This window comes from Zootoca vivipara, chromosome 1 (genome assembly GCF_965207765.1).
Source record: "Zootoca vivipara chromosome 1, rZooViv2.hap1.1, whole genome shotgun sequence".
Taxonomy (NCBI): domain Eukaryota; kingdom Metazoa; phylum Chordata; class Lepidosauria; order Squamata; family Lacertidae; genus Zootoca; species Zootoca vivipara.
In genome coordinates this window covers 93500984-93643738 of record NC_142582.1, presented here as the reverse complement: position 1 = coordinate 93643738, position 142755 = coordinate 93500984, and the positions used below count along the sequence as shown (strand labels likewise).

At 42.9% G+C, this 142755-nt stretch overlaps 6 protein-coding genes, 1 long non-coding RNA gene and 1 other non-coding gene across 13 annotated transcripts; 4 read left to right on the top strand and 4 right to left on the bottom strand.

Moving 5' to 3' along the window:
- Positions 1 to 27950: 27950 nt before the first annotated feature.
- Positions 27951 to 29072, bottom strand: LOC118075387 (prolactin-releasing peptide receptor-like). The gene has a single exon (XM_035097337.1). The coding sequence runs from the start codon at positions 29070 to 29072 to the stop codon at positions 27951 to 27953; it is 1122 nt and encodes a 373-aa protein (XP_034953228.1).
- Positions 29073 to 54506: 25434 nt separating this feature from the next.
- CCDC32 (coiled-coil domain containing 32) lies at positions 54507 to 63158 on the bottom strand. Of its 2 annotated transcripts, XM_088670868.1 has the most exons (5): positions 63085 to 63158; positions 61925 to 62044; positions 59771 to 60026; positions 57763 to 57919; positions 54507 to 56668 (listed from the first exon to the last, which is right to left on the bottom strand). In XM_088670868.1, the coding sequence occupies exons 3-5, from the start codon at positions 60012 to 60014 to the stop codon at positions 56527 to 56529; spliced, it is 543 nt and encodes a 180-aa protein (XP_088526994.1). In that variant the 5' UTR covers positions 60015 to 60026; positions 61925 to 62044; positions 63085 to 63158; the 3' UTR covers positions 54507 to 56526. The 2 variants fall into 2 exon arrangements, with proteins under 2 accessions (XP_088526994.1, XP_034967081.3); XM_035111190.3 differs by lacking the exon at positions 61925 to 62044.
- Positions 63159 to 63652: 494 nt separating this feature from the next.
- LOC118083113 (protein-L-isoaspartate(D-aspartate) O-methyltransferase) lies at positions 63653 to 75919 on the top strand. 5 transcript variants are annotated; one of them, XM_035111211.3, is made up of 10 exons: positions 63653 to 63848; positions 66008 to 66172; positions 68050 to 68154; positions 69201 to 69232; positions 70096 to 70200; positions 70887 to 71007; positions 71986 to 72071; positions 72546 to 72715; positions 73481 to 73518; positions 75404 to 75919. In XM_035111211.3, the coding sequence occupies exons 2-10, from the start codon at positions 66061 to 66063 to the stop codon at positions 75499 to 75501; spliced, it is 867 nt and encodes a 288-aa protein (XP_034967102.3). In that variant the 5' UTR covers positions 63653 to 63848; positions 66008 to 66060; the 3' UTR covers positions 75502 to 75919. The 5 variants fall into 5 exon arrangements, with proteins under 5 accessions (XP_034967102.3, XP_034967109.3, XP_088526984.1 ...); XM_088670852.1 differs by lacking the exon at positions 63653 to 63848 and adding an exon at positions 63864 to 63964; XM_035111218.3 differs by lacking the exon at positions 73481 to 73518.
- A 1523-nt stretch (positions 75920 to 77442) lies between these two features.
- RPUSD2 (RNA pseudouridine synthase domain containing 2) lies at positions 77443 to 83410 on the top strand. Its single transcript, XM_035111224.3, has 3 exons — positions 77443 to 77997; positions 79227 to 79523; positions 80283 to 83410. Exons 1-3 carry the CDS (start codon positions 77476 to 77478, stop codon positions 81051 to 81053), a joined length of 1590 nt encoding a protein of 529 aa, XP_034967115.3. The 5' UTR covers positions 77443 to 77475; the 3' UTR covers positions 81054 to 83410.
- A 2758-nt stretch (positions 83411 to 86168) lies between these two features.
- TRNAS-GCU (transfer RNA serine (anticodon GCU)) lies at positions 86169 to 86250 on the bottom strand. The gene has a single exon. It is a non-coding gene; the product is annotated as a tRNA-Ser (tRNA).
- Positions 86251 to 86421: 171 nt separating this feature from the next.
- KNL1 (kinetochore scaffold 1) lies at positions 86422 to 116047 on the top strand. The gene is made up of 26 exons (XM_035111238.3): positions 86422 to 86733; positions 87964 to 88015; positions 88295 to 88334; positions 89825 to 89884; positions 91144 to 91205; positions 92672 to 92718; positions 92828 to 92864; positions 93707 to 93744; positions 95460 to 95512; positions 96421 to 99990; positions 100333 to 100471; positions 102467 to 102534; positions 102838 to 102930; positions 103356 to 103471; positions 105378 to 105465; positions 106556 to 106672; positions 107878 to 107965; positions 108442 to 108525; positions 109015 to 109054; positions 109164 to 109265; positions 110243 to 110343; positions 111489 to 111557; positions 111887 to 111996; positions 112743 to 112861; positions 114451 to 114573; positions 114680 to 116047. The coding sequence occupies exons 2-26, from the start codon at positions 87981 to 87983 to the stop codon at positions 114792 to 114794; spliced, it is 5514 nt and encodes a 1837-aa protein (XP_034967129.1). The 5' UTR covers positions 86422 to 86733; positions 87964 to 87980; the 3' UTR covers positions 114795 to 116047.
- Positions 110610 to 116777, bottom strand: LOC148687672 (uncharacterized). Its single transcript, XR_015950289.1, has 2 exons — positions 116583 to 116777; positions 110610 to 112805 (listed from the first exon to the last, which is right to left on the bottom strand). It is a non-coding gene; the product is annotated as an uncharacterized LOC148687672 (long non-coding RNA).
- A 2265-nt stretch (positions 116778 to 119042) lies between these two features.
- Positions 119043 to 129901, top strand: RAD51 (RAD51 recombinase). The gene is made up of 10 exons (XM_035119377.3): positions 119043 to 119395; positions 120034 to 120147; positions 120640 to 120777; positions 120993 to 121110; positions 122048 to 122139; positions 123157 to 123251; positions 124338 to 124451; positions 126674 to 126803; positions 126964 to 127085; positions 129087 to 129901. Exons 2-10 carry the CDS (start codon positions 120046 to 120048, stop codon positions 129208 to 129210), a joined length of 1035 nt encoding a protein of 344 aa, XP_034975268.1. The 5' UTR covers positions 119043 to 119395; positions 120034 to 120045; the 3' UTR covers positions 129211 to 129901.
- The last annotated feature ends 12854 nt before the right edge of the window (positions 129902 to 142755 follow it).

The following is a 142755-nucleotide window of genomic DNA, read 5'->3' as shown; positions in this document are numbered from 1 at the left end:
TAACCAGCTTAACATACCGTACATTAAGCATTCTAGTCAGTAGAAAACTACCTCAAGAGCCTATTCAATGAAAATCTAAATGCAATCCATTAATGCCAGTGGAATTATTATAATGCTTAACATTTGGAGAGCTCAAAGTGCTTGCATATATTATATTGTGGCAATCCTTCTCTCACAGTTTTCCACCGCCAACAGAACAGGGTAGTATCAAGACTGTAGGTGTACAAATCCTTTATTTGTGAGTTTCATTGATTTTGATACCTGTAGCTTTACTCTTATATCTATACTCTTTTCGTTCATCCTCTGCTGGCACTTCACACCTGGATTTCCAGGTGAGAGAGAGAGAGAGAGAGAGAGAGAGAGAGAAATGTGCCAGCTTGTTTCACGCTTCACGTAGAAGAGATTACTGGAAGCTTCACCACTAAAAAACAGAGGCAGATGATACAGGGAACAGTCTTGAATTAGCAATGGTACGCTGTTTTCTTCTTCTATGTCTTCCTCTTAGTAAGAATAATGACGGCTCTGTGATTTCAGAGTGCTTTAAAGAGAAAGAAGGGCAATTTCCTGCCTCTTTAAGCTGCTAATCTGAAAGATAAAGTGAGAAGGAATGAGAAAATCAAGGTCCATTATTTTTTAAAACCCATCAGTGCGTGTTACGATGCTCATGCAGGGATGGAGCTCCCATTTGGCAACTTGAGCTGCTCATCTCAGGTGGAGCTTTGTTTTCCAGCCACCTGCAGAGCTGCCTAATAGGCCCCTGCTAGACATCGTGAGGAAGGCATTGTGGGGTGAAGTGACCCACGGGGAGCTTTGCCACAGAAGCAGCCAGAATCTCTGAGAATGTTTGGCCCTGGTAGCTCCAATGCCTCACTCTGAGGAATGACCCTGTAGACATAGTGCCTGTCCTATTTTGGAATTTTGGGGCGAGAGCCTGCAGGTTAGCCTGTGTTGCCACCGCTGCAACAGCAGCAGCAGCAGCACAAAAAAACCCAAAAAAACCTCAACGGCAGGGAGGTTTAGGGAGCAATGGTGGTGCGCAGCCTATCCTGGGAACTGGATGTCTTCAGCTGGTGCAGCACTCATGTTGCAGACCTGAAAGTAGAGCAACTACGGTAAAACATAGACAAAGCTCTTCATGATGGGATTGGGATACAGATGAATATAGTAGTACCTCAGTTTAAGTACACAATTGGTTCCGGAAGTCTGTACTTAACCTGAAGCATACTTAACCTGAAGTGAACTTTCCCATTGAAAGTAATGGAAAGTGGATTAATCCGTTCCAGACGGTCCGCGGAGAACTTAAGCTGAAGCGTACTTAACCTGAAGTGAACTTTCCCATTGAAAGTAATGGAAAGCAGATTAATCCATTCCAGACGGGTCTGCGGAGTACTTAAACTGAAAGTACTCAAACCGAAGCGTACTTAAACCAAGGTATGACTGTAATAGCATTGAAGTTTGTTGTATTATTACCATGGCATGAAGGGAAGAGTGAAGCCATGTTCAGTGACCCTACCCCTTTCTGTTGCACCCCCGTGGCCTGGCCCAGGCACCCTCCATGCACTGGAGGACGAAGTCTGAAGCAGGGAGCCTGTTCTGTGAACCTCAGCTCCCCATGCAATGTTGATTGTCCAGGGTTCGAAATCCCTGTGGGCAGTTGATATGCATAGATCATTTCCCACTTTAGACCTACTATCCAATGCGGTGGACTGTAGAGGCAGAAGTCCAAGAGTGTGTGGATGCAACTAGATGGCAACAGAGAAATATGGAGGTCCCGTGTCCTCACTTTCTTTCAAGGCAAATACACTGGGTGAATAGACCATTGCTAGGGGAGAATTTGTGGGCAGGGAAGAGGAGAGTTACCCCATCCTTTCTCCATTTACCAGTTCTCCACTCTCATTTTAATGATTTCTCCCAACTGGAGCCTTGAAGCCAGAAGTAGGTCTAACAGGGGTGGTGGTGATGGCCTCAGCACTTACCAGGGAGGATCAAGGAGTTTTATGTCCTCCCTTAGGTTTTGGTGGGCAATCTGTTTGAAAACTGGCAACATGAGAGACATGCCCCTGGGTAAAAACAACCTGCCAGTGTCCAGTCAAATAGATTCAAAGGCTATATTGCTGGGTGAAGGCTTTGGAGCCAAGCCTTCCTCTGTCCATCCCGGATTTCTCCCAAACTGCTCCTTACAATATGGTTGGGTGGGTGTGACTGTGAAGTGGATTGTAGAAGCAATGCAATTAATTAAGGGCCAAAGGGGGTGAAGGGAGTCAGGGAAAGAATGGAAGGATGCAACAGCAAATGGAAGATGTTTGTCCCATTGCTGACAGCGGGGGAGAGCTTGGAGAGACAGGAGGAGGTAATTAGGCAGGAATACGGATCGAGGGAGGAGCAGCCTAGTTGCAGTAGAAGCCTGAGCTCCGAGAACATGGAGAAGGATGGGGGGGTTCAAGGGGGAAGACACAGACTGACAGTTTAAGCTCGGGCTCAGAGGGAGGGCCACTGGAAATAGCCCACCCCATGATGCACAGGCGAGCAAGAATTAATGAGAGGCGTGAACAGGAAAGGAGGAAGCAAAGGGGGGCTTTAAATGTGGGAAGAGGAAGGGGCGGAACTCAGATTTGGCAACAGATAATTTGGAAGCAGACGCTGAGTGACTGAGCTCCAGAGTGATTTGTGCGTTTTGAGCAATAAACCTGAGTTAATTGCTGCCGGAGTTGTCTTGCTTCTGCAGGAGAGACCCAACCATCCGGATGCCAGGTCTATCTCTGGGTAGACACCTTTGTCGAGAGGCAAACAGAGGGGTAGACCTAGAATACAGGGGCCAGGTCTGCCTAGGCTTCACTGTCATTCAGTCACCAGGTCTACTCAGAACAGTAGGCCTGTTCTCTGATGCTAGTTTTGTTTACAACCACTCCTGCCATGCTATAGGGCACACATGATGGGGCTGTTTACATCCTGCGTTGTAATCTCTAGAGAGTAATTGATCCCTCAGACTTTCCTACTTACCTCCACTTAATGAATTTCTTTCAGAACTGCACGATTACTTTGGCTTCCTGGCGTCGCTGTGATTCTGTGGAAGTGGTGGTGTTTATTAACATTGGTTTGAGTGTTTTGTTTCATCTATTTCATCCCTTGCCGATGAGGTTTCCATCAACTGTTTTTTATCGAATGAGTAAGCTGCAAAGCAAATTGCTCCCTTGACTACTGCTGCTGTGGCACCCTTTTACGAAGGGTGCACAGCACCCCCAATCTCTGCTGGGTGATACCGACCTCTGCAGAAATGCCCCATTGAACACAGCTACAAGTTAGCGTAGCATGTCAAATACCAAAAACTAGGGCTTAATGTGAGGGCTACCAAACTTTGTCTGGCCTGTGGGCACATTTGCAAAACTGAAAATAGCCACCACACACCACAACCAAACACACATTGTAGCCCATTCTATTGGTTCAGCAGAATGTTTCTTTTAATCTTAATTTCAGCAGGGGTGTGCCAGGGAAGGGACCCTGGAGGCTCCAGAGAAGGTCTCTATAGGCACCATTCTAGAGATCCTTGGCTCAATGCTTAAGTGGCTTTCAGCATAACTAGAGCATTATATAAAATTCAAACATATTTCTATATCTTGGTCAACCTGCTTCATGAAGATTTCTAGATGTAGGTTGCCTTGCAATATTCATGCAATACTAAGCTATGTTGAACCCAGATGAGAGATGCTGAATATGAGCCTCGATGCATTTGATTAAGACTGAGATACATGTGTAGATCAAATGCAATATTGGGGGGCAGGGCAGAATTACCTAATGCACCAAGAAGGGTACAACTTGAACCACCACCCTTACATTTCTTTTGATGAGTCGGTTTGTCAGTTCCATGCTTTCTCCTGAAATTTAGCCTCTAAAAGCAGAGATAATACTGTAGCACCATTCTCTCTTTCACTGAAATTATGTCAAACCCTGGAGAAGAGAGGATTTAGGCAGCTGTGGGGAGGCACAGACCTTCAGTGCAGATTCTGTTTTTGCTAATAATAGTTAATTCCAACTTGCTCAGTGTGATTTACTGCTAGCTTACTTCTGCCAGTTACAGGTAGGTAGCTGTGTTGGTCTGCCGTAGTTGAAACAAAATAAAAAAATTACTTCCAGTAGCACCTTAGAGACCAACTGGCAATCCTTTACCTGTGGATGTCAAGGTTTTAGACATGAGAGTGAGAGTTGCAGAGACCTTCCCAAGTCAAGTACATGCTTTGGGACATTCCACTTGAGTCTGGCTGAGCAGTTGGTTATGAAACCTCAATATGGTGAGCCTCCCTCTGTCTCATTCTGCTTCCCCTTAATTCATATGCACAGAAACAGCAGGGAGGAAACAGAATCATGACAACTCCACAGCCTCCCGCGCGGCGAGTGCTCGGGCATCTGTTCTCTCACTTGTAAGTTATGTTGCTAAACTAGGCAAGGATAGGAAGAATTGCAGTTCTGTAATGATAGCGGCAGGAGGTTCAGTTCCTAAGACCTGGTCTGCTGTGGCAGCCCCCTTAACACTGTGTACAAAACAGCATGAAATAAATGAGATCAAGACTTTAGATTAGAAAGAATGGCATTGATAGGAACTAGCTACCTTTGACTATTTTATGTGCATTTAAAAAGGGCAGTGTTGTTGTTATTTCAATAATTACACCCTAGCAGCTTTACAGCACCTCTGTATGAAAGCTGAAAAAGGATACTGTTATGGGGGGGTTGGGGGGGGCTGAATGCCTAGGTCCCCTTCTAATTCCTGGATCCAGCACAGATTCAATTGCTGGAATAGCCAGGCCAGCCTGGGTGATGGGCCATTAAGGGGGGAAAAAGAGTGGTTCTAGTCAAATGGGTGGGCCTCCTTTCCCCAACTTTCTGTTAGAAAGACAAAAGGCCAGAGTTGAGCTTGTTGTTGTTTAGTTGTTTAGTCCTGTCCGACTCTTTGTGACCCCATGGACTAGAGCACACCAGGCACTCCTGCCTCCCACTGCCTCCCGCAGTTTGGTCAAACTCATGTTGGTGGCTTCGAGAACATTATCCAACCATCTCGTCCTCTGTCGTCCCCATCTCCTTGTGCCCTCCATCTTTCCCAACATCAGGGTCTTTTCCAGGGAGTCTTCTCTTCTCAGCTTCAGGAGCCTCAGCTTCAGGATCTGTCCTTCCAGTGAGCACTCAGGGCTGATTTCCTTAAGAATGAATAGGTTTGATCTTTTTGCAGTCCATGGGATTCTCAAGAGTCTCCTCCAGCACCATAATTCAAAAGCATCAATTCTTCAGCGATCAGCCTTCTTTATGGTCCAGCTCTCACTTCCATACATTACTACTGGGAAAACCATAGCTTGAGCTATGTGAGTTAAAAGCTGGACCAAAAGCCACAGGCTGGAAAGGCAGAGAGAGAAAAAACATGGTTGATCTCTGCTGGAATCCAAGGCTATGGCGATGGGAGAAGCAAGACCCTCTTGGGATGTTGATGCTGTAAACCCCTCCATTGCAGGCTCAGGCTGCATATAGGTGTAAATAAACCATATATCCGGAAAACACCATAGTCTCTGCTGTGCCTCTTTCCCAAAGGAAACACAACCCCCCCCTTCTCTCCCTCCCTCCCTCTGCCAGATCTGGTGCAGAGAAAACAAAACCCCACAGTGTTTTAGCATTGAAGTAGCCACATTAGTCCAGCTTCCTGTTTTCCCCGTGTATTTGTTCCTATAGGAACAGAACGTTAGTAACAAGTCTACCCTTATTTCCTGATTTTCCTGAATGTTTGTGGTATTTGATCAACACATCATTATGGTAACAAGCAACAATCACACTACTTTTGTCCTTTCTTTCGGTAGTTATTATGATACATTTCTAAAAACCCTTCCTGAAACCCTCGAGATCCACTGCCAGTCAAGTGTAGGAAATGGTCCAGTGATTTGACTCCGTGTCTGGCAACTTCCCAACTTCCCGAGTGCATTGGAAAACAAACATTGCAGCGATAAAGGTATGTATCCCAAAAGCACCTGTGATGTTATTAAGTTCTAAGCATGATTTTCCTCCCTACTTCAGTCCTGGCTACTTGCCCCCAGCCATATTACACTTTCTAGGAGCTCAGAAACAGATGGGGGGGGGAAACACATTGGCCCGGTGGCAATTTCTGTCGACTTGTTTTTAAATGTCCCACAACAGCATGGCCAATGGTCAGGAATGATGGGAACTGTAGTCGGACAGCATCTGGTGGGCACAATTTTGACCACCCCTGCCCTATGCTATCCAAATAATCCAAATATCCAAATAATATTAAACAATACAATTGTAAAAATAGGCTTAGTGGTTTAACCCACAGTGCCACCCGCGTCTCCCTGGTGGGTATAGAAACCAATTTATCCAACATTTAACATACTGGGCAATGGCACTTCCCTTACCTCTCACCTAAGGGTCCAAAGGGACTCGGGTGGTGCTGTGGGTTAAACCTGCTTGCTGATCAGAAGATTGGTGGTTTGAAAATCCCGCAACAGGGTGAGCTCCTGTTACTCGGTCCCAGCTCCTGCCAACCTAGCAGTTCGAAAGCACGTCAAAGTGCAAGTAGAAAAATAGGTACTGCTCCGGCGGTAAGGTAAATGGCGTTTCCGTGCCCTGGTCTGGTTTGCCAGAAGTGGCTTAGTCATGCTGGCCACATGAGCTGTAAGCTGTAAGCCGGCTCCCTCAGCCAGTAAAGTGAGATGAGTGCCACAACCCCAGAGTCACCTGCGAGTGGACCTAATGGTCAGGGGTCCCTTTACTTTTACCTTTAAGGGTCCAAAACTACCCAAATATCAGTCTCTCACCCTAAGAAGAGGAGGAATTGTTGGACATCTAGAACAGGCATCCCCAAACTGCGGCCCTCCAGATGTTTTGGCCTACAACTCCCATGATCCCTAGCTAACAGGACCAGTGGTCAGGGATGATGGGAATTGTAGTCCAAAACATATGGAGGGCCGAAGTTTGGGGATGCCTGATCTAGAACCTCACACATTTATCTCCATGGAAAAAAAGAAAGAATACAAGAACAAAATGAGAAATTAAAAACTTTGAGGGGCACATCACTAAAATCATTAAGACAACCAAGAATGATTTCAAAACTTTAAATACACCAGCAGGAGGAAATTGACTAGGATGCTGGCTGTTCTGCTGGCTAACAAAAGAACTACTAAAAGTATATTAAAGGAAGAAAATGAGATCTGTCTATTTCCCTTCATCAAAAGACTGAGATTCAACAAAGAATAATTAAATAATTTGTAGATTTTTAAAGTAACAAAACCCTCCATACTGAAAGCGCATATCAGAGATGAAAAAGTAAACCAAGTGAGCTGCAAATTAGAGCTTATTACGAACGCTCATTGAAGTAATGCTTGCTGGTAAGATCTTAAAATCACATTGCTGTGAAGTAATAGACAACAGTTATTATGGAACTCAGCTAATAGGATGAAAAGTTCCCAGGATGCATTAGCCTGCTTCCTAGAATAATCTCATCAGCATGCCATCCTGACTTTATACATCTGTATCTGAACAGATATTTCACAGACTGCACAGAAGAAGAAGAAATGAATTTCTTTGGAGATGCAAGAGCACCCCCTCCAAATGGGATGTCCTGAACAGTTGACGGGTATGTGCCACCAACGTCCGGGGGTCTGCAGACCACCAATGGGGAAACACTGTTCTATGGCAATTTCATTCCCATCGCTTTCTGGCATCCAGCAATTCTTGTCTTTCCCTCACCCCCCACTGAGCTTATCAGAAGAAAACAAATCTAACCCTTAAGATGCAAGTGGGGTGCCAATTCTAGGCATCCTCGAATCTGCATGTGTGTTTATTTGTTTTTACAAGAACCAACAGCTTGGAAATGGCAAGTATCTTGTTTGTTTCCTTTCTATTACACTCTGATGAAAGCTGCTTAGGTACACTTGGCATTATACGATCTTTTTAATAACCTACACCAGATAACCTGCTTCCCACAGAGGAAAATTCAATGTCTTTTGAGCACCCCAACTGGCTATTGTTGAGCTGGAAATGCTAAATGGCTTTTCGAAACTCCAGAGGCAGAAAAACTGGGAAAGCTGGCCACTTGTGTGTACAAAAGGAAGTAGTTCTATAGCAAGGCTGGAGCCCAGGACAATCCTCAGTGGGGATGGTTGCAAGCAATCGAAAGACTGAGACAACTCGTGGCAGCTAAGACATAACGATGTCACAACCAAGAAACGCAGTTAACACAAAAGAAAATATACAGGGGAAGAGAATGCACTTGAATAAAAAGCTGAGCACTTCCCTCTCATCTACAACTCATTTTCTATACTGAATTTGTTTCTGCTATGATGTTTTTACTCTTTCGAGCTCTGCTTTGGGGTGACTATTTTGATTTTACAGTTTTTTTTATTCACCACTTGAGTGAGTCTTGCTTTATTGGAACAATGATTTTTAATCTGTTTTATTTTGTGCATCAAGCAGAGAATTGTGCTTATTAGCACCTGATTAAATGGAATGAACAAACAAACAAACCAGCCAGCCAACAACCACATCTGCAGCATCTTCATCCTCTTATTTGCAGCAAAAACTGACACAATTTAGAAAACAAAGTGTTATATGAAAGGGAAGTACATACAAACATCTCATAATGAGTAATATGTGGCTTATCTGCACTTTCATTGTTGAGACACCTGATGTTTCTAAATACACTCAACAGTTTTCAGTAGGTCCCTTGACTGTAAAAGAACTACCCATGTGTTCTTTAGGGAGAAAGGCTTTCTCTCCTGAATTGCTCCATTAGCTGAGCATTGTAAGAAAAAGCCATTTTTGTTTGAATTGCCTATTAGCCATGCATTGATCCAACACATCTCTGCTACAGGCAAAATCTGTGTTGTTAGTTGCTCCCCGTCTCCAGAGAATCCAAGGAAACACAGTTGAGTGATGTGAAAGGGCAAGGTTTATTTGGGGTTGGAGGAGGAAAGCAATTTGTCCCAGGGCCTCAAGGTCAAAGGGACACTCAAATAACCGTTTACATAGCTGTCAAGTTCTCCCATTTTTTTAAGGGAAATTCCCTTATGCTGAATAGGCTTCCTCGCGAGAAAAGGGAAAACTTGACAGCTATGTTACAGGTAGGTAGCCGTGTTGGTCTGAGTCGAAGCAAAATAAAAAAATTCCTTCAGTAGCACCTTAAAGACCAACTAAGTTTATATTTTGGTATGAGCTTTCGTGTGCATGCACACTTCTTCAGATACACAGTGTATCTGAAGAAGTGTGTATCTGAAGAAGTGTGCATGCACACGAAAGCTCATACCAAAATATAAACTTAGTTGGTCTTTAAGGTGCTACTGAAGGGATTTTTTTATTTTGACAGCTATGTGTTTAGCATATCATAGAATTGTAGAGCATTGGGTCCAACTGCCTGCCATGCAGGAATATGCAGCCAGTCCCATATGGGGATCGAACCTGTGACCTTGGCATGACCAGCACCACACTCTAACCAACTGAGCCAACACAGATGGAACTGCAAATGTTAGCAAATGTGATTTGGTAAAATAGATTGTTGGCAAAACTGATACAGATTCAGTTACGTTAAAGAGTTTAAAATGTTAATGATTTCATGTAAGGCCTACCCCCTTCCATTCTGATTGGCTGTGAAGGAAACTCCTCCCCTTCTCTGCTGGATGAAGAACTCATGCTCACAATACCAGTTCTGCCAAAGAACCAGTTGAACCTAGGCCTCCGGTCTTCAACCGTTTGCAGGGCCGATCTCCGCTTCAGATCTTCAGTTACCTCCAAAGCTTTTCTGGAGCTTCCTCACTCCTCCAAATCCAGCTTTGACTGAGCTGACAAGTATCATAGCTGCCAAGTTATCCCTTTTTTAAAGGGATTTTCCCTTATGCTGAATAGGCTTCCTCGCGAGAAAAGGGAAAACTTGGCAGCTATGACAAGTATGTACTGTACAAGGCTCACAGGCATAGCCAGGATTTATGTTAGGAGGGGCAGAACCTCAGTTAGTTAAGTAGTTTTAGTGATTTGCTTTATTTAGGAGAGCAGGTACCCTCCTGAAACCCCCCTTGGCTATGCCCATGGCAAGGACTTTTATACTCTTGTGGTAGTGGCCCAAAGGGCCATAATGAATATGATAATGTGAATCCCTATAAATCCTTGAATTGTCAATAATTCGGCCATCCCAGGGGCCAGTTGTCAGACTGGTCCCACAGGCCAAATATGTGATTGCTCACACAAACATGATGAACAACACACAAGTCAGTAAATAAGGCTAAACTGCTTTATTTACATATAAACAAACTGGGAGCTCTACATCATGGCTCCCTCTCTCTGGCATCACAGCCAGTAAAGAGAAAGAACAAAGGAACAACAGTCCCATGTAAACATCCTGTCTACGTCACTTCCACTCTGTGGGAATGAAAACACATACAGTCATATGATACACAATAACCGTATGACTGCAGACGGGGAATGAATCCTAACATGAATATGCTTCTAATAGGGGAGTTATGGTAATCTGTTGCTTTAAGAAACTGATGATTTGGCAAGATGACGTCCCCCACTGGGACAGAAGGACAGCTAATATGTCAATCACAAAGATACAGCTCATAAGCTAGAACATAAATTGATACATGGTGCAAATGGCTACACGTAACACAGGTTCCCAACATGCATACTAACACAATGTAACAGAGCACGGTGAGAATCAAAGTATAGTTAGCAATGCTTATTGTGCATGTGTATTAAACATGAAATGAAGTAATGATGTACATGATTGGTGAAAATTGAAATCCTTTGTTTGAAATGTTATAAATACCACCACCCTGACCCTTGGGCAAACTCGGCTTTTCCAAGGGTCTTTTCCAAGGATTCTTCTCTTCTCATGAGGTGGCCAAAGTCTTGGAGCCTCAGCTTCAGGATCTGTCCTTCCAGTGAGCACTCAGGGCTGATTTCCTTCAGAATGGATAGGTTTGATCTTCTTGCAGTCCATGGAACTCTCAAGAGTCTCCTCCAGCACCATAATTCAAAAGCATCAATTCTTCGGCAATCAGCCTTCTTTATGACAGCATATTATATCAATAAATCAATAAAACAATAGCCGATTGATGTTCCTTAGGCCTGATGAGGAGCCTCTTTGTAGGGCTGGGTGAGTGTTTGAAGGCCGCTGTTTGAAGGCCGCTCCTCGCAAGGCCCTTCCCACCTGGCCCAGGTGGGAAGGGCCTTGCGAGGAGCGGCCTTCACAGCCAGGCAATGTTCCTCCAGCCTCATGAGGAGCCTTTTCAGTAGGGCTGGTGAGTCTAGCCAGGTGGAAAGGGCCTTGCAGGGAGCGGCCTTCAGGCCTCACAGCCAGGCAATGTTCCTCCGGCCTCATGAGGAGCCACATGGAGTGAAGGAATGTCCTAAAGAAAGACAAAATATTGCTTCTGGATGCCTTTAAGTGAGGATCTTCAGAAATCCAGTCTTAGTCATTCATTTGCTTTGTGAAAGCTTCTTTCCTTGAAAAATAGGGCATAAATTCACATTGTAACTGGGGAACAGAAAGAGTAGTTCCAAGACCGTGGCGTATCTTCATTAAATCAAGAATAGATAAGTAACTTGAATTGTGCTATAGAATAATGAGACTATAGTGAGAGAGAAAAGTAAGGAAAAACCCCTGTGATAACGATACTGATTGCTACAGAATCAAGAGTCTTCAGGGGCAGACATTATGGGAAACTGGGTCCTTTAAAAATGTTCCTTCCACTTCCTTGTCTTGCATGTGAGGATCAGGTATCTACACAACTATTAAAAGTGCATGACTGCCATTCTCTTCTGCATCTGACCATCATATGGCCAGATGAATGAATAAGTGGATCCCTCAACCTGTACAATGTTCTGTTTCACAACTGAGAGCCCAATGCATTTTGTGGACGGAGTGGATTGTATAAAATGTTTCTGGCATTAAATCTCTCATTTTCCCAACTCTGCAGCACATCTTACGGTCTTCCACCCCCATTTCGTGCAACGTGACATCGCTTATGTTATTGACTCTTGCTTTCAGCAACCAAAATGGGGGCAGGATTATCACTCCAGATGGCTCCTACCTTGCAGAATATTGGCTGTGAAAATGAAAAAAGGCAATAAAGAAATTCCTTTGCCAGAACTCCTTGTTTTCCCCCCAATAAAAAATAAAGTCTTTATTTAAAAAATTCTCCGCAAATAATCATATATTTTAAAGTACACAAGACTGAATCCTTCTTGAGAGCTAACCTCCTCTAGTTTCAACAGTGGGTGACTGCCATTACAAACCAGTAACCCCAGAATAAACCTGAAGTATATCACAACACTCCCCCTGCCCTGCCCATTCCACCAGGCAATCCATTAGCAAAAAGCTTCTTCTTATGTGCATGCAGGGTATTAACTTAACCTATTTTACCTCACAGGCCTGTTACAAAGACAGAAGGACAGAGAAGGGAGAACAACTAGCACAACCCTTAACTCCTGGTAGAAAAAATCAAGATACAAATATGGCATTCCATACAGATCATGTAAAGAAAAAGTGAGCAAGCACAAAGCCAGTAAATCACCCCCCCCTTGATTTAACTGCAACATTTCATAGTCTCAATATTTACAACAAAATACCTCCCCCCCCCAATCGAAACTGACTGCTCACCTTCTGCTGCATGAAGAATTTCACCTGGGACATTTTGACAGGACAAGAAATGACAAGTTCTGCCGCATTTGAAATTAGCTGAGCTAATTTTGTTAGCAATTCTTGAGTGAGACATAAGGTCAAAAGTGCCAAAGGACTAAAGCGCAGAACGCAATCAAAATGTAATATGTTTTCATAGAGATACAACAGTAGTGTGACGTGTGCTTTTGCATGGAACGACAACATGCCTCTTGTTTTGCAGGTGTTAGAAAGATGGAGGCAATAATTGCATAATGTTAAATGATGCATTGCAAATTATTTTGAACTGCTTTGCAAAGACATTGGAATAAAGAAAATACTGTATATATACATTTTCCTTTCTGAAAATGGAGAGCGAGGATACAATCCAGACTAAGTGCTTTAAAAACTAACTGATTTCAATAGCGGGGAAAATGGAAGCCTGCACTTAGCACTACTTTTCAAATCAATGGGAAATAACAGTGCTTAAGCCTGAATGGGTTGTCTAATAATTACAAACTAACAACCAGATACAGTGTTACCTCGGGTTACAGACACTTCAGGTTACAGACACTTCAGGTTACAGACACTGCTAACCCAGAAATAGTACCTCGGGTTAAGAACAGTTTCAGGTTAAGAACGGACCTCCAGAACGAATTAAGTTCTTAACCCGAGGTACCACTGTACAAAGCACCCAAACAAGAGATAAGTTGACATGTTGTGAGCATGCTGTGTGGCCTGCACAAGTGACGCTAGCACGCCGTGACGCATGCATGAGTGAGATGAGCACGTCATAGAATGTGCGTCCATGGCATACACACAGTTCCTGCAGAATTTTGAGGGGGCCTGGCCCCTTCATTGAATTTTTTGGGGACCCTTGCCCCTCTAGATGGCCCTCCCTGCCCCAGGGAGTTCACATAACTCACCCGGGGGCTCCCTGGCACCACTCACATAACAAAAGCTACCACAGAGTTATCAAAAATTTCAAAAGTGGCTTGGCTTTTGAAAAACGGGGGGCTACAGCCCTTAGCTAATTGGGAGTCACTGCACTAAAGTATCTGTAATGACACACTGCTAGACTACGGGGTCAGCAATCAATGGTTCCTGGGTCAAATCTGCATCCCAACTTTGCCGCTGCTTCAAGTTTCCAAAGCAGAGAGGTACAGTGGTACCTCGCAAGACGAATGCCCTGCAAGATGAATTTTTCGCAAGACGAATGCGTCTTGCGATCAGATGGTGACTCGCAGGACAAATTCGTTTTGCGAAAAATTCGTTTTGCGAATCACAGTTTCCCATAGGAATGCATTGAAATTTAATTAATGCGTTTCTATGGGCAAAAAAAAAATTCTAGGCATTCCTATGGGAAACCGCGATTCGCAAGACGAATTTTTCGCAAAATGAATTGACTCGCGGAACGAATTAAATTCATCTTTCAAGGCACCCCTGTATTGCTGATGGTTCCCAAATCAATTCCTATCAGGGACCCCAAGTCCAGAGAAAAAGAGAAAGAAAGGTCTCCTGGCTATGTTCACACTCCTGATTACCGTACACTCTCTGCGTTTCCAGGGCTGGGTTTTTAATCCGTGTTCACACATTATCCAAAAGGTATATGTATCCTGCACTTTGTTATACAGGTGCTGCTGTTGGATGCTGTTTGCCAAACCAGCTTCACACTGATTGGAGTCCTTAAGGCACTCCTAATTCCTTAGCGTGGGGTAAAGTTGCCCCTGCTTGTCAAGACCCCCTGGTGTGTAAACGATTAGCACCCCATAATCTAGCCCACTTTGTGCCATTAGGAGAGTGCATCGGATTGGGCTGTGCGTACACCCAGCTCCAACTTCCATGTCACTTATGTGTCATTTAAAAAAGGGGGGGGGAATCAAGCCCACAAAGACACAGTCTGTGCTTTCAGCTCCTAGATCAGAACAACCGAAAAGCTTTTATCCACAGATTACTTCTTTTCAGATGGTGCCAAGATGGAGCAATTTGTTGTGTTCTTAATAAAAGAGGCACTTGTAGAACCAGGAGTTTTTGGTCCACAACAAAGCAATTTCACAAAAGGGGGGAGGAAAGCTGTTAAACCACAGACACAGTTTGTTCCTCACAGGGCCTTCCATCATCGCCGCTGGGTCCTTAATGGCACATGTTCTTCTAGGTGCATATCAGTTCACCACTGAGACACAGGCCACATTGCCAGCATACATTTAGAGCACTATGCCAGTTTAAACAGCCATGGCTGTAGTTTGTTAAGGGTGTTGCTTGGAGGCCCCTGTTCCCCTCACAGAGCTCCTGTTCTCTGAGTGGTATATCAATAAATCCAGGCACCCCAAACTTGGCCCTCCAGATGTTTTGGGACTACAACTCCCATCATCCCTAGCTAACGGGACCAGTGGTCAGGGATGGTGGGAGTTGTAGTCCCAAAACATCTGGAGGGCCGAGTTTGCCTATGCCTGAATAAATCCCTCTTCACAGGGAACTCTGGAACTGTAGCTCTTTGTGGCGACTGCAGACCTCCAAGAAACTCTCAGCACCCTTGACAGACTACAGTTCCCAGAATTCTGTGGGGGAAGCCATGACTGTTTAAAGTGATGTCACAGGGCTCTAGACGAATGGGGTCTGATTGTGTTCTAAAGGGCTCTGACAGCAGATCCTTCTGTTCAAACTTAGATCTGCCACAATCATGTAGAAAGAGTAGAAGCCATTATTAAGGAGCAAAAAAAATAACACACAGGTGAAAAAGGTGCCTATGTATCCTCTCCCTCACTCTCTTCCTGAATGCTTTTTGCTAGCTAGCCTTGCTTCCTGAGCTGGTGTCAAGCAACAGGCCATGGGAAGGGATGCTACAGAGATCTGCACCTCTCTTTTTACAAAATGGCTGTCCCTGTCTTAAGGACACCAAGATCTATTCTATGTGCAAAGATTTGCACAGTGTTTGTGCTCGATCAGTGGGACTCAGAAACTTCTCTTGCACCTCGGTGATCTATGTTTTCTCTGTGTGGGTCTCCTCCCAGCCACTGTGCTCTGATGGTGGCTGCCTGTTGTGATGGATGCCCATTAATATGGAACGTTTCACCTGGAGCCTCTCCTATCCTGCTGTTGACTTTGCAGCTGAGATAACTTTGGTTTGTTTCTACGTTGCACTGTTGCTAGGCTGGGCATTATCGATACCCAACAAAACTTGATTATAGGATTGGATTGCAATGCAGATAAATGCTGCATGGAATTTCAAGTGTCCTAAGAAAACAGCTCCCTCAGGAAATTGTTCTGACTTAGACTATCTACAAGACAAAATTGGAGGATCACATTGACAAATGAGAGCATTATTTTGCATGAACAAACTCTTTTCTCAATTTACATGTTCCCTCTGATTTCAGACAGTTTCCACTTGAATTCTTGTGACAGGAAAGGCCTCTTGGTTACAGCAATGGTGGGAATTTATGGTCCTCCAGATGTTGAACCCCAGCTCCCATCAGCCACAGCTGGCCAAGATGGCCAATGGGCAGGAGTGACAAGGGTTGAGAGTCCAACAGATATGGAGGTCTTCAGGATCTCTGCCCCCCCCCCCGAGCTACAGTTTTGCTGTCCTTCCTTTCTCTAACTTTAAAAAACTGATCCCACTTTCCCCTTGAGAATAGGGACTCAGCTATACAGATGCAAGTAAAATGTTTTAAATGTGTTGTAAAGTGCAATATACAAATGTGACACTAGATGGCAAACATGAGCTATGCAAAATTCAATGTATTTTTCAAAACTTTTTTTTAAAAACCATTTTCACAGTGTTTTTTATGTGTGTAATTCCACCCAGGCTTCAAAAAATAAGGAGAGCCTTGCTGGTTCAGACCAAACAGGAGCCGCGTGGAGGGAGGGAAACGGATGGAGTATGCATGTTTATGCAGCTGCCTAAAAGCATCCACATCACCCAGGAGGTCACAGCCACAGAGGTAAGAAAAGAAGAGTTGTTCCATTGTCTGGAGAGGTCACTTCCTGGTTTGCATGGAGAAGCTGTTTTCAAAGGAGCCCAGTGACGAAAGCACACAGCTATATTGAGGCAGCAGCAGATGTTGAAATTTGGCACCCCTAACAATTTTGCGCCTGGGGCAACCACCCCTATGCATAAGATTTTAAATCTCAGGGTTGTGCGTTCGAGCCCCACGTTGAACAAAAGATTCCTGGTTTGCAGGGGGTTGGACTACATAACCCTCATGGTCCCTTCCAACTCTATGATTCTATGAATTTGCCCAAACCCTTTATGTAACTATATTCCAATAGACAACAAGAGCTAAAGTTCTTTAGTGCACCAAAGGGCTTCCAGAGTCTTAGTCAGCTGCCTAAACAGCTCTAGCCTGTGGTGAGTCTGAACCATAAGTAAAACTTGGTTTGTATCTACTCCACACATTCTGGCATTCTAAAACCAACAGAGATCATGTAAGGGGCTTCTACACTTTACAGAAAGTTTCTGTGTCACCCCTTTTTTACATCCAAAGCTAATAACTGCTGGTGGATAAATACTGATCTGGCTTCTGCAGTTTCATCAGACTTTCATAACGTCCAACATTTCTCCGATGAAAATAGTGACGTCCCATTCTGTAATGATAATTCTACTATTTATACTCCACACATCTTATTGGGTTGCCCCAGCACTCTGGGCAGCTTTCAACATATGCTATATAAAAACATAAAAAAAATTAAACATTTTAAAAAAACTTCACTATACAGGATTTCCTTCAGACGCCTTGGGGGTCGGATAACCCCATACCCTCCCACATTTCTCCAGTGAAAATAGGGACTTCCTAAGGAAAAGCCGGACACTCCAAGATCAAATCCAAAATCAGGACAGCTTCTCTAAATCAGAGACATCCCTGGTAAATAGGGACACTTGGAGGGTTTGGACTTTGCTGCACACTGTCTTCATAGATCATAGGCCAAAGGACCTTTTCAATAAACCAGTATTCCAAGTATGGAAGCATCCTACTCACAAGTAGAACCTTGGCAGAGACACATGCCCGGCTGGCAAGTTCTCTCCCTCCTGGGCTTCTTAAGCATTCTCCAGCCCGAACATCACAACGACTGATGCCAGAAGACATCAGCACACTTCACGGATCAGCAGAGGTTTGCACAGTTGCGTAACAGAACTCAGTAGCACAGCATCTTGGCTAATCTGCTTTATTTACATATAAACACATGGAGCACTGAAACATGGCTCCCTCTCTCTCTAGCACCGAAGGCCTCTTTTATCCAGGTCATGTAGCCAGCATGACAAAGCCACTTCTGGCGAACCAGAGCAGTGCACGGAAATGCTGTTTACCTTCCTACTATAGCAGTACCTATTTATCTACTTGCACTTTGAGGTGCTTTCTAACTGCTAGGTTGGCAGGAGCTGGGACCGAGCAACGGGAGCTCACCCCGTCGCAGGGATTCGAACCGCCGACCTTCTGATTAGCAAGCCCTAGGCTCTGTGGTTTAACTCACAGCGCCACCTGGGTTTATTGCAGAATAAACACCGCCTAATTATAGGCCTCAAGAGAGAGATCAAAACATTAAATTTTATATTGAGAAATGACCATTTTTAGTTTGGCTGTCAGAGCTTAGCTTTTAATGACTGAAAATCACTTCTTTGTATGCAGGCCATAATTTATCTTTTTTTAAAAAAAGTGATTACACTGGCCCAAATGGAAATTTGCATCTGAATAAACTGCAGCTGTGCCAAATGAAATCAATGACAGCACTCTTCAAAACAGCTAGTTAGCAGGCAGAAGAAAAGACTCCAATATCAGCCCTTTTATGCATCGACATAGTGGGTGTAGTTTATTGATTGCTTCTGTCAGATTTGGTGACGTTCACAGTCTTTATGTGGAAGATAGATAGATACATTGTTTTTTAAACTGTGTGTGAAATAAAAACTTGAACATGGCCATACAGATCTCACGTGGGTAGGGTTGCCAGACTCAATAGAGGACAGGACTTCTGTGTCTTTAATTTCCCTGCTCTCTTTTGAGTCTGGAAACCTTAAAGAGAAACCAGCAGACCCTTTGTTTATTTTCCAAGCAAAGGGTCTGCTGGTTTCTCTTTAAGGTTTCCAGACTCAAAAGAGAGCAGGGAAATTAAAGGCACAGAAGTCATGTCCTCTATTGAGTCTGGCAACCCTACCCACGTGGGCAATCTCAGGAGGGCAACCAAGATGATCAAGAGTCTGGAAATCAAGCCTTATGAGGAATGGCTGAGGGAGCTGGGTATGTTTAGCCTGGATAAGAGGAGAGCTGGACCATAAAGAAGGCTGATCGCCGAAGAATTGATGCTTTTGAATTGTGGTGCTGAAGGAGACTCTTGAGAGTCCCATGGACTGCAAGAAGATCAAACCTATCCATTCTTCAGGAAATCAGCCCTGAGTGCTCCCTGGAAGGACAGATCATGAAGCTGAGGCTCCAATACTTTGGCCACCTCATGAGAAGAGAAGAATCCTTGGAAAAGACCCTGATGTTGGGAAAGATTGAGGGCACTAGGAGAAGGGGACGTCAGAGGACAAGATGGTTGGGCAGTGTTCTCGAAGCTACGAACATGAGTTTGACCAAACTGCGGGAGGCAGTGGAAGACAGGAGTGCCTGGCGTGCTCTGGTCCATGGGGTCACGAAGAGTTGGACATGACTAAACGACTAAACAACAAAAGAGGAGACTGAAAGGAGATATGAGAGCCATCTTCAAATATCTAAAGGGCTGTCACATGGGATGGAGCGAGCTTGTCTTCTCCTGCTCTGGAGGGTAGGACTTGAACCAATGAATTCAAATTACAAGAAAGAAAATTCTAACTAAACATCAGGAAGAACTTCCTGACAGTTAAGAGCTGTTTGACAGCAGAATGGTTTCCCTTGGGAGGTTGTGGACTCTCCTTCCTTGGAGTTTTTAAAGCAGAAATTGGATGGCCATTTGTCATGGATGCTTTAGCTGAGATTCCTGCTTTGCAGGACTAGATGACCCTTGGGGGTCCCTTCCAATGCTATGATTCTATTGGGGGGGCCTGGAGAAATACTTCAAATAACCAAAGGCCTTCTTCTGAGCAAGGAAAATCTGCTAAGAGTCTGATGAGTTAGGAACTGTTCGAGACTAGGGTCTGAGAACCGTGTTTATCCAATTTTGATTTGGTTTTGCTCCTAAGGGAATATTTTGGAATATTTCTGGTTTCTGTAATTTTGGGGGCATTGCATTTCTCCCTCTGTAACATTTACAGATCTTATACTTTTCTTTTTTTAATCTTAGTGAATTCATCTCTTGTTGCATAAACCCTGAGTGGTCACAGCTTATTTTAACACCTCAGTTTATTTTAACACCACACACGCTTCAGAGAGACCCCAGGGAACTTTCTGAGGCTGTTTGATAAGAGGCAGCCTGGTGGTATTATTTTTAAGTAATCTCTCCAGATTATCAAAATCCTGGAGCTTTGATCAACTTAGTTTTGCAATCACTGTACATCTTTCCCAACAAGAACCACGTTATCGGCTTATGGTGGCAGTTCTACATATTTGAGGCACATCCATTTTGTCCACAGCCCTTTTACAAAACCACCGTGACTTCAGAGAAATTAACTGATATAAGACGGAGGGGGGGAATCATTTTTTAAAAAATCATTAAAACAATTAAACATTAATAGAATTAAAATATTATATGAGTTGAAATAGCACAGACACTGCAGTTACTATTTCCTAGCACCAGAACAGGCAGCCTCTGAGCATACTCAGAGTGCCTTGCCCAGAGTAAAAAGATATTTAGCCATGAAGCTGCCTGCATAGTACAAGGGAAGGAAGCCTCTGGACATACACTGGGTAAAAATATAACTTGTGCTACCAGACTTCTAGTATATCAATAAGCTTGCAGGGCGGTTGTTGTTAAAAGTGTGGTGGGCATTGAAGGTTGGGGGGGGGGGACATACAGAGTGCCTTGCAAAAAAATAGAAAAGAAAAGAAAAAGTAAGGAGAAATGTAGCCAATGGATAGCTCATTGTGGCACTGGTAGTGCCAAGGTTGGAGGTTAAATCCCTGCATGGGACAGCTGCATATTCCTGCATTGCAGGGAGTTGGACTAGATCAGGCATAGGCAAATTCGGCCCCAGTGGCGAAGCTGCATGCTCCGGCACCGGGGGGGGGGGCAGGCGGGCGGGGCTGCGTGTGTCCCAAGGGCATGGCATGCATCCTGGGGGTGTGGCACCCGGTGCAGTGTGCGGCACATGTCTGGGGTGTGTGGCCGTGATGGTACCCCCCCTCCACGATGGTGACAGGGGCAGTGTGCTGCCCCTGCCCCCCATTCCTCCGCCAGTGCAACCCCAAAATGAAAACTGCTTTAGAAATGGAATTTCCACTGGTACATGCAAGAAGCAAAGCAGAAGGGGATTGGTGCTTTAGTTAAAAGGTGCTAATGGACTATCTGTTGCACCACACATATGGAGATAAGCCCTAACTCAGGCATAGGCAAACTCGGCCCTCCAGATGTTTTGAGACTACAATTCCCATCATCCCTGACAACTGGTCCTGTTAGCTAGGGATGAAGGGAGTTGTAGTCCCAAAACAGCTGGAGGGCCAAGTTTCCCTATGCCTGGACTAGACGATCCTTAGGATCCCTTCCAACTTTAAAGATTCTATGAAGTTGCCTTAAGGAAATCAGCCCTAAGTGCTCCCTGGAAGGACAGATCGTGAAGCTGAGGCTCCAATACTTTGGCCACCTCATGAGAAGAGAAGAATCCTTGGAAAAGACCCTGATGTTGGGAAAGATTGAGGGCACTAGGAGAAGGGGACGTCAGAGGACAAGATGGTTGGACAGTGTTCTTGAGGCTACGAACATGAGTTTGACCAAACTGCGGGAGGCAGTGCAAGACAGGAGTGCCTGGCGTGCTGTGGTCCATGGGGCCACGAAAAGTCGGACACGACTAAACGACTAAACAACAACAATGAAGTTGCCTGCATGGTTCAAGGCAAGGAAGCCTCTGGGCAAACTGTAATATAAGTGAGCTGTGCTTCTGGATTTCTGGTATTTCAATAAACTTGCAGGCATCGTAAGGGAAGGGAGCAAAGAAACTAATGTGCTCTAGCTACAGATGACACATCCTCTTTGTGTACAGAGGACAATGATTTGAAAACTGCTCATGCTATAGGCGCAGTAGAAAGGAATAGACACTTGCAAAGTAGTGTCTACAAAAGTGCTTTTAAAAAACCCAAAACCATGGGGCTTCAAAGGCTGATGTATGTACACAGCCTTGGAAGCTTAAAAACAGACAAAGTGGTGCCTTTGATTGTGGATCAATTTCTGCCAATCCCCAGAATGCAAATGTTTGGGATTCAGAGTGTTCCTTTCAATGTCGGGAGTAGTTTGTCATCATTTCCCCCCCACGTCTGCTTTGGAAAAGTAAAGAGCTACAAATTTAGGAAAATGAAAGGCAGCATGCTCTTCTTTATGGTGTGCGACATGAGATGAAGGTCAGCTGTCGGCCGCCTTACAGGACTCAAAAGAGTGCCAGACAATTTACATACAGGTAGGTAGCCGTGTTGGTCTGTCAATGAAACAATCTATACAAGAAATATTTTTTGGACACTATTATAAAAATACAGAATGGGCATATAGACACCAAATCCTATGCCAATGGTAAGGAGACCCCTGACAATTTGGTCCAGTCGTGACCGACTCTGGAGTTGCGGCGCTCATCTTGTGCTATTGGCTGAGGGAGCCAGCGTACAGCTTCCAGGTCAATGGACATGAATCTGACATCAGGAATCACAAAACAGAGAAACCAGTAGGAGAACACTTCAATCTCCCAGGACATTCTATAGAAGATCTCAAAGTAGCTGTCTTATTACAAAACATCTGGAGGGCCGAGGTTGAGGAAGCCTGGTCTAAATTGAATTAAATCAAAGTACCCTGGTGCAGCTTGGTTGTCAGATGCTCAACCAGTGGCCTCTTTTGTGACTGCACAGTACCAAGCCAATAGGAACTGCTAAGCAGGATCTAGGGTAGCTCTAAGTTTCCACTCCTGGGTGCCTTTCAGCAACAGTGATTGCAGCCCATAGCGAAGCTTAGCAACCCCCAGACTGAAGCATTCTGCACAAGATCACTTCAACTCTTCTGTCTTCTCTCCTTCATGATGATAAAGTCTCTTTTCTCCCATACCAGATCTGTGACCTGTTACGTTTGGGGCAAACCAGCACCAGCACTCTTAACTGAGGAGAGCAGCTGACCGAGAGGCACAAGTGGCCCAGGCACCCTTCTGTTCATTAACTCATTCCATCAGTTGCAATAAAACAGAGAGCAACTATATCTAGCCATCCAACATGCAAATAAGTGTGGCATACTGGGTTTGAAGTCTACGTTTCCCCTGCACTTTCTGTTTCTACCACTTGGTGGAGTGCATTCTTTTCTCTGCAGCTTAATACTGATACTGTTGCAGGCGGGCCTCCTCAATCTCTAAGCAGTGTGAGATCCCTGGGGGTTCCAGGAACTTACCCAGGGTTGGTGTTTCCTTTGGGAATGAAGCACAGCGGTGGTGCTTTAGGATATATGACTTATTTACACATATATACAACCTGATATATCACAGCATTAACACTCCATAGTCGCAGCCTTGGATTCAAACAGAAATCAATCATCGCTCCGTGTCTCTCTCTTTCCACCTTGCTGCTTTGCCTCTAGCTCGCAACACTGCAACTCTCAACTCTGGCTTTGTCCTTATAATTTTCTGCGAGTTGGGGTAGGGGCCCCACCCATTTACCATCTGACACAGAGCCCCTTTCCTTTGTTCCCCCTAATGGCCCATCACCCAGGCAATTGCCTCAGCAGAAAGCTAGCCTGGCGTATTTAACATAAGCTGGATCCAGGGGTTGGAAGGGACTTCCCCCACCCCCGCAAAACAACAACAACAACAGTACTATAGTGTGCTTATTGGCAAAATTGTCATTATTTCATTTTACTGTTCATTGTTGACTCTATACTAAAACAAGCTGTGTGTGTGTATGTGATAGTCCAGCAAAATTGACCCATTTTAACATTTGAAAAAACATTTCCTATTTAGAATAGGAAAGCTGAAAATTACATGGTATATGTAATAAGTCTACAAAGAGCCCCCCAAATATCCTAGGGTTTTTGTTTTTTGTTTAATATCCTCCTGAGGTTTTTAACCATTTTGAGATGAAGAATGTTCATGTCAGTTAGTTTCAGATATAGCTCATTAGTTGCAGAGATGTGGGCTTTACCTGCCGCAAGTTGGATTGGGGAGGGATTTTCAGTATGTTTGATACAGCTAGGAAATAAATGCACTCTGCCATTTTCAGATTTACATTCTAAAAGTCCAGGGAATTTCATTGGACAACTTCATTTTTAGAGCACAAAAACACCACCCAAGTTTTTGAGTATGCATCATTTTTAAAGCTTGAGGTTTGGTGTACTTTCTGTATGAACTGCTTAATATGCATACTGATATTACCTAGAGACATTTTCCTTGAAAACTCTTCCAACAGAGTAGTAGTAGAGATAAACGTCCCGGAAGAAAAGTGAAGTTCCTGGTGGCTGTGCTCTGTGTTGGACTGTCTTTCTTAAAAGCAACTTGGTTGACAAGAGGTAGCATAAGAAATAACTGCAAAAGTAAAGTGGCAGTTCTTCATATTAGGGTGGGAGGTTGGATGATGTGAGAATGTTCCTCCTTCTTTAAAAGAAACATTACACGTGCACACGCATGGCTTTTGTACACCTGATTTGAATATAAAAATGTGTTGCTCTCTATGAATTATGCACAGCATAATTGGAATAGGAGAACAGCTGGAGACAGCTTATTCCATTCACCATAAAGTAAATCATAACCTTCCTACAATACATTTCTTTTCACAAGCCACCAGCCGCAACTTGTTATACATGACCAACAATGACGCAACCTTTACCTTTTAAAACATTTATTTTTATTTGTTTTCAAGTTACTATGGAGCCACAGAGACAAGTAAACAATAACAAAAATTCAAGAATACAACAGACTAAAGGCAGGGCATCTGGAACCTGAACATATTAAACCAGAACACGTGAGCTAAAATCATGGCAATCATATTTCTATAGACAGCACAGGGAGTGAGATAACTGTAAATCTGAAACCAAAACTCTGACCGTACTGAATAGAAGTGATCAGGATCTTCCTATTCCTTAGAGACCCATATGTGCTATTTTGTTCTGCAGTAACTAAATTACAGGGACTTTTATACCGTAAGGATATAGCCTGATTTGTCCATGATTTTCACTGTGTGACTTCACCCCTAAAGGCACATGCCTCTATGGTCTCCTGAGATAGGCAGGTGCCAACACCAAGCAATAGAGCAGGCATCCCCAAACTGCGGCCCTCTAGATGTTTTGGCCTACAACTCCCATGATCGCTAGCTAACAGGACCAGTGGTCGGGGAAGATGGGAATTGTAGTCCAAAACATATGGAGGGCAGAAGTTTGGGGATGCCTGCTATAGAGAACCTGGCAGCTCCCAGCACCCATGTCAAAAGTTCATTTTGGTGTAACATCTTCATAGAAAATACACTCTTTACTAAAGCACTATTAGACCACACTAAGCTCTCCCAAGTGTTGCAGTGCACTGTGCTTGTTACAACTAAATAGTTTCTGGTCTCACTCGTGAAGAGTGCTAGGCTGCATTTGAAATACTTAGAGCAGCTCAAGGGATTTCTGTGGTGACTGAGATTTTGCTGCTGGCACAGAGAAGCAGGGAGCTGCAAATCTTACCTAGCCACCCCCATTATATGAAATAAATCAATAGGCACCACCTGCTTATATCTACCGTGATCCATTTGAAATGGATTTACTGAGCTGTTACTAGGAGAGGTCGTTTCAAAAAGTGGCCAGCTTACAAAAATAGATGTGGACTTTGCTAAAAAACAAAACATACCTTTTATCAAGCTGCAGGAGAAAACAACATGCAGCCAATTCTGCGTATGTTTATTCAGAAGTAAATCCCACTTGCTCAGTAGGATTACTCCCAGGTAAGTGTGCAAAGGATGATGTGAACACTTTGCCCTTGATGTGCTCATGTTAAATAGGCCTTAGTGTTGCCCTCCCCAAAATGCTAAACACTCCCCGAAGAATCTTAAAACTCTACTGAGGCTAGTGGAAGAGATATAAGCAGTGCTCTTTTTTTTCTTAAAAAGTGTTTAGGGGTACTCTCATTCCATCTGAGACTCGGGAAACACCATGACAAGAAAACAAGACCGCCATCAGGGGTAGCAATGGAACTGACGATTCACCGTGCTGGAGAAGAAACTAAAAAAATTAAATTGTTAGTTTCTTCTCCTGTTAGATTCACAAAATGTCATAGCTGCCAAGTTTTCCCTTTTCTCGCGAGGAAGCCTATTCAGCATAAGGGAAAATCCCTTTAAAAAAGGGATAACTTGGCAGCTATGCAAAATGTCGAGGGGTATGCGTACCCCCAGAAAAAAGCACTGGATATAAGCATGTGCTCAATTCAGTGACTCCAATCACTAAGATATAAAAATGCTTCACTTTAGCTGTATAATTACAAGCATGAAGATTGCGAGTTCTGCAACCCAGTCCTGGGCATGATTACTCATAAGTAAGTCAAACATTGTAGCTCTTTCTTATAAGGAACTGCTGCAGAAATTCCGCCCTCACCCAATCATGCCAGTTGCTCTTTTCTGCAGCTCTACGCTATCCTTTTGGGGATGTGGTGATCAGAATTGCAAGCAGTATTCCAAATGTGGCTTTGGCACAGGTATCTATATGGACTTTACAATATTGGCAGTTTTCTTTTCCGTCTCTCCCCTGGTAGCTCCAGGAATAGTTGTTGTTTTCCCCGCAGCTGCTACTTGCCAGATCTGACATCCTCACTGAGCTATCCATTGACCAAATATTTCCCAGTTAGTCACCACCAAAGTTGGGGGGGGGGGGTTGTACTGCATCATTTTACACTTAGATCTTCCCTTTTATTGTCAATCTACATATACACTTGCAAAACTTTAACCACAATGCTATAGCAACAATAATAGTAATTTTAAAATAGAGTTTCCATTTCTGAGAAGATATTTTTGTACATGCTATTTGGACTTAGAAACAATCCCAGCAAAGCCATAATTTAGAATAAAAGTTTTTAAAGGTGCTGGGAGAATATTGGAGTTTGTGGAATTTCCTAGCTCTTGAATAGGGGTAGGAGTTAATAGTGCAAATATAGTGTGGTCTAAATATCTAATTGGCTCCTCACTGCAGTGTATTTTCCCTTATCCAACTTTATTTCAGTTTCTGACATGCACATCACATTGTCACGATAATTATCTGACTTTTAAAACTGGCAGAATAAGACACTAGCACATTGAGACTGGAATCTTAATTGTTCCCATTTACTCATGAAAAATAGCTTTGATGTAATGTATGGATTATAATTACAAGCAACATTTCGAATGTCCTGCATGGAAATGCAATATATACCGGTACACCTCCACATCTGTTCAACTCTGGTGTGACAAAAGTACGAGGGGGAAAACTGGAGTTCAAAGCTAAAAGCTATTTCTAAAAATTTAGCCCTATAGCCCTGACAACACTAGTTTAGCTTTTACCAAATGCACTGGTCCACTTGGCAAGGACAAAAAGTCGTGTCTTCTGCCAATGATATGTTCGGAAGTTGATTCTGGATGTTGATTCTGAATATAACTGAATATAACAGCTGCATTTCTCAGATTAGCTGACTCCGCTTCTTCAGCCAGAAACCCCATCTGCTGGTTTTGCAATCCGTCCTCAACTCCCAGTAATGCCATTTTTACAGACCTGGAACTTTTGTGTGTGTGTGTGTGTGTGTGTGTGTGTGTGTGTGTGTGTAGGGCACTTCCTTAACTTTATTTATTTATTTATTTATCTATTGATTAAATTTGTATACTGCCCTTCAGAAAATACAAAATAAGAACACAGAATACATAACAGAAAACAAAAAAAACAAGCCAATAACTGCTTCCCCCCCTTTACAGGCTCTCCAGACTACAGGGTAGGTACCGTATGTACACAGTAGAGGCTGATGCGACTGCAGAGCCGAGGAGCTGTCCTTTCAGCACCAGCATCATTACAGCTTACCTGGATTACAGGGCTGGGCTGGGACAGGGAGGAAAAGAGGGCAGGGCAGGGCAAACCCAATAGCAGGAGCTCTGCTGTGCCTGTGCATCCCCAGCACCATCCAGGTAAGTTGACTGGATGCCAGTTTCAGGGGTCCACCACACCAGCTGCTATGGACCACACGTTATACAAGCTGAGAGCAAAGGTGCTCCATACACCCTTGAGAGTAGATTGGCTCTTTTTATATTTGTAGGGCTGCTGGGTTTGAGCTAAAAGGAAACTTCCCTTGCAGCGCTATTTTTTCACTGTGTCCCACAGGATGATCTGCCAAAGTGGAGCAGGTATTCATCCGTGAAGCCTTGCGGCACAGGGTGCTTGACCTCTTCCTTTGATGAAAGTAGTTGCTAATGTGGAGTCGGAACTTGTTGTGGAGGGAGGCATAGATGAACGGATTGAAGCACGCAGAACTCATGGCAACCACATGACAGGACACTTGAATGACATTGACATATCTCTTGTCTAGGACGACAAACTCCTCGTCTATATCTATGATCAGATTAACCACCTGAAGAGGTAGCCAGCAACACGCAAAGCACATGACTGAGATGACGAGGATCCGGAAAGTCTTTTGCTTCTTTTTAGTCCATTTCTCTTGGCTGTGGTAGGCAGCCCCTGGGACGCTCCTATTCCGGAGGCGATAAGTAATGGCGCAGTAGGAGATGGAGACGGCAGAGAGCGGGAGCATGTAGGACAAGAGGAGCATCAAGCAAGAGTACAGCCACCTCTCAGTCTTGTGGTGCTTCCAGAATTCTTCGCAGATGATCATGTCGTGGCCAATGCTGTTGAGATCCAGGTAATGGGTGTGCATGGATGTGGGGACTGAGATCACAATGGAGAGCAACCAAATGAAGGCCACAATGTAGGCACAGGACTTGCACCTGACCCTTTTGCGAATGGGGTAAGCGACGACAATATACCGGTCCACGGCGATAGCAGTGAGGGAGAGGACGGACACAAACACAGTGGCCGCTTGCATGAGGGTGACAAAGTAGCACATGAACATGCCAAAAAGCCACCCGCGAATCTCAAACGCATACGAGGCAGTCAGCGGGACACAGAAAATGCACATGATCAGATCGGCGGCTGCCAAGTTCCCAATGAGGAAATTGGTGGTGCAGTGCAACTTTTTGGTGGTACCAATGAGGAGGAGGAGGAGAAAGTTCCCCGTGCAGGCCACCGTCACCAGGATGGCATAGAGAGGAATGAAGAGTGGCTTCAGTTCAAAGAGAAGGTCCAGGCCTGTGAAAACGGGAGCTGAGCTATTGAAGCAGGAGTCGTTGAGGAGTTGGTTGTCCGCTGCCATGTTGGTTGCCCCTTGTGATGATGCTTATGCAATAAGATAGAAAGGAAAGTTAGGTGGGAGGGGGAATGAATTTCTGAGATGTGGGGGGCTGTTAGATTCAGGGCCAATCTGCACACAGAATTCTTCTCCCCACAGTTCCCAGTACTGTATGTTAAATATCACTGGGAGATGGGGATAAGTTGTAGGTAAAGGTATAGGTAGAGCAGCCTTCCTCAGTCTGGTGCCCCCCAGGCATTCTGGAGTAAAACTCCCATCAGAGCATGCAAAATATCTGTATAACACCCAGTTTGGGAAGACTGTAGCAGCATGTGGCAAGGGGATGTGAATGCCATGCCTAAACTTCCAGTCCCTATCTTTAAAATTCCTGCCCATCTCAGCCTTCTTCTTCTATCACCCTTAGCACCTCCCACTCTTTGTAATACATCCCTTAGAAGTCCTGAGCAGATCACATTTCATTGCGCCTCTTCTAAGTTTATTCCCTGCTCCCCAGACATCTTCACCTTAAGCACTTTTTCTCCCAAAGCTATGGAGTCCTTCAGGAGTTCTTATTTGCAACTGTAAAAGTGTCCTTAACTTCTGTCTCTCCTCATCTTTCTCTTGCCTACTATCTCCAATGGCTAATCCTGTATTGCAAATCACTTTCGGGTTGAGACTTGTTTTGTATTTTACGTTTGAACAGTGATAGGCATCACAGCTGGTCTTTTAAAAATAAACACTAAATTGCAGGATTCCTCCCATGATGGCAAATTTGAAAGTGGCACCCTTTCATGTCTTATTTGTAAAGCCTTATGTCATTTTATCTTTGCAGCAGCTTGCACATACTGCCTGTCAGCTCCAGTAGTTCCTTAAGAGCGCTTATACCGTGTCCTTCCTTATCTGAACATTCACAGCATTGCCATTGTATCCTCTCCAGTTCATCCACTCTCAGGACTTTAATCTCCTTTCTGCTATTCAGAACATGACCCTGGTCTTTTATTTGCCATGCTCTTTGGCTATGTCATGGTCGTGCATATTTTACAACTGGGAGAATAAAAAGAAATGAACACCGGCTAATTCAGAGAGCATTTTCATTTGGCAGTTGCTGATGTCCACTGATGACATAGAATCTCTTGAGGCAGGAAAAGCGTTGGCTGGAAAGAGCTTTCTTCATCAGTCCCACCCCCCCTGCTGCCCTTGATACAGTGTGCCTTCCTTAAAGGAAGTTCACATGGTGCCTACTGTGAATCAATTTAGCCACCAGTCAAGGGTATTTTAAGTTTCCCCAGGCTTCTATTCCACTTGAACTTCTCCCTTTTTAAACAGTTGAACTGAGCTGTTGTTGCTGCGCTTGATGCATTTTGTGGGTGCTAGGGGTGTGTGTGTGTGTGTGTGTGTGTGTGTGTGTGTGTGTGTGTGTGTAATACTTACATATTCATATTATTTGTCACCTTAGGAACCCTTGGGAGTTGAAGGTGCAGGATACAAATGTATTAAATTCAATAAGTACTGGTTTCAAGATATTGCTGAAGAGCAGTGTTAGAAACTGAGATATGCAAGCTAGGAACTAAAATGGCACCTTAAACTTAGGTTATGGGTGCAACAGCGGAATGTCTAGGCACACTTTTTTATATAACAATAATACAAAGCAGAAAATGAATGAACTGCAGCAAAAATATTGTGTTCGTTTTTCACATGGTCCGGTCCTTCCCCTGCCCACTCCCCTTATATTCTTAAGAGGGTCTCTTCTCCAGTCTTCAGAGAGTAGCTGGAAGTGGGGAGGCAGAAAAAGGTCCTCGTTTCCTTCCACTCTGCAGTTTTAATCTGAAATCTTAGGCGCAGTACCATGCCCAGAGCTCAGAAACTGCTCACGCTAATGGAATTCCTTGTTGCAAAATGCGCCTAGAACAATGGGAGTTTCCAACACTGCTGAAGAGCTGCCTGACCTGTGCTCCCAATTTCTCCATGTCTCCTGTACCACGTTCAGATGCTCTGTAATTGGTCATCATGTTGCTTCAGCACAACCCCCCTGTCTAGCTTTTAAAAGCTCTCTTTGGCCAATTCCATTCCTCCTCCTTCTCCCATATCCTGAAAGTCTCTTGCTCTCCAAAAAAACAAAAACAAAAAAAACCCTGTCCATTTCCACTTGCTGATGCATGTGCCTGAAATCCCCTTCTCAGCATAACACCTCCCTTGTTCCCTCTCCCCCTCCCCATTAAGTCAAACCCTTACTTAATACTCACCTTTTTTATGAAGCCTTTGGCTTAACCCCTTGGTCTTCATTGAGTGTGCATTCATACATGATGGCCTGTGTGCACATAAACAAATGACACCAGCAATGTCAATAGTGTCACTTCTATGGATTTAACAAGAATTAGATTGAATTTACAAAGGCTGCTTCTCCCCAATGACAACCTTCCATTTCCAGTAAGTGTTACAACTACTCTACTGCCATCCAAAATAAAATGAACTTTGCAATATGTAAAATAAATGCACACACATCATCCTCATCCCATTTAACTGTATTGCTTATCCTCCCCCCCCCTCTGTTTCAGCTGCAATCAGTACACCTTTAAGGGTACAGAGCATATCACAGAGAAATAAGTAGGGGCTGCCTTTGCACCATCCTAGTCCTTGCCTGGTCTGCTCTCCCAAGTCAGCAAGTCACACACACACACACACACACACACACACACACACACACACACAAACACACACTGCAACTGTTGCTTGACCTGGTTACGGGTAAGGTTGTTTGTGCTATTTGTAACGGAAGTTAGTGTTTAATTCAGGGTCCCCAAACTAAAACTAAGGCCCGGGGGCCGGATACGGCCCAATCACTTTCTAATTCCGGCCCGCAGACGGTCCGGGAATCAGCATGTTTTTACATGAGTAGAATGTATCCTTTTATTTAAAATGCATCTCTGGGTTATTTGTGGGGCCTGCCTGGTGTTTTTACATGAGTAGAATGTGTCCTTTTATTTAAAATGCATCTCTGGGTTATTTGTGGGGCATAGGAATTCATTCAATTTTTTTTCAAAATATAGTCCAGCCCCCCACAAGGTCTGAGGGACAGTGGACTGGCCCTCTGCTGAAAAAGTTTGCTGACCCCTGGTTTAATTTCTGCCACTAGGGTTGAGGTGTGGTCCACTGCCCACCTTACTATAACAACAGGCCGAGTGCTGACCCCTAAAGGGGCTGACCCCAAAGGAAGCCCTGGGGCAGGGGAGCACAATGCTGCCAGCCAGGCTATAGAAGTGTGGGCCAAGCACTGCATGGAACACTTTGGATTGGGACAACTGCCAGGCAGTTGCTTTGGGGGGAAGGTCGTGAAGAGGGCCATGGTGGGGCAGCTGCAAGCATTCTTGGAGGACACAGATTATTTAGATCCATTCCAATCTGGGGCCAGGCCTGGCCATGGAGCTGAGTCAACCTTGGTTGCCTTGATGAATGACCTTTGCAAATAGTAGGACGGGTGTGTGTATGTATGACCTTGCTCCTCCTTCTTGATCTCTCCTTGACATTTGATAGCCATTGCTTGTGGTTTCCTCTTGGACCAGCTCTGGGGAACAGGGCTCAGGGACACTGTATTGCAGTGCTTCCAATCCTATTTTCTGGACCAAATCCAGAGAGTAGCATTGGGAGAGTTTCTATATTTTGTTTACGGGTGATCCTTGCACCAGGCAAAACCATTCCCTTGAGTGGTTTAGGAGTTGGGACACCAATATACCAGAACTATAAGGGAAGGGGGTTATATATCCACAGTTTCCCACACCTGATGAATAATATGTTCCTTTTGCTACACTTCTAAAATATTACTATAAGTTGGGAACCTAAGGCTTTCACCCGCCTTCCACTGAGTCAGCCCATTGGTTCCTCTACTCCAGCATTGTTTACCAAGACCTTCCGGTGTCTCAAGCAAGAGTATTTCCTAGTTCTGCCTGGAGTTGCCAGGGATGGAAACCAAAGTTCTGCAAAGTTCTTCTGAAGCTCTGCAAAGTACATCAAGAGATCTATCATTCACTCAGTTGGCCACTTCTATCTTCAATAAGATTTCAGCTTTTATAACATTATTCAATACATGCTTTTATGTATGTATTTACACAATAGGGGCTCCATCCATAATGATCCAGGGTAGCCTGCTGTGTAGAAATGGGTGACAGATTGCATGGCCTCGCCTTTGGAGCTCTGGCACCTTTTTAGTGTGGTGTTAATTAGATTTGGCAGTTAGCAGGATATGAATTGTACAAAGGCTTGAGGTCAAAAACCAGGAGGAAATATAAACCAGCTTATCCTGACAGAGTTTTATTCTGCAGAAGGACTGTCTAATACCTTCTAGTTAGGAGCAGCTCTTGGTTCAAAACAAACCAGATCAGTAGTTGGCATAACCATAGCAATGTTCAAGGGGGCATCATTTCAGTTTTCAACTTGGGAGGGAAGATATTTCAATAAGGGGACAATATTCACAACCAGCTTTAAAGGTCTCTTTCCCTTTCACTGTATTCAATTTTAAACTGCAAATAAAAATCATTCAGTGCATTTTGAGATTGCGTTGTAATTTCCATTTACATCTTGTCTGAGAAACAATCACACATGGACAAATAAACCTGCCCTCCCTCCGTCTCTCCACACATAGCACATTGTACCACTCCAAGATTCACAACCAGTAACATAGAAATTAGGGTGACAGCATTCATTGTTAAGGTCCAGGGGCAGGACAGGGGATACCCAAATAGTGTGTTTTGGAGTGGTGGTGAAAGCAGGGTGCTGATTCTTAGCACTGGCATTGTTGGCCAGATTGGAAGTGTCCTCCAAGACCCAACCCTGCATGAATGACAAATTAACCCAGTCAGGGGTATAGCATGGGGGTGGGGCTGTGGGGTGATGGCCCCAGGCACATTTTTCTGGGGAGAGCTGCTCATGCTGCCCTGTCACCCCTGTGTCGCTTTGCGAGGCTGAGATCTGATCTGAACCATTCTCCCGGCGAATCGTTCAGATCAGATCCCAACCTTGCAAAGCAGCTTGGGGATGGTGCCATTCTGGAGGCATCAGCGGCAAGGGCTGAGCTGACACGGCAGGCTCCTTTCACCTTCCATGCCCCACCCCCCCTGGTGCATGCACATGCCCCCCCCCCCGGCACCAGGAAACCATGCTACACCACTGACCCCAGTAGCATCTGTGATTGACCAAACTGCGGGAGGCAGTGGAAGACAGAAGTGCCTGGCGTGCTATGGTCCATGGGGTCACGAAGAGTCGGGAACGACTAAACGACTAAACAACAAAATGTCCCCTTTGCCTAGGAAAGAGGGGATACCAGCCATTGAACTTCTGAGACCACTACAAGGTAAGTGATACAGAAGCCCTGTGCAGCTGTATCATCACTGCTGCATTCTATAGCTGGCAGTTGCTTTCGGATATAACATGGATATTTCATCTCCTACTTCTACAACATTTCTGATGGAATATCCTTGGAAAAGGTAGACACTCCTACCTCCAATGACACCTGGGCCCTTCATTCAGTGAAGTTACCCAGCTGTGCACATGGTCTAGCTCCCTCTGGTTTTACAATGTCCCCCTGCCGGCTTCATTTATGTACCGGAGACCAGACATGAGCATATAGTGTAGGTAAGATCCTCCACTTTATAATTGCCAGCTTTATAATTGCCTCATTTTACAGCAGTTACATTGAAAACGGCTTATGCTGAACCTCATATCCAATTACACTCTGATTGATGGCAACTCCTCTCTTCTCTTTCTCTCTCAAACCTCTTGGTGTTTTTTTGGAGTGATTGGTTTAGATTTTATTTCCCTTCTCTGGAAAAAAGGAAGTTGTTGTTTTGACACTGCAAATCTTCTAGCATTTTTCATTTCTATGAAAAATTGTGTTCTTTGTCTTCCATTCAATGGAGGTTGCAAGAAAATTTGCAGTTATCATCCCTATGAAATTGGCAAAAGGCCCATACTCTTAAGATGAGCTGCTGAAATTGAAGATTTATCTGCAAGCTGTTGGTAGGTTTGAGAGTAAACCTATACTTATAGAATGGCTGTTGTATGGAAAGTAAGTTTAGATCCAGTTTCTATGTACAGTAAAACAACAACAATAACAGCAACCAGGAATATGGATTGCTTCCTCCTCCTTGATGATCACTCATAGCTGAGTAAGATTCTCTTCCATGAACATGGTCTAAGTGACTGTGGAGGCCAATTCTGGATCCACACATCCTTCCACAGTGAAGACATAGGTTTCCAGGCAGGAGTTGATCCTGGTGAGGGTTTGCCAAATATGGCTTCCTCTTAGCATGTTTCTCCCTTTCATCCTGAGTCTGAGCATCTTCAAAGTCCGGGACACCTTTGGTAAAGGCTGATCTCCAATTGGAGCACATGCAAGCCAGTGTTTCCCAGTTGTCAGTCTTTATACTTGAGAGAGTCTTTAAACCTCTTTTGTTGACCACCAGCATTACACTTTTCATTTTTAAGTTCGGAATAGAGTAGTTGCTTTGGAAGACAATAATCAGGCATCTGAGCAACATGAGCAGTCCAACGAAGTTGATGTTGAAGAATCATTGCTTTGACCCTGGTGATCTTTGCTTCTTCCAGTACACTGGCATTAGTTTGCCTGTCTCCCCGAGTGATGCGTAACTTTTTTCAGAGACACCGTTGATGGAATCTATCAAGGGGTTGGAGATGGCGTTTATAAGTGGTCCATGTTGAAAAATTAGAGGCTAAGTAGAAATAAATAATGAGTTAATGATTAAGTAATGTGAAGTATACCAATAGTGGATGAATGGCAGAAGAAGTTGATAGAATATATGGAATTGTCTGAGTTGACCGGGAGACTTCGAGATCGAAGTGAAGAAGCAGTGGAAGGACGATTGGAAGAAATTTAAAGTTTATTTGAAGAATAAGCATATTAAAGATTAGAATTTATGGAAGTAAGGGAGATACAAAGAGGTTGTAGATAATACAATGGTGAGAAATAAGTATTGATAGAGGTAGTTATAATTGAGTAAAAAGAAAGGAAATAGTTGGAATGTTAAATATTAAGATATAAAAGGTATAGAAATAACTTAGTATTAAGTAAAATTTAAGGACGCTTTATAATGGAGTGCAGAAAGAGGAGGAATGAGAAAGTCACTAGATTAGAAACAAGGTTTATAAGTTGTAGTTTTTGTTTTGTATGTTTTTTGTATTTTCTATTTTTGTATTTTGTAGTTTTTGCAGTGGTTTTTCGTAGTCTGTATGTTTTTGTTGTTCGTTATAAAAATTTCAATAAATACATTTAAAATAAATAAATAAATAAATATATAAGTGGTCCGTTTTTTTTCTCTTCATCAAAGACATGGTCACAAGCTTAAAATATTTAAAAAAAGAATCTGTGGTGGCACCCAAAGGCTGGTAGCATTCTGCAATTGTCCCACTCACTACCAGGGGCCAATCCCAGCATTTGCTTTTCATTAGGGCATAGTCAGATGATGAGCATAATTTCCAAGCCTGTCAAGCTCCGTCAAGACAAGAGGGTTATCCAGATTGAACAATGCATGGTCTATTCAATACCAGAGGGGTAAAGGTGGGGGAACGCACTGTGAGTGCTTAACACTGGGATATTTAAATGTCTAGCAACCTATATTTCCCATGCTTTGCAAATGCTGCATGTATTTCAGGCAGTCTGCTATTTTGTTTAGTAGTTTCTCACACACAAAGGACTTCAGGATTTATTGGTATTCATCAGTTATTTCCCAACACCCCTAAACTACTCTACTGCCTTCAAGTTTGGTGGAGGACACTATCCCATTACAGTACCAGTTTTGAAGAAAGATCTGACAGCCGCTGTGGTTGGCTCCTGTGTGAGGAATGGGGATGGGTGGAAGGTATCTTGTTCTTTTCCTCACAGACAGCGGCATTTTTGCTCTTCTTGAGCATAACTGTCTTCCAAGCCATCTGGGAGGCTACTGTGTCACACTGAGAATCTGGAAAGCACAGCCTTCAGTATAACCAATGAATTATTTTTTTTAAAAAAAATATTTTTATTAATTTTCCAATTAAAACCAATTATATCACATTCAATATTTCAAATTATACACATATATATATCAATCAAACCGAATGTTATGCCAAATCATCTAAAAAATTTTTTATTTGGGTTCCCATGCTTCAAGAAATTGGGAATTCCTCGCAACTGTCCACTGCCGTCTTTTTTCTAAAGTTCAAATCGTCCTCCAAGCTCATAATAATCCAGATCTTCCCCTTACAGTCACATAGATGTTTTCCACTTTCATCCGATTGTTTCCCAGTTGCTGAGATAAATATCAAACAAAGTTTCACAGATGTTCTTTCTCCTGTGTGAGTTAATCAGTCCAGCCTCCCCATAAATCTTCTTAATGGAGCTCCCTGTTGCGTCGAAGTAGCCCGAAGCAGCGCCATCTTGAAAAGCTCAAATCACTTTCGTTTCTCTCATAGCCATGAAGATTTACGATCATTATAGAATTTACAGCTTTTTCAGGCAGGAGACCCAAACATCAAACCATAAACTCTTGGTAAATTAATGGATCTCCTTGCCCTATAGCTGAACTTAGCTTCAGGTCGCTGCTCCAATTTAAAGTGCGTCACAGCTCATAAATCCTCCGAGCGCGTCCAGAACTCCTTCCGCCCAACTAGGGGGGGGGGCTTTTCTCATCGGCAACTCCACATCTTTAAAAAATATGCTCAGTAACCACAGTTATAAGGTTCAACTCACACAGTCTTTTGCTTCTCCTTCACTCCAAACAAGCCAGGACATCGCGTCCGGGAAGGTACGAGGCAACAATATGAAGGAAAAAAAATAAAAACTCACTCCCCTTATCGCTCTGTCCCCATCAATCCTTCTTCCAGATGCAGTACAATCTTTGACTCCTCTCCCTCAGCAACATAAATTTCTCAGCAGTAAACAGCGCTTCTTCCCCTCCTTCTGAAGTATGTCCATAGATTTAAGCCTAATTATCTTCTTTAACCATGGAAATCCCCGCCATGCAGATTAGCGTCCGGGAGTCCTGGCCCTCGTAAGTGCTCAGCCCAAGCTCCCCCCACTCCAAAAACAGTCGGAGTGGGTCTGGGGGCATCGCGGGCCAGCGGCCCCTCTCCGTAACCCCCGGAGAGGGTAGGGGGTTGCCATTTACTCCCCTAGCAACCGCCAAATTCCTCACGAAGGTCAGAGAGATGGAAAACAGGTCCGCCATTCCTGCAGGCGGAAACCGGAACCCCAGTATAACCAATGAATTAAAGGGGGGAGGGGACACAGCAATCCCAACAGCAGTTAATTCAAGAATAACATTTCCCACCTACAAAATACTATGAACCGAATGAGAATCCTCACAGCAGAAGCCCCTATAGAGCCGAAATAAGGATCTAGCACCACAAATGAAGAACCACCATGGGGGTGGGGGAGAGAATTAAATAAAGCCATCAATAAAGCAAGCACACACACCTCCATCCCTGTAGTTACTCTTTGAATAATAGCTTGTAAAATTCAGGTTTTAGATTCCACATGATAAATGCCAGAATGCTTTTTTTGGTGGGTAGAGTTTGACCAAGCTGTGGGAGGCAGTGGAAGACAGGAGTGCCTGGCGTGCTGTGGTCCATGGGGTCACAAAGAGTCGGACACGACTAAATGACTAAACAACAACAAGGTGTAAGCAAAACAGGAAAAAACAAATTGCCTGGAGAAAACAGCAGTGAGGTTGTCATCCTAAATCCATTTGCATCATTTCTCTGGGTGTGACTGGACTCCAGGGACTGACTAGGACTCGGATTAGTAGCTCTCTGCCAAGAAGGTACAATATGAAACAAAGCTGAAGATCTGCCAATGGATAATTTGGAGTATTCCATATCTTGCCACAAGGAGGAGCAAAATGTCCACTGAAAGAAAAGCATTGGGGAACTGATTCTTTCCGCAGGGAATATTGAGTTGTATTCACTATCCAAAGCTTTGCAGAGGAAGAAAACTCCCAGTGTATGCCAATGAATTATGCATTATGCTGATATTTTCCATCTGGGGGGAAATTGGAAATGTGTGAATGGTTTTTAATAGGCACTCTAATAAGCAGTACCTTCTTTACATAGCCAGGTATAGCATGAATCCCATAATAGATCTGCTTGCCAGCTCCTTCCGAATCTTCTCCCCATCCCACTCCTGATGTCAGCACTCTGCTCCTGGAAGTGGTGAGTGCAACACTGGAAGGGGATCAAGTCTGCAAATTGAACCAAGTCTGCCAAGTGAAGCAGAAGAGGGGCTGAGTGTAAGAGGGGTTTGTGGAAGGAATTTCACCTGGAAACAGTTCCAATAAAGGGTGAGGGATTGGTGAAATGTGGGGAAGACTTCTATGAGGGAAGAGCATGATCATGGCCAATAAGCACATACGTTGTGGGAGGGAGAGATTTTCCATGCATGTGAGCATCAAACCTTTGTTTTCTTCACTGCAATACATTTCCTTCACATTCTTTGCTGTTTCCTACATCCAGACTGGTCCTGTTCAGTAGTGAATTCTGAACAGACTGACTGAATGAGGATGACAAGAGTTTACCGTGCAATCCTAAGCATGTTCACTCAGAAGTAGCTCCTGCTGAGTTCAATGGGACTTACTTTCTAGAAAGAACGCTTGGGACTGTATTTTCCATGGATAAGCCCTACATTTGTGTTGACAACATGCTAATGTAAGCAAAACCTAATCGAACATCTCGACTGGCTTAAATGTGCAGTTTTACTACCATGTTCCATCTGGCACCAGTGATGTTCTCACATTCCACATCAGCAACAATCAGTACATCAATGTGCGATGCTTTTGGATATCTGGTGTGGAAACACTATAAGGAGCATGCCTCCTCTTGTAAGCAGTTTAGTTCATTTCTTTTCCTTCCCTCAGTCAAGCGGAAACATGAGTGTGTTAGCTCCCGTGTTTGAATGGGAAAGGGTTTTGGCAGGGAGTTGTCCTGGTATCTGCTTACGCAGGATCAATCAAATGTGTGTTGCTATTACTTCTGTTGTCCTGTGTGCTGCAAAATGCACAAGGAATCAAAGAAGCTGCCAAAGCAGATTTGCTTCATGTGTTATATTCAAACCATGCATGGAAGCAGGGCCAAATTTAGGTTTGATGAGGCCCTAAGCTACTTAAGGTAATGGGGGCGGCCCTTTAGATGCCCAGCTGTCCTTTGTCAACAGCAAATTGCCACTGTTTTTTGTGTTGAATATATGGTAATTTATGGACTTAATAGGTATCTAAAGCCATTTGCACATAACAAAATATATATATTATCATAAAATACTTATTTTATGTAGGCACCATATATATAGAAATGACCAAACCAGTGATATTTTAGGGAGCAGGCTAATAGGCGGGGCCCATTACTTACATCATAGGAGCCTACACAACACAAAACACTATTGCTGTATGTAGGTTTTATTTTATTTGTTTTTTTATCTTTTTTTTCTTTAAATTTTTTTGGGGGGGCCCACGCGTGTGGGGCCCTAAGTTATAGCTTGTTAAGCTTATACATAAATCTGGCACTGTATGGAAGATACTGTACATAGGAACTAACACCCAAACTGCACATGCACTATAATCCGACATGTGAGGGCTTTAAAAATGTGTATGTATTGGAAGTCATAGCTGCTTAGCAGACAAACAATCTATATCTATATACCAAGATAGGACTATCACATGCTAATATCTACAAATATGTTTCATAGTTATTCCTACTTGGCAGTACTTTCTGTGCACGAATTTTGTGACTATCAAAGTGGCCCTGAGATCCATGAATTATTTGCTCACACTTGAAGTTGCTTGCATGGACATAAATGCAGGAATTACTCTTGCGTCTGCAGGAATCCAACCAAACTACACACATACCGTGTTTCCCCTATTTTAAGACGTAGTCATTATATAAGCCATAGCAGGATTTTAAGCGTTCAGGAAATACAAGCCATACCCCGAAAATAAGCCATACCTCCGAGGAGCGAGACCGCTGAGGGAAGAGGAGGCGAAGAAGGCGCGCTCAGTGCTGTGGGGGCTGAGGCATGGTGCAGTGCCCCGAGCCTCTGGGAGCCGGCAAGAGCAGGAGGCGGCTTGCCAGGTCGGCATCCAGCAGTGTGCGCGGAGCACCCCGAGCCTCTGAGAGCCAGCAGAACGAGGAGGAGGCTTGCCGGGTCGTCGCCCAGCAGCGCGCGCGGAGCGCCCCGAGCCTCTGGGATTGTTGTTGCTGCTGCTGGCTGCCGGAGGCTCGGGGCGCTCCGCGCGCGCTGCTGGGCGACGACCCGGCAAGCCTCCTCCTCGTCCTGCTGGCTCTCAGAGGCTCGGGGTGCTCCGCGCGCCCGAGCCAGCAGCCTAGCTTCTCTTTTTTTCCCTGCCCGAGGCAGCCTGCCGCCCCGCTACCGGAACTGGCGGCTGCAGAGCGGAGCGCTCCGCAGCGCCAGGCGGAGCGCAGCGGCCTGGCCTCTTTTTTTCTTTTTTGCCTGCCGCCCCGCCACCGGAACCGGCAGCTGCAAAGAGGAGCGCTCCGCAGCGCCAAGCGCTCGGAGCGCCCTGCAGCGCTGGGCGGAGCGCAGCAGCCTGGCCTCTTTTTTTTTTTTTTGTCTGCCGCCCGCCACCGCAACCGGCAGCTGCAAAGAGGAGAGCTCCGCAGCGCCAAGCGCTCGGAGCGCCCTGCAGCGCTGGGCGGAGCGCAGCAGCCTGGCCTCTTTTTTTTTTGTCTGCCGCCCGCCACCGCAACCGGCAGCTGCAGAGAGGAGCGCTCCGCGATCGCTCCTCTAGACCACCTTGCCGAGAGCCTCCAGCCTTTCAAGCGGCAATGCTCAGGCGCCCAAATGGGAAGAGAGACCCCCCCTTGCCAGATTCTGAGCGCTCCCTGCTCCCCGATGGATTGGGCAAAATCCGGCGCGCAGCGCAGGCGCGGGATGAAAGGCACGATCCAGCCTCGGCAGCCCTAGCGGCGGCGAGGGGGGCGTTGCGAGCCATTTAAAGCTGTGGCCGTTGCTTCACTGCTTTTTAGCCCCCTGTCCGGCAGCTTTCTGTGTCCTTTTTGTGGTGCGTGAGGAGCGCTGCTATCGGGCTGCGCTCCGGCTGCCTTTCTACCCCCCCCCAGTTGTTTAGTGGCTTTTGCGGCACATGAGGAGCACTGCCATTAGGTGAGGAGGAGCACTGCCATTGGGACGCGCTCCGGACGTTTTTTCTAAACCCCCCAGCGGTCTGGCTGGCTTCTCCTGACTTCGCAGGGTGCTGCCAGCCCAGCAGCAGCAACGCCGGCCGCGGCAGGAGGAGGCAGGAACCACTAAGACACCCCCCGAAAATAAGCCATAGGCTTATTTTCTTGAGTAAAATCATTATAAGACGGTGTCTTAAAATGTGGGAAACACGGTACCTCTTAAGGTACTGACTAAGATGAATGCTTCAGACATGATACCAGTGTTGCCTTGGGCTCCTTTGGCAGGAAAGGTGGGGTATAAATGTAATAGACAAAATAAACATAAATGTGATAAAATAGTGTTTTGACCTGATTTTAAGCCCCCTCAGATTGCAGGTGGGTGTGATTGCAGAAAAGAAAAAAATGATGATTTGCCAACAAGAAGATGGAGCACCTTGTTTCTGCTTCCCAGCCTGGTTCATTGGGATTCTCTTCCAGGTGGTGGGCACAGCAGCCTGCAAACATTTTACTTCCATTTGACCAAGGCACTCAGCCTTCCATCAGTAAAACCAACTTTGTATTCTTACCACGTTGCATGACCATTTCAAGGGCACTTGCAATAAAGATTGTGCTGTCTGTTAATAGATGCTGGATTGGAGCATATCTCTTTCCCTTCTGACTCACTGCTAGGGAGACCCAAGGCAGCCTCATGTCATTCACACGCACTCCTTGTCACCAGACGATAGAAAGCTGCTCAGTAATTGCCCGACTCATTTCCAAAGGCAGTGTGCCAGCAGCATGACAAACGAGGGCACAAAACCTACCAGGATCTGTAGAATGTTAATTAACATCATGACTTTTCCCAGTGCACTTTTTCTATAGAGAAAGCACTTCAGCTATAAGAGAAAGCAGGTAGCCCACAGGAAGAGTGGCCAGTGCCAGCTGCTTAGCAAGACATAACATGACAATAGACACTTTCCTCCTGCATGGTAGTGTTTTCTGTGGAGGAAAAGCGTAAGGTGTGGTACGTCTCTTCACCCTCCACTCCCCAGCCCTCGCCACCAACAGGCGCAGAGGGCATGCAACGGGGATATCCACAAGGGGCGTCTGGTTCTGTGCGCCCGGGGCAATGCCCCCCCTGCCTCCCCCCACTATGCCACTGCTGGGAGGATTAAAAAAACTTCATGCTGGTGTAGCATAGTAGCTTGTACAAAAAGAAGTGGTGCAGTGGCTCAGAGGCTGAGGCTGCATAGGCACGCCATACCTTCAAAGCACACTCAAAGCACACATATATGCAGCCAGAACTCACTGGAACTCAGTTCTGGCACCTCTCAGGTGGCTTCCATTGCCACTCTAAGAGAACAAGGAAGGTGTTTATGGTGAATTCTGGCACCTCTTCGTCTAGAAAAATAGCACTGCCCAAAAGAATCCTAGGAACTGTAGTTTACTGCCCCCAGCCCTGAGATACAATTCCCACCATCCTAAACAAACTGCAGTTCCCAGGATTATTTGGGGGCTGGGGAAGTGCACTTTGAACATGTTTTAAAAGGGTGGTATGTGTCTATAGCTACATTCAAGAGGTGCCAGACTCTAATTTTCCTCTTCCCGTGAACTCACTAGGTGGCTGTAGTCAAGCCACACACCCACCAGCCTCATCAACCCCCACAAAAACAACTACAGTATGGGGAATAATAATATTGACAAACCAGTGGTGAGAACAGGACAGTTTGCTTCTGTTCTAATAAGATGCTTAACAATTCCCACCCACACAATCCATTATTTCACTACAGATCTGACAGTCCATGATTCAGATCTCACCTCTGCCATGAACTTATTAGGTGGCCTTAGGCAAGCTACTCTTTAACCGAGAAACGTCTCAGCCTGCAATATGGAGAATACTGACCTACCCTATAGGGGATTACAACTAGATAAGGGGTGTGACGTAAGCACAATTAATAATTATCATCTATTATTGTTATTGTTACTATTGAGGGATTTTGGGAGAGAGAGATGTGTGATCTTTCAGCGTTTGAACCCTTCTGCCCTGCCCCCAAATAGGTGACTTGAAGGAACTTGAAACAGGCGACTTGAAAGAATTAAGAGAATAGCTAAATGCCCCAGAGAGCCCCGGGAGAATTCAGGGCACTCACATTTGTTTGCTCTCTGAACTTCTATGGTCTTCAGCAATAGTCACACATACCCAGACCTGCCGCGTTGCTCACCACTCACTTGCCGCTTTAATGAATCCCGGATACTAATCTCGATCCTTAGTCTAAGCTCAGGGCTGAGATTTTTGCCAGGGCAGCTCCCGGAGTATCGCACAGAGTCACGCTAGGGGGAAATAAGTTATAAAAATAAAAAAGTAAATTTCCCAAACCTTTTCCTCCTGCCTTTAGGGTTCTGGCTCTTGCTTCTCCGCGAAGGAACACTTTTAAATCCCCTTGAAGTAGAAGGAGAGCTACAAGTGGCTTTTCAGCAGGCGGTTAAGTGTCTTCTGTAGATCAGTCTGGAGTGGAGCTGCTACGAAGACGCGAGTTCTTAATAGTGTGTTGGCTGCTCCTCTCTCTGCTCCCCTTGTCTTTCCGCTAGATGTTTCAGAGAAGATTCAATAGCCTTTCTGGGCTCTAGTCTCGTCCCTTTGCCCCGCAGCATCGTCCAGGCTGGATCAAGGAAGCCCCATGGGGAGCTGTCCTCGCCTGGTGGTGCTGAAACAACGCGCTCACTGGCTCTGCCTTGCAAAGTGAGCCGCAGAAGCAGACCCTCGCCCCCCTCCAACCGCCGTCTTTTATTCAAATCAGCGAGCTACTCTTCTCCTCCCACTTCATCCCCTTGCATCAAATTTTATTCCGCCCTTACCGGAGAAGAAGGGTGCTTGCGGCGACCTCTTCCTCATGATCCACCAGCATTCACTTTAAATGACCTCGGTGGGTTTCCATCTATGCAGGAATTCCAAACGAAGCCTGAAAGCACATTCACGCCTAAAGCATTGAGATTTTAAACCTCACTGGTTTCTTTCTTTAAAAAAAAGTTTGCATTTATGAAAAACAACCAAAGCACAACCAAAATTGCAAAACGTAGGAGCAGAGCAGTGCAGAAGCCATGTTTTCCACCAAATAAGTAGAAAGCATATATTGTTGAAAGATGCAAGCTGCAAAACACACGGTAAAAGCCAAATTTTGCAATTTGGTGGGGGAAGAGAGCTTTGTATATCTGAATTTGACATGTAAGAAATGCAATCTCACCAAATAGTATAGGAACGTTCTGGGTCTTCCCTACTCTTAGAAACATGTAATATGTGAGTTATTTTCTCATCAATAGTCAGAGTCCACATATTCTTATACCACAACGAGAGTCTTGAAGCATCTTTGACTTCTGAGCCAAATAAGTTCTTGCTGCAGTCTGCATCCATGTAAGATGTTCCTTACAGTGGAAAACATTTTTTTTGATCACCCCACAAGTTCAAAAGACCAAGTTGTAGGGAGACTTAAATGGGGCATTTAATTAAAATAATAATAATTTCAGAATCATCAGCCCAAAATGTAGATGCCAAAGAGCATTCCTACCATTAAGTGGGAAAATTCCCCCCTGCTACCACAACTATGCTAACAATCCTATAGTATGGGGTATTTGATAGCTTATCAGAAAGCTGCAAAGCTGTGTGGTACTACCTGTACTGTACATAACTTTTAAGGAATATTCCATTCCATAAAATTAGGTTGACTTATAGGGCTTAGACCCCCAAAAGTCTTTCCACTTATATTCATCTATTTTCACTTGTGAGTTCTCCTTTCAGGTAAGTTTAAGACCTTCTAATGAAACATAACAAAAAGTTGTTGATGTTGTTTTAAAAAAATAAAGCACATATACTAATACTCTGCCCCAATGACCCAAATTTAATTTTTTTAAAAAAAAACCTTCAAATTTAGTAAGGGGTCTAGCAGTGTATGCCTTAAAGACAGAATTAGCCAATAAATGTTGAAACCGACAAATATGCAGCCAATTAAGCCCTGGGTCTCCTACAACTAGTCTGACTTGTTCAGTAGACATCGAAGCATCATTGTCATAAAAGTTTCACGACCTGAATAAATTCTCCCAAGATAAAATGATACACTGCAAGCTCATATCCCCGAACTGTGGGTGGTAGTTTGTGGCATGAGTGGTGAACAAACTGGAGAAAGATGGTGCTGCCATTCCACCCCCATCCCCCCAATATCCTCAATGTATAGATTGTAATGCAGAAGGAGTTAGATTAAGAAATGGCAAGACCCATGCATCTTTTTCTTGTAACCTACCCTGTTCTAATGAAATTCATTTCTTATTAACCTTCCTAATAATAAAACAAAGCTGTCATATTTGAAATGTGCCTGAATATCACAACAGATATGAAAGCTCCACCGCCTTCCATCTGGCCTATAACAATAGTTTTTCAATGCTAATCCAGGGTTCTTTTTGGAATACAAAATTATAAATTAGATTTTGTCAATTTTTAAGAATGCCAGGATGGAGGGGTATGGGGAGCATCTGGACGAAATAGAAAAAAAATGTATTATTACAATTTGGCAAAACAAAGACAATTGGGGACTGTTCCATCGATCGGTATCATTTAAAACAACCACAACAAGAGCATCCATTGGGAAAATAATTTGCAGTACTGTATACAGCTTGTTTATATTTTGTGGAATTTGAACTATTTATTGCCGTTTGGAATATTGGCTGCTTCTCTCAGCTTTGATTGCGTACCTGGGGCTACATTAAAATACATGATTCAGGATTTGTGAAGGCTAATAGGAAGACCTGCCATCTGTTCAGCTTGAACTAGCTCCCTTGAACTAGGCAGGGCCTCTTGTGGGTTGCTTACCATGCAGATAATGTTGTCTAAAAGTTTAAAAGATGCTATTCCTCCTCTCTCCAGTACTCCTTTCCAGAACGCAAAGTGATAGCTAATGGCTCCAGAGAGAGAAGAAGAGTTTGGATTTGATATCCCGCTTTATCACTACCCTAAGGAGTCTCAAAGTGGCCAACAATCTCCTTTCCCTTCCTCCCCCACAAGAAACACTCTGTGAGGTGTGTGAGGCTGAGAGACTTCAGAGAAGTGTGACTAGCCCAAGGTCACCCAGCAGCTGCATGTGGAGGAGCGGGGAATCAAACCCGGTTCGAGCAGTGGAAACAAAGGGCAACTGTTGGATGGCCCTGTTGATAGATATGGGGCTTGCTTCAAAGGGAAGAGAATTCCAGAGAACTGTTGCCACAACGCTAAACGCATCTGCTCACACTAGAGTGTTTATGACCACAGAGGTGTATGGCACCATCACTTCAGATGGATTCCCCAGTCAGAATATACGTTATCTCAACTTTCTGTTATTTTTTTAAAAAAATCAGAAATAATGTCAGTGTCTGACAATACCTGGTGCTTTGTGCCACTTCCATTTTTCTCTCCCTCAGGTGATTTGATGATTATTTCCTAAGCAACACATTGCTAAGGAGTACAGACTTACTTTCACTGGCTTCAGGACATTCCCAGAGCCAAATGTGGGGAAATGCAACTGTTCAATTCTTAAGGGGGGGGGGGCCTCTCTTAAAAAATAATAATAATCAAGGCACCCTGAAGCTGTCAGAGGAACAAATTTTCCCAGAAAGATCAATATGCTTTCAATGTACCATGCTGAGATGTTTTAATTATTTCCTGAGTCGAAACAAAATAATAATAAAAATCCTTCCAGTAGCACCTTAAAAGGTAAAGGTAAAGGGACCCCTGACCATTAGGTCCAGTCGCGGACGACTCTGGGGTTGTGGCGCTCATCTCACTTTACTGGCCGAGGGAGCCGGCGTACAGCTTCCGGGTCATGTGGCCAGCATGACTAAGCCGCTTCTGGAGAACCAGAGCAGCACACAGAAACGCCGTTTACCTTCCCGCCAGAGCAGTACCTATTTATCTACTTGCACTTTGATGTGCTTTCAAACTGCTAGGTTGGCAAGAGCTGGGACCAAGCAACGGGAGCTCACCCCGTCGCAGGGATTCGAACTGCCGACCTTCTGATCGGCAAGCCCTAGGCTCTGTGGTTTAACCCACAGCATGACCCCTGTCCCGTTTAGATGTGCTTTGTTGTTGTTGTTTAGTCATTTAGTCATGTCCGACTCTACGTGACCCCATGGAAAAGAGCAGCCAGGCACTCCTGTCTTCCACTGCCTCCCGCAGTTTGGTCAGACTCATGTTGGTGGCTTCAAGAACACTGTCCAACCATCTTGTCCTCTATCGTCCCCTTCTCCTGATGCCCTCAATCTTTCCCAACATAAGGGTCTTTTCCAGGGAGTCTTCTCTCCTCGTAAGGTGGCCAAAGTATTGGATGTACTAGGTAAAGGGGCCCCTGACCATCAGGTCCAGTCATGTCCGACTCTGGGGTTGCAGCGCTCATCTCGCTCTAGAGGCCGAGGGAGCCGGCGTTTGTCCGCAGACAGCTTCCGGGTCATGTGGCCAGCATTACAAAGCTGCTTCTGGCGAACCAGAGCAGCGCACGGAAACGCCGTTTACCTTCCCGCCGGAGCGGTCCCTATTTATCTACTTGCACTTTGATGTGCTTTCGAACTGCTAGGTGGGCAGGAGCTGGGACCGAGCAACCGTTGCAGGGATTCGAACCGCCAACCTTCTGATCAGCAAGCACTAGGCTCTGTGGTTTAACCCACTAATGCCACCTTGGATGTGCTAATGACCAGTAATTAGCACCGTTGTCTGTTAATGGCTTTGCTGTTAACAAGCCCTGCCAATCTGGTTTGCATAAACCAGCTCAGGGATTCCTTGTCTGGTAACAGTTCTGCAGCTTGTATTTTTCATTCATATCCCAAATAATAAAAATTCTACCATTTGTTAATTTCTTAGGTTTAGGGGATGCCCCTCAATTTATAACAATACCAACCCTTCAGCTATTAACTGGGTTGTTCTCTATGGGGACTGCAGGCACAGCTAGTATTTCAAGTCCATAGCTTCCATTAGAACTGCAGTTTGTTATTCAAAAAATTATGTAATTATTTGTGATGTTTGTACAATTCAAAGGCACAAAGAGTTAGGGCAGGCATAGGTAAACTTGGCCCTCCAGATGTTTTGGGACTACAATTCCTATCATCCCTAACTAACAGGACCTGTGGTCAGGGATGATGGGAGTTGTAGTCCTGAAAAATCTGGAGGGCCGAGTTTGCCTATGCCTGAGTCAGGGTTTATCTCCATACCTGTGGTGCAACAGATAGTCCATTAGCACCTTCTAACCAAAGCACCAATCCCCTTCTGCTTTGCTTCTTGCATGTACCAGTGGAAATTCCATTTCTAAAGCAGTTTTTCATGGCATAATATAAACATGAGTCATTTGGGGGTTGCAACTGAATACTTGTATTAATACTGTACTGTGACATTAAGGTGCACATGTGGTGTTTTCTTTGTAAGGCAATCAGGCGCAACTGGCCTCTTGGGCGTGCTGATCAGAAGGTTGGTGGTTCGAATCCCCGTGATGGGGTGAGCTCCCATTGCTCTGTCCCAGCTCCTGCCAACCTAGCAATTTGAAAGTACACCAGTGCAAGCAGATAAATAGGTACCATTGCGGTAGGAAGGTAAACAGCATTTCCATGCACTCTGGCTTCTTCATGTGTTCTGTTGCACCAGAAGTGGTTTAGTCATGCTGGTCACATGACCTGGAAAGCTGTGTATGGACAAATGCCGGCTCCCTTGGCCTGAAAAGCGAGATGAGCACCTCAACCCCATAGTCGCCTTTGACTGGAGTTCAGGGATCCTTTACCTTTACCTTACGTGTGGTGTTTTCCTTCTAAGGCAATCAATGCTTAATTTTGAGTGCTTATGTTGAGACATACTCAGCACGACACAAAACAGTTTCTCCTAAAACCATAATTTAAATTACCATTATGTCTGGAGACTCCTGAGTGTGTTCTTCAACATAATTATTCTATATTCGTGTAATTGGCTACTCATGGTGGAATCAGGTGTTGGGCTAAGTCTTGCTGTCTGGATTTCATTGTCAGATATATCTTGTGTGCTAACGTCCTTTGTTGCCTTTGCAAAAAAAAAAAAGTAGGTCCTGCAACAAAATGTTGCATTCTTCTTAAAGCTCCAACAATCACTGTCACATCTTCAATTCTCTAAAGGAGCACGAACCCTGGGTGAGCACCTTGAAACCCCTGGAATCTTGCTACCACTGGGCAGAGAGTGGGGATGGCGCCCAACTTTTTTAATAACATGTTTTCTCAGAAGTAAGTCACATTGAGTTCAATTGGACCAACTCCCAGGACAGTATGTACAGAATTGCATCCCAACTCTCCAGTTGAATTTGGTGGAGTATGCGCAGCTTGTGGATCTAACGTATAGAATAAGAGAACAAGAAGAACAGTCATTTAAAGAAGATTGGAAAATGTTTATTGAATATAGGGGGGGATTGTGTACACTTGAAATGTTGGCAGCATTAAGATAAATTCAACAGTGTAAATAAGTTTTGATGAAAGTAATAATGGAATACTGAACGGTTTAGTTGATATAAAATATGCAGGGATTTATGCTATGCAAAAGGAACCATTGAAAGAGAAGAAAGCCATTGATATTTTAAGGTTGTATGAATTAATATTCTAAATTGTAAAATAGAAAATTTAATAAAAATTATATTTATATATGTATATGGAGAGAGAGAGAGAGAGAGAGAGAGAGAGAGAGAGAGAGAGAGAGAGAGAGAGAGAGAGAATTTGGTGGAATCTAATAGTGTCCAATCTGCATTTGAATTTATTTTTTTCAGTCGTATTCCTTGAGTACAATACATTAATGTCCAAAACAGAACCAAGAAGAGGAGGTTGAACAATCTTTTCTAAAAATAATATAATAGATTCCTCAAATTATTCCAGGAACATTCTCAATGTTCTTTCATCTCCCTACCTCCACACCAAATTAACATACAAAAAGATGGCAGATAAACTATACAAAAATAAAACAGAGTCAAAATCAAAACATGCCTTTCAATTAAATATGTAATTTGTGTGGTCTTTAGAAGTCAATGGTTACCATGGCAATCCATATCCCTTAAAAGCACTCAGCGCTGCAAATCTCTTCCTTCATACAGTAATGTTGTGGAAGGAAACTGAGGCTTTATAGTCTATGCTGCTTTGGAAATGCCAATTTTTATAGTAGTGAAAGAAAATGCAAAAGATAAACAAGGCAGCTACAATTTCATTGAATATGGAAAAGAAAAAGAACAGATTCTGTTTTTCTGCAGATTTCATTTGTAGGCAAAGCATGTCTCCATCATCTCCAAGGAGGTGACAATAGGTATTAAATAGAAATATGAGCTTCCTGAAGACTGGAGGCGGGCAAATGTCCTGATCTTCAAAAAAAAAAAGGGGTGGGAGAAAACCCAGATACCTACTGACTGGTCAGCTTGACATTGATACCAGGAAAGGTCTTAGACAAAGGCTTTAGATTACAGTCCTGTAGATAAATAGGTGCCGCTACAGCGGGAAGGTAAACGGCGTTTTCGTGTGCTGCTCTGGTTCGCCAGAAGCGGCTTTGTCATGCTGGCCACATGACCTGGAAACTGTATGCTGGCTCCCTCGGCCAGTAAAGCGAGATGAGTGCCGCAACCCCAGAGTCAGTCATGACTGGATCTAATGGTCAGGGGTCCCTTTAGTAGTTCATTGCTTGGCTTTTGAAAAACAGGGGGTCTGCAGTAAGTACTTAGCTAATTGGTAACCACAGGCCTAGAAGATAAAATAAACAATAAGGTAGTACTCCATTTACCATCCCATTATTTCACAGAAGAAGAGGAAGAGGAAGAGGAAGAGGAAGAAGAAGAAGAAGAAGAAGAGGAGGAGGAGGAGGAGTTTGGATTTGATATCCTGCTTTATCACTACCCGAAGGAGTCTCAAAGCGGCTAACATTCTCCTTTCCCTTCCTCCCCCACAACAGACACCCTGTGAGGTGAGTGGGGCTGAGAGACTTAAAAGAAGTGTGACTAGCCCAAGGTCCCCCAGCAGCTGCATGTGGAGGAGCGGAGACGCGAACCCGGTTCCCCAGATTACGAGTCTACCGCTCTTAACCACTACACCACACTGAGGAGCATCCTCAGTATGTGGCTGTCCAGCCTCTGCTTGAAGACTTCCTCCAGCATGGGAAAGAGCCCACCCTCCCGGTTCCATTGTCAAGCAGCTCTTACCTGCAGACTTTTCTTTTAATATTCCACCAATCTCTTCCTCCCTACCCACTGGCCTGCTGTGGGACGGATAGATCGCTTGTGGAAGATATCTAAGCTGATCACAGAAATTGGGCAGGCATAACAAGATACAAGGAGGCATGCTGCCTTTATGTTCCGCTTCTGCCCCTCCTTGAAACATCTGGCTGAATCCAGGTGACATTAAAAGGTACAAAGTCATGTATATGTTATATTTATGCAAAAAAAAAAAATCTAGGGGTTTCATTTTCACGCTCTGCACGCTGCACCAATGAGGCTGAGTTGTTGATTACTGGGGGCCAGATGTCAGTCAGCAATGTTCAAGGCCATGTTAGGGAGGAATATGTGTATGTTGTCTGGGAGGAAGCAAAATATGCTTTTCTCAGGCAAAGTGTTCCTCAAGAGGGATCAGAAGGAAATGTTTGAAAAATGGTACTACTATAGGTAGATTAAAGAGGATTTACTCTGCTCAGCTATTTTGAGGACAGGTTATAACAATGTATAAAAACCACAGCAGAAATTGGTAATTGAACAGGCGATGTGTAAGGGAGAAGGGATGAACATATTTTGAAATGATAGTTGGAAGTTATTTTATTGGGAGCAGCAAAGAGGGGACATCTGGGGGTGGGTTGGAAGTCAGCTTTTAAATTTGTATTGAATTTGTATTAATTTGGTGGCAATTTGTTAAAAATTATGGAAAAATCAATAAAAATTATTGGCAAAATCAACATGGGGCCACAGAGGAAATGGGAGTGTCTTAATTAATGCTTCTTCAGAGTCTAGGGCAATTGCTGTGATTAGCACTAGCAGTACATTTTAAAATGGAACCAATATGATGTCTCTCTCTCTCTCTCTCTCTCTCTCTCTCTCTCTCTCTCTCTCTCTCTCTCTCTCTCTCTCTCTCTCTCACACACACACACACACACACACACACACACACACACACAAACACTCAGTACTGTTTGACCTGCCAGGATAGCAATTTCTCCATGGATGTGTCATTTAGCAGGAAATATTAACTGTGTAATGAACCTAGGGTTTTGCCCATACACTGCATCATGCACAGGGACATAGTTCTGCTTCTCTTGTCTCCTACCGGTACTAAACAGGGAACACAGGCCTGGTTCACATGACATGGTCAACCAAATTGTGGCTTCTGGAGACCATACAATTGTCCAGGCTCCCAGAGATGGGCTTGCAGCTGCTCTGTCCCAATTCTTTTTGCTCCCACACTGAGCTTAGCTGAAGTTCGGCTTAGCATGTTATCCTAAGCAGGACTCCCTGTTAAGTTCTCTCCTCTAACCAGGAGCATAAAGGTAAAGGTACCCCTGACCGTTAGGCCCAGTCACGGACGACTCTGGGGTTGCGACGCTCATCTCGCTTTACTGGCCAAGGAAGCCGACGTTTGTCTGCAGACAGCTTCCGGGTCATGTGGCCAGCATGCCTAAGCCGCTTCTGGTGAACCAGAGCAGCCGTTTACCTTCCCGCCGGAGTGGTACTGATTTATTTACTTGCACTTGACATGTTTTCGAACTGCTAGGTGGGCAGGAGCAGGGACCGAACAATGGGAGCTCACCCCATCATTGGGATTCAAACTGCCGACCTTCTGATCGGCAAGCCCTAGGCTCTGTGGTTTAGACCACAGCGCCACCCACGTCCCACCAGGAGCATAACTGAGTATAAGAAGGCAGGCAGGTGGACTTGGAGGAATCTGAGGTTGGTGGGGCAGCACCACATTTTCCCTAATGGATCCGCCTCCGCTAGTTCTTGCTGTTCCTTAGTTTAAATTTGCCTGTTCCTAATCCTTCCCACTTAATCGTTCCCTCTTGCTACTTCTTTCTCAGGTCCCGATGCCTCCTTTTCATAGGATTATAGGACTGTAGAGTTGCAAGGGTCCCTGAGGATTATCTAGTCTGACTCTTTGCAATGCAGGAATCTCAACTAAAGCATCCATGACAGATGGCCATCCAACCTCCAAGGAAGGAGAGCCCTATCCTTTTAATTCACTGGGAAAGGGTGTGTGTGTTCCTAATTCCTCTACGCTCTGTATAGAGCCCATTGCACTGACGACACTAAATAAAGACAGCAAACTTTAAAAGCCTCAGTTCTGAAATCACATGTTCTTCTATCACAACACAAAACAATGTGAAGAGCCACAGAGGTACATCACTTATACAACAGGCAAACATGTTTTGATGGATCAAGACAGAAGTCAGTGAAACTCAATTTTTAAAAGGCATATTAACTACCCAAATAGACAACCTAGAGACTATCCCACCAATGTGACAGCAATATATGCAGTTCACCATCCATAACATATTATCAGAGCAGAAAAACTCAGAGGGAAGCGAAGCATATAATGATGGGAAATAATAAAATGTAAACTTCCCCAATTTTGAGATGTTTTGTCTAACAGATTTCCGGATTATTTCAGCAAAACTGCAATTTTGGAGAGGAGGCAACCACAGCACACATTTCCAAATACTTCAGAAACACACATACCTACTTGCATACTTTAACTGTGCTATGCTAATTTTTTTCAGGTTCGGTATTTCCTATTTTGCCATGTTGGCTTGCCAGCATTGCCAAACCCAATTCAGCTATTGCTTTGTTACCTTTTTTTAAAAAAGCACTCTGAGACCAGTGAAGTCACTATATGGCCATTCATACATAACAACATCACCAATGGCAAACAAAAATATTCAAACCGAGTTTGCCCTCGATGATATCGCCGTGCAATCATATCCGATTGTTTGCATTATTGCAACTCCACTGTTTGCAAGAAGCAAAAAGTCAATGAGGGGAAAATGGCACAAAAGCAGCAACTGGCCTGGGCTGCTACATATGTTGAAAGGTATCAGGGAAGGGAGCAGTGAAGGGCTATGGATGGCCACGGAGTAAGGGAACGTAATGAAAATGAAGTCAGGGCATGACATGTGGCTGCAGTGCAAACATTTTCACCTCCTTTTGCATGCACTGACACACACAAAACACACACAAGTGAATAGGGAGTAAAAAGCTTAATGAAATACACCCTCCTTTTCCAGCTCACCACTGATTTCATACTTGGTCTTATTTATGCCAATTAAATTCCTACAGTTTTAATTCCATATTGTTTCGGAATACATTTTTCTTTTCTTCTTGCAGCAAGGGAAACTGAGAATAAAGAAGAAAGCATGGATATTCTATTAGCTGGAAAAAATTCTTGGGGAAATCAGATCTCATGAATGGCAAAGCAAAGTAGCTCCATTCCAGAAGAGTTTTAAATTCAGAGTTTTAAGAAAATAACTACATGAACTACTACACTTTTCAATTCAAGACCTGATTGCTTGCAAGGACAAAGACATCAATTTTAACAAAAAGAGGGCTGTGGTTTTTTGTTTTTTCCCCAGTAGAAGACGCTTCATCTCTTTAAGACTGAAACTGCATGTAAAATGTAGTGGTGTGTATTTTATCCCCCAATTTTTTTCTTCTTCCTAAAACCAAAAGCAAAGGTTGCCAAGATCACTCAAAACTGCACCCACGGTTGCTTTTCACTTCACAGAGGAAAAGATACAGGCACGCTTGGGCTTTAAAAAAAAAGTTGGGAAAAGAGATACACACGAGTTTCAGTCTTAGAAGTCATACATTTGGGGATTAAATGCTGTAAGGAAAGGAATGTTTCCACGTACTGAAATTTGAGAGTACAATTTTCTGCACAGTCCACTGCAGTGCGAGGTGAAGAATTGTCTAAAATAATGCAGTTTACGAGATCTGTGTACATGCAAGTCCTCCAAAAAGAATACAACAAAAACCTCTGGGGATGATGCAGACCCAAAGAAAAGAGACCATAAAGGAGAAGAGCGAAGCAAATGGATGAACTCTTCCCTCCCATGCCTGACTCCAGTCCATCTCATTATCCAAAGATTATATCCGCTGCCTTTTATGTTCAGTCATCTTAGTAGATTCTTGCATATGACTAGATTTAAATCTGCAACTTCAAAGCCACTGAAACTTAAGAAGTACAGTGGGTGTGGGGCAGGGAAGTATAGTCTACTGTCACCAAGCAGTGGCACTTCCCTCCTCTTGCTGCTTTAAAAGAAACTCCACCAGTCCCCGGACTGGAGGCAAAGGTCAACATTTCACTGTTCTGCAGCCATCATCAGTTCTTCTTCTGTCTCTTGCTTCTCTATACGAGCCTCGAGCGGAATCAAATACTGCACTTCCTCGGTGCTGACGGCCACTTTCTCGGGCTGTAGCCAACGCTTCAAGTGTTCCAGGGTGCTGAGAGAAAGCAGAAAGGACAGGGAACAATAAAGAAAGAAGGCAAAAGAGGAGGATCAGCCCCCACCCCATCCCCACTAATCAGTTTGACTCTTTTCTACCTAAATGTAATGGAAGGAACTTTTGACCGTCAGATTAGAGAGGCCCAAATTCAAATCCCACTCAGCCCTGAAGTTCACTGGGTGACCCTGCGCCACTCACTCTCTCAGTCCAAGCTACCCCACATCTTACGATAGCCTTAGGAAAGGTTCGGGTTTGGGCTAAACTCCAAAGGTTTAGGGAATTCTGTGACAAGCAGCTATTGAGGGACATCTATTGGTTCAGCGCAGGTCCTCTCCAGAGAGGGCAGACTGCAGATAGGAGAGTCCCTTGTTCCCCTATGAAGAAACACACAGAAAACTAGCACAGAGAGAAATGGCTCAGCTAGAACAGTTCTCCAATGGACTAGTTTTCTACATGACGTGAGTTTTCGACCTAGAGCAGAAACAGAAGAATACACAGACCGTAGGAATTAGGGGAAAGTCTCCTCTAGGATCAGACTAGCAGGGCAATCCAAACCCAGACCAGGCAGTAACAGGGAGTGGTAGAGACACCACTAGATCTTGTCACTCACATCAATTGAGGCAGAAGGCAGTGCGGGGGGCAGGCAAATTGCTGCACCGGGCCATTGGCCAACAAGTGTTGGCAATGGGGCTGGCTCAGGATCCAGTGGGTCTCAGTTCAGATCAGCCCATCTACTGCCTGCAGTAGCCCCAGGCAGTAAATGCACCACACCTGCACATTTGGCAAGTGGAATGGTGTTCCACGCCAGCAGAGTGATGCTGGTATCACTTTATGGGGGTGGTCTAGGAGGGTGCTGAGCAGAGGGTGCCTAATCCAACCCTGCTTCCCCACAGCACAAAGGGGTTTTTCCAGTCTGTGCATGATCGGAAAAACACCCTAGTGTGTTTTGACCTGAGCCCTGGCACTGAAAACAGTGCTGAGGGCAAACTGTGGCTTGAATTAAGAACAGCCCTTATTCCATAAGGGGTGCGCACTTCTATAAGACGTACACTTCAAAAGCCGCTGCATGAATAAAAGCCTCATTGAATTACCTCTCATCAGATTCAGTTCCCTCCGTGTAAAAGTCAGACTCGGACTTCTCCTGAAGAAACCTGTCCCAGCATTCTTTCTTCGCCTGAGAAAGAGTATGCAGCATGTCTTTGGAGGTCACCTCCTGCGACAAACCCTTTATTCTCATCAATCTTCTCTCTAGAGGGGGGGGAGAATCACACAAGTGTGGCCAAGGTATAATCAGGAATTTTCAATCCAAACCATTTCATGGCTTTTCGTATGAATTGCAAATCACCATTTAAGGTGGGGTGACTAACCTGTGGCTGTCCATTGTTGCTGGACCACCAGTTCCCATCATCCCTGACTATGGGCTGCGTTGTGTGGGCCTAATGGGAGTTGGAACCCAACAAGATCTGGGGTGGATGAGCACAGCTTGGGCTAGGGCTGGGCGATATACCGTCCAAAACTGGTTTGAAGTCCATATCGTGATATCTAGGGTTGCCATATGTCCAGGAAAACCAGGACATGTCTTCTTTCGGGGGCCAACATGCCCATCTGGGCAGATTTTTGCATTTTAAAGGAAATGTCAAGGTTTTTTTTGTTTTTTTCTGGGCTTCAGCTTGGGCAACCCAGGCTCGGGCACAAGAGGGTGGCGCTCTTTCCTCGGCTCAGGCTGGCCTTGGCTCGGGCTATCCTCTTTCTTGCTCTTCAAGATATGTCAACCCTATTGTCGGTTTCATAATTTTGGACCGGGCAATATATATCGCAAATCATGGTGTGCGTGTGTGGGTGTGTGCTATGCAAAAAGCACGATGAGGGAAGAAGCCAGCCAATGCCTCTACATAGTTCCATCTTTATTTCAGGCATCGTGATATATTAGTATATTGCGATGTTTAGCTGGTGATATAGCACGATGTTGAAAACCAGGTATTGCCCAGCCCTAGGTTGGGCACCTCTGACTGAAAGTCTCCATTTTACCACAGTGATATATTAGAGATTTCTCTTCCATGTCCTGACTTTTGCTCATTTTAATTTTGTCAGAGAATTGAAAGAAAAAAAAAGAACTATCATGCAACGCCTCACTAAACTACTTTTTCCTCCACTGCCCACTCATGTTCTCATTCCCAAACCCACAATAAAAATGGAAATCAGAAATGGTTCTGCATTAAATCTGTATCTACACTAAAATAAACAATAGAAGTACATTTCGTTATAGGTTAAGGATCACTGCTCACCCATCTGCCTACAAATATTTGAAAGGAGAGACTCAACTGAAATTATTGGGTGCAGAGCACACAAGCAAGAAGTTTAATGGAAGTCTTCACGTTCTTGTTCTGGAAATTTAGCTGCAGCAAATTCTTTTCTTCTCCCAGCAGAACACTAGATGGATTATATTCCTCTCTCGCTGCACAAAAGTTATTGGAAAGAACAATCTAATATACTCTTCAGAGTTTTATGCAGGAATAAATTAGACGAAATTGGGCAAAGGTTTTCTCTCATACATTGCCTGCTTCTGTTAAGTATCAAGAAAGTAATTGCCTTATCATTCCAGTGCTCTTAAAAATAAATTGTAGAACCTTTCTGAAGTCTCGAGAAGATCCAAAAATGTACAGGAGAGACTGAGATCAATGAATTACACAAAAAGTAACAATGGTCACAGATTTTCAGGCCATGTCCACCATTGTCCTTAACAGGCATAGGCAAACTCAGCCCTCCAGATGTTTTGGGACTACAATTCCAATAATCCCTGACCACTGGTCCTGTTAGCTAGGGATCATGGGAGTTGTAGTCCCAAAACATCTGGAGGGCCAAGTTTGCCTATGCCTGGTCTTTAACATACAATTCTGGACTGAATGGATTTTTATTCCAAAAGCCTTGATTTTCAGCTGATCAAAACACTAATACTTGCTGTTTGGGATTAAATGCATACAAATGGAACAACCCCCCCCTCCTGTCATGTTGCAGTATTAATAATTATAATTACTACTCTCAAAGGTTAGGTATTGACTGCAACAAATTCTCCAACTCAGTAGCTCCCAATATACTGACCTAAAGATGCCAAATAGGCATCAGAATCCTTCAGTGGTGCCCAGGGCTTCATGCTTTCTTGGAAAGTGGCGCTCATGCCTTCATTCTGACTTTCTGCATGAACGTAAGCATCTGCGAACGAATCTGCAAATGCATTGCTTGACTCATCATTCTTGTCTGGATGTGGCAGGGATGAACAGATTTCAGCCCAGAGGTCCTGGCTGGAAATCGTGACTATGGAGTCGATACTTTCAATCATTATCATGATGGGGAAATCCTGGGGTGGGGGGAAAATATGTAGTTTATGAGCTGCATAATACAATGCATACATCTATACATTTCCTCCCTCTTCTATCCTATAAAGATGAGAAGCCTAGGGATTTTCAGTTCTCATTTAAAACAAAACAAACAAACAAACACAAACACAAAAACCAGAACTCAAACTGCTCAAAGACTACTGAGTGCTTGTAAAAATCCAGGCACCTAAACATTTTGGCCTAACAAGTGGCACCCTCTACAGAGATCAGCTTCATCTTTCTATCTCCTAGAATGCCCAGCTGGTGCCTAAATTTTTGCAAATTTTACATATTCCTGTTTCCATGCAAAGGATTAGGCTGTAGGTACAGAGTGGTTTTTGTTTTTTGTTTTGGAAGAGTTAAGGCATCGTGCTTATGTTTTGGATCTCAAGCTGAAAGTTACAGCTTGAAGTGCTTTTCTGAAGCTGCAATCCCATACCCACTTACTTGGGAGTTAGGCCCAAGAAAGTCAATGGTACATAGATATGGGTAGACATGTGTAGGATTGCACTACAGTATAAGTGAACTTGCCTCGGTTTAGTAAAATTACTGATGCCAGGCCGCAATGTCATGCACAGAGGTTGTCCCTGTTCATCTTCCCTTTTAAAATCTTTAAAACTTTTAAAAATCTAAAACAAGACCTGTGTCCCAGGTAATAGCCTGAATAGTCTCTTCAGGTGCAATCTTCATCGGTTCCAATATACAGTAGCATGTCTAGGGAAAATGTCATGCATATGGAGGGTGGATCTGAGCAGACATAGCTGATCTGGTATATGTCACAGACTTAAACAAAATAAACTGTGGGATGGTTTAAAATATGTATTAATTAACTGCTGTGGTTGCTTAAATTGTTGAGATATAATGAATATTCTAACGCACTGCAGGGGGTTGGACTAGATGACCCTTGGGGTCCCTTCCAATTCAACAGTTCTATGATTCTAATTCTCTCAGTTAAGACTGTAAGCTAAGTGATTGGGAAATAACTTAGAATCTTTCACCTGAATCTCAAAAGCACCATAACAGTCTGGCACACAGTGTTGGAAATGACTTAAGAGGCATATAAATGGCTAAAATAAATAAAGAAATAAATAAAAGTATTTAGAGAATTGGGGTGGGTTTGGGAATCAGTTTAGAAGCATCAGTTTGTAGGGGAGGGAGGAGTGCTGAAAGAAATAACAAGTAAAAAACAAGATTAAAGCTGGGGTATAGGAAAAGAATGGGGTTTATGCTAAAGAACACTTAATGTAACAGCCCAGATGGTTGTCAAGCCAGGTTATTAAACTAACAAAGGAACAAAGGAAGGAATGGAAGTGCTGAGTGAAAGGGCACAAGGCTTGTTCATATATTGGTTTATCAAGCCAAGATACGATCATTCAAACTCTCCCAACATTTAGACAGAGGAATACTTTGGAAAGAGAAAAGTACATGTATTTCACCATGTATTTATATGTGTTTGAATCCCATGGTTCATGTGTTGCTGTGATAGATGACAGGAAGCTGTTTGTTCTTTAATGTAGGAAGTTACAGCGAGAGTGATGGTGGTGAATGCACAGGATTGGGGTGGGGGTGTCAGTGAAGTGCCCTACCTCAGCAAGGTGGAAAGTCACTGAGAAAATTGCCAGTGTCTGTTTCACTATATAGAAACATAAAACGGACACTGACATGTAAAAAATACCCAGGACAATCAGGAGCCCCTGATTGCTAGAAAAAGGACTACAACAAGGGAGCACAGAAAACTCGGAACGTTCTAAATTCACAACTTTAAATGTCTGGCCAACCAACCAACCACAAGGTTCAGGACCAGTTCACATAAGCATGTCTAGGAAATAGGGGGTATTCCATAGGCAGACCATCACATTTGACAAACCATCCTACATACCAATAGAGAAATCACTCTCCAAGTATGAATCTTTAGGTAGGCAAAAGAAGGAAGGTATCAGCAGGCTTGGAGGAAACTTCAAGGTGTGCAGCCATACGAAAAACATTTAGGGAAAAAAATCTAAAGGGTAGGAATAACAGGAGAGGCTTTATTCAGCATAGACCTCAGCAAGTGTAATTGCCGCATTCTGGGCAGAGTTAGCAGAATGAGAAGTCTACACATACGCAGAAGGGGCAAACTAGGTGTATGTGCAAAGCAGAAATGTCTTTAAGTGGCTGCTTGTACTTCTTGTGACAGGGAAACCAAAGAAAGCCCAACAAAGACTGATCATGCTCAGTAGGCACACTTAATACCAACTGATAGGAGTGGGAAGGACACATAAAAAACTAGCAGAATGGATTATCCTGATAAGGAGGGGGAGGGGTGACAAGCACCCTGATGATCGGTATTCCACACACTGCTGCAGTGTTAAGAGTTTTGCTCTTGTATCGCAGTGTATACCGGGAAACCAGAATTAAACGCAGAACAGGACATCTGCTACCGGTATTTCTAAAGGACGACCGAGCCTGTCTACGTGTGGTGTGTCGTGTGAATGTTTTCATTACCCGCGTTTCGCATGTACATGTTACAGCTATTGTCAAAATAGTAAACTGCTAAGCGATCTGCTCTTTTCGTTGATGTGAAGCAGCAGGTTAGGAGTAAGGCCGGGGGGGGGGGTCACAGCCACATCTACTTCCCCGGGTCGCTGTGAGCAGGCCAGGCGTCTGCCACTGGACTTGGGGCACAAGACCGTCCAAGTGCACACAGACCTGGGATCCGGCTACGCACGAGATAAAACCAATAGCACACATGGGACAATAAGGCAAGGGAATAAAATCATATTTCACCACCACCACCAAGAAAAAGTGGATGCTTTTGCAATAATAAATTGGGAGCCAGGACACACACCTGCTGTGTGTGTGTTTGCGGCGGCGATGACATTCTGAGGAATCCTGAGAGCAGCTCTTTGCATTAAGGGCAGGAGACCAAACGCGCCTGGCGGGAGAGGCCTCTCACGGTGGCTTTTCCAGGTGGTCCCCTGCCTCCCCTGGGGCCTATGGGATCCGATGCACCCTAATCTCCCCCCCCCCACGTGCCGGTGTCCCCTCCTGCTCGCCTACCTGGACAGGCTGAGGCTGCTCTGCCTCCTCCGTCGCTTTCAGAGTCCACAAAGGGCAGAAGTCTCGGGAGCCAGGAAGGGCGGGGCGGTGAGCGAGCGAGCGAGCGAGCGAGGAACCGACTGTTGTCCCAAACTGGCCAATCAGTGAACAGAGCACAGCTTTCCCGGTACCATAGGCTGCGGAGAGATACCAATCACCACCGAAGCTTGGCAGGTAGCAAAGAAGAAGGCTGAATGGTTCGCAAACAAGACTTCCGGTTCCCCTTGACAAACTCAGTAGGTGCGGGGTAAGAACGGTGGAGAAAGCAATGAGAAAACTCGAAGCAGGCTGCTAACGGGCAAAACAAACAACCCTGGGTGGTGTTCCTAAAGCATGCCCGTGGAGTTCAGGGAAATAACCTCTGGAGGCAGGGCGCTGCGGGCGTGACTATTTCAGAGCAGAGGAACCAGAAGGACCTGTCGGCTTTATCGCTACGCCATTGACAATTTTGCACGGACATGCCCCCACCCCTCAGGCATGGAAGTGTCTAACCAGAACCGGAAGTGAGGATATCTTCATTTTATCCGATCTCTTTAGGAACCGTCGCTTCCTCCGGGCGGAAGTTAATGATCGGCGGCTTCTCTCCCGCTTACGTAACAACGTAAACAACAGCAGGCCTCAAATGTTACAGTACTCTCAAATGCTGTAATAAGCAGCTGCTGCTGAAAGAGGAGGAGCTAGGAGGGCGAGAATGCGAGTTCGGAGGACTTAGTGCGACTGCGCAGGTGAGTCCGCCTTTTAGTGGGAGGGGTGGGATCCTGGGGACGGGGTCCTGGGTCTTGAAGAAGATGTGCCGGGGAGGGTGTTGCGTGTTCCGACGCCTTGGTTCAGTCTAGGAAGCGTGAGTGGTACTCGAGCCTGAGCTACCTTTTGGGAGACTCCATTCTGCACTCTCTTCTCCTGGCGCTTGGGAGGATCAGAGGCGACCCTCAGAAGAGGAGAAGAGGAGCCCAGCCCAGCCCAGCCAACCTCCTCTTAGCGGAAAGGAGCCTTGCATATGGGCTCTTCCCTTCCCCCACCTTCCCCATCATAAGACACCAAGGGAGGCGGGTTGACTCTTGTGTTGAAGTGCCTCTTTTTATGCTCATTTTTAGTGGGGTGGACCTTTCCTTTTATTATTATTATTTTTTAAAAAAATATTCATTTTATAGTAACACAAAACAAACACAACATAGCAATAACAATAACAATCAAACAAAAATATAAATTATCATTTTCAAAATAATTTCCTAAACATGTTATGGTGACTTCCTCTAATCCCTCCTAGATGAGTTTTATTATACCTCATCTTTAGCAGTTTTCAAAAACTCATAGCTTTAACCATAATTTATATTTTATCCTAACCTTAACTTTTTCTCATTATTTTCTTAATTCCATTACCATTAATTTCCATACATACTAATCTCTACTTCTACACCTACAGCCCATAACAACTTCCAAATATATTCGAAAATTCAAATATTACAATATTTTTAAATCTTAAATTTCTTCATTTTATTATTATTTATCAAATTCATATACTGCCCTTCATCCAATGCCTTGTTTTTGCTTTGAGAGACACATGCTTTGAGGAACAAATATTTATGCTTGACGATGGTAATAACATTGTGGTACCATTAAAGGCTAGCCCATATATTATGGCATTGGGTTTTGTGGCAGCAGTCCATTTCCCTCAGATGCATGAAGTGTTGTCGTAAGTTACAGGTAGATATTTATGTTGGTGGAAATTGCAATCAGTGTGGTTAGAAGGAAATGCAAAAAAAAAAGGCCAAGTGAGATAATTCTTATTTATGTTATTTGTGTGAACACTCACACAAGAAAGTTGGCAACCCATACAAACGGGTTGGTAATGCATGTAATATTTTATACACATAGTATTTTAAAAATCCATTTTCCCATTCGTTCTACAAGTTGATGTATTGTAAGTCAGTGATATAACTCTGCAGACAATTACACTTTCACGGGTTTTGGGATGGTGTGCCTGTACTTGCTTACAGACACAGCCCAGTTTCTACAAAGAAATGAATAGATGAGCACTATTGCAAATTATTTCACTTGTTAGCTTAACCTGCCTGCTCCCCTTTACTGGCCCTCCCTGCCGTATTTTACTCCCTGGCCATGTGAGGCGGCTGCCTTGGACAACACATCTTGAGTCCCATTAATAGGCAGCAAAGTGGCTGTTATATTTTATAATTTTATTTTATAATGTTACAATTATTATTGCAGTCTTGCTGCCAGGAAGGAGGTGTTTGTAGGATTTTCTGCTTCACGTGCCAAAATAGCTTTGATTGCCATTGGCTGCAATACGCTCTGATTGTAGCGAGGAGGACATGCTGTGCACTGCTATGTGCCACTTGGCCTGAGGCAGTAAAATATCTTGGTCAACTCCTTACATTTATCAGTGTCCTTAGTTTGTATTTATTTTTGTCACTGTGATAACAAATTTTACTTATTTATTAATACATGTGTATTCCACCTTTCCTTCCAAGGAGCTCAAGGTGGTGTAGACCCTTCTTTATCTGCATACTCAGTGAGTTTTATAACTGAGTGGGGATTTGAACCTGAGTTTTCCAGAAGCTAGTCTAATACTCTAATCTCTCTTCTAACTTCTTGGACTGGTGGTTTTTTTTTTTAAAAAAACTTATTAGCATTGGTTGCTGTGGACATTTTGTGGAACTAAATCATATGGCACAAGCAGTACTTTTATTGACATCAAACAGCCTGTTAGTGTTTGACTTAGACGGCAAATGTGTATTCCAGATTTCCCTGTATTGCATCTGTGCATCTATTCTTAATCTTGGCTCCTTGTGCGTGTGGAGGATTTGGTTTCTATGAGGCGTTACATGATCTTGCTCTAAATATAAAAGGAACCTTTCTCTCTTAGGTTCATTGTGACTGGCTGGTCAGGCTTGGGAATCCCCTGCACATTTTTATGGGATGAGCTGTACGCTGCCTTGCGCTACCTTGCTCATGGGACTCCTGCTGACAAGAACCATGGCCTGGACCTCGACTGGGAAGACACATGCGGAACTGATCAACAACCTTTACAGTAAGTACAAGAGTATACAGAGCAAACAGAACCAAGGACCGACAGCAGCCTGACGTTCAGGGCTCACCTCTAAAACAGCTGATGAAATGTTGGGATACTGTACATAATTAATCCTCACTTATTTTTAGCATTGTTGACTTGACAGTCTATTTCATGGAGTGGATGTCAGTGTGGAAACCTGTTTTAAAATTCTAGCTGGAGACGAGCTTTAAGATTCTGGGCTCGTGTCTGTCTGCTCTGCCTATGTGTTCAGCTGTACAAGCAGCCGCAAATGATGCAAGAGAGAAATCCATTCTAAGCATCTAATCTAAGAAAGGTTATTCTGAGCATGCAGAGGGCTCAGCTCCCCTACAGCTGAGGCAGGTAGCCATTTCTTCTAATGAGTTTCTTTGGGAATGCAATAATCCATAATTGCCATCCTCCTCAGGCTGCTTGTCTTACCGGTAGGTGGGCGCTTACTCAGACAGTATAGAAACCAGGAGAGTCAATCTGCCAGGGGCTATGGTGGCCATAAATAAAAGCAAAACAATTAACTGGGAACCTTTCTGTATTTGTCCATCCAAAAATTTTTAAGAAAATGAGTGCATTTTGCAAGTTGCAGCCCTGCCATTGGACCTGCTTTTCCTTGGGCTCACCCAGGACAGAGCTGCAATGTTTAGGCCAATTGTGGGGGTCTTTTCTGTGGAATGGATGATAATGTGTAAATGACACCCTAAGAGAGCACAGCATAATCTGTCCAGTCCTAGAAGAGAAATCTTAAGTCAAGTTCATTTCCCCAGTCACACTTTCCCAAGCTGCTTTATTGAATGTCAAACCCAGCTTAAAGCACTGTCCCTGAGAACAGATCTCTGTGTTTGGTGTTTTTCTGTATGGAACAGGACTGATCGGGGTTTATTTTTATACAAAGCTATTGAGAGCAATTGCTTTTTCCTCTTATTTTACATGAGGTGTAGCCAGAGACCTGAATGTGAGCCTGTTCCCAAATTGTTTAAATGAGCTGATTTCTATTCTGCGGCTCATGGGAACAGAGGGACCAATTATAATCGGGGCCAAGAACAAGCAGGGCCTCCCCTGCATCCAAATCCCTGCTTGCTATTGCTGGTTAGGGCGGAAGGTAGAGAAGGTGGTCCATTTGTGCTGTGCCAGTTCCTTGGGCCCCTTGGGGAATTCGTGGGCTTTGGGTCTAAAACCTCTGTTGCCTTACTCCTATAATGCCCTTATTTGGGGGGGGGGGGTTTCTACTGGCTGCCTCTGGCAGGAGACCCACTGGCAGTAGTGTCCCACCATCTCTGGTGGAGTTTGGGCTTGTTATGTAGTGGCACCGCACCGCAAGTGAAGAGGTGGACTTACTTGCATGAACTGGAGCTGAGCAATGTGGCTGAGCTTCAGCATCAAAGTTTTATTTGCTGAATTTGGGGGCCAGAGCAATAACCCCCTCTCCCTCTCCCTAGTGTGTTGCATGCATGTGTATGGATAGATAGTGGATACAATGAGAGCCAGTGTGGTGTGGTGGTTAGAGTGTTGGACTAGGACCTGGGAGACCAGGGTTCAAAGCCCCACTTGGCCATGAAGCTCACTAGGTGACCTTAGGCCAGTCACTGTCTCTCTCAGCCTAACCTACCTCGCAGGGCTGTTGTGGGGATTAAATGAGGAGGGCGAGACCCATGTATGCCACCTTGAGCTCCCTGGAGGAAAAAGTGGGATAGAAATGCAATAAATAAATAAATAAATAATAAAAAACAGTGTAAATGAGTATCTGTCTTTGGGTCACAGTGCAGTAAAATTCAGTATTGAACATAAAAGTGATACTAAATATAAATAGTAATAAAAAGTATGCTGCTGTCAGCCTTATTTTCCTCTCTCATGTATTTCTGTAGAAAATGGTGTGATTAAGTCTCAGCAAGTCCTTAAAGTGTTGTTGGCAACAGACAGATCCCACTATACCAAGTATTTTCCATATATGGACTCTCCTCAGTCAATTGGTAAGAAATGTTCCTGTAGATTGCAATGTCGGTTAAAGGAAATACTGCATATTTTAGAGACCATATTGTCCATAGCATTGTCTTTTGGGAACTCGCCAAATCCTAGAATCTAAAGTCGGGAGGGATCTCAGAAGTCATCTAGCCCGGCTTCTGCTTAGATATCTCCAGCTCGCCACCTCCCAAGGCAGAATGTTTCACCCTTGAGTTAATAAGAGGCTTTCCTAACCCTTTCCCAGCATCTGTTTCCCTGCCAATTCCACTTGCTGATTCTAGTCCTGTTCTCTAAAGCAAATCCCTGTGAACAAATCTACTCCTTCTTCTACATGACGGCCCTTCAGATATTTGAAGGTGGCTGTCAGGTCTCCACTTACTCTTTTCTGGGCTAAGCATACTCAGCTCTTTCAGGCATTCTTCACAGGGCATAGTTTCCAGATCTCTTAATGATCCTGGTCACCCTGCTCTGGACACCCCCTCCTAGTTTCTCAATGTCTTCCTTAAAATGTGGCACCCAGAACAGGACTCTACCTCAGATGCAGCCTGGCCAGTGCAGAAAGCAAGTGAAACCATTATTTCTTCTCATCAGGACACGATGGCTTCTGTTCAGGCATTGGCTTTTTAGCAGCTGCATCACACTACTAACTCATTCAGCTTGTGCCATGCCAGGTCTCCTCCGCTCTATCCTTGCACCTCCATTTGTGTGTTTTGTACCTAAATGCAGGACTTCGCCTTTATCTCTGTCAAATTCCATCGTGTCAGTTTCAGCCCAGCGTTCTAGCAGCCCAAGATCGTTTGAAGTCTTAATTCGGTAGGACTAAGAGTTGTCCTTTGTGCATGGGCTGCAAAAGTAAGCTCTGAAAACTAGCAAAGTGGACAAAATATTCTACAGATAGTATTTCAAACTGAAAGCTGGAAATCCTTAAGTCTTTGAGCTGTCTAGGAAAACCGAAAGGGTGGATTTGTGGTGAGAAACGTACAGATCACTAGAAAATGCTCCAATTGTTGTAGTTATAATGTGAAAAGCAAACTTATCCACAGCTTTCTTTCAGGGTACAAGGCAACCATCAGTGCCCCTCACATGGTAAGACATACTTTTACATCCAATAATATACAGTTATATGCCTTGATAGCGTTCAGTGGTTGAGAAAGCACAAAGGTCATGAACCATTGCAGCTGCCTTATGCCGAGTCAATTCATTGGTTCATCTGGCCGAGCGCTGTTTTCTCTGGCTAGCGATGGTACTGGCTTTAGGCAATCTTCTGTGGTCCTGTTGCCTGTGATCCCCTGAATTGGTGACGATGGCGAATTCTTTCTGCTAGGCATTGGCTGAACAATCCTGTGTGCTGCATAGTTGTGTGTAAACAAGCCCACTGGTTTTTTGGTGGTCCCAAACCCCTCAGAGCTTAGGACAGCTGTTCCTTGCTTCATTCAGGAATACAGGTTGCACTCACTGCTGGCTGGCTATCAGGTCAGAGATGTCCTGCTCATCATGGGGCAGAAGAAGTAGATATCTACCTACCACTTGCCATCACTTCCTTTATCCTCTCTCAAGAGACAGCATCTGCCTTCTTCAGTCTCAGGCCCTTCCCCTCCCTTTCCATGACTGCTGCTGAGGCTTTGAAGCCACCAGGAGCTGGAAAACTTGCAGGCCCTCTCAGTCTCACCCCACCCCTTGCATATCATCTACGCTCCTTGGGAGCAAGCGGTCTAGCCGTTTCTTCTCCACTCTGTGTGTGCCTCTATTGCAAACTTTAACATGCCTAGAAATGCACTGGAGAAATTCCTCAGCTGAAGTATCTGTGGCCGTCACCTTGGCAGGAGCTGCCTCTAAATCTTTAGTCGGACTGTATATCTTAACCATCCTGCTTCTTGTTGCCTTTTGGCAAGGGGATCGTGAAAGGTGCTGGTGTGGGAAGAGTGAAATATGGTTGCTTTCTCCCACAGCATGCCCATGCCCTTGAGTTACTGAAGGACCAGCTAGTGGAAGGAGCAAAGGCGTTGGATGTCGGATCAGGAAGTGGATACCTCACAGCTTGCTTTGCAAGGATGGTAAGCAGAATGGAAATTGAGAGGAAATCCTTCCCCCCCCCCTTTTGGCTAAAAATGTCTACTTGTAAAGTTTACCTTCTTAAAAAACACATGATCTTATGCATATGTTTGGTGTTGCTTCTCTGTAGAGAAGCATTTGACTGTTGAAAATTATTGAATTTGGATAAATTGCAAGGGGTCCGCTGAATTGAATTTTAGTTTTAACACAATTTTAACAAAAGCAACAAGAAACGCCTCTTTACATATAGAATTCTGAAACTATTCCTCCACTCCCCTGCCAAGTAAATTGCCTAGCACCGGAGGGGAAATAGAATGAGGCTGCAGTCCTATACACAGCTACTTGGGAGTAAGTTTCATTAATTCAACGTGACTTAGTTCTGAGCAGGCATGCATAGAATTGTACTATCAGATTTTCTTCCATCGGAATTGGCCAATTAGCATATTTAATGTTCACATGGAATGCAGGACAGGTAAAATTGTAAGAATAACTGTAAAGGGACTGTTTCTTTTCAAGGTAACCAGTCATTGGAACTATCCTTCTGTCATTCTAAAACTGAATGGTGAAATAATTGGATAAAAATGATCAGGCATTGCAAAAATAGAGAACCTCTCTGTTCTCTCAGATAGTTTTGTTTGAGTACCCGGTAGCAACATAGATTTGAAGCACATGTGGCATCTCTTGACAGGTGGGTCCCACAGGGAAGGCAGTGGGAATCGAACACATTGAACAGCTGGTTCATGAGTCCATCCAAAACATCAAAGAAGATGACCCCTCTTTGTTGAGTTCTGGCCGAGTGAAACTTCTAGGTGAGCATTGGTATCCTTGTTGCAAATTTCTGTGCTGGTAAGCTGGAAGCCCTTCACACTTGTGAAAACTTTACTTAGCAGGAATGGTTTTGGCCTAGCAATAACCCTAAGATTTGTTTCGTGGAAATAAATGAACAAGCTACTGCAGAGGATTGCCCATTTAGAGCTAGTTTTCCAAGGCTGCAGTCTTAAGCACGCTTGCATACTTGGGAATAAGCACTATTGAGTGCAATGCTTCCAAGTAACCACACACAGGATTGCAATGTACAGTAGAAGTATATTTTTGTAATGCAGCCTTCCCAGCCTGAAGCCCTCCAGACTACAACTCCTATTGGTCCCAGTCACACGACCATTGGTCAAGGATAATGGGGATTATGGTCTGAAAGACCCCTGGAGGGTTAGGTCCAGTCAAAGGCAACTATGGGGTTGTGGCGCAGGAGCCAGTATTTGTCCACAGCCAACTTTTCTGGGTCATGTGATCAGCATGACTAAACCGCTTTTGGCACAACGGGAAATCGTGACGGGTGCCCAGAGTGCATGGAAATGCCATTTACCTTCCCGCCTTAGTGGTACCCATTTATCTACTTGTACTGGTGTGCTTTTGAACTGCTAGGTTGGCAGAAGCTGGGACAGAGCAATGGGACCTCACCAACATCACACGGATTTGAACCGCCGACCTTCTGATTGGCGAGCCCAAGAGACTCAGTGGTTTAGACCACAGCGCCACCCACGTCTCTTTAGCTCTGCTTTCCCAAATCTACCTAACCTTGGTAATATCAAAGAGCACGGTTCTCTTTTTTAGGTCTCTCACTATGGTTATTATACTTCATTTTGATACCCCCAGTGCCAGCATAATCTGCATACAAGTCTTCCTTGCACACAGATGCCAAGTGAAAGGGAAGGCAAAGGAGAAGTGTATAGGAGAAGCTGCCAACTGAACAAGAACCTTCACTGCATGTTCTATTTCTCTCTCCACAGTTGGGGATGGCAGAAAGGGGTATCCTGAAGAAGCCCCTTACGATGCCATCCATGTTGGAGCAGCTGCACCCACAGTGCCAAAGGAGGTAAGAGAGAAAGTTCCCTGTCTCTTTCCTCTCAGCTCTGGCTTGGAACCTTTTTGAAGCGGTTAATTTACTAAGTCTAGAAGACGGTTGTGAAAAAAGTGTAACAATATGTTTCAGCTGTTATCATAAGGAAAGAGGACTAAAACTGAATAGAACAGAGACAATGTTTTACATACTGAAATCTCTGATGGCCTGGAGATTTGACCGTGTTTCTATTGACATGAGGGGTTAGAAAAATGGTTCACTCTTGGCACTTCTCAGCAGGCAAAACATCACACAGAGAGTGTTTAGGTATAAGTGAGTAGCAAATGTGTTGCCATTTTTATTTTATTTTATTTTGGAAATGACCGCTTTTCATGGACTAGTTCAAGGGCCAGAGAACAGTGTTCAGTTTGTCTTTCTTCCCTTTTGTGTGTATGTGGAAACGTTTTCTTTCTGTTTTGCCTTATTGCTCTTATTGATTCTTACTACTAGTTGCTGAATGAGCTGAAACCAGGAGGACGACTAATTCTGCCCGTAGGGCCAGAGGGTGGAAACCAGGTTTTGATGCAGTATGACAAAACCAAAGACGGGCAGATTGTGGAAAAGCAGCTGATGGGTGTGATATATGTCCCTCTGACAGACAAAGAGAAACAGTGGCCTCGGTAAATAAGCTCCTATCCTCTTGTGTTCCAAGGCATTGCTGGATAAAAGCTCACTTTCCCCACAGTTACAACACTACTAAAAAGAGAATCCCTATCACAGGGTATGTTTATTAGTCAAAGATACTAATATGCTGTGAGCAACTTTGTAGTGAAACCATATTTTTAAAAACTGTGTATTAATTGTTAGTGTTTATAACAATTAAAAACTGCAGTTCGAAAGCACGTCAAAGTGCAAGTAGATAAATAGGTATCGCTACAGTGGGAAGGTAAACGGCGTTTCCGTGCGCTGCTCTGGTTCGCCAGGAGCGGCTTTGTCATGCTGGCCACATGACCTGGAAGCTGTACGCCGGCTCCCTCGGCCAATAAAGCGAGATGAGCGCTGCAACCCCAGAGTTGGACACGACTAGACCTAATGGTTAGGGGTCCCTTTACCTTTTTATTCTCTTAAAACAGAGAGTAAATGTCTTGGGAAACATACAGGGAGTAGGAACCTTTGTCCCATGGACCAAATGTGGTCATGTTTGTCCCATGAGTCCATTTTTTTCAGATCACACCCACTGGTCAGACCAAAAAGTTTCCCCACCCCAATACAGAGGTAACAGTGTTCTTTTTCCCCCCCAAAATTTTTTTATTCATTTTGTAATAACACAACATAAACAAATAAAAACATTATACAACACAACACTAACAAATAAACAAGCAAACAATACAACAAAAACAATACTAGAATTTCTTAATTGTACATCTCTTTTCTTAATATTTTAGGGTGACTTCCTCATGTCCCCCCCTTTCTGTGCTTCATTGTAAGTCATCTAAATCATATTTTTTTACATTGTATATTTTATCTAAACATAATTTCTTACATCATCTATTCAATTCATTTCTATAAATTTTTTACTTACTAACCACTACTACTACACCTACAGCCTATAACAACTTCCAAATATGATCCAAAATATCAAATATTGCAATATTTTTGAAGTATATTTTTGAAGTATATTTTAGATTTCTTCCAATCTTCTTCCACCGACTCTTCTCCCTGGTCATGCAGTCTCCTGGTCAGCTCAGCCAGTTCCATAAAGTCGGTAACAGTGTTCTTTTTTAGGCTAAGTAACACTGTGATTCCAGGCACTTTTTCAAGAAAGCTCAATTGAACAAAGCTTATTTTTCAGTAAGTTTGTGGACGCAGGTGGCGCTGTGGGTTAAACCACTGAGCCTAGGGCTTGCCGATCAGAAGGTCAGCGGTTCGAATCCCCGCGACGGGGTGAGCTCCCGTTGCTCGGTCCTAGCTCCTGCCAACCTAGCAGTTCGAAAGCATGTCAAAGTGCAAGTAGATAAATAGGAACCGCTACAGCGGGAAGGTAAACGGCGTTTCTGTGTGCTGCTCTGGTTCGCCAAAAGTGGCTTTGTCATGCTGGCCGCATGACCTGGAAGCTGTACGCCGGCTCCCTCAGCCAATAATATGAGATGAGCGCTGCAACCCCAGAGTCGGTCACGACTGGACCTAATGGTCCTTTACATTTAAGCTTATTTTTCAGTAAGTTTGTGGTCTTCTCACAGGCATCTGGTTGTGAGAACATGATTCTAGACTAGATGGGACACTGACCTGATCCAAGAGGCTCTTTTTATGTGGATTTGTTTGTTTATTTATTTATTGCATTTACCACCCACCTTTTTCTTCAAGGAGCTCAAGGTGGTGTACATAGTGTCCCGTCCCCCCAATTTAATCTCCATAACAACCCTGTGAGACTGGGTGTTTAAAAAATGATATTCAACTGCAGTCAGACATAATGGCTAATTGTGGTTTAATTAAACCAGGATGTAAATGCCAAGGAAGTGGGGATGACGGGACACTGAACTATGGCAAGCCAAGAGCTGAGTTTCCAAACCGGGTTATTATAGCTAAACTGTTATTGGGCAAGAGAAAGCCAGTGTTTCCATTAGCCCTTGTTCACAGGGAAAATATAAGACCAAGTAGTGATTGTACTGTGCCTCGTGATACATGGGATAAGGAAAACTGTACAGTATTGCCTCTTGTAAACACAGATGAATTCGTAGAATCTATGTTAAAAAATCAGTCAGAATATATATTTAAAAGGCCCACAAACATCAATTTTGAAGGTCAAAACCCTGAAACAGGTCCATAATATTTGGCCCAAGAAGATCCAGCATCTGTTAAGGGCATTTAATACAAATGATGCTATTGGCATGATCCTTCCCTGTGTGGATGCTTTGCTGACATGCAGAGACAACACCCACAAATGGCTATTTATTCCCACTTCTATATTAAAACAATGTTTTTATATCTGAAGTTTAGAAAATCTACATTGCCCTTTCCCAATATTTATGTCACTTCCCAACATTAAGGTCTTATTTTTCTAAATGAAGAGTAAAACTCCTGAATCAAATTAATTGCAGAGCCATCATTTTCTTGGTGTGATCAAGTCATCATAGATATCTGCATGTTAACCTAATGGCATTTCCCTTTTTATCTGTGATTTCATTAACTGCTTATATTATGGTCTCTACCACAGCTGTATATATTAACTTTGAGAAAGCTCAAGGCAAGGAATACCATTTCAATTTGGGCAATATTTTCATCTCTCTAGCTAAGTGCGAACACTTGATTTTTGCAAAAATATATTCATGTATGTTTATATTAATTGTCAATTGTCTCTCTTTCTTTAGGGGTGAACTTTAAAGATCTTAAATCACTTTTAAAGGATCTTTGGAAAACCTGTGAACTATGTTTGGAAAGAATAGGCATTCTTATGCCGCGTAGATGAATGCATAAGGCTCTGCTTCTTAAATCGACTTCTTTAATACTATTAAAGATAACAACTCTTGTAATGTGAGGGAAGCTAGGATCAGTCCTTTCCACCAGACTAATAGATTCATTTCCTGTTAACTCTAAGAACTCTTGGAATTGGAAAGCAAAGCAGAGTGATAGGTTCAAGACTGAGAACTAGCATCAGTCCAGCTGTTTCATAGGATACAATAAAAATCCTGCATGCAGAAGCAAAAGAAAAAGTTGAGGTGGGTGTTTATGCAAAATATGCCTTTTTATTATGCAAGGAAGCAATCCTTATGTGGCTGTCTGCTGTTGGGAGAATAATTTAATTGGTCTTCTACTTCTGAAAAAGGGCATAACTGAAAATAGCCCGCAATTGTAACATCTCAATCTAATAAACTAATGAACTTGGATCTTGCTTTCCTTCTTTGTTTTTACTATTACACTCATAATACAATTTGTCCTGCTGGATGAGGCTTGTCCTCAAGCATCTGTTTTCATCAGTGGCCACCCATCTGTTTAAAATCTCACATGTAAGTCAGGATACCTGTTTGTTCTTACCATTTGGTATTTGAAGGTGTATTGTCTCTGCTCATGGAGGAGGGAATACTGCTACCCACCAAGCTAATACCATCACCCCGCAGCTTGTACATATTGTCATCTGTAAGGTTGGATCTTCTTGCTATTTAATACTGAATAGCAGTGGGCAGCGTTTTGACATCTTGTGCTGTGCCAGAAATGTATGACTCAATACAGAATGGTGTGTGTGTATTTCTTCTTCTTTGGCAATCACTCATAGCCGAGTACCGTAAGATTGTCTTCCATGAACACGGGCTTAACAGTGAGTCCATAAATGACTTTGGAGACCAATTCTGGATCCACAAGTCCTTCCACAGTGTCAGACATAGGTTTCCAGGCAAGAGTTGATCACGGTGAGGGTTTGCCAAACATGTCTTCCTCTTAGCACGTTACTCCCTTTCATCCTGAGTTTGATAAAGGCTGTTCTCCAATTGGAGCGCTTGCAGGCAAGTGTTTCCCAGTTGTCGGTGTTTATACTACGGTACATCATTTTATATTTCCCTTGAGTCTTTAAGCTTCTTTTGTTGACCACCAGCATTACGCTTTCCATTTTTAAGTTTGCAATCGAGTAGTTGCTTTGGAAAAAGATAATCAGGCATCTGCACAACATGACCAGTCCAACAAAGTTGATGTTTAAAAATCAATGCTTTGATACTGAGATCCAGCGCCGAGGGCCTTCTGGCGGTTCCCTCGCTGCGGGAAGTGGGGTTACAGGGAAACAGACAGAGGGCCTTCTCAGTAGTGGTGCCCACCCTGTGGAACGCCCTCCCAGCAGATGTCATGGCAATAAGCAACTACAGTATTTTACTTTTAAAAGACAACTGAAGGCAGCCCTGTTTAGGGAAGTTTTTAATGTTTGATGCTGTATTGTTTTTAATATTTGGTTGGAAGCCGCCCAGAGTGGCTGGGGAAACCCAGCCAGATGGGTGGGGTATAAATAATAAATTATTATTATTACTGGTGACCTTTGCTTCTTCCAGTACACTGGCGTTAGTTTGCCTGTCTTCCCACGTGATGTGTAAAAATATTTGTAGTCACCGGTGACCGGTGATTGAATCTTTCGAGGAGCTGCAGATGGCGTTTATAACTGGTCCACGTTTCACATGCGTACAATAAAGTTGGTAGTACAATACTTTTGCAAACAAGCATTTTGGTTTCCCTGCGAATATCCCGGTGTGGATGCGCAAAATAAAATGGAGCTAGCTGGCTAGAATGTCCGCGTAAGCTTATCGGAGCCGTTTTCCCTGAAGGGCTTGCCTGAGCAGTCGCTTATCAGGGCTGTCTTGTCGCGCGACTTACCCGTCACCGAGAGCGAGCGAGGGCGATTGGTTTAAGTCGCGAGGCGTCACCGGGCAGTGCCGAAGAGCAGTGTCGTCGCGACGCGCGGATCATGCGGCTGACTCTGCTGCGCTCGGAGCGGTGCTCGCGGTCGCTCTTGGCCAAGCCAGGCGCCCAATACGGGTTGGCAGCCGCCGCGGCCCCGCTCTTACCCGGCCAAAGCATGGAGGAGAGCAAGGCGGGCGGCGAGCAGCAGGGGAACTCTCCTCCGCCCATGAAGAGGCTCCGGCTGTGGACCGGGAAGGGGAAGGCGAAAGGGAAGCGGCCCGGGCTGGCCGAAGAAGGCGAGAAGCGCTACGTGCCGCCTCCGAAGAAGCGCAACCCCGGTGTCAGCTTCAGCGAGAGCCACTTCGCCGAGACCAGCTACTACTTCGAGGGCGGCCTCCGCAAAGTGCGTCCCTACTACTTCGACTTCCAGACCTACTGCAAGGGCCGCTGGGTGGGCGAGAGCCTCCTGCACGTCTTCGGCACCGAGTTCCGCGCCCAGCCCCTCGAGTACTACCGGGCCGCGGCCGAAGCGGGCCGCCTCCGGCTTAACGAGCAGCCCGTGCGGGACCTCGGCGTCATCCTCAAGGTGAGGCGGAGGGAGGATGTGGCGTCGGGGTCCGAGTGACGGGTGGTTTGGGGAAACGGCGGCGCGACCCTCCTGCTTGGTACCTGCTCAGTTTGCGGGGGTTGATGTGGCACGTTCGTATGCTCCCCAAACAGGCGATGGGGAAGTGGGGAACCACCCACAGGAAAGTAGTATATGTGGATCAGTTACCTTGCTTTCTGTTTTGGAGTTGACTTGCACACTGAAGTGGTAATAATACTAATAAAAATTTTATTATTTATATCCCGCCCATCTGGCTGGGTTTCACCATTCAGGAACAGTTTGCCACCTTGCCTGTAGAACAAGTTGCAGAAACCTACATACATGGTTGATGCCAGGAGGGAGGGGAGTTAATAAATAGTGTGGTCAGAAGAAAATGGCATGCAGGTAAACAGTGAAAAATTTCCTATTTAAAGTGATGAAAACATATCTGTGAATCGTCACTGTTAATAAGCTAATTACCACTCTCTGTGCTTACCTGCTTATCATTTCCATCTGATCTCACTATATTCAGTCCGTCCGTCCCTCCAACACACACACTTCAAAGTCATGAATATATTTGCCTGCAACTCTGATCCATCATTTCATGCATCTGACAAAGTGGATTGTAGTCTACATGCAAAAGCTTATACCATAATAAATGTGTTAGTCTGTAAGGTGCCCTAAGACTCTTCATTGTTTTTGCTAATATTCTTACTATTTCATGGGAGCATGTCATTATGTACATTAATGGCAGAAAGCATTTTTGTTTTAGTTTGTAAAGATGTAAATTAGAGTTCACTTTGCTCCCTCTGTGGTTGTTGGAACAAGACATAGAAATTGACATAATATGAAGGCCTTTACCTGACATAGGATAATGTATTTTGGATACAACAAAATATTTTCAATGTTTTAGTTAGGATGCAATCCTAACCATCTCTACTCAGAAGTAAATAATATTGCATTCATTGTTGCTTTTCCCAGGAATCGAGGTTAGGATTGCAGTCTTAGCTAAGTGCTAGAGTTTTATGGCTGCCATCTTAATTATTATATATTATATAATGTTACCCACCTTGGGGGAGATATAACCAACAGATAATAAAATTCCCTTTTATTATTTTTCCAGGTTTGTTTTTTTAGTAAATGGAGCTAATAACCATAATTTTTCACAAACAGGCCATTCTAGGAAGTTTCCTGCTCCTGCTAATGTACAGTAATTGTTTTGCTTTCAGAATAATGACTTCATCCAGAACACTGTACACCGCCATGAACCTCCGGTCACAGCGCAGGCTATTGAGTTCCTGGAAGAAAATGATGAGGTTGTGGTTGTAGACAAACCTTCATCCTTGCCTGTCCATCCATGTGGCAGATTTCGGCACAACACTGTCATTTTTATTTTGGGTAAAGAGCACAACCTGAAGGAGTTGCACACTATTCATAGGTTGGATCGCCTGACGTCAGGTGTCCTCATGTTCGCGAAGTCTGCAGAAGTGTCCAAGAGGATCGATGAGCAAGTTCGACAGCGACAGGTGAAGCCCCAAAGGTTTTTGTTCACATTTATAACCCACCCTTCCTCCAAATAACTCAGGGAGACATACAAAAGTGGAGTTATACTCTCCTATTGTCCTCACAGCAACCCTGTAAAGTAGGCTAGAGTGACACCCATTGAGTTTCATGCAGCGTTCAAAATTCACCAGGTGCATTTTGCACCTGGCTATCAGCCACTTGCGACCAAATGAAGATGCCCGGGCGCCAGGGTGGCACCTGATGTCTCTCCACCTGGAGGTGCATGCTTGGGGATCCTTGGATTTTGACTGTTTTCACACACTAGCAACACATCCTGTAGAATTATATCTGTTATATTTTATCAGCACAATCAGAATGAATTTCAGGAACCCAAAAGTCATATTGACTTTCAAGCCGTCTGGCCTCAAAATGACAACTAAGCATTCTATTTTGGCGACTGTAACCCTGGTTTAAGGAGTCATTTGGCGCCTAGCTTATATATTTGAGTTTCTAACACTGGCTTCATGGCAGAAGCAGGTATTCAGACAGGCCCAACACTCCAACCACTAAAACACATTATTGTTGTTTATAGAAAAAATCCCAGTGAAATGAATGGATTTGGTGGACATTACCCTTGCATAAAGCACTCAGATAGGCATAGGTACTGGTTCAGACCCTTGCCAGATACTATGCAGTAGTCTTTTTGGGGCTTCTGCATTCTAGAACTTAAACAGATTCTTATTTTTGTTTCCTCCACCCCACTTCCCCATACCCCCCAATAGCTGGAGAAGGAGTATGTGTGCCGTGTACTTGGAGAGTTCCCAGAAAATGAGGTGACGTGTGAAGAACCCATCCTGGTTGTCTCTTACAAAGTTGGGGTGTGTCGAGTGGACCCCAAGGGTAAAGTCTGTAAAACGGTCTTCCGGAGGCTCAGCTACAATGGCAAGACTAGTGTGGTAAAGTGTTTTCCTTACACTGGCCGCACCCATCAGATCCGTGTCCATCTCCAGTTTTTGGGACACCCTATTGTTAATGACCCCATCTACAACACCGATGCCTGGGGTCCCAAAAAGGGCAAAGGTGGCCATATTAATAAGACGGATGATGAGCTGCTTCGGGCTTTGGTGGAGGAGCATCTTTCGAAACAGAGCCTGGGTATCCTGGACGTTGCTGAGGAAGATTTGAAACCCCTTGTAGGAGACAGAGTGAAGGAGGCTCTGGGGAATTGTTCTGAGGCTGTGCTGGACATCCCAGTAAATTTCAGTTCTGGCACTCGTGAGGAATCTGCAGATGGAGAAAAGGGCAGGATATCGGCATGTTCTCAGAATGCTATCCCTCAGGCAGAGCTGCACAAGATGGAAAGTGGAGAAACTTGCTCAACTGAGTCCTGGGACAAAAAGGACTCCCTTTGTGGAGAATGCAAGATAGTGAGGCCGGACCCATCACCCAAAGATCTAGTGATGTATCTCCATGCTTTGCGCTACAAGGGAGCAGAATTTGAATATTGCTCTAAGATGCCAGCCTGGGCACAGGATGACTGGGAAGAGACCTGAGACTTTTAAAATACTCTGTAAAGACTGTGTGTTAGTGTGTGTGAGAAAGAAATGGAAACTTGCATTCACATTTTACATGTTTAGATGCACACTAGTTCATATGTAATGATCCTGGCTTAGTAGATGATTTATTAAGCTGGAAACAAGGGTCAGACTTGTATGCTCCCTGTTCCACTGTGGTTTCTTTAAACCACAGTTTCCCATTACAGCTGAAGTAAGGAACTGTGGGTTTACTACCCAGGACCTGAAATCATGGTTAGTAAACCAACCTTGAACATGTTTTCTGCTTCAGCTATAACAGGCTACTGTAAGAAACCATGCTCAAAGTGCCAAACAGTATTGGAAGAGGAGAGAACAGTGTCACTTAAAAAAGAAAAAGCTGTGTCTATGTTGATCCATTCTGTCCTAAGTATACAGTTAGGAGTGGGAAATGTGTGAAGATGCCTTTAAATAGGCTTCCTTTTTAAGATCTCTTCTCTGTGGCCGGTGACTTCATTGCTAATCCTGGTTCCTTTTCCATGAATGAGCACTCCAAAGATGGGCCAATGGGTTTGTACGAGGGTACACTGCAGTGCTTGAACCAACTGCCTTTATATCAAGAGGTGGGTAATGAATGGACGCTGGGCCAAATCTGGCCCATAGTGTATTCAGTCCATGGCTGCCTCTGCCACATTTGCATGTTCTCCTTGCCCAGCACAGAAGCCAAGCAGGTTGTCTAAGGAGGAATAGCTCAGAGTGTCTTATCTCTCTGTGTGTAGTCAGCTGGGCTGTGTAGTGCTTAGGTTTGCATCAGCAACTAGCACTTCAACTTTCTTCCAGACACAGCTGGACCTTATAATTGCTGAAACTTTATGAAGCATCATTAGGGCTGGGGAAAGTTGCAGAGAGAGTGCTTTGAAGCAGCAGCTTGGTTTTGGGTTTGTAAATGGATGCAGCGGAGAGGTGTGTGTGAATGGAATGAATTGAGCAACAGTAGCCCCTGGCAAACAGCTCTGTAAATGTTGCCCCTGTTGGAATGCATCCTTCTGCAGAAAAAAAAGGTTCAGCTCTGTTTTATAAGAAGGAATGTGATGACAGAGCCTTTCAGATAGTTACAACTGTCAACTACTAATCAAATGTACATCTGTGTAGGGTTGAAGCAGGGTGTTTATATGAGAGAACAATTTATTATATTCCTGTCTACGAAACTTTTGAGCCTTCTTCCCCTTGGGCTTGAGAGGCAATGGAAATGTCTTCATTGTGTGGGAGGTGGGAATGCTTCACCTTGTCTAGGACCGAATGTTCCCCTCCCTCTCTGAGAATAGAGGGCTTTTACTCGCATTTTCCTAAACACTGTCTGGTTCTTGCTCATGAACTGCAGTCATGATTATCTACCTAAGACAGTAGTAATATATTTTAATATCTAGAGGGCCTATTTTAAGATTTCGGAGCAACCAATATGACAAAAATAAAGGAGGGTCCTATCTAGGCGATTTCTTTCCTATACAAAGCTTAATTGTAAAATTGTAGAGATTACAAGAAAATAGTTATACTGTTGAGCTGCATGTGTACAGTCACAGCTTCCAGTGCACTCACAACTCTGCCCACCCATCCCTTTCCCTTTGGTGATCCTGTCACCAGTTTTTCTAGCTTACTGCTGGGTTGAGCAGGTGTTTTTCACCTGCTATGGTTTCACCTGCTAAGGTCCAGGTGTCAGCCCTGTTAACATCCTGTGGGGTCTAGAATGTGAAACACTATAAAAAGATGTTATAATTTGGAGTTCACTGGGAGTGCAGTGACTGCAAGTACCGTAAACACAATTCTTTGTAAATATTGCTTATCCTTTTTTTAAAAAAAAAAAAGTTTAAAATTGCTGTTACTGCGGAGCAACTCATTTAAATATTGAGGAGCCCAACCCTGTACTTCAGGCGGCCACTGTAATAATAAGTCACATTTTATGTGCCCATGGTAGGCTTTAAAATTGATTTATTCAAGCATGCAGTGGACTTGCACCATTGAGGTTAAGTACAGATTGTAAGGTCTGGCTGTCACAGTTTGGCAGGTTTTTCCATGATGCATGTTTCTATACTCCATGCCCAGTTTTAATGTGGCTGGCTGCCATTCAGCTAATCTGTTTCTGAATGGTTCTGTGTAACCATTCCATTAAATTAACTGTACAAGGAGGCTCATTAAACAGTTACAAAGATAGTTAACCTGAGGAGCAGAATTGCCTGGAGGGAGCCCTTCACCACCTACTTCATTGCTTTAAAAAAATCTCTCTATTGAATTGAGCTCATTCTGGCCCTCTTCAAAGCATTCATCTGTGGTTATAAAATCAGGAGGAACCAAACCATTTCTAATAAAATACACACATTAAACTTCTCTTTGTAATTTTTGGGGCAAGGTCAGTATGCTTGAAAGTGCCTGCATTATAGCCCCTGCCTATGCTTGTTGAATTTGGATTTTCTTACCTGAAGAAACCAGGGGTGCCAACTTGAAAAAAGTATTTTGGGGGAGCAGGTAAGCCACATAATCACAAGATGTAGCACACACACCATTTGAATGGCAATGCCCATCAAGTTGGGGGAAGCACTCAAATATTTTATGGGGGGGGGGTGAAGAGACATCAGGCCCTAGGAGCTGAGTCCTATGGTACTATCAAAGGTCACAGGCTATATTGTTAGGGAGCTGTGTTTTATTTATTTAAAACCTTTATTTTGCCCCACCTTAAAAATAGAAAAGGCTCAACGGGTAACAGAATTTAGCAATTTAATAGACCTATTATTAGGCGTGCTACGGTCCATGGGGTCACGAAGAGTCGGAAACGACTAAACAACAATTGTTGCAGAAATATTCCAACACTTTTTAAAAAGCACTAGTTCACCCACACCAGCAATATGGCAAATCAAAATAAATGCAGTAAAACTACAGACTACAATGTAGAAATATTAAAAGCAGGAAAGTTTAATTTATGGAAGACCATTAACAAGAGAGGTTGAATTATGCCTTCCTTAGGAGGGAGTTCAAGGGTCTAGACACAGTCCCAAAACCCTAGTTTAAGAGTGAAAGCAAACACAATGATGTGAACACGAGGACAAACGTGGCTGAAGAAAAATGAGCACACATTTCTACAACGGGAATCTTTCCTCAGGAGGATTTGGCCCAAGGTGATTGCATGACATGTTTAAGCATTCTACAGCAGGAACCTAGGAATCTGCCTTTATTCGAGGCAAACATTGGCCCATGTATTTTAGAACTAGGTAGGTAAAAGGTAAAGGAACTATCTTGATTTTTTAGATTTATAACTCTCTGTGGGTGACACTGCACTTCCAGAGAAGTCTTTCCCAGCCCTAATTGAAATGCCAGGGGCTGAACCTTGAGACCTTTTGCAAATAAAGCATGTGCTCTGCCCCTGAATTCCGATTATAGGACTACAGAAGCGTTCTGCTTGGATGTGCTTCTACAATTTCCACTGCCCCTAACCCTACCTTCTGTATTTTCCTGAATTCTGTGCAAGACACACACATCCATCAAAGTGCACAGTGTGGTCATCGGTGCATGGTGAGGAGGAAGTTAGAGTAGACTGGACTACCTACCTATTGGAGAAAACCCACCATCACCCCTTTACAAGGCTTGAGAAAAAGTTTATGGGCACAGCAGGGACAGGCACTGTATATTAGGGAACACTGCTGGGTGATTAAATCTGGGACATCCAACACAGTGTTGTCCAGGTTTGCTGGGATTCAAGGGTGCCAACTTGAATAAAATGTTGGGGGGGGTAAGCTCCGCCCACCATTTGAATGGGAATTTCCCTCAACTTGGGGGCGGGGTCTGGCCCCCTCAAATACAGTATTTTATTGTGGGGCCGAAGGGAACCTCAGCCCCTGGTTGGTTCCTATGGTGGGATTAGAGCTCCCATGAGGAGAGCTGCAGACTCACAATGAGGCATCAGACTTAAATAAGGCATCCAAAGTGCCCCTTAGCTACTTGATAAAATATTAAATCCTTAAGATAATCTTTAAATATAATCTTTAAGATAATATTTTAGTTTTGTGTTACGTTGCTTTGGCTATATACTCTATATTTGACTTTCTTCAGATTGTTTTATTGATTTAATATGCTGTAAATCGCTTTGAGATTTATCTTAAAAACATAAAGCGGTATAGAAAATTTAAAAAATACAGTAAATAAATGAAAATATTAAAATAAAAAGCAGCAGTTGCTATCCTTTCCCTGCAAGGGTAGTTAGCCTGTTGCAACATAAACAGCTAAGAGAAGTGTGCATGCACACGAAAGCTCATACCAATGACAAACTTAGTTGGTCTCTAAGGTGCTACTGGAAGGAATTTTTGCAGACCAACACGGCTACCTACCTGTAACTAGAGCTAAGAGATTTGTGCCACCTAAATACTTAAGGGTGACTTATCCAACGCTGGTCATATGCAGCACCAATCTATTGAAATCACTTGAGTTCAATATGGGACTAACATTGGATGTCACCTTGTCTCCTTTGGAGGGGGGGCGAGAGCTCGGGGGGGGGGGGCTAGAATGAAGCTCATTCATAGAATCATAGAATGATAGAGTTGGAAGAGACCACAAGGGTCATCCAGTCCAACCCCCTGCCAAGCAGGAAACGCCATCAAAGCATTCTTGACATATGCCTGTCAAGCCTCTGCTTAAAGACCTCCAAAGAAGGAGACTCCACCCCACACCTTGGTAGCAAATTCCACTGCCGAACAGCTCTTACGGTCAGGACAGTTGTCATCGTGACCTTTACGATTTCGGGGTAAAGCTTCCTAAGAAGAGAGAAAATTGCCTTCATTCGCATTCAGAAGTTCCGGGGAAAGCAGTGGCCATCCTCCCATGCACAGGACAATGATAATGATAATAATTGTATTACTTATTGTTGCTATTTTGCTTCTGAACTGAAGTTTATCGGGAAAAGTTTTCCCCAAAATGAAGTTTCATCAAGTAAACCTCACTAGTGGATGAATAAGTCGGAATTCAGATTCTCAGCCCCGACACACCTGGCTTTGCATTTCTACGTGTTCAGCACATATTAAAGAATTTGCCCGCTTAGTAAATAAAGATCGGAAGCAGCCACGCCGAATTGTTTTACGCGAAACAAAAAACTTCCGACGAGGATGGGATTCGAACCCACGCGTGCAGAGCACAATGGATTAGCAGTCCATCGCCTTAACCACTCGGCCACCTCGTCACAGAAGCCTCCACTCTCTCCAAGCCTATAAGGAACTGTTCCAACCGCAAACCTTTCTCCCTCTACCCGCTAGCTTAGATGAATATACCGTCGCCCCTGAGCAATCGCCAAGCCGTGTGCGGTACAACGCATATCCTGAAGAATGACAACACCACTCCCGAGAAGCCACAGAACGTTCCGTGGGTTCCTGCCATCACTTTCTCGGCGGTGACTCCGTAGGCCTCATCGCACGGAGGCCGCCATGTTGTACGGAACGAGGGCGCTGCCGCGACGCCTATCCTAAACCGCCATTTAGGCCTTGAAGCGGGGTTGGCGGTGGAGGCGCATGCGCGCAGTCTGGCGGTTCTTTTGAATCCCGCGGAGCCTAACAGGGAGGCGGCGGCAGCAGTAGAAGTCGGGCCGCTCAGGCGCTTCCTTCAGTCGCCGGGAAGGCCACAGAGGAGGCAGGTGTGTGGCTGAAGACCGGAGACCGGACCCGGGAAGGTGAGCAGGGAGCGAGGGCGTCGCGCCAGAAGCTTCGGCGTGAGGGGAAGGGAGCGAGGCCTAGTCCGGCAAGTGGTACGGTGGGCGCTTCGTGGCCTCCCCAAATCTCCTTCCTCGCGGTGGTAAACTGGCTCCAGCCGGGAGCACTGCTCCCTCCCTCTCCACCACCGCCGAGTTGCTTTAACCCTGGTTTCTTTTTCTTTTTAAAAATTATTTAATTTTCATATTTTGAAATTTACAAACAACCAAAATAAAAAGAGAATTCCATGGATTCCCCTGGACTTTCTCTCCTCCCCTTTGTGTATGTTAACTTGTTTTCCTCCTGCATCTTCTCTATTAATCCAAATCTATTAAATCTCCGTTAAACTACAAGTCTCATTTCAATCCTACTAATACTTTTAATTGTTAGCAATTATTTTAAAGGAAGATTACATATTTTCCCTATTCCTTATTAAAATGTTTGGTCTTCCTGGTTTCTAATTCTTCCAGTCATTTTTGCTATTTCTGCATAATCCATCAATTTAATCTGCCACTCTCCTCTCTGGAAGGGGACTGTGTCTTCTTTCCATCTCTGGGTTGGTGGGGGTGAGGAAAAACTAAATGACAGCAGAAACTGCGGAAGTTTACCAGAGAGGTGACTGCTGGCTTAAGATTTTGTGTTGTGAACCATGGTATAGTACTACCGGGTATAGGCAGTATGTAGTAGTAGTAATAATAATAATAATAATAATTATTATTATTATTATTATTATTATTATTATTATTATTACTTTATTATTTATACCCCACCCATCTGGCTGGCTTTCCCCAGCCACTCTGGGCGGCTTCCAACAAACTATTAAAAATACAATAAAGCATCAAATATTAAAAACTTCCCTAAACAGCTGCTTTCAAATGTCTTAAAGTATTTAAATGTGATTTTAACTAAACAATACACTTTTGCTCTTTCATTATGATATTTATTCTGGCATGCAAATTGTGTTATTCTTTCGTAGAAGGAACATCTTATTGTTTTTATTGGGTTCTTTTTTTAATTTACTGTATTTTTTAGGTTTAATATTTTATAATGTATGGTTTTGCTTCATAAGCTGTCTAGAGAGTTTTATTGATGGTAGCCAAATACTGTATTGTCCATCATTTTTCATTTAATTTTGTCTCAAAGAACACTTGTGGCAGCTTGTTGTACTGTGCTTTCACACAGTTTTAAGACTAATTTTGCACTTGTTGTAGGAAACCAGTCTTCCAAAATGGACAAGATTTATTCCGAAATGAGTGATGAAAAGTAAGTTGTGCTTTCAGTGCATGCCTTTTCTATGATGACAATTTGTTGTTTTTTATTTGCTGATTGTTACGTCTCTATCAGCTGGTGGCCTGTGAGATTACTGAATGCATGTGCATGTGCTAAATGACTGTTTACTTTCATAAAAGTTCTGAAATTTTAAACCTTTATATTTTACTTTTCCAAAAGTTTCTTGCTTTTCACTGTAAACAATTTTGCATAAGGTGTGTTGAGGAGGATTGAGGTTTTGGCTTTCACAGAGTTTTCCTTTTTCTTTTTTAGTGACTTCACAGAGGGCAGAAAGAAAAGAAGGATTTCCTCAGTAAGTGTAACTTTGAATAAGACCTATATATATAGATTTTCTTTTAGAAGTAGATCGTAGTAATCCTGACTTCACTCGCTTGTACAGAGAGAAATTAGTTCATTGGTCTTATCCTCCTATTAGTGATTTTGTATTTGTTGTGCTAATAATTATCCTTGGCCTGATTACGTCCTACATTTTGTCATTTTATTGTGTAACCCACCTGATGAACAGTGGAAAATAAATGCATAAAATAAATAAAATGAAAATAAATGCAATGCAAAACCTTTGCATTTATCTATATTATCCACTTTATTCCTGTCCTAGGGATAACTTTATTCCTGACCTGCAGCTACATAATTTTGTATGCCACCTTTCCGCAGTTAAAACCATGCTCAAGGTGGCTTACAACATGAAAAATATATAATTACAAATATAACAAAAGTAGTCATAATAAAACATCAAAAGGTATACAACCAAATTGAAACAATTTCTGCATAAATAATAACATCCAACATAAAGATGTTATAAAAAAAAAGCCAATGCAGTTCTGGGCTGCATCAATAGGAGTACAGTGGAACCTCGGTTTACGAATTTTCGGTTTACGAACGCCGCGGACCCATCTGGAACGGATTAATCCACTTTACATTACTTTCAATGGGAAAGTTCGCTTCAGTTTATGAACGCTTCAGTTTAAGTACTCCGCGGACCGTCTGGAACAGATTAATCCACTTTCCATTACTTTCAATGGGAAAGTTCGCTTCAGTTTATGAACAGACTTCCGGAACCAATTGGGTTCATAAACCGAGGTACCACTGTATAGCATCTAGATCAAGGGAAGTAATAGTACCACTGTATTCTGCTCTGGTCAGACCTCACCTGGAATACTGTGTCCAGTTCTGGGCACCACAGTTCAAGAAGGATACTGACAAGCTGGAACGTGTCCAGAAGAGGGCAACCAAAATGGTCAAAGGCCTGGAAACAATGCCTTATGAGGAACGGCTTAGGGAGCTGGGTATGTTTAGCCTGGAGAAGAGAAGGTTAAGGGGTTATATGATAGCCATGTTCAAATATATAAAAGGATGTCATATAGAGGAGGGAGAAAGGTTGTTTTCTGCTGCTCCAAAGAAGCGGACACGGAGCAATGGATTCAAACTACAAGAAAGAAGATTCCACCTAAACATTAGGAAGAACTTCCTGACAGTAAGAGCTGTTCGGCAGTGGAATTTGCTGCCAAGAAGTGTGGTGGAGTCTCCTTTGTAGGTCTTTAAGCAAAGGCTTGACAGACATATGTCAAGAATGCTTTGATGCTGTTTCCTGCTTGGCAGGGGGTTGGATTGGATGGCCCTTGTGGTCTCTTCCAACTCTATGATTCTGTGATTCTACTATTTTGAACAGCAGAAGTTCAATCCAGAAATCTGTTTACTGTGTAATATGCAATGTTGCTTTAAGAAATAGTTTTGTAGCTGCTTCAGAAATTGTTTTCTCAATGATGCCTATTTCCTTTGTAGATTTTAAAAGCTCCCCAGTCCCCTGTCCGTGACTTAGGGAGTGGAAATGAATTAACTCAGGTAGGCATTACATTACATACAAGTGAGACCATCTTCAAATGTGAGTCAGTGTCTGTAACCTACCACTGGTTAATTTTTTTTAAAGATGTCTATATTTTTAAAAGTGTATAACTTCTTGACATATTTGTTTTGAAGTAGCCTTGTCTCAAGTTAGTGGGTGAAATTCACTGCTGCCATCCCACTTGCAGAGCAGCTTTCAATACAGTGGAGTAGCCCGGTAATGTAATGTTGGAGAACCTCTGGTCTGCATGCCTAATTAAGCCTGGTAGGGGTTCTAATTTGTCCCGTAAGGCTGTTTTCTCCAAGCCCAGCCTGCCGGTGCTACATCTGACATCATATACTACCTTCTCGGTAGTGGCGCCCGCCCTGTGGAATACCCTCCCATCTGATGTCAAAAAGATAAACAACTACCTGACATTTAGAAGACATCTGAAGGCAGCCCTGTTCAGGGAAGTTTTTAATGTGTGACATTTTAATGTATTTTTAATCTTTGTTGGAATCCGCCCAGAGTGGCTGGAGAAATCCAGCCAGATTTCCAGCCAATAAAAATTATTATTATTATTACGCCTGTGCAAGAGCTGTCTATCAGTTGATTGGCTTCAATTAAGAAGCCCTGTTTTTTTGCCCATACAGTTTGATTTCATTTCCAGTGGGCAAAAGAAAGTGGCATGTGATTGAATCAAAATGCCTCTCGGGTTGGAGGAGGTTTCTTCCACTTCCCCATTCCTGCTACAGCTCCTTAAATCTGCTTGGGGGAACCTTTCAAAGCAGCATGAAAAATGTGTGGGTGTGTTGCAATGGGACCAAGGAATCAGAAAATTGCCTCCCTTCATTTTACATTAGCAGATTGCTCTGTTGGATCAAAAGCATTGGATTTCACCCAACAGGGGTTAATTTGCATGTATGGGTGCAATCCAAACTGTCTATGCTGCTGGACTGGGTTGAACAAATACTTGCGGAGCTGCTTCTGCCACTGGGTGACCTGAAAAACCAGCTCCATGAGTTGGCTATGAAATACATTGGATATTTAGCATGTTTGCAATTTAAATGTGTACAGGTACCATAGATACGTAAGTCTGTTCCTAAAGGTTCATTTTCAATAATAACACTTAATATCAGGTATCCTGGTTGAAAGCTTTGATGGTGTTTCCTGCTTGGCAGGGGTTGGACTGGATGGCCATTGTGGTCTCTTCCAACTCAATGATTCTATGATATAAAAGTTGCTGCCTATGCATTTAATTTCTGTGTTGCATATTCAGGACTGCAATGTTGAAAAACGTCAGAGAAACTCCAGGCGTGTCAGTTTTGCAGCTACTATCAGGTAAGCTTATTCTTAAGGTAGCAAATCTATAAAATTGGTTTTGAATGCAAGCAGCCCCATACTCCACTTTAAAAAGCCATAAATCGTTATCAGCTGTCTACATTCTCTCTTAGATTGATGAGTGAAATGCTTGTTAAGGCAAGATTTAAAAATATCAATTTAGCTGCTCTTTACTTAATGAAAATGGGGTATGGGGTATTTAACAATCCCAGCATACTGTTCTGACGGTCCTAAACAGTATGCACTGTTATGCTACAGACTGGCATTACCATTTTAACACATTTGGAAACAGTTTGGAAGATGGATCATTGCTTGTGGTGTGTACTGACATCCCATTTGGTTTCATTGCATTGCAGATTTTTTTGCTTGTTTCAGAATATTCTAAATAGTGCCATTTGTGGAATGGAGACAGTTTCTAAGCACAAACAATAGAAACATATTTTTATTACTTTATGCTAGCATGGCTTACTGATTAGGGTCAGCCTAAGACTAGGAGACCCGGGTTCATATCCCCCAATTGACCTTGTGCCATTCATTCTCGTTTTTAGCATGACCCATCTCCCAGGGTTGTGAGAAGCAAGGGGAGAGAACTATTTTTAATTATTTAAAACATTTATGTACTGCTCTTCATCTAAATCATAACAGACCAGTTCACAATATATGAATATGTTGTTGTTGTTGTTGTTTAGTCGTTTAGTCGTGTCCGACTCTTCGTGACCCCATGGACCATAGCACACCAGGCACTCCTGTCTTGCACTGCCTCCCGCAGTTTGGTCAAACTCATGTTTGTAGCTTCGAGAACACTGTCCAACCATCTTGTCCTCTGTCGTCCCCTTCTCCTAGTGCCCTCAATCTTTCCCAACATCAGGGTCTTTCCCAAGGATTCTTCTCTTCTCATGAGGTGGCCAAAGTATTGGAGCCTCAGCTTCACGATCTGTCCTTCCAGGGAGCATATGAATATAATGCATTTTAATAAGTAGATTGTAGTGTAAGAAAACACACCAAGATACAAATAACTGTATCCAACAATACAGTACAACCAAGCTAGGAATTAAAAGCAAATGAATGGATAAGTTTTAAGAAAGGGCCAAAAACTCAGCCTGTCAATTATAAAAAGTTAAATCAAGTTTTAAAACTTTTATGTTATAAAGGCTAACTGCCCTATCCACAATTAACTTGTGCACTCTCCCAATAGCATCCTTTGCATGAATGCAAGGGACTCCTTGTATCCTGAGCTGTGACAAAATCAAGTCAGTGCACATATAGGGTTTTATTTAGGGTTTTTTTAAATTGGGTTATTGTTGTATTTTGATTTTATGTCTGTGATCCTTTATGTGAACCGCCCTGAGACCTTCGGGTATAGGGCGGTATAGAAATAAAATAAATAAATAATATGGATGTTTATTTTCTTTACAGCAAATATTTATAAGTTAGTAAAATTGTAATTCCTTTTGTGTGTGTTTTAGCATCTTCCCATCAGATCCTCCAACCACCGAGGTATCAGACCATACTGGTGAGAACTCTTTTTCATTTTTATGTTTTGGGATGATAAAGAGAGCCTTATTGCATTCACCAACATCAATGCTGATGTTTCTTTCCTGATGTTTTTTGTTTAATTTTAGGAACAGCAACAGCGAAGGACCAAGACACATTAAATCAGTAAGCTTGAAATGAATTGCCTAATTGAACACATTTCTCAGTTTTAAAGTATAGTGGTACCTTGGTTTAAGAACAGCTTACTTTATGAACAACTTGTATTAAGAACGCTGCAGACCTGGAAGTAGGTGTTTTGGTTTGTGAACTTTGCCTTGGAATAAGAACATGTTTCGCTTCCTGTTAAGTGTGTTCCATTTGTAAATTGAGTCCCCTGCTGGCATGGGAAAGCACGCCTTGGTTTAAGAACACTTTGGTTTAAGAACGGACTTCCAGAACGGATTAAGTTCGTAAACCAAGGTACCACTGTCATCGGAGACCTGATTTCCAGTCATATAATACCTACCAGTGTTGACTGCTTAATGCAGTGTTTCCTAAACTTCTGGTAAATGGGAAATCATTTTTCATGAACTGAAATTCCACCCGATAGGGTTTGTTCCTAGAGTGTGCAAGATGGCAATAGTCAGCCTCCTCTGAGGGCATAAATTCTACCTCTGGAGTGATTGGGCTATTCAGTCTATTGCTTTCTTATGGCATGCTGGTATATTCCAATAGACAATGTGGGAATGATTGACTTGATGAAGGGATCTACTGCATATGAAACTTTATTACATGCCTTTAGAGCTAGAAGAGTGATTTCACTGATAAATACATTTGTAATTGATCTTAATGGTGGGTTGGATTTAAATTAAAGTGCATGTAACAGGGTCATAGTATAATAGAAGTAGTGGTATAATTCCAGCAGTTATAATTGCTAGTTTTCCTGTTGAGATTGCTAGTTTTCCTGTTGAGATCATCTTTGATATAAATTAAATCAAGTTATGATTTATTGTTACTGCCTTTTTAAGGAATGCAGAACTAGAGGCTGACCTGTGTGATATCACTGGTATGTATGAAAGCAGCAATTACCTTTAAATACCCATTGCTTTTTGATAATGTGTTAAAATTTTGTATGATATGGTTTTGTAAATATATTTGCTACTAGGAAGATTGTACTTAATTTGTGGCAATAAAGCCTCATATCCCATGTGGTGACATAGAAAGTTTGATTGCTTGGAGAACTAAACAGTCCAGCTGCTGTGAAGGATGAAGAAATTGTCGATTTTTTATTAGAACAGCAATCCAATGCCAGTGCTCCTTACACTAGACACAGAAAGATTTGGATTGGGTGGAAGTGTACCTTTGCTACTGGCAGTATCCCTGTTGGTGGAGGCCAGCAGAAAGTCTCAAAACCGGGTATTCTGAGAGAGAAGGCAGGGCTCAGCTGGCCCAGGTTCCAGTGAGTCCTGAGCTGGTTTTGCTGCCATCATGTGATGGCATTGGGCCTGATCAGACCTGATTGATGCACAAGCCTGGAGCTGACACAGGGATCAGACCTGAACCTGCCCTACCTTCCACCATGGCCACTGAGGGCAGACTGGGTGGGTGTGGATGCAACAGTGCCTCTACTTCTCTGTAAAACCACACCAGTGGGAAGTTAGATTATACCCTAAAGCAGTGGTTTTCAACCTTTTAAGAGTCTACAGCTCCCTTGACCACCTTCTTTCTGCAGCTCTCCTGTGTGATACAAGGGAGTCCTCATTTATGTGGGGGTTCCATTCCGGATCACCGTGCACATCACCTAAACACATAAGTGGGGGTTCCCCTGTTCTGCTCCCGCCCCATAGCTGAGCAAGTCCCAATGTCCCTGCTGCTTGTGAGCAGGAGGGACCTCAGGGCTTCTTTGCGAAGCTCAGCTGGGGGGCAGCAGGGCCCTCCAGCTGAGTGAGCCCCATGCCTCTCCAGCTCATGCATGAAGCACTGGTGTTCACTCAGCGGGGGGGGGGCATAGCAGCCCAAAGAACCCAAGAGAGGAACAAGCGGTATTGGCCCAGTAATACTCCTCTCTCTGTGGTATGAGGGGCAGAGCAATGGCAGCTTCACCCAGCAGTGTATCGCAGGTGAAACTGCCACTGCTTCTGAGTCCCTCTGCTTCCTGTAGCCGAATGTTGAAAGCGGCGCTGGTAGCAGAGGGACTCAGGAGTGGTGTCGGTGTCACCTGCAATATACTGTTGGGTAAAGCCGCCATCGCAGTCTGCCCCTCATACCTGTCCTGCTTGATGAATCGCTACATCTCCCAGGCCTAGGCAGACATGAAGTAGCTGGAGGGGGAGGCTTAGGGCTACTAGGGCTAACCTTTTCCAGACCATGGTCAATCCTCCAAGGGCCAGAGTGAAAAGGGCCAATTTTTACATTGCCCTAAGTTTCTGTGATCTTTTTCATCAGTAAAATAAATTACTTTTTTAAAAAAAGGATTTAGGGGGCTCTGAGAGTTAGGCCAAAAAAAGTTTGGATTTGCAGCATGGGAAAAAATTGTTCTTTTTGAAAATGGACAAACCTTGATGGAGGCACACACAAGATCTCTTGGTCGGCCACCCCAGTTTGGAGTCTGATAGAATAATTGTGGCAGTTATGGCTCCTATGACCTAGCAACCCCCAGGTGGCAAGAAAAGCCAGGAAGCATGGTAGGTCTGAAATTCATGCATTAATTTGAACTAACCAGCCAATACTTTGTCTGTTGTGTAAATAAATATTTTTTTGATTTTTTTTCCTTCTCAAAAGGGATGAACACCTTACTTCATGCTCCCATCAGGATACCTTTGCAACAATTGGAGGTAAAAAAAATATGCATTTGTTTCTCTAACATAATGCTTTAAATCTAGGGTGTCTATTTGTGTACAATATAATCTAATAGTTAAAAGATACAACTATCAGAACAAGCTCTAAATTGGAAGTTATTACATCTCCCCCATACACACACACACACACACACACACACACACACACACACACCTGTCAGCTTGAAGGCAGGTTGCCACCTGGGTTGCTCATTGGCTTAGTAGTAATGTCACAGGATCCTATTTAAATGTGCTATGTACACAGTAAGGAGTTTCTAATCCATGTATCTTCCATTCTAATCAAGACCAGTTTAAGGTGGTTGGGGGTCCTGGTGTAGTTCCTAACATTGTAATGACTTGCACTGAAGATTTAACTGGTAAGGTTGTGCTTACAGTGTAAAATTCTGTTCTCTTGGGCCTGCCCATCCCCCAAGTTGTTCAACTACAACTTCAATGATGTCATGGTGGCTGAGGTTGATGGGTCTTCTGGTCTAACATCTGGAGGACACCAGATTGGCAAAGACTGCTGTCAACAAAATAAAGAGCAACATACTTAAGAATACTTTCCTAATTTACTTTAGAAGACCTGGTTCCTCCCTGCCCCCAATCTCTGCATTGTTTGTTTAACTAGTCAGTGGTGTAAGCTGGCCTTACCATTTTGGTATCTGTGAAAGTTAGGTTAAATGTGCTTAGCAATGAAGTATAGGCGCCAGCCATTTTGCGCAGGGGCTCCATTCCTGGCCCCTACACGCGTCAGTGGAACGTGCATAAGCCCGTTCCACCCCCATTCCTCCCCTCCAAAAGGACCCGCGTGTTGGCAGTCGCGTGTCAGTTGGACGTGCCTAAAGTGGTCGCAGCCTGTACATAAGTCTCAGTAAACATTTTTCTTTTTCTTTTTTTAATAGGATAATGTAAACACTAGGCAAGAGAGGAGCAAAATGGATAGGACACTCCTCTTCTCAGATGAAAATGAAATGGATATGACGTCTGGTCACACTATAATAATTAACCATGCCACTGAAATCTGTCAAGACACTGAGAGGCCCAAGAGAATAGCTCTTAAAGCATCTTCATCTGCATTGGAATTGAAACAAGAAGTTACACAAATGAATGATCTCAGTTTTATTAGCTGCCCTACAAAGGCGAATGAGTCCTGTTTGTCTCAACAGAAGACAAACACTGAAAACACAACGAAAATAAAATTTGATGACTTCTTGAAAAGCTTGAAGTCCACTAAACTATTTCCTTCACCCATTGCTTCAGAAAAAACTGTGTGTCCTTCAAAAGAGAATGTATATACCTACTTAGAAGGGGGAAATGGCAAGAACACAGATATTGGAAGACCCGCTAACAGGCAAAACTATGCAAACATTAATGAAGGAGGTGTTAATATAAAAATTGCTAGTAGTGATGCCTCAGTGTCTTGTTATCAGGGAACTAATCCATTTTCTATGCCCTTTGGATCTGTTACTTCTATGCCTGTTCTGCATGGTAACACTAATAGAAAAAGTGGGGTTTTAAACAATGCAGCATGCTTAAATTCTGCAGATAAAACTTCTATATTTGGATTCGGTGAGGACATGGAAATAACTAAACCCACACACTTAATAGCTAATCCTATAAATGCTGCTGGATTCCAAGGTATGCCATCTCAAGAAATGGGAATTGGTAAGAAAGATAGAACTCTATTAGATAAGACAGTTTTCTTTTCCCTGGGTGAAGACAATGAAATGGAGTTTACCAAGAGCTGTACAGTAGCAGCGAAGTATGCTATACAGCAGTGTGAAAGAACATCTCAAGTGCTCTCTTTACAACCTTTGGATAAAACTGTTTATCATACCAAAATGGACGAGACTAAAGCCATAACAACCATAATAGATCAACCTGTAAAAGCTGCTGGTGTCCAAGCTATGCAAAAACAAAGTGAGTTGGGATCAACTAATGTAACCGAACCAGCTTGTGACAAAACTCTTGTATTTCCCCAGAGTAAAGACAATGAAATGGAGTTCACCAAGAGCCTTACAATGGTAGTAGAGGGAGCTTCTCTAGCAGAATCACAGATACCTGCAGGGAGTACCAACATGTCTGCATTTAGCAGTAACATGGCAATAAGCAAGTCCACAGCTTTTCCAGAAGGTAAAATGATTGTGTATATGCACAATGACGACATGGAAGTAACTAAGCCTATAAGTCACATAATGAATACATCTCAAGAAGATACTGGTTTCAAGCCTTTGCAACTGAAGAAAAAAGAGATGGACAATGTGATTCAATCAAGTTCAGCCAAGGCAGAAACTATGTGTTGCTTGGATGAAGACAATGAGATGATGTTTACGAGGAGCCATACACTGTCAGTCAACAGTGATGTTATTATCCCATGGGCCAAGGTAGCTACTCAAGTACTCTCCTCAGCTCCAGTAGATAAAAACAGTATATTCACACACAGCAGTGATGCAACAATAACTAAATCCACTACTTTTGTTCCTGCAAATAAAACGATAATGTGTAATAACTCAATAGAAATAACAAATCCCATATCAAGTACATTTTTAAACAGATGTTTCAAGTCTTTGCCGCAGCAAGAGATGAGCAATACCAGAATACTAGGCTCAGTTACAGATAATACTGTTCTTGCCCCACATGATAATGAAATGGAGATGACAAAGTGCCATACAGTAACTGTTAATGTTGATAACATCTCCCAGTCAGAAAACTCGCCCCATATACAATTTCATCAGGATAATATGAACATTGCAGGAACTAAAAACCCTAAGGGAAACTTGCCTTGGAATGTGATGAAGCTGGAAATGGATGCTGGATGGGAACCCTCGTCAGATCAAATTGCAACATTATCTACAGCTGGCACAGAAATGGTTAAAAGGCAGACAATGCCATTTGACAGCAGAACATCTCTGTATTCCCAGCCAGCTAGCCAGGATGGCAGAGAAGTCACAATCCTGCCACCTAGTGCTGTTGTTAATGGGAGCCTGCAGGCACCTGAGAAACAAGAAATGCTAACTAAAAACTTAAAACAGAATTTAGGTGGTGTACCTTTCCCTACATGTAGGGGGACATTGGAAAATATAGAAGCTACTAGATATCAAGCAGTTATCACTTACGACCCTAACTGTCCATGTGATGCTGAGAAACAAAGACCAAAGTCCTCCACAAGGTCAGAAGAAAAGGCTTTTGGATTTTTAGGCGGTGAGAACATGGAAGTGAATGGTGTTAAAATTCAACGTTTTCATTCCCAGACAAAATCTAGCTCTGAATTTCCCAATGTCAGTTTTGGGGGGAAACACGATGCCCAAATTGACAATGATATCTCTCAAAAATGCAATTCACCTGCCAGTGTGACGCTACCTATAGCTCTGGAAATTGTCCCAGAACAACAGAACTTTTTGAAAATCCAAGAGAAACGGCTGGAATCCTGCACATTTAAAGCTAATTTTGCAAAAGAATCTACACTGAATGATGGATATTGTGAAAAAAATGATTTGATGTTTCCAGTTAAAATGTGTGCGCCATATACAAAGTTACATGAGGAAACTGCAGTTGAATCAAACACAGAGAGAATGTGCATATCAACTGCTGAATGCAAGAGCCTGAAAGATGATCCAAGACAGGTTGGTAGCTTTGCTGGAGAAACAGAGGCTTTTCCAATTGATAAAATATCTAAGAAATTTGATACTGTGCTGTGTGATTGGAGTAGCACTGCAAAAGATAATAACTTGGACCCTCCTCCCATCAATAACGTTACTTCAGAGGAGAAACCGATCCTTTTGTCTAAACTATCTGATGTTGTCAGTGATTGTTCAAAGCTTAACGATAATGGGAAGAAGTCTGAACTTTTCCTACCCTCTCAAGACATTGAGAAAGAATTGCCACAAATGGCAGTGAAGCCAGCTGATCATTTGGAGTTGAGAGAAGATGTAAAAAATGTATCTAATATTCCTATTGCTTCTAATGAGTGGACAAACAATGATTTTACAGATGTTGCTCCTCTCTCTGTGCCCTTAAATGCCTTGTGGAATGATAGCTGCAAGATGAAAAAATCAGCCCTGGGTATCTTCCCACCTAAACTGCCAAATAAAAGGAAGCCTACTATTCCTAATGTTGAATATATTGGTGCCAGATCAGAGGAGAAGGTAGAAACTCAAGGTTCAAAAATCACTCAGTTTCTTAGGAGGTCCCTGGACAAAGTTACCTCCAACTTGAGTCCATCTCATTATATAGATGAAGAACTGCTTCCTGCATGTGTAGGTGAAATGGATTTTGATGAGTCTCTTGGTTGTGAAGTGCCAGAAAAGCTTATGAAGGAAAAGGAGCTTGCTGATACGGAAGGCTGTCTGCATGAAGTGTTTAAAACAAGTAACATGAAGAAAAGAGCTTGGAATCAAGATGATGAGAAACTTCAGCAGGAAAAGAAGCTCAAGACAGATGAGGGCTGGAATGATGCAGTAGAGTTAGAGCAGGTGGGTTTAAGATAATTGTTTGGCACTTGGTCACATTTTCTTGAGTCTGTAAAATCACCTATGAATTAATGAACAAAGTACATATTTAACAGTGGGTTTTATCCTAAAGGAAGCTGAAATGGTATAGTAGCTATAAATTCATTAGGTGGTTTGGGGCAACTGATTATTCTTTCAGTTGTAGTGCTGTGCTTCTGAAGGGTGGGTAAGAAAAAACATTTAAAATCAGATGGTCTTTCCAATATTTGGTGATCCACAACAAACTAAGAAATAGTTGAGTTGCCGTATCTACAAAATAATCTTGCTGATTTAACTTTTATTGAATAATAATAATTTTTATTTTAGCCCCTCTCTGGCACAATGTTGGCTCATGAAACACAGGAAGGTAAAAATGTTACCGACCTATTGGCTACAGATATGGAAATGAAGCAAAGCAGCAACAGCAGCTCTTTGGATTCGATTAAGGCTGATACAGACTTCTCTAGTAAGAATTCCTTCTTACCTGGTTATATTGATTTCAACTAATTCAATCAGTAAAGAACACTACAGTATCTTGTATGTGATAGAGGTATTCAGGAATGAATGGCTTCACAACCACACCTATGCAAATAGGATAGACAAACTTCTAAATGAGACACTCTCTTTTGTATTTAGTATCATCTAAGGCAGGCATCCCCAAACTTTGGCCCTCCAGATGTTTTGGATTACAGTTCCCATCTTCCCCGACCACTGGTCCTGTTAGCTAGGGATCATGGGAGTTGTAGGCCAAAACATCTGGAGGTCCGCAGTTTGGGGATGCCTGATCTAAGGGTTCCAATGGAATTTCTCAAAATAACTTGTCAAAAGATTATACCTGATCTGTGCCCATATGCATAGTCTTGCTTCTTCAGGTTACCGTTCTACTTTTGCAAGTCCAAGTAGACTCCCCCCGCCCTTTGCATTTCAACAATATCTTAGAGCAAGAAGCTGCTGGAGGAGAGGACAGCGAATTGAGGTCTACTTAGTTTGGGGCAATTTTCCTTTCTCAGCAGCCCTGTATCCCTGCACCACCCACTCCAACCCTCTGGTGAAACTTTTGAGTAGGTGCAGATAGCTATACAGTCAAACATCATGTTGCGTCCGTTGTGGGTTGCGTTTTTCCAGGTTACAAACGCGGCGGACCCGGAAGTGTTTACTTTTGGGTTTTGCCGCGCATGCGCAAAACGCTCTATTGTGCTTTCACGCTTGCGCAAAAGTGCCACTTGGGTTGCGGACTTTTTGGGGTGCGAATGGCACTCCGGAACGGATCAGGTCTGCAACCCCGAGGTACCACTGTAGTGGTGAGTTAAGCCAGTAAAAAAATAACCTTTTGTAAACTTACTTAACCTACTTTGAATCCTAACCATCACCTCTGATTAGAGTCTCCTCTGAGATGCTTCTTCAAGGTGGGAAGCTATAATTGAAAAAAGTGCTAGGTCCTCTGCTCTCATACAGTTTTCAGTCATGCTCTTACAACAATTCACCCTTTCTTCCTTTGGCACTGCTAAGAACGCAGTTGCCTTGCTGGCTAAGACTAGAAGTCCATCTCCTTCAATGTTCTGTTTTCAAAAAGAGCCAGCAAGCTCACACACAGGGTATGATGAATATAGACAGGCTATTTGCCCCAGTATTTATGGAAGTATATTGACACTAATAAGAAGCTTATGTTCTTAGCTGTTAGGGTTAATCACTATTGATAGATTGATCCTTAATAGCTATTGATGGTTGATCCACCCCAAACTTATCCGATGCTGTTGCATATTGTGGTAAATTCTAGAAGATACCCATGTAAGAAATAATAAGTCATTTTGCTTGTATTAAACTCTACCAAAGGCTATTGGATGGTACCTCCTCTCTGCCAGGATGAACATAAAGGCAAGGGAAAAACTAGCCTGGTCCCAGACATTGGTTAGAAATGAGCAACTGCAGAGAGCTGCTCTTCTCTCCCCTCCCCCGAAGAAAACTTCCAACTGCCAATTGCCCTGAGATTTGGAAGCAAAGGAAAAGGCACCCTGTTCTCTGCATTGGTCAGAGCATCAGGAGCTGCTGTGTGTAATCTGCCTTGAATAGCATTTGAATCGTATAAAGATTTAACATAACATTTTTTATGCTTCTAGTATTTTGAGAGTAGCATTTTGTTATTAACTACACTATTTGTATAGGGGTGTGGGGGGTGTGTGTGTGTGTGTGTGTGTATAATCACCTCCGTATTATGAATTGGGGGTGCAGATCTACTCGCTTACAGACACTTCATTGTTAAGATCTCAAAGATCACCAGGACTTGATCTAACAAAGATCACAATCCTAAATCAAATATAATAAAAATCACTTCAGACCACTAGTCTAGACTGAAGTGGCCTTTACTTAACATTAATATGTTGTGGGTATTCTGTATTACTGGGTATTCTGTATTAGAAATTGGGAAACAATTTCTTGTTTAACACGTCTGTTTTTCCCCTAGTTCAACAAAATAATGAAATGGAGATTCCACTTCTCACGAACATTATTTGTGAACAAAATTTGAAGGAGGTGTGTAAGAAGCTTAAAGCCCTTTAATTCTCTTTTCTATGAACAGTCTATTTATTGTTGCAGTTATAGAATAACACTTGTAGTGAGATCCAGCAGGCTTCCATTTTAGATGTGTAGGTAATTTAAGACCTGTTCAGATAGTCCTCTCCTTTACCAAAGGCATCTGAATGTTACTGCTGCGTTGATTTGTTGTGTTTGTGTTGTTTCTGCTGAGGCTGCTTTTTATTAATTTATCATTTTAATATTGGTATTATGATTTGCGTTTGTTTTTGAAGTAGCTATGTGTGAAAACTTCATTTTCAGAAACTGCAGGATGGTACTATCACAGTCGGTGAATTTTTCACACTCCTCCACGTTGATGCGATACATCATTACCAGAGTTTGCTCTCACCCAAAGTAAGCATACAAACATACAGATCTACATATAATAACATATGTAAAATATGTGTTTGGAAATTGTTACAAGACCCCACACTACATATACTAATCAACTCTTTTTGGCTTTCGGCTTCAGTTTCAGAATGAGCTTGGTTATGACTTGTACCATATGTTAACTGAGATCCATTAGTACTTGTATGTGTGTTTGTAACTCTTCATGCAGCCATTACAGTCGGCTACAGCTTCGTTAACCATGAGCTTGGCCAAAGTTTGCTTTTGTCTTTCTTGCTCTTGGGCAATTTTAAAAGCCTCTGGTCTCTTACTGCTGCAGCAATAAAGACACACTTAACATCCGGCTGTAATTCTTCTATTTGCACATACATCATGTCTTTTGGACTCTTAACTATATGAAACCCTGTTGACTTTTATTTTCCTCTCTATAGCATCCAGTTAACACAGCTCTTACCCCTGAAGATGAGTTTTTGAACGAGTACGTTTACTGTCCCAAGTTCCAAATTTACAAAGAAGATTGCCAAGCTCTCTACAAGATAATAGAAGAGTAAGATGCATGGAAATTTTGTTCATAGAGTATATTTTTGATTACTGCAACTTCTGTCAGATGTGTGTTATCATTGATATAAGTTGATCTCTTTAATAGGGTTTGCATGACATACTTGCTGGGAATTTCGCAAGTTATTGAAGTTTTCTGTGCGCCTTACAAGTATGCTGGAGAATGCAGGCACTTCTGATCTCTTCCACATTTAGCTTTTCCTCTGTCCCGCCCTTTGCTCCCAATTTTCTGGAATACAGTGACCATATCCGTTATCTGAACCCTCTTATTAACTAGAAGAGATTGAAATTGATCAGGCAACTATAAATGGTTATCTCCCCACCCCACCCCCCAGTAGAAACACTTCCACAATTGTTTTATTGTTTACGTATGAGAAATGAATGAAGAGAGATGTGATCTAGGTGATCTAGATGCTGGAGGATTTAATTTACTCTACCTTTTAGAACAAACTTGGCTGATTCACTATACTTCAAGAAATGTTCTACCGTAAGAAGCAACTGAATGCCATTCATTATGTTGCCTCTTCCAGGGTAATTGTACAGAAAAAAGGAGGCTGACAACATTGCCACCACTGTTTTACACACACACACACACACACACACACCCCACTACAGTTATCTAGGAAAAGAAATACACATAATAATATATGGCTGCTTCCTGGAGCATTTTCACAAATATTTTCAACCTGTGTAGAAGACATCCCTTGAAAATAAGCCATAGTGTGTTTTTTTGAGGAAAAAACAAATATAAGATGTGTCTTATAATATGAGAAACACGGTAGCTGTTCTAATTAGAATAAAACTGAATAAAAAAAGAACTAAGAGGCATCCCTCAGTTCACCTTATTAAAAACTTAACATTTATTTATTTACTAAAATGTTTTTAGTTATGAAAAAAAATTAGGTTGTTTTAAATTCACACAGAAATTGGACTTAATGGTGAACATGTGCAGAACAGAAACAGTTGTGATAAAGTACATTACTTCCGTCTCTAGATATAAGGTGCCTTTGATCATGTTGAAGGGAGCCCAGCAGTTAAATATGATTGGAGGTCAAAGTGAGCTGAATTACCTGTAGGTGAAATATGTGGCTAGGTAGTAGATCATCATGTTCTACAGCAGCTAAACCTCATTGAGGTATATTTTCCTGTAAAAGCTTGGGAGGCTTCATACAGATAGCTCAAAAACCCTTAAGCAGTGAGAACGAAAGGTGCTGCTACATCTGCATTAGGGCACCTCAGGCCCCTTTTTCAGAGAGACCTGAAAACGCTGCAGTGACCTCTGACACAGCAGAATTAGCTGGAGTCAGAAGAAGAAACAGGATATCTAAGTGACGCAGATGGGGCATTTTGGATCCTAGCCAATGTATCCCTGCATAGTTTAAAGTTCTGGATTGGATTGGATGCTGTCAACAGCATACTGTAGTCCAGTACACATAATCTCTAAATAGGACAAATCCTGCTGGATGAGACCAAAGGGCTATCTAGTCCAGCATTCTGTTCCTACGGTGCCTAGGGGTTGGTCACAAGTGCTTGCCCAATGAAATTATGTTCTCAGAAATGCTAGCTTAGAATAGTTTCGACATTAAAATACTGGTATATGAAGAGCAGAATATATTCCAGGCCAGAATCACAGGTCATTTGAAGGCGCTGCTTATTCTCTTTAAGATAGAAGCACATCAGAAAGCTAATATTATAATATATTAAAATGTTAAATATAACCAGGGCTTTTTTTCAAGCCGGAGCTCACTGGAACTCAGTTCTGGCACCTCTTAGGTGGGCACCATTGCCATTCTAAGAGAACAAGGGAGACATTCATGGTGAGTTCCGGCATCTCTTTTTCTAGACAAATTCCACAATATAATTATCACAATCATTATTTATAATTAATATTTCAGATTAAAATATGAAGAATACCAGCATAAACCTCTGGTGAATGTGAACAAAAGTCTATGGGGAGTAATGAGAACCTGTTCGGATGAGGAGGTATGGGCACCTGACTCATTCTGAGTAACTTTGTTTGTTTGTTTGTTTAGAAAACAACAGGCTTCTAATGCATCTCTCATGGCAGTTTGCAACAATTAAAAACAACAATCCCATACAGTGGTACCTCGGTTCTCAAACATAATATGTTCCGGAAGTCCATTCAACTTCCGAAATGTTCAAAAACTGAGGCACAAAGGGCTGGCTGCAAGTTCAGTTGGAAAAATTGGAAAACACGCAGCGGAGGCCGTTCAACATCCAAGGTGCATTCGAAAAAAGAAGCAATTACTTCCGGGTTTTTGGTGTTCGAAAACTGAAATGTTCAGCTTCTGAGACGCTCGAAAACCGAGGTACCACTGTAATAGAAAGGCAGAAGCAGGCTTGGCAGATCAAAATATTACAAAATGAAAGACCAATGGTTGCCAGAAAAGTAAACTTTCAGTCAGTTAGTAGAGAAGGAGCCAATTGGATCTCACAGCAAGGGTATACCACAATTTGGGCATTGGAAGTTCCTCTTTTGTCTCATCAACGATACCGTGGTCACAAGTGGGACACAGTTAGTATAGGCCTCTGCAATATATTGTACAAAGTGGTCAGGCTAATGTAAGAGGAGATGGTTTCTCAGTGATGTTTCTAAATCAGCATAATAAAACACTGCAATAATAGCTGTTTAGTTGGTGGAGGGAGGAATAATGCAATAAAATCTAGATCTGTAGCATTGAAGAGTAGTTTTATTCAAATGGGGTGTAGCCTGCATAAACTAGTTTTGTGGTATATTCTTATACAAATAATGAATACACACAGAGAGGGATCTGTTGCAGACATGCATCAAGGGCCAAACTACACATTGCAAATGAAGCATGAAGCAACTTCTAGGGACACCTCCATAAAGAACTTAAATTTGCAGCCGGTGAGCAGACCAGTAACACATGGGGTGGGGAAAGAAAGTGTTTTCTGGGACAGCTTGCCTTTGAGGTGCTTCCCATTGCCAGTCAAGGTGCACTTGAGAGGTTCTGTCATTAAAAAATAAAATAAAACTTTCGTATTCACTTCCAGTTCCCTTATTCTGCTAATGTATTCCATTTCACTGCAGCTGGAACGCTTTAGAGAAGGGCTAAGAAAAATGAAATCTGTTTTCCTCAAGAAGAGTAAAGTTCTTGCTCACAAAGGAAAAGCAACATTATATGGAAAGCTGGTGCAAAATGGACAGGTAAATTTTTGAGGTAACCAGTGAGGTAATACTTGGCTGCCTTTCCATGTATAGAGGTGTCTTCCTTTTTGCATCCTGCCCTCCTTCCAATGAGTTCTGGGCATTCTACAAAGGACTGTCCTGATTTTTTTCCTCACAACAGCTATGACAGGGGTGGCCAACTCCCAAGAAACTGACATCTACTCACAGAGTTAAAGACTGACCCCCTTTTGGGGGGTTCAGGTCAAAGTTGTTTTTTTAGGGAAGAGGAAGGAGGCCCCGTTTTTGGGGGGCAAAAATGTTGAGCTTTGTTGTGGGGAGCCAGTGATCTACCACAGACGTCCAGTGATCTAGTGGTAGATCACGATCTACCTGTTGGATGTGCCTGAACTATGAGATATGTTAGGCTGAGAGATGAGGGCTCGCCCAATGTGAGCTTCATGCCTAAACAAGGATTTGAACCAAAGTGTCTCTGGTTAAAAGTCCAACACTGTAACTGTTGCATATGAGAGAGGTTGTCTTATTTCCTCATGTCCTTAAACACAGTTTGGTTCCTGGATTTAGCTTCACATTTATATTATGGAATAAAATGGGGAAATAGCATGGGTGCTAGAGGAGTTGTGTATCTCAGTTTGGAAAGTGGGGCAGTGGGAAAAGATAGTTTCAATGTAACGTTTAGCTCTATGGCTAAAACATATAATCCTGTTCTGTGGCTCTGCTTGTTTGTAGTATTCTTTATAATTCTTATTTTTGTTTACTAACATGTGATGTAGGTTTAGACTTTGAGATAAAGGGTACATAGTGAGCGGATTCCTTACTTGAACAAGACCCTGCATCAAAATATAGCAGTTCAGCTAGTGTACTAAACTGTCTCTATTCTAGTCCTTCTTCCCTACAATCAGTAAAAAGGCATAGTCATTCTGGTGTTCTCTCCTGCATGTTTTAATCTGATACTGTAAACTGATTTCATTTGGGGACCAATAAAAAGTCTGGGATACCTACTGTTGTCATGTTGCTGAAACAGCTTCTGTGTGGGCCAGAGCCCATCCTTTGGTGGGAAGACCATTAGGACATATATGTAATAGATAAATGTTTTTTAAAAAACTGGTTTTATTTAGTAGCCAGAAATGCCCTTTAATAAAATTTGCTTGCTAAAGATAGAATCTAGCCATATTTTACAAATTATATTATTATTAATAATAATAAATCAAATTTTTACATTTAAGCTTCAGTGGGAAAAACTACAGTCAAGACTGGCTAAAGTAGAAGAACTTATAAAGGAAATGGACAGCTGTATTCTTGCTCTGGAAACAGGTACAGTCTCAAAAATTACTTTCCAGTAAAGCCAATTTAAATTACTTAATACCTTTGCAGACTAAAGAAAGCAAAAAACAAACAAACAAACCCTGTAGCCCTATGACATAATTTGTTTGTTTGGTTTAGAATTAAGCCAAACTGGGCATACTTTTGTCTCAAAAATAAATCAACATTCTTATACACATTAAGATCACAGGACTAATAAGCTAAGAGCCATGCAGAGAAACAGGCTACGTAGAATAAGTCCTCTTAGACAATGAAAATCATTTGGCTTCTGACGCTTTTGTGGATACAGTCTGCATATTATTAGTCTATATGTAAATGGATGAACTGCTTTTTTAGAAAATGGAGCCTCACAGGAAGTAAAACGTTGGGAGCATAATTTCAAAGGTTGTATTTCCTGCTAAGTTGACCGGAGTAGATGTATAACATTTTTGAAGTGAATGTTCTTATAAAACACTGCTTAATTTTAGAAACTTCTGCATTGGAAGAGTCTGAGCCAGATGTCAATGATGCCATGGCAGAATACAAGTCTAAGATAAGAGACACTGAGAGAGGTACTGGAGCTGTTTTGAGCTGTATGATACAGAAGGCTGTTAGGACACTGAAATTGTTGTGGCTGTGTTTATTATATAGTCTCCAGATCTTCTTACTAACCTGAGTTGTAGAATGCGTCTTTCTGTTCTGCCATTGCTGACAGATATTTTCCTGTACTTGGGCTGCTTTGACTGATCTACATGGAGGTTACTACATATGTAATATTTGAGTATGAGCTCTTGAAAGCTTTGATTGGCTGCATCTTTTCAGTACACATACTGTACATGCTGTGAACGGAACACCTATAGGTTCTTCATATACAATATCCTGTATGTAGGATTCACTCAATCCTACACAAATTACATCCATGTAGGAATTGAACACCATTTGGCCTTGGAGAATAAACCTAATAGTGTGTTGAGGACTAGACCTGCTTAATCAGACAGAATAAACAGTTAATGCTTTTTATCAACATTTTGACTCTTAGTGTGTATTTTTTCATTTCTTAGAACTGGAAAACTACAAAGCCAAGGAGGAGGCGCTTCAAAGGTAGAATTATTAGTTTTTGACATGTATTTATGTGTTGTGAAAAATGCTTGGTTTTAAAACTATTCAGGGTATTTGGCAAATGTGTTGTGCTTTTGTTGTACTCCTTCAGAGAGCAATCAAATATCAGAGATAAAAAGAAACAGAGAGCTTCTGAAATAAGCCATCTGAAGGAGCAGGCAAACAGATGTCAGGAACTTACGAAGAAATACAAGTAAGTAAATTCAGTCAATTAATATATTGCTGTGAAGGGAATCCAATTCAAGTAATATATTGTCTATGTTTACGTGACATCAGTGGTATCTTCTAATTTTGTCCCCATGAGCTGGCAATCAGAGTAGAGGTGGGAAAACCATGGTTTCCAGATGCTGGCCATGTCGGTTGGGGCTGATGAGAGTTGTAGTCCCAGAAAATCTGGAAGGCCACAGGTTTCCTATCCCTGGTCTAGAGCAGGGTCCCCAAACTAAGGCCCGGGGGCCGGATGCGGCCCAATTGCCTTCTCAATCCGGCCCGCGGATGGTCCGGGAATCAGCATGTTCTTACATGAGTAGAATGTGTCCTTTTGTTTAAAATGCGTCTCTGGGTTATTTGTGGGGCATAGGAATTTGTTTGTATATTTTTTCAAAATATAGTCCGGCCCCCCACAAGGTCTGAGGGACAGTGGACCAGCCCCCTGCTGAAAAAGTTTGCTGACCCCTGTCTAGAGTATAACCAAATTGTTTCAACATTCCTCTTCACCTTCAAACAGAGGATGGCATGGTCCTTATAGGAATGGCATTTACTGCTTGGGGAAAACATTTACAAGTAATGACATTTAACATCTACTAATTAAAAAGAACAAGTGGGCACACACAAGCATAGTTTTTATCTTTCCTTATTTAATGCTTTGTTGCGTATGTTCCATGTGGCTCAAAAAGATTAAGAAATGGGTCCCTAAATACATGTTATGTTTAAACGTGGGTCCTAGGTCTGAAAAGGTTGAAGGTAACTGCTCAAGTCAACTTAGTGTGTGAGGGAGAAATATTGCAAAGGGGACAGAGGTTTTAGATAAAGAAGTTCATGACTAATGAACCCCAATTTTTTTAAAAAAAGTAAGGTAGTATTCTTACCAAGTGCCCAATATCTGAACATGCACTATCCTTCCCATTGTCTTTTGGTGAATTCATTTTTGATAACTTTTTCTGTTTGTAGCTTCTCTGAGTGGGCAATAAAAGAGTGGAATGATCACCAGGCTGTTCTCACCTTCCTTTATGATTCTGTGAAGCTCACTCTCAGCTTTGGGTGCCCTGTAGGTGAGTTGCAAAAATACAAAAACTCTATCTGCTATATGCAGCAGTATAAAAGCACCACTATCTACTCTAGATGTGTTTTTTGATATTTTACTCCTGCCAAAAGGTCCCAAGAGAACTCTCAGGTCTGCTCACAAACATCACAACATGATTTTTTTAAAAAAAAAAAAAAGCTAGAAAAACACTAAAGCAAATCAGGCAAAACTGATTAGTTTGATAAAAACTGAGCTGTAAAAAAATGCATGCAACTGATGCAGACTGAAAAGGCATTTGGTCTTCAATTTTATTGAGGGACATAAATTTAGCTCTCTCTAAAGTGGTAAACCAGTGTTTGGGCTATCTAGATTACAGGTATTTAATATTTATTACAATTATTCCTACAACTATTCAGGATCCAAATTCTTCCAAGCCAGTTTACAAGTAACATAACAAAATTAAAATATTAAAATAAATCTGATTCCTTCCCACAGTTGGTGGTAGATGACCATGTGAAGCACAGTAGGGAGTATAGTGTAGAAGGAACAGACAGTGATCTCTTTGCTAGCTTCTGTCCCTTGTCTGAAATCCTCCATCCAGAGCTGTTGGTAGTATATGGCTCTAATCACCTTCCAAAATTGTGATACCATTCACTGCTCCAAAATTGGGTCAGTAACTCTTTGCCATGTCACTGTGCAGGAAACTTTCCTCAATGCTTCAGGAGTTTGCAGGGGTAGAGCTGGGAGTAGGACCTCATACAGATGACCAGGGAGATAGCTAGGTCTCATCCTAGCAGTTTCCACTCTTGGTCTCTGCAAAATCAGATTATCAAGCAGATCAGTGAGAAATGGAGCGTGGATCTTTGCACGAAAGTCTGCAGAATTGCGTCTTTGGTACAGTGGTATTGTAAGCAGCAGGGAGGGGCTTGCATGGTTGAATATTCCACTATACAAAATAAAAAATAAAAAAAATATTTCTACACTGTGAATCCTGCACATCACAGCAAAGGCTGGACCCTGACATGAAGGCTTTTTGTGTAGAATGATTTATTTATTTGAATTCTGACCTGTCTGAAGAGGGACAACCCAGACACAGGTTGACCATCTCAGTGAAAACTAGACCTCATTCTGAAATAGAATCATAGAACTTATAGTATGTCTCCTTTCTCACAGATGGTGCTGTTTTCAGCAACAGGTCCTGCATAAATATTGTTGGTGTGAACCTTGAATCACTGTTGAATGGTAAGGCTTTGAAGCATTTTGCTTCTGTGATATTTTTTTCTGGAAGGAGATCTGCATTTTCCAGCTTCTCTTGTGAAAAGTATTGCTAAACATCAATAAAACATGAAAAGCAGTCTTTATGTGAAGAACCTTCCTTTTTTCTCAGATAAAATTTTCAGCTAGCAATGAAATTCTCAGTGTGAAGCAAAAAGCAAAGCAATTAAATCAAACTAAATATCAAATGCCTTCAAGACTCATTCAAAATCATCCATGAGTTGAATAGAATGAAATGACTTGAATATAACTTAAACCTAAAACAGTGTTTGTTGTTTCTTTGTTGTCCCATACAGAAGCAAAGGCTTTGCCATCTTCAAAACTAGTACATAGGCTCATCTTCCAGTTTATAAACAGTCAGAGTTCATTGCAGGAAAAATGCTCAACAGTGCATCATCTTTCTCAGGTAACTTAACAATGAAAAGCAAAACGTGTTTTTTTTAATGTCGATATAATTTGTTCTATGCTGCTTTTATTGGAGCTTTGAAGAGTCAACAAAGAAAATCCAGAAGTACAGGAAAGTATACATTTTGGAGCAATTCTAGGTGGGAGTAACTTCCCAGCAGAACTTTTTCACCTGCTTTAGTGACACTGTAGTGACACTTAATGGAGGCTATGACTAATGAATGGAATTCAGCATCACACTCATCCAATCATTGCAGCTTGCCAGATGGAACAATTCCCCCCTCCTCCCCCTGTGCACAGTTCTGGGAGTTCTCCCAACCCCTCCCCACAAGCCAATTGCGGAGGAAGAAGGAGGGAGCCTTGTTGTGTAAGCAGAAGTCCTTGCACAGAGTTTCCACTGATAAGGCTGATTAGGTGAATCCTGCCCAAAGAATTTGTGTTGTGATTTTGCTTTATTGTTTTTCTGTATTTGGTGGCACTTTTCTAAGGTAGAAAAGCAATTTATAAAGTGATTACATTGAGTGTGACTTTTAAAATATAGGAATGCATATAAATGACAAAATTATAGAATAGGTAAAATTCAATGGTCTAGTTAATGTTGTTTTGTGTCCGGAGAAGGTTTGCACACATCCTCCTCCTTGCTGTGAAGAAAATGTAGAAGAGGAGTGGTGTACCTTTCTTCCCATCCTATCTCAGGAAATCTGGGGCCTAAGTTGTCATCATTACTTGCTCTGATTGTCCAATCAGGTGCTGCATGACATTTCTCTTGTGGTGAGTCGTTGTGAACTTCTAGGAGAAGAGATCGAGTATCTAAAGAGATGGGGTGGAAAATTCAATCTGCTGAAGACAGATGTGAACGATACAAAGTAAATGCTTAACAAAGTCTATTCTAATCCTCTAAATGTTTTTCTTTGGTGTACAAGTTAGGATTGGTGTAAAATTTAGGATTGGTAGAGGGTGTGTTACAATCCTTCCAAAATCTTTCTGGCAAGAATTTAATCTTTATAGCACAAAATTCTGGTGTGTTTCACCTCAGCAGGATTTTAAAAAGCCAGTTCCCCCTATATAGTACCCAAGCTAGCAAACAAGGAATGAAGTATCTTAAAATACAGTATACAGTATTAAAAATGCATTGCATGAACAGCAGCTAAGCTAAAGCATGATGGATAAAAGAGCAGAACCAAATTAAAACATTGTACTTCCAGAGCGAAAGATGAAACAAAACCAAGTTAAAGCGACTTCTAAACAAAAAAGAGCCTTGTCAAAACAAGATGGGCTGCCTGGTACCTAAAAGATAACAAGAAAGAGCATTGTGTGGATCTCCCTGACAGGATCCTGTCGGCTGGGTGCAATCATAAAAAGGGTCCTCTCTAGTAGCTAGCCACCTAATCTCAGAGGGCAGGGGTACCCAGAAAATGGCCTTTAATGAATGTAGATTCACTGAGGGAGCAAACAGTCCTCCAGGTGGCTTGGACTAGGTGTTTTAGGCCTTTATAAGTCAAAACCCAGCTGCGTCAATTGGCCTTGGCAGCAAGCAGGGGCTCTATGAAGGTCTTTAAGAGCTGATGTAATGTTTGAAATGGAAGGTCCCTGTTAACAATCTAGCCGCTGTATTCTGGACCACTTAAAGTTCTGAAGACTTTTCAAAGTCAGCCTGAATTGTTACTAATCAAGCCTGAATTTTTATTGAAGCATAGGTAGATAGTAAGGTCGTTTTATTACAGGAGGAGGCACAGGCAAAACCTGGAATTGGAAAAAGGAAGTCAAAGGCAAAACTATCACATTGGGATCCCAACAGCAAAGCTGGATTCAAATATATCCCTGAGTTACCATCCTGATCTTTAAGGGGGATTGAATTCATCCAGTACAAACTGAATGCCTCCACCATGATCCATTCCATCTACCCACAGTACTTCAACCCTGTTTGCGTTTGGCATCAGTTCATTAGCTCTCACTGTGCCCTTTAGATAACTGTTAAAATATCAGTGCATCACCTAGATTTGATGAAATGGAGAAATAGAACATGAATATCGGCAAACTGATTACCTCTCCCAACTGTTTTCACATAGAATACTTAAGTGTGCATGCACACAAAAGCTTATACCCAGAACAAACTTAGTTGGTCTCTAAGGTGCTACTGGACAATTTATTTATTTATTTTAACATTCAACAGTTACTGAGGCACAACACAAATAATTCTTTGTACAGTGGAACCTCGTGTTACAGACGGGATCCGTTCTGGAGGCCTGTCCGTAACACGGAACTGATGCAAGCTGAAGTGCCGCCTCTGCGCACATGCGCAGCGTGATTTAGCGCTTCTGTGCATGCATGAGCGGTGAAACCTGGAAGTAACCCATTCCAGTACTTCCGGGTTGCTGCAGGACGCAACATGAAAACATGTAACCTGAAGCGGATGCAACATAACGTATGACTATCTATTTTGTTTTATACGTAGAGTGAAGCTCTTGTTCTCCAGTTCTGTAGCATTTGCAAAGTTTGAAGTTGAACTGTCTTTATCTGCCAGCTATCCTGCGTCCCCAATAGCTTTCACCATTCGAAAATGCATCGGCAATCTTAAGTGAGTAAAATAAAACAGAAGGTGTGAGAGCAATAAGTTTTACTATAGTTTTGTGGGAAGGTTTTCATTTATTTGATTCTCATATGTATGCATTTTCTCTTCACAGTCAAGAGGAAATTTCTGTTGTTTTATCCAGTGTTCCAGTGGGACCCAACTACTTAAAGAGAATGGTCAATCAGATTCATCATAATCTGCTCCAGGGTCCTTCAATCCAAAGATAGCAGAGCAGGGTGTGGGTGTGTGGAATGAGCAATTATTCAGTAGTCAAACCTTTGCTTATTTTCTTACTAAGGATCACCACTTAGTGCTTTTTGCCTACTGAAAAGTGTATAGCTAAGGGATGTTGCATAGTTCTGTTGTTGTTTTCTAGCACTTTTTAAGGCTACTCTTAATTTCTGATAAATTAATTTTACTGCAAAACTGATGTTGCAATTCTACTGCAGTAGTTAGTGCAATTTCACAGGTCAAGTACTGCAATGATGTGTATCTTCCAAGGCCTACATGTGTATTAATAGCTAGCAGTAGTTTTTGACCCCTACAAAAATAAAGAAGTTCTGTTGTTAGAAAGTTGCCCCAAGGTTAATTAATTACAACTACAAAAATTAAAACATTGCATGTAGAAAAGTAGGTGTGTCATCCAATGTTTCAGACTTGTAATGAGGTGAGTATTGGTGCATCCATGCTTCTGTTGACTGAGTTATTTGGCTTTAGAGTGTCTGCCATTGTCACTAGTCCAGTCTGATTGTTAAGATTTTTAAATTATTCAGATAGATGTGGTTGCACCTCATATCTACAAAGCTTATATTATTATAATAAGGCACCCATATTTTCTCCACTGTGATCTCTATTTGCTGGATGATGTATGTATATGTGTAAAGTATAGCATTTTTAATGCTTTTTGAATTGTTTAGTTTTTTAAAAATTTTGTTACTTTTGGTTAATGAGGGAAGTATAATAAACCAACTTACACTAAAAAAATTGTCTTAGTGGTGACTTTTAAGTTTAAGTAATGCTGCCAACACTTCCTGTAAATCCAATGTTTACTTTGTTTTTAATGCTCTTTTCTGTGTGTGTTTGTTTTTTAATCCTTTAAACTGTTTGGATGATTTTGTTTTTGCTGTTTGTCTAGGGTTTCTTTCCTCTCCTCCAAAAATGGTTTCATATCAAAAGACTGAAAAAACAAATTACTCATTAGAAAACATAAATGGAATAAATGCAAAATATTACACATTCAGTTCTAAGAAGATTGTAAGTTATATTAATCATGGTATTGTGCTCATTTCTCCCAGCTTTTCCTTTCTATAATGCGGTGGTTGTGGTAAAATAACTTGTTTTGACAACCTATTCCTTGTTTAAATTTCTGTAACTGTTTGAGAAAAATTCTGAATATATTGGATGAAAGGATTCTTTCTACTCTTCCTTTCAATTTAATAACCTCACAAAGTAAGAAGATAAATAAATGTTATTTCACAGACAAGATGAGCCAAAGTGTATGCTTAAAAGAACAGCATACACCATTTTATAGTGCCCATTAACAATTAGGTACCGTATCTGAGCACCATAAACCAGGCTAGCAACCACTTACTCAAGTTCCTCACTCAGAAAGATGTTAGCAACCAGCTATCATTTATATTTTCTGGGTCCAGCTTAGGTTTTTTAGGAGTGCTTAATTATCATTTTGTTTAAGGAGGTTAACACCACTTCTCTGAAGGAGATGCTTACAACTCTTACTTGCCCAGACACCCCCTTCTTATTAGATGAAATAAGCTTCAAAGGACTGGTTTTTGACAGGTGGTCAGCTGGTGTTTGCCAAGCACGTTGTCCACATATTTGGTCCTCAGCAACTGAAAGTCGCCCTGTTGTTGCTCTGTACACCTCTACTAGCACAAAGGCATTATTCCAGCTGACAATCAGTGCTGTAGTGGCTGTTCTACATAGATAGCATTTTCTGACGAAACAATTACTATTGGTAGTAGAGCCATGTAGAATCAAATAAAGCAAACACCAACCTTCTTAGGCCCTTGGGCTCACTGGGATTTCTGAGTGAGTGCTCTTGGTACCACCTCCTCTGGTTCCTTCTTGTGTCACTCCCATGGATCATCCCTCTACTCAGAAGGTAGAGATGTTATGGCTGTGCTTCACCGTCAGAGGGCACTCCTGCTGCAAGTTTTTGACAGCTTTCAAATTCCCATGTGTTTTACTGGCTAATTTAAAAAATGGAAAGTTGCTGGTTGGAACTGTAGTGTATATTTGTTTATTAGAGTAGCCCATTGCATCTGCTTGGCTATCTGTTCCAGTTGATAGCAGGATGGATTGGTTTTAAATTGGCAGTTAAAAAAAATCCAATGTAAATCAAGTTACAGGTAGGTAGCCGTGTTACAACCGCAACTGTTCCAACTCTACAGACAGAGAATCTCACCTAAGAGATCTACAGCAAACCTTTTTAGAACTAAAATATCCACCTGATGAAGTTAAACAACAGATCAACAGAGCCAGACTGATACCTAGAGAGAACCTGCTGCAAGACAGACCCCAAAAAGAAAATAACAGAACACCACTAGTTATCACATACAGCTCCCAAGTTAAAAGAGTACAACGCATCATCAGAGATATACAACCTCTCCTGGACAATGACAGCTCTCTTTCTCAAGCTCTGGGAGGAAGACCTTTCATTGCCTACAGACAGCCACCCAACCTTAAACAACTCCTCACCCACAATAATACAACCACCAGACTTAACATGGACACTGGTACCAGAGCCTGCAATAAACCCAGATGCCAACTTTGCTGCCACATACACCCGGACAACACCATTACATCACCCACAATAATACAACCACCAGACTTAACATGGACACTGGTACCAGAGCCTGCAATAAACCCAGATGCCAACTTTGCTGCCACATACACCCGGACAACACCATTACTGGCCCCAACAACATCCAACATACCATCTCAGGACTATTTAATTGCTCATCTTCTAACATTGTGTATGCCATCAAATGCCAACAGTGCCCTTCAACTCTCTATATTGGACAAACAGGCCAAACCCTACGCCAAAGGATAAATGGACATAAATCTGACATCAGAAATCACAAGACAGAGAAACCAGTAGGAGAACACTTCAATCTCCCAGGACATTCTATACAAGCTCAAAACAGCTGTTTTATTACAGAAAATTTTCAGAAACAGACTGGAAAGAGAAGTTGCTGAATTGCAACTCATTAGCAAGCTTAAAACCATGGAGCCACCTGGTATGAACAGAGACGTAGGATTCTTATCTCATTATACATGATCAAGCTTTCCTTAGCACCTCAGCCCTTGCTCTCCGCCCCCCCCCCCCCGCAAGACCAATTACCGTCGTTAACATTCATCACCCATTCCCATCACCCCACCCTCTGAATATACATAAGGGTCTGGTTACTTCTGTTTCAGTGTATCTGAAGATGTGCATGCACACAAAAGCTCATACCAAAATAAAAACTTAGTTGGTCTTTAAGGTGCTACTGAAGGAATGTAAATCAAGTTTCCCATTAATATCTCTCTATATACCCTCACAGCAAAATTTGGATCTCACAGCAATTGCACCACCATTGTCACCTTGCAAGAAACAATCAGGATGAATGTTGGCATCCATCTGTCTGGAAAGACAATGGAATGTGCCTCTGGGGGTGAAGCCAAGCTGCTGTATTAGCACCAAAATGACTTAGCCTGGGCAGTGTGTATGGAGGTCCTGAGCTGCTCATACACGACCCCCATTCTCAGCCTGTCATCACATGCAGGGAAGTCTAACTGAGGCTTTGATACCCATTGGCTACTCTCACCTGGTTTAGCTGGCCAGTCGAAGCCATTCTGAGGTGTGGGTGCTATCTATCCCAAATGACAGCATCCAGGCCACACATCTGCATCATGAATGCAGGGTGGGGACCAAAGGTGGACAACTCATAGGAGCCAACTCCTAGAGGCCGAGGGGTCTCCCCCCCAAATGAAATATCTGAGGGAGCTGGGCCTCCCAACGTTGACGGGCATTGCCATTCAAATGGTGTGCATGTACAGCATCGTGGGATTGATTATGCAGGGCAGGGCTTACCTACATACACCACACCATCCCATTTTGTTCAAGTTGGCACTCCTGGACAAACTACCCCAGAAGGAGCACGATGTGTCCCCCATCGTACTACCTAACACCCCATATATTTTAAAGCCACGTGTGTGCACCTGTGTGTCAACATGCCAAGAGTGAAATGTGTGAGAATAAACACGTGGGGAAACGTTTGGGTTTCAAGTTCCTCTCTTCCCAATATGAGTTCCGCAGACGCGGCTACCGAGTCCAGACCTCTTCAGACTGCTGTGAATATAAAGCTTAGAGCAGCCATAGGCGGAGCCCGGCCCTCCATATGTTTGGGACTACAATTCCCATCATCCTTTACCACTGGTCCTGTTAGCTAGGGACCGTAGCTAACAGGACCAGTGGGAAAGGATGGTGGGAAGTGTAGTCCCAAAATGGAGGGCCGGGCTTTGCCTATGCCTGGTCTAGAGACTACTACACTGACCGCCCCCTCCCTCGAAATCTACCAACGCCTCGGAACTTCTGAAGGGAACGGGGCTTATAAGGAGGGAACGCGTAGCCCCCGCCCCGCCTCCCTCCGCGTACCAGCCCCAGCCGACGGTCGAGCGCCAAACCCGAGAAGGGGCGCATGCGCGCTGGATACCTCCGCCCTTACGAGAGGTCGCTACGCGCGTGCGCGTCAGTTACGTCACACAGTGGCGGGCTCCTCTGAATCCGGAACGGGGACGGAGGGATCGGAGTGTGTGAGCGGAGGTGAGTCCATGGGCCGCTCCTCTCGTCCTCCTCCCCTTCGCCCTCGCGGGACGTAGAAGCGGCCTTTCTCCGCCACCCCCACCCCCCTCCGAATGGCGTCCGCCGTTGTTGGGTTACTGAAAGGCCCAGGGAGCGAGTCGAGAGTTTGGCTCGGGCATCCCGGCCTACCTGAGAGAGAGGGAGAGACTAAGGAATAAGGAGCTGCTCGCGAGGCCTTCTGTTCTTGCGGCCTCCGTATGCTTTTGCCTCTGCTGCGCTACCTTGTTTGCTTATTGCGGTTTATACACCGCCTTTCTTCCCCGAGGAGCCCAGGGAAAGGCGCAGTTAACAAAGCAAAAACAGCCTGAAACGATTTAGGCACTCTAAAAACAGAGGCAAGGTTAAAAACAAACAAACACGTGGAAGCAGTTACAGTTGAAAAACTGTTACGTGGCAGTTCGCCAATAAAAGGTTAAAACAAAATGTGTGGAAGTGGGTTAAGCGCAAGCCTACTCCAAAGCGAGTGAGCGAACCTCTGTTGTCACAGTAGTGGTGGTAGCGTTCTGTGTGACCATAAGGTTGTAGCAGTAAGATGAAATTACATCACTGAAATTGCATAACACCTGCATTCATGCATTAGGTACTTCCTGTTTTGATAGGAGCGTTGACTGATGTGCGCCATGGCCATGCAGTTGCAACGTGAGGAAGATGAAAGTCTGGAAACATCAACAGAGGAGGGACGCTTTGGTCCTCAGCCCATTTCACGGTTAGAGGTATGTGACCAATGGGGAACTTAACGTTATAAAATGCACACTTGTGATTAAATGTCTAAAGTGGCCTAAACTTTCTGTAACTGAATCTTTAAAATGTTAAAGTACAAAATTCATTGCAATTGCTCATAATATTTTAAATAAAATATACACAGGCACAGATATACACATCAGAGACCTGCTTTTTGCCAATGACAGCTTTATTAAAACTTTACTAAAAGTTGTTTATCTGATCAGTCTATGAAGGAATGAAAATATATCAATTTTAAAATCAATTGTATCCAACTCTAAAATGTAATGTTTTTAGAAAAAATATTTTGCATGAAATGAGGTAGTTAACATTTAAAGCATGTGTGTCTACTGCACCTGTTGAGTTCAATGCTACTTACTGCCAGAGAAGTACAAAATTATGTTAAAATGTGATAAGCTGCAACTGAAGTGATTTATTCAAGAATCTAATGTTTCTTACTGAATAATATATATTGTCTTGTATAGCAATGTGGTATTAATGCAAATGATGTGAAGAAGTTAGAAGAAGCTGGATTTCACACAGTTGAAGCTGTTGCCTATGCACCAAAGAAGGAATTGCTCAATATTAAAGGCATAAGTGAAGCTAAAGCAGATAAAATCCTGGTAATTATACTTAACACTGTTATAATATATATATTATTTTCAAGAGGCTATGGAAATACAATGCTCAAGTAAGAGATGAATGCATACTTTTTCTAAGTCTTCTTATAGTATAGTTTGGAATAAACAATCCTAGCAATAAAAAGAGTGGGAGTTTTAATATAGGGATGCAGGTGTTAGTTTATTATTCAGTCTTTTGATCTTACCATGTTTCTCAGGCAGAAGCAGCAAAATTGGTACCAATGGGATTCACCACAGCAACAGAGTTTCATCAGCAGAGGTCAGAGATCATTCAAATCACAACTGGGTCCAAAGAACTTGATAAGCTGCTTCAAGGTATATATCTTGGTGTAACCCTGTTATTTTTAACGTAATTTTATCACATTATAAATACAAAACCAAATATGGAATAGTTGATATAGGCATACATATAAAATGCATATTTAAGTGTTTATGGGTTGCCTTTCAGGGCATAGCCTTCATAAGTTGGTGTAGAGAGCTAGCTAATAGTATATATAAAGATACATTATAAAGATCATAACAAACACTCAGGCAGCAGCTTATAAAGATATGCACATAGCTCACTTATATAGCTTCAAAGTGCTATGTAGGCTGGATCCTTATAGACACTTCACCTGAGAGTACGTCCTGTTGAAATCAATTGAGCTTCTGAGTAAACATGCCTCCTTAAAGACTAGGGCGATCTGTATCCCTGCTTCACAAAACATTTATAATTTGTTCATCATACATCACATTCCATAGCTGGGAAACCAGTTCAAAAATAATTTCAACAGTAACTTCACAAAGAATTGTTCATCTAGTTGTTGAATAGTACTAAATACTTTTTCTTCCCATTTTATTACAATGGTACCTCTGGATACGAATGGGATCCATTCCGGAGCCCCGTACGCATCCAGAGCAGTACTTACCCTGAAGCGCCGAATCTGCGCATACTCCCCATGCAATTCGGCACTTCTGCACACGGTCATGATGTCATTCGGTGCTTCTGCGCACGTGCTAATCGCCAAACCCGGAAGTAACCCGTTCAGTTACTTCCAGGTTCGGCACGTACATATCCTGTGTCATATGCAACCTGAAGCATACGTAACTAGAGGTAAGACTGCCTTAAAAAGTGGCTGTTATATAATTCACTTGTCATTTAATATCTTTAATCTAAATTTTGTCCTCAGGATTTCTGAAGATACTCTGATATCTGCTGTTTATATGATTATTGATAAGAATCTGAAGTATGTTGCATTTCTTTCTTGTAAAGGAGGAATAGAAACTGGGTCTATTACGGAGATGTTTGGGGAATTCCGCACGGGAAAGACTCAGTTGTGTCTCACACTGGCAGTAACCTGCCAGGTAAGTAGCTTACATAAGTATACTGGACAAAAAAATTAAACTTTTTTCCTCTGTTTCATGCATTTTAAATGAATTGAGGTATAATTTGCATGATTAGAAAGACAATGCTTGAGATCTTGTGATACTGAAGGCTGAGCTAGACATTTAGCAGACCTAGATTTGAAACTTTAGGCACCCCTGAACAACTGCCCAGAGATGGGAGGGAAGTGCAGTCTGCAGAAAGAGAATGCTTGATTAAGTCGTCTTAAAACTTCTGTTCACTGTGATGTGGCAAATGCATCCAGCACACTTTTAGATAAAGCAGCTGATAGAAATGAGGATTTTTTTGGGGGGGGGGGAATGACAACTGTGGAAAGGATTAAGCAGTGTCTCCCTCTTTCCATTTCCAGGGTGCAAATCACACCCTTCCCTCACTTCCTTGCAGAGTTTCCTAATCACAGAAACTTCCAGGTCTTGATCTTTCTTCAAATGGATTGTTCAGCTTTCAACTTCCAGGATAAGCACACACTAACACTATCCTTATCCCCTGGAGATGATACCTCTCAAATAAGGGTTGTGGAGCAGGGCTTCTTAACCAATTTTAATCAAGGTGTGAGTTAACCTTTCTAAGTCCCATAAGATTTGTTAAATAACTTACTTAAGGTTGAAAATTGACTGTTCATATATTGGGTTTTTTTTTATTTGCAGCTTTGTCGTTGTCCTCTAATGTTTCCCTTAGACTTGCCTCTCATGCGTTCGTATTCTAACATACCTTTTTCCTCAGTATCTTTCTCACTGTCCTTGTAAAAAATAAAAAATCATCTAAGCATTGCTGGCAAAATCACCAATCTTTACTATCGTCTCCCAGATGTTCTAGAATTGCAGACATGTTTTTTCTATGTTCCTGCATAATCCTGAGATAATACTTTAATTAAACATATTAAGCTGTATGCACATTATAGAAAAATGCTCTTAGGTTTAAGATTCCCAGAGATCAAAACGTTGGGACTAACTGGATCCCCACCCTTTTCTTGTTAGCTCCCTGTTGATCGAGGTGGTGCTGAAGGGAAGGCCATGTACATTGACACAGAGGGCACATTTCGTCCAGAGCGATTGCTTGCTGTGGCTGAGAGGTCTGTAATTGGAATAATTAGTGTTGCATCCAGAGTTCTGTAGAAGATTGTATAACAGTACTGCCATCTACTGACAGTTGATGAAAGAAATGCATGGTACTTGGTAACAAGTCCATAGTGAACTTGATTTATTGTTAAACATTTCCCACTGAAAGTGACATATCATTTGCTCGGATCAAACCTGTTTAATAGATTTTTATTCCATTTTTCAGAAGAATCTCCTCACAAAGGGACAAGCATAACACTAACAATATAAAAGCACAATTTAAAACTTTCAAAACACCTCAGAACATTACAAATAGCCACATTAAAGCCACAGGCTACCCAGCACAGTCATATAAACAGAATTAATTAGATTAAATGTGAGAATATGCTATTTGAAAAGAAAAGTATTTGAAAAGTCACGCAGGGCATCAGATTTAGCTACATGCTTCTACAAAACTGGACTTGGAGAAGTGATAGTTACATTAATTAACATGGTAGTTACATTGCTCTCTGGGCAAACTTGAAAAGCTTGAGTTTTCTTTAAAGGGAATTGAATGAAAGTGCACATTGTAAGCTTGAATGCAACAAAGCAGAGAAATCTGACAGAGTTATCTCTGGTACATCACTTGCAGAGAGCAGCAAGAAGGGTAGTAAAGAAAAGCTATTCAATATAAATGGTACATGGAACATATAACAATGGAAGTACCGTGTTTTTCGTTCCATAAGAAACACTTTTCCCCTCCCAAAAAGGAAGGGGGGAAGTCTGTGCATCCTATGGAGCGAATGCGAGAGCCAAAGCCCGTGTAGAGCCAGAGCCGCGCCTAAGACAATTAAAGAAAGCTATTTTTTCTTTCTTGTTTTCCTCCTCTAAAAAAACCTAGGTGTGTCCTATGGTCAGGTGCGTCCTAATTTTTTAAAGCAAATTATTAAGAGTTCCTTTTATCCAAAGTACAATATGGTGAAAACTGGGGGGGGGGGAGAAGTAGCAGTAGATACTCTTTGTCAAGCAAGCTTTGATTAGATTTATTTAAAAGGTGTCTTATAATGTCTGCCACTTTGTTAGACAGAATCACATTCTCTTTTGTTCGGTTTATTTCCTAGATATGGCTTATCTGGCAGTGATGTGCTTGATAATGTGGCATATGCACGAGGATTTAACACAGACCATCAGACCCAGCTTCTTTACCAAGCATCTGCTATGATGACTGAATCGAGGTAACCTCCGTAGAGGGGGGTTTATTCTTTAAGAAAGTGTATCTGCTAAGCCCAACTCCCAACTGACAGAGCAGAAGAATACCATGGTAAAGGCAATGACCAATTACTTGAAACTGCACACATCGCAGCAACGATTTTCTGGATGTGGCCAGAAAAGGGGGTAGGGTGGGCTTATGTGTCCTCTGCCAACACACACAGGGCTCAGGAATGTAACCCCCGTGCAAATTCACCATTGCCTGAAGTATCAGAAGCTGCTGATCGGGGTTGAACTAATAGTGTTGAGTAGAACTAATAGAATTGCACTCTCACCAACCAGAGGCAGACCATAGTCTTGTACCAGAGGGACTCAAGGTTGTGTTTCTATTTTAAAACAATTACATTTGTTCTGTGGTGCCCCTGTAGGGCTCAGGAGCCCACTTATATCAACCCTTGCCTGCAGAGCTAGCAGACCCTCACCGCTTTTCAAACACCCTCTCTTGTGGAGTGTTGCCTCAGCCTCCCCCCCCCCACCCCAAAGAGAGGTGTTTCCTCACATTGCCCCACAGAGACCTGAGACTTGTCTGTCGATTCCCAACAGCAAGGGCTGGCTGGGCTCCCTTGTCTGCTTGCTTGCTTATTCCGAGGCCACCTCAGCTCCTGGCAACCAGCACCCTGACCAGCCCCAGAGGCATCACTCACCTAGGGAGCTTGTAGCCAGGGCTGCTGCAACAAACAGCTGTGCAAGCCTTTGGGAGGCAGAGACGTGATAGAGCATCAGAGGGAAGGAAAGAGGGACTGGGGCCATTGTTACCCATGGCACCCCTGCTCATCTTTCAAGGCACCCCAAGGTGCAATGGCACACTGGTTGAAAACAGTAATCAGTAAGTAATCAGTAAGTAAACAGAAAACAGTAAGTAATCAGTTGAGGACCCTCTGGAACAGCATAGGAAGTAGTACTGAGGGCTGCATGAGGAAAGGGGGAGAATTGGCAAGATCCAGTTGGAGAACCAATTTTCTTCACAAATGAAAGAAGTTGTGTATTATCCAATAACAAGGTTAACTGGCAAACAAAACTTTTAGAATAACTAAGAACCAAAGCAGTTTCTAGTAAATAAGATTATTGAAGGCATACCTTGGTGGAGACACACGGTTATTGAACTCCCTCTCCCTAAAATGGAATTTCACCAGTGTTCTCCTCCTCTGCCCCATTTTCCTTTGACATATGTAACTGCATCTATTTTTTAAGCTGGCTTCTAAGATCTGATCTGCAGTTCTTCTTAAAACTAGTTATTTGTTCTATTTTTTATTGGTCTGATTTATTATTGTTTCCATTTTTAATTAAATGGTTTTTACTCTGGTTCTATTGTATTTTTGTTGTAAGATGCTTTAGTCTGCATTAAATAAGGGTAAATACAGGGTAAATAGAGTCTGCATTAAGTAAGGGTAAATATAAAGTTAGAAAGCTGTTTTTATTGGTGGGAATACTTAATAACACTTATATTTGCTTTCTAAATAACTATTTTAACTAAGTGGCTCACTTGTGCAAAAAGCCTCTTCTCATGCAAATGCGATTCCCCTTCCTCTCCCCCCACCCCGCATCACCACCTCACATTTTCCAGAGGGTTGGGGAACTCGAGCAAATTGCTGGGGGAGGAAGAGGAAGTCCTAACACATCCATTAGTATGGCACTGGATCTCACAGAACGTGCAGTATTTAGTTAAAATAGTTCTTTAGAACATTGCCAGCTGATTTGTCAGTAAGCCACATTCTAACCAGCAAAATAGATAACACCCCTTACTACCACTGACAAGATGAATTCCAAGTTGGCCGTTTCCTTCTCCCTTTCCCATGGAACAGAAAGAAAACTACAGGTATTGATCCTGATATTGCTTAGCCAAATACAATAACTTGTTCCATCTTTTATAGTTTTAAAGTAGTATTATCGTGAGGGAAGATGATGGATTGTCATCAGGAAGAATTTCTGCCAAACAGTAAGGTTTTAGAATTTAGTGAATACAAAGAGAGAAAAGGAGATGGCATTTGAGCTTGAGTTTGTTTCAACCAAATATGATTTTAGGTAAAGATTGTGCAGTTACAGATACATTTTTTCCTCTGACAGATAATTTGTTGTTCCGTTGAATTTGCTTAGGACAGGCCAAACTGCACACAAAAGTAAGATTAATCTCTTCACTCCAGGAGTGGAAATCTATGCATAGTAATGCCCACCTGTTGCATTCTTTCAGGTATGCTTTACTGATAGTGGACAGTGCTACAGCCCTTTACCGGACAGATTACTCTGGCCGTGGTGAACTGTCAGCCAGACAGATGCATTTGGCCAGATTTCTACGTATGTTGCTTCGAATTGCAGATGAGGTAAATTAATAATCTGACCTACCTGTCATTTTTGTTCTGGTTGCAAAGTTCAGGGCGAGTGTTTCTGGACACGCTTGTACTGGTGAATAGGAACAGACAACTGAAAATATTTTTACATCAAATAAATTAAAAATGATCACCTTTTTTTTTTCTATGACAGTTTGGTGTGGCGGTAGTAATCACGAACCAGGTGGTAGCACAAGTAGATGGAGCTGCAATGTTTGCTGCAGATCCCAAGAAACCTATTGGAGGAAATATCATTGCACATGCTTCAACAACTAGGTAAAATGTCAAATTCTTAGTCTCTTGTCTGCATTACTTTTTCAGGTCATCCTTTGACCAAGTGTGAAATCTTTATATGGTTGGAGGTCTATATGTGGAGCTTTTCCTTTTGTTCCCTAGCTCAAAGCAGCTGACACCTTTAACAGAATGTAAGATACCTTGAAACATGATGGCCACAAACTAATTCCTAAAAATGGCCAGATTTGTATCAAGTGTACCTTAAAACAACAACAAAAAACAAGTTCCCGACTTCAAGGATAGCCAGAATTGAGTGGCTTTGTGCCAGCCAGCCATCTCAATAGGTTTATAGAGGACATCAGCTGAGAACTGGTTGGTGGACAATTATGATAGGAAAGGGAGGGGCTCACTCTTCAAACAGTGTTGGGTCTGTTAAATTGATTTATGGTGAAACGTGATGGTAGGGATTGTGAACAGTAGTAGACAGATGCAGTGCAAACTAGAAGCACTGGCAGTCATGTGCTTCCAGTAACCCTTTCTCATCAGTAGGTGGCCTGTGTTAGTCTTTTCTCACTATGTCTCTAAAACAGCTTTCAGATATAGCCTCAAGGTTATGAAGACAGAAAAGCAGTTGCAGAGGGTGAATGTGATAGAAAGACCTCACAGTTGACTTGGCAGGTGGTGTTGGTGAAGGCATTTATGAGAAATTAATATAAACATAAATGCAATTATCACTAGGAAGTTGCTCCACCATGCCATCTGACGCAAGCTAGGGTGGTCCTATGATTTGGAAGCAAACAGGGCCACCCAAAATGAAGGTAGTGGTTTTTGCATCCTTGGGGCAACTCCCTAGTTATGCAGAAGTATATTAGTTTGCCAATTAAAAGAAATATTTGTAAACATAAACCAATGAACAGTTTTCAGGGCCTATAGAATGTTGAGAGCAATTGAATTCTGAAAGTGACCATTGAAATAGATATAAGTAAAAGAAAAACTGAGGGGGGGGAATTGGTCTGCTTCAACCCTTAGGACTGCAGGAGGAGAATATATGCCATGTCATTCTTGCACTAAAAAGGGAAGCAAGGCAAAAGAACATCTACACCACACCACACCAATCTCATTCCCCAGAACCCCTCAGCAATAAAATCTGCTTTCATGCTGGCTGCTAGCCTTGAACCAGAGTTCTTCAGCACATTAGCGCAACAAGAGAAGGTTTCAGAAAAGTAGAGGAGAAAAAAAGTGTCCTTTTCCCTTTTACACATCATGAAAGTCCCCAACCCGCCACCCTAAAGCGCTATGAGGTTCCTGTTCCAGGCTGAAGGAGTTCTCCTGTAAGTGGGTGGAGATGCACTGTAACATTCTACTGTGAATCCCCAGGGAGCTGACCAGGGAGCAGTGAGACACAAACCGCTGTAGATTATTGAATATAATAAACCTGCACAGTTGGATTTGCATCATATATGAATCTGTACTTGAAAGATAAAATTTGCATGTTGAATGTAACTCAGCGTTTGTACATGCCTGCAAATTGCCCCTCACCTAACTGCCTGTGGAAAGAAAGAATTGTCCCCCATTCTCTTTTCTAGCCTTTAAGTTCTAGAAGACTGTACATCAGGTTGCTTCTCCCCCTCAAAGGGGAAAGAAATAGACCTGAGTCTATAGACCTCAAGTCCTGTTGTTCCTCTGTGTGAGAGAGTACTCCTCAGTTGGGGGGGTGCGGGGGAAGGGAGAAGAGGAAGGAAGTAGAGAAAAGGGAATCCTCACAGCTCAGCAGGCGAGTTGTTATATTAATAGTTGGACCTGTTTGTTTGCCTGCCTGCTTGCCTTCCCACTCAGAAAGGAATGCTGCAACCATTTTCAACCTGCTATGAGAATAAGCTCTTTGCTTCATTTAGCCATTCTCACCCCCTTAATTCACAATAGTTTATCACAGGTGGGGAGAATTAACTTGTAGATAATTGATCTGGAGTCGCATGGCTGCTAAGTATTTTTTAAATAGATAACAGTCGCAATTGAATAAATGCATTAATTTCTTCCTGTCAGGCTGTACTTGAGAAAAGGTCGGGGTGAAACTAGAATATGCAAAATCTATGATTCGCCTTGCCTTCCTGAAGCAGAAGCCATGTTTGCTATTAATCCTGATGGAATAGGAGATGCTAAAGACTGAAGAACACCATATTTCAATTTGCAAGAAGAAAGTGGTCAAAAAGGCTCTCCTTTCCATATGATCCTTCAAGATGATTCTTCCACCATAGCTTTAGGCTTCAGACTGCCAGAGAAAGCTTCCATACACTATACTTGGACTGACTTCTCCTGTTGGTGTTGCTGCAACTAGTTCCAAAACAAACCTCAAGCACTGTTTGTCCTGCTGACCCAGATCTGATGTTTGTCGGCGTGATGGATCCCTCCCTTGTTTAATACAGTAATGTGGTGAGAAACAACTTAAACATTTACAAAATGTGTGCAAAGCTTAAGGATACAGAAAGTATGAAACACTGAACATTTCCTGGTTTTAGTGACTGAAGCCAAAGCAGAATGGAGCAAGTACGTTCAGTAAAGGAGATTTGCTTATCCTAAAATTCAGGCAGCTGCCAGTTCAGATTAGAGGCTTTTTAAAAAAGGCATTAGCAGAGAACTTGTTTGAACTGATAGCTCTACATCTTTAGAACAGGAACTGAAATTAATTTTTATTACTTTGTTTGCACTGCTTTAAATTGAGTTGTTATTTGCATCAACCCAGAAAAGCTTGGCATCTTTCTGTGTAACAGTGTTGCTGAGATGTGCTCTGCATCTTTATCTTCTGCCTGTAAATACTTTCTAGACAATTTGATTTAATTAAAGTTAATCATACACATCTAGCAGTTGGGCTTTGGCAATGGGTGCCTGTTGTGTTTTTACTCTTATTCATAGCTCTGTGGCAAACACAAACATACAGGAAAGCATATTTAAACTCCTGTAAGCCCCGGCTAACATAGCCTAACAATCAGGAAAGATGGGAAGTGTAGTTAAACAGTATCTGGAAAGCACCATGTTGGCAACCTCTGACATAGATTACATGTGGATCCCAATGAAAGAATAATGTAGGCAGAGTTTTAGTTACAGGTAGGTAGCCGTGTTGGTCTGAGTCAAAGCAAAATAAAAAAATTCCTTCAGTAGCACCTTAAAGACCAACTAAGTTTATATTTTGGTATGAGCTTTCGTGTGCATGCACACTTCTTCAGATACACTTCAGATAGGCAGAGTTTGTTATGCTTTCCAACAGAAAAATCCGAATGATTCTAATGCAGACATTTCATTTGTATGCTTTGGATTAGAAATGTTGGAAGCTACTTTATACTGAGTCAAACCATTGGTCCCTCTAGCTCAGTATTGTCTACACAATACTGAGCTAAAGCTTTGGACATAAGAGTCTCTCTTAGATGCCAGGGGTTGAACCCGGGCGCGTCTGCATGCAAAGCAAATGCTCTGCTCCAGAGCTCTCATCTTTCCCTGGAGCACTGAGTTGCATTGTTTTAACTTCTACAAATTCAGTGGATTTTTGCAAAGGTCTAGTGCAGGGGTCCCCAAACTAAGGCCCGGGGGCCGGATGTGACCCAATCGCCTTCTCAATCTGGCCCACGGACGGTCCGGGAATCAGCATGTTTTTACATGAGTAGAATGTGTCCTTTTATTTGAAATGCATCTCTAGGTTATTTGTGGGGCCTGCCTGGTGTTTTTACATGAGTAGAATGTGTCCTTTTATTTAAAATGCATCTCTGGGTTATTTGTGGGGCATAGGAATTCGTACATATTTTTTCCCCAAAATATAGTCCGGCCCCCCACAAGGTCTGAGGGACAGTGGACCGGCCCCCTGCTGAAAAAGTTTGCTGACCCCTGGTCTAGTGGGTGAAAAGCAAGCAAGGTAGAAAGGGAAGACATGAGCTTCCCAAAGGACAAACAAAAGCCCATTTAGCATTACTTGCCGGAGCTTTAAACAAGCACTTAAGATTCAGACCTCCTCCCTGCAAGAATGACACTTTTGCTGAGGTGTTTGTATCAGTAAAAATGCTTGTTACATAATGGGTAAGCAAAATGTCAATACTGCAATATGCATAGCACATCTTTGGCGATCACTCGTAGCCGAGTAAGATTGCCTTCCATAAACACGATTTTAACAATGGGTCCGTAAGTGACTGGAGGCCAATTCTGCATCCACACGTCCTTCCACAGTGGGGACATTGGTTTCCAGGCGGGAGTTTATCACAGTGTGGATTTGCCAAGCATGCCTTCCTCTTAGCACGTTTCTCCCTTGCATCCTGAGATCGAGTTTCTTCAAAGCCCGTTCTCCAACTGGAGCGCTCGCTGGCCAGTGTTTTCCCAGTTGTCACTGTTTATACTACATTTTTAAAGATTTGCCTTGAGACAGTCTTTAAACCTCTTTTGTTGACCACCAGCATTACACTTTCCATTTTAAGTTCGGAATAGAGTAGTTGCTTTGGAAGATGATCATCAGGCATCCGCACAACATGACCAGTCCAACAAAGTTGATGTTGAAGAATCATTGCTTCAACACTGGTGATCTTTGCTTCTTCCAGTACACTGATATTAGTTCACCTGTCTTCCCAAGTGATGTGTAAAAATTTTCAGAGACACCGTTGATGGAATCTTTCGAGGAGTTGGAGATGGCGTTTATAAGTGGTCCATGTTTCACAAGCATATAGTAAGGTTGGTAGTACAATAGCTTTGTAAACAAGCACTTTGGTTTCCCTGCGAATGTCCCGGTCCTCAAACACTCTGCATTTCAATCGGGAGAAAGCCACGCTCGCAGAGCTCAGGCGATGCTGGATTTCGGCATCAATGGTGGCCCTTATGGAAAGGTACTGCCTATGGTAGGTAGGAGATGTGATCAACATTTTCCAATGTTACACCACTGAGTTGGATTTGTGGCGCTGCAGAGGGGTTATTTTGTACTTGTTGGTGCAGCACTTTGGTTTTTTGGATGTTGAGTGATAGGCCAAGCTTTTTGTAAGCTTCTGCAAAGATATTTAGGATGGTTTGGAGGCCGTCCTCTGAGCGTACACACACTACATTGTCATCAGCATACTGAAGCTCTATGACGGAAGTTACGGTAACTTTACTTTTTGCTTTCAGCCTGTTCAGATTGAAGAGCTTTCCATCTGTTCAATATATGATTTCTACTCCGGTGGGGAGTTTCCTGTCGACAAAGTGTAGGATCATGGTAATGAAAATAATGAATAGAGTTGGGACAATAACACAACCCTGTTTAACACTTGATCCCACTGTGAATGGTTCACTTTGAGAGCCATTGTTATCTGCGATTGTTGCTGTCATATTATCATGGAGGAGCCGAATGATGTTTACAAATTTATCTGGGCAGACAACCTTCAGAAGGACAGTCCACAGAGCATTACGATTCACAGTGTCGAAAGCCTTAGTCAGGTCAATAAACACCATATACAGGGGTTGGTTTTGCGCTCCGCATTTTTCTTGAAGCTGTCGAGCGGTGAAAATCAGGTCGACTATCTCCCTAGAAGGCCGAAAACCATTTTGGGATTCAGGAAGAGTCACCTCGGATATTGTTACCAGACGGTTTGCTAAGATCCTTGCAAGAATTTTGCCAGCCGCAGCTAATAGAGAGATGCCTCAATAGTTTCCACAATCAGTTCTGTCACCTTTTTTTAAGAGATTGATAATTTTTGCATCTCTAAAGTCTGCTGGGATTTCCTCTCATATGTGCATACATATGCACATAAGACTTGCATTTTTGTGCTTGCTTCTCACATTGGTTTCCCCCCCCCTTACTTTCATCTTAAAAACACAGGAAAACAACCACAGGTCTTAATGAGAGCCTTAGTAAAACAGCACACAAAGTTCTTCCTGAGCTTCTCTACTATCTGTGCAATAACAACTACACATCTACCGGTAATTGTTCCAGCCAATACCCTACACCTGTTTTAAGGATGCAGGCATTCACAGAGTAGTGTAAAAGAGAGACTATGACTCATTAATAACACTTACTTTTAGAATCTCATGTGAACTCCATTACTACAAAATAAAAAAATTCCTTCAGTAGCACCTTAAAGACCAACTAAGTTTATATTTTGGTATGAGCTTTCGTGTGCATGCACACTTCTTCAGATACACTAGAAACAGAAGTGTCTAGTGTATCTGAAGAAGTGTGCATGCACACGAAAGCTCATACCAAAATATAAACTTAGTTGGTCTTTAAGGTGCTACTGAAGGAATTTTTTTATTTTGCTTCGACTCAGACCAACACGGCTACCTATCCATTACTACACTTAGTGAACACCAACCCTATTATAACTAATTGCAGCAGTAAAGAGTTTGTTGAAACAACTGGCTTTCTTTTAAATTCAAAGGTTTACCCAATTCATACAACACTATCTGCAGTCTTTCATTTGAGTTAATTATAAGGTCTAGCTGAAGTACTGTGGCAAACAAATGGTAAACAAATGATAAATGCAGCAGTAAATTAAAGCTTTGCTGGAATTTTCAGGTACAGAAAGCATGTAGAATGGAAAGGGAATGACATATTTTTTATTTCCTAAAATGGTGTTAAGCAAATTCTTTGTTGTATGCCAGTGGGCCTGTTTTGAATATTTAAGTTGTAAGTTACATTCAAGTTTCATATATTTCAGTGGGGCATGTTTTCAGGGGTCAAATATGTTTGCAGTTCATCTGATACCAACTAACTAAATACTACATAATGTGCATTTTATCTCTGCTTATCACAGGGTTGTACAGCCAAGTGCCTGCACTGTAGTTGAAGGCAATCACAGAGACAACAGAAGCTTCTCTTGTGTGCCTCCTAGAGGCATCCGGTTCGTTATTCAATGAGAACCGGAAGCTAGACTAGAGGGATTTTTGGTCTTATCCTCTTCTTACATTATGTTTCTCTGTACCACATTGTTTTTGTCTTTTGGAAAACTTATTTCCTATGCTTCCAGTTTAGTGCTGAGTCTCCTATCACATGGCAAGGTGATCAGCAGTTGAATTGCTCACTATTTTTCTGCCCCATGCGCAGCTGCCTGATTATGGGCAAAGGCTACACAATGTGCAGGTAGTGCTTTTTAATGGCAACTCAAATATTTCACTAAAACCTAAACGGATGTTTAGATGTAACTTACTTTAAAAATCAGAAATTAGCCGTTATACAAATAGTCTGAGATCCTAAATGTATTGTACCAGTTCTTAAGGACTGCACGGGTTTTAAAGAAATTTGACTAATCAAAACTCCATGTGTTGAACATGAGTTTCTGTTTTTGTGTTTTTCTCCCGAGGATGGTTTGACAGCTGGAGGAGAGGCTAGGCATCCTGCTGCCTAAACTGACCCAAACTGTTTGAGTACACTGGTTTATTTACCAGTCACGAACATCCTGCTGCCACTCTTTGGAGGTCTAACACATCTGCTCTACATATCCAAGAAAACTGGCAACACCATGGGGTATACAATTAGCATGTTGTACACAAATTAAACTGCTGCCTAATACATGTGAGATGTGGAGGAACCACAGAGCTAGAGGAACTGAGCCAGCATCTCAGTTGGATGAAGAAATAGGGAGTTAGCGTTGAGAAATCTGTTCTATAATTTCTGGAAAGAAAATCCACATCTTGTAACAAGTTTGCGGGCAGAGAGCTGGCTGAATTTGACACTGTGTGTGGTCAGAGAAGTCTAGTTCTTTGCCCAGCTTTTCAGAAGCATATGATAATTTTTTCCATATGTTGGCTTAATTGGCCCAAAAATAGGGAGATTGATGGCATGAATTAGAAATCTCTTAATTTTTGCGAATATTTTTATATAAGCAGTACCCAGTATTAGGCATACTCAGAGAAGACCCAATGAAATCAATGGGCTTAGTTACTTAAGCCCATTGACTTCAATTGGTCTAGTCTTTTTTTTTAATAATATTTTTATTGATTTTATAAAGAATTCATAAAAGAAAAGAATTAAAAAGACAATATAAAAATAAAAAAGATATAAAAATAGAAATAAAAAAATAGCAAAAAGGAAGTAAAAAAAATTGATAATAACACATTCTTGTTAACATCTTATCATTGACCTCCCCGCCCCTCCCTTCCCGATTCTTGTTTTCCAAATCTTTTATGCAGCTTTCGTAATACTTATACATAATTAAACATTTACAATTCTTATTCTTCCATCATTACTGTTTCCTTTCCAACTTTAAACACCCTCCTGACTTCTTCTAATTATATCCTTTAGCCTCTAATTACTCTCTAGGAAATATATCGTATTCCCAATCTTCCCTCTTTTTAAATATTTGTCATTCTTCTTGATTTTTTCCCCTACCTCTCCTGGGTAGCAATTCCCTCAAAGCCATCCCCAGATCCGTATTCCTTAAACCTTGATCCTTAAACCTTTCCATTTCTTAAACCTCATTGACCGTCCTTTGATTAATACTTCATAAAAAATAATAATACATTTTTACCCCACACCCTCCCTGGACCTCTCCTTCCCAAACCGCTCTCCCCTTTTCCCTTTTTGTTGTTTCTTATACTCAATCTGTTTCCCTCCCACATCTTCTTTTCCTTTGTCCCCCAATATCATCAAACTTCTGACTGGATTGTGTCCCCCTTCTCTCACTAGGAAGACACAGAACCAGTCCCAATCGTCCTTTTCTACCACATCTTGATTGTCTCTGACTGGGGCCTGGTCTCCCTCTCTCACTGGCAGACCAGAACCCCAGACTTTGTCCCAGTCTGGAGAGTCTTGCATCCAATAGAGTTCTTTCTCGGCCACTCTCACTGGCTGCTCTTCATCCGACTGCTCCTTTTTTTCTTCTTCTTCTTGTAAATTTTCTCCGTGATCATCTTCTTCTTGCTGTTCTTCCTGTTCTTGTGGTAGGAAAGCTTCCACTTGGGGTTGTAAAGTCCTTTTTGGATAGCACAGTTCTTCAGTCATTTCTTGGATAAAATCCAAAATCTGTTGTACGGTGATCTCTTCCCCCTGCATGTCGGTTGTTTTGTCTGGCTGAGTCCTTTGTCTTCTCGTGTTACAGCAGGAAGCATATAGTGTGGTTCCCAGGGTGGTGCTATTGTCCTTTGTTTGTTATGTTTGCAATAAAAAAAGTCTCTTTTACACCCCACGGCCAAGATTTCTTAAGTCTCAGAGTCTCAAAGTAACACAAAATCACGCTATATTGTAACTATACTTCCAAAGTTCTCCATTGCTGATACATTCTTTCCCCTCGTCTCCTCACTAGTTTCTCTGGTAATGGCTTCCAGAGTCCTGCTCCCAGGGTCCCGGGGGGGAATCGTTTAATCTCACAACGTCCTTTGCAGAGATCTAAAATAAAATACTCTCTTCCCTCGGCTCTGCCCTAAGGGAAGGGTTCAAGTTAACTTTCTTAGAAGAGTTCGTATCCTTTCATAAACACGGCTGCAGGCTAGTTAGCTGCTGGTTGGAATATCGGTAAGGGGGGGAGCGACCTCCGTTCCCTTGTAATTTAAACTCCCCTCCCGTGTCCAAATTCAAGTCTCTCAAAGCCAATTCTTCTTTCTTTTTACTCACGGTCAAATTCTATTTTTGGAGGTATCTGCCGCTCTCCTGTCGTCGGATCGGAGCTTTCCGCCATCCAAGTAGCACTGGACCCAAGGCTCCGTCGCGTTTTCTCTGCTCACGGTGCCCCCGAATAGAGGCTTTCCGGGCAGCGAATCGCGACTTAATGGGGCACAGCTGGGAAATCCAAGCCCCCAGAACGCACAATCTGGGGTTCTACGGGTGGTCGCGGCGCTCGCGTGACTCACCCCTCCCTTGGTGGCGGTGGGTGTCTCGGCGCTCGAGACGAACCCCGCCGAGCGACAATGGCGGCAAACCGGAAGTTTTTTCCAATTGGTCTAGTCTTGAGTGTGACTTACCATGTGAGATATCACCCATGCATTATACAGTAGTTGCATGCTACACCCACTATGAAAATTGATTTCCAGGGCACAGATGTATCTTTGAAATGTAGTGTGGGTGATAGAGGTATCCAGTTAAATAACACAAGGGAAGTGGTGGCACCTTCTGTTAATCTACCTGGGGGGGAAATGCAGGCTGTTGTGTTAAACAATGTCACCTGAAGGGGATGATCCTGCATCCTTTCCTTCCATACTCTGTGCACATGTTTCTCCCAGTGAAAGTACAATTGGTGCTTACCTGAAGCAACACTTTCCATGACCCTTGATTGACTGGGAGTTGGGTTCAGATCTCAGTGTCTGAAGTGATGGAGATGGGTGCTAAGAGGTTCCATTTCAGTAACACGACAATCCCAGAGAAGCCAGCAGGAGCCCCTGAGAGAGTTTTCTTTGTGAAGGTCAGGGGTGTCTGGAATGGGTTCGCCCTGAGAGAGAGGCCTGAGCCTTGGAAAGCATTATGGTTGCAGCAGTGTCCGGCCAGATCTCAGTGGCCCTTGAAAATCTGAGGGAGAGGGTCCAAATCTCATACCCATAGCCACAGCAGGTCTCCAAGGTGAACAGCCTCTGGCATGTTATAACACGGAGAAGGTTGGTAAGAGTTTATACAACTTGATGTTGGCAGGTGTCCTGCTAAATGAAATAGCTTTGTGCAGTAGTCTATATTATGATAGTTCACGAAACTTTTCTTTCCTGTGTGGACAAACTGAGAACTTTAATATTGTGCTGTTGGGTTCAGCTGTCACTAACAGGACAATCCTTTCTCTATTGTCTTCCTTGTCATAACTGCGCCTGCTTTGTTGTTGTTGGCATCCGTCTGTCTCGAGAGACAATGGAGTGCAGCTCCAAAGTGACCTCCCAGGACGCAAGCCTGGGCAGTGTTTATGGAGGTCCTGGGCTACCCAGTCGACAAGACTCCCACTCTCAGCCTCACTGATGTGGTCCAAAGGGAAGCAAATCAATACATTTGGCACTAGCTTGGCTGCAGGAGTTGCTGGAAGGAGGCTTAGAAGGCGCCATCCAACCATCTTATGGACTCCACTCCGGATTTGTGTAGAGTTTACTCCTTAGCCTTTTCTTCTCCCAAAGATATCCCACAAGGCAGCAGAGGTTTAGGATCAGTTTTCCTTATCCTAGATGGGCTACCATCTCAGCTTGACAAGCCCCACCTGCCCCTCACTTCCTTCTACAGCACATGCAGAAGTTGCCTCCTTGACCATTGGACTCACTATTGGTCTTATCCACTCAATCTGCCTGTATTCACATGCAGGAGAAGTCCTTAACTCACTGAGGATTGAGACCCATCGGCTGCCCTCACCTGGTTTAGCTGGCCAGCCGAAGCTGTTTCCAGGGGTGTCGCTGCCGTTGGATGCTGACAGCTTCTGGGGGCCACAGGTGAGAGCTGAGTACGGGGGGTGGGGAGGTGGACAAACTACCCAGAAGGAGCATGACGTGTCCCCCAGCAAAGGTACTACCCCTCCCCTAACACCCCATGCCCCCGCACCTGCTTTGTAGTACTAAATAAAATACAACAGTTGCTCTGGAAGGATTATTGTCCAAGAACTATAGATTTCATTCACTTTTTAATGGAAATGTGTCTTTCTTTATTTCACAAGATTTATACACCACTTGATTTATATACCACAGACCTCACCTGGAGTACTGTGTCCAGTTCTGGGCACCACAGTTCAAGAAGGATACTAACAAGCTGGAACGTGTCCAGAGGAGGGCAACCAAAATGGTCAAAGGCCTGGAAACGATGCCTTATGAGGAACGGCTTAGGGAGCTGGGTATGTTTAGCCTGGAGAAGAGAAGGTTATGGGGTGATATGATAGCCATGTTCAAATATATAAAAGGATGTCATATAGAGGAGGGAGAAAGATTGTTTTCTGCTGCTCCAGAGAAGCGGACACGGAGCAATGGATTCAAACTTCAAGAAAGAAGATTCCACCTAAACATTAGGAAGAACTTCCTGACAGTAAGAGCTGTTCGACAGTGGAATTTGCTGCCAAGGAGGAGTGTGGTGGAGTCTCCTTCTTTGGAGGTCTTTAAGCAGAGGCTTGACAGGCATATGTCAAGAATGCTTTGATGGTGTTTCCTGCTTGGCAGGGGGTTGGACTGGATGGCCCTTGTGGCCTCTTCCAACTCTATGATTCTATGATTGTAAGAAAACTTCAAAGTGGTTTCTAAAAAGAATAAAACTACAAAATTATCAATAAAAACAAGTTAAAAATCAGCAATAAGCTAAAAACCAGATTGAAACACATGTTAACATTCTACATGTCTGGTTAGGTTTGCCTAAACAAAAATGTTTTTGGCAGGTACCAAAATGAGTAGTGAAGGTGCCTGCCGGATGTTATTAGGTAGGGAGTTGACATCTTACAAATGCTGAACAAGTGTTATGTAGCACCTATCTTGTGTCTCAGGAAAAGTGAGTTGGTTTCACATTGTAAAGTTAACTGTAGTCTTCCAATATAGTCAGTATCTATAAATGTGCATATAGATATCATACCTGTACGAAGGAATCCATGCATGCACATTTTATTTGCACAGCTTATGATCTGCTCCTAGCATAGGGTGAGAGTTATGCTCTGAGAGAGCTCTACAGTGCAAATACTTAGAGCAGTATTCAGCTAAGTTTTACTCAGATTAAACTTGTTGAATTCAACAAACATGACCCATTTCAGTGGATCTACTCTGAGTACAACTCAGTTGACTATCACCCATTCTCTCAAGAGTTTGTGGTCCTTGGAGGTTCCATATGATATAAGAACATACAGAGAGTATGCTGGATTAGGCCAATGGCCCATTTTATCCAGCATCCTATTCTCACAGTGGCCAGCCAGCTGCTTGTGGGAAGCAGACAAGCAGGACCTGATTGCAATGGCCCTCTGCCCACCTGCCATTCCCAGAAATGCATTCAGAGGTATGTGGCCTCTGGCGATGGAAGTGGAACATGGCTATTGTGGCCTTTGGTAGCCTCATCATCCATGAATTTGTCTAAACCTCTTTTAAAGCCATCCAGGTTGATGGCTGTCTCTGCCTCTTGTGGGAGCGAGTTTAACTATATGCTAGGTGAAGAAGGGACGTGGGTGGTGTTGTGGGTTAAACCACAGAGCCTAGGGCCTGCTGATCAGAAGGTCGGCAGTTCGAATCCCTGCGACGGGGTGAGCTCCCGTTGCTCGGTCCCAGCTCTTGCCAACCCAACAGTTCGAAAGCATGTCAAAGTGCAAGTAGATAAATAGGTACCGCTCCGGTGGGAAGGTAAATGGTGTTTCCATATGCTGCTCTGGTTCGCCAGAAGTGGCTTTGTTATGCTGGCCACATGACCTGGAAGCTGTATGCTGGTTCCCTTGGCCAATAACACGAGATGAGCGCCACAACCCCAGAGTCGGTCACAACTGGACCTTCAGGTGAAGAAGTACTTTTGCTTTTATCTGCCCTGAATCTCCCAACGTTCAGCTTAATTGGATGTCTATGAGAGAGAAGCACTTTTCTCGATCCGCTTTCCCTATGCCGTGCCTCATTTTACAAACTCCCATCATGTCTTACTTGCCTTTCCTCTAAACTGAAAAATCCCAAACGCTGCAACCTTTCCTCCTAGGAGAGTCGCTCCATGCACATGATCAGGGGAGGCCTGTTGGGCTTTCTGGGGCTGGTGGCAGGCAGCTTTTCCCTTCAGCCCTCCGCCCTCCCTCCACAATCTTGTGGATGGGAAATGAAGAGTTAAGGGGAGCCTGTCACAAGGTGAAAGCGGCTGGAAGAGAGAAGGGAGGCAGTCACGCAATGAAAACAGCGCTTTCTCAAAGGGGGCAGGGTTCTCACGCATTGCCGTGTAACCCTGTCATCTATCTTGTCACGGTCCAGGCCCTCCTGTCAGCATTAATCCACCCCGACAGTGGATTAATCTTCCCCTCACACACACTTCCCTCCCAAGGGTGAGACGGGGAGGGGGGCCGAGTTGAGAGAGAGTCTGTTCTTCGGCCAAGAAGCCTCCACTCCTCTGGCTCGCACCCGTCCTGAAATAACAGCTAGTTAGAGAGAACGGTGATTATGTCTCGATTTTGCACGCCAGAAGGAACTTTTTCATTTCAGTTCCTCCTTTTCATTGGCAAGATATCCTGACAGCTAGCCCTCCCTCCCTCTCACCGCCCCCCCTCACTCCACTAAGCACACAAACATACCGAAGGGAATTCATTAGAGGAATGGAAGGCCCATTATTATATTCCAGGCAGTCGCCGTCTTCCATCAGACTTAGGTGCAGGTGCTCAGGGTCAGACAGAAACACACACACCCAAAAAAACTACTCACTGCCATTCTTTGGACTTTAAATGTAAGCTGGAATGGGGGGAGAACAGTGTTTGAGCAAAGCACTTGGATGACCTTTGCCTGTTGGTTTAACCTGGAATGTATACAGAGGCACTTATGTGCTTCTGTAATATTTGACAGAAAGTAACAGGGCAGAAGGAACTCTTCTTGAATCTTGGCTGAAGTAGGTTTGCTGCAAAATGTTACTAGGTCTCCCACACTGGATGTGGATTTGGAAAATCTCCTTGGAGTATGGCTCTGCAAACACTACAAGGGAACCCCGGTGCAAAGACGACATTCACTTTAAGAAGGATTGCCCTGGTTGCTTATTCCCTTGCAGGCATGAATGTCATTTTCAAAATCATATTACATTAATATTTGGCATCTAACAATATTTGAGGTTTCATATTGCTTATGTTGTAAGAATTATGCTGTATGGTGGTATTTGCTATTGGACAACTATTGGCAGAAAACCAACAGTAAGTTACTGCTGATAGCATTGGTATTTGATATTTTACATTTAAATTGAGGTTAAATTTAATTAGACCGGTGCTCAGAGGCAGTGAAGGGCTGGATGTGGGACAATAAACTGAACTCTGAAATAACCGAGGCATTATGTGTCCTGAGTTCTCAAGTCTGGGAGGCGGGGAGACAGTCTGCCTTGGATGGGGCTGCACTCCCCTTGAAGCAGCAGATCCACAACTTGGCAGTATTCCTGCATTCAACATTGTCACTAGAGGCTCGGTGGCTAGGAGTCCCTTTTCCCAGCTCTGTCTACTTCGCCAACCACAGTCTCTTTTGGACAGAAATGACTTGTACTTCCAGATTGGATTATTCCAGCACGTACTATGTGGGGCTGCCCTGGAGGACGACTTGGAAACTTAAATCGGTCCAAAATGCAGTGTCCAGATCACTGGCTGGGGTTCCATTTAGATCTCATGTAAGCTCTGATTTAAAACAGCTGCATTGGTTGCCAAGTTTATTTCCGGGCCCACATTCTGGGCTCATATTAGTGTTTAAAACCCTAAATGACTTAGGCTCCAAAAACCTGCCTCCTTCCCTACAGATCCTCTCAGCAGTTGGGTCCTCTTGATACTTCTGACCCCCTCATAAGTTTTTTTTGGGGGGGGGAGGTCCCAGGTGAGGGCACTCTGTGGTGGCCAGTAAGTTGTGGAACTCCCTCCCCACAGAAGTATCTCAAACACTTGCACTGTACAGTTTTTGGTCAATACTAAAGATACACCTCTTTACCCTTCCATTTGACCTGAGATGTGTATTTTCAGGACTCCCTTTGTGACTGATTTGTTTTAAACTGTTATTAATGTTATGCTTTCAATTTTTGTGACCCACCCTGGGACACGGGTGAGGGGCAGGTAACCATTCAGATTTTTGTTGATAATGACGATATCTTACATTTCAAAAAGTTGGATTGTTTTGATTCCCCCCCCCAAAAGAAATTCTCTTCTTGCCA

Excerpts from the sequence above, each read along its gene's own strand:
- LOC118075387 (XM_035097337.1), bottom strand. The coding sequence starts at position 29,072 with ATGGCAGCGGACAACCAACTCCTCAACGACTCCTGCTTCAATAGCTCA.
- CCDC32 (XM_088670868.1), bottom strand. The coding sequence starts at position 60,014 with ATGATAATGATTGAAAGTATCGACTCCATAGTCACGATTTCCAGCCAG. Across the intron at positions 57,920-59,770 it reads TGCCTATTTGGCATCTTTAG|AGAGAAGATTGATGAGAATA; the intron begins GTCAGTATATTG and ends CCCCCCCTCTAG. Across the intron at positions 56,669-57,762 it reads GGAACTGAATCTGATGAGAG|CACCCTGGAACACTTGAAGC; the intron begins GTAATTCAATGA and ends GCTTTCTCTCAG.
- LOC118083113 (XM_035111211.3), top strand. The coding sequence starts at position 66,061 with ATGAGCTGTACGCTGCCTTGCGCTACCTTGCTCATGGGACTCCTGCTG. Across the intron at positions 70,201-70,886 it reads CAGCTTGCTTTGCAAGGATG|GTGGGTCCCACAGGGAAGGC; the intron begins GTAAGCAGAATG and ends ATCTCTTGACAG. Across the intron at positions 72,072-72,545 it reads CACCCACAGTGCCAAAGGAG|TTGCTGAATGAGCTGAAACC; the intron begins GTAAGAGAGAAA and ends TCTTACTACTAG.
- RPUSD2 (XM_035111224.3), top strand. The coding sequence starts at position 77,476 with ATGCGGCTGACTCTGCTGCGCTCGGAGCGGTGCTCGCGGTCGCTCTTG. Across the intron at positions 77,998-79,226 it reads ACCTCGGCGTCATCCTCAAG|AATAATGACTTCATCCAGAA; the intron begins GTGAGGCGGAGG and ends TTTTGCTTTCAG. Across the intron at positions 79,524-80,282 it reads AGCAAGTTCGACAGCGACAG|CTGGAGAAGGAGTATGTGTG; the intron begins GTGAAGCCCCAA and ends ACCCCCCAATAG.
- KNL1 (XM_035111238.3), top strand. The coding sequence starts at position 87,981 with ATGGACAAGATTTATTCCGAAATGAGTGATGAAAA. Across the intron at positions 95,513-96,420 it reads TACCTTTGCAACAATTGGAG|GATAATGTAAACACTAGGCA; the intron begins GTAAAAAAAATA and ends TTTTTTTAATAG. Across the intron at positions 111,997-112,742 it reads CAGTGCATCATCTTTCTCAG|GTGCTGCATGACATTTCTCT; the intron begins GTAACTTAACAA and ends TTGTCCAATCAG.
- RAD51 (XM_035119377.3), top strand. The coding sequence starts at position 120,046 with ATGTGCGCCATGGCCATGCAGTTGCAACGTGAGGAAGATGAAAGTCTG. Across the intron at positions 120,148-120,639 it reads AGCCCATTTCACGGTTAGAG|CAATGTGGTATTAATGCAAA; the intron begins GTATGTGACCAA and ends TGTCTTGTATAG. Across the intron at positions 121,111-122,047 it reads ACTTGATAAGCTGCTTCAAG|GAGGAATAGAAACTGGGTCT; the intron begins GTATATATCTTG and ends TTTCTTGTAAAG.